The sequence below is a fragment of the Equus caballus genome, chromosome 12 (assembly GCF_041296265.1).
Source record: "Equus caballus isolate H_3958 breed thoroughbred chromosome 12, TB-T2T, whole genome shotgun sequence".
Classification (NCBI taxonomy): Eukaryota; Metazoa; Chordata; class Mammalia; order Perissodactyla; family Equidae; genus Equus; species Equus caballus.
The window spans coordinates 36,586,896-36,694,731 of record NC_091695.1 but is presented as its reverse complement, the minus strand read 5'-3'; the positions used below and the strand labels follow the sequence as shown (position 1 = coordinate 36,694,731).

General features: G+C 39.4%; 4 protein-coding genes, 1 long non-coding RNA gene and 1 other non-coding gene across 8 annotated transcripts; 4 read left to right on the top strand and 2 right to left on the bottom strand.

The window, feature by feature from the left end:
* Window positions 1-12,377: 12,377 nt before the first annotated feature.
* Window positions 12,378-16,938, bottom strand: OR10V11 (olfactory receptor family 10 subfamily V member 11). Its single transcript, XM_023654893.2, is given in 4 exon segments — window positions 12,378-12,622; window positions 12,625-12,735; window positions 16,271-16,352; window positions 16,354-16,938. Coding segments are annotated over 4 exon segments (1,023 nt in total).
* A 15,817-nt stretch (window positions 16,939-32,755) lies between these two features.
* OR10V1 (olfactory receptor family 10 subfamily V member 1) lies at window positions 32,756-33,685 on the top strand. Its single transcript, NM_001391117.1, has one exon. The coding sequence runs from the start codon at window positions 32,756-32,758 to the stop codon at window positions 33,683-33,685; it is 930 nt and encodes a 309-aa protein (NP_001378046.1).
* A 728-nt stretch (window positions 33,686-34,413) lies between these two features.
* LOC138916421 (uncharacterized) lies at window positions 34,414-71,769 on the bottom strand. The gene is made up of 4 exons (XR_011423660.1): window positions 71,674-71,769; window positions 43,844-43,996; window positions 35,470-35,538; window positions 34,414-34,537 (listed from the first exon to the last, which is right to left on the bottom strand). It is a non-coding gene; the product is annotated as an uncharacterized lncRNA (long non-coding RNA).
* On the top strand, window positions 40,273-40,378 carry LOC111776151 (U6 spliceosomal RNA). Its single transcript, XR_002812105.1, has one exon. It is a non-coding gene; the product is annotated as a U6 spliceosomal RNA (small nuclear RNA).
* Window positions 60,071-61,021, top strand: OR10V12 (olfactory receptor family 10 subfamily V member 12). Its single transcript, NM_001391116.1, is given in 1 exon segment — window positions 60,071-61,021. A coding segment is annotated over 1 exon segment (951 nt).
* PATL1 (PAT1 homolog 1, processing body mRNA decay factor) lies at window positions 70,990-99,945 on the top strand. 3 transcript variants are annotated; one of them, XM_001498390.7, is made up of 19 exons: window positions 70,990-71,348; window positions 73,322-73,433; window positions 79,297-79,514; window positions 80,045-80,125; window positions 80,744-80,938; window positions 81,868-81,969; window positions 82,404-82,493; window positions 82,723-82,946; window positions 84,139-84,228; window positions 87,119-87,299; window positions 87,778-87,901; window positions 88,602-88,699; window positions 89,267-89,326; window positions 90,343-90,491; window positions 91,790-91,949; window positions 95,707-95,862; window positions 97,609-97,700; window positions 97,796-97,945; window positions 98,267-99,945. In XM_001498390.7, the coding sequence occupies exons 1-19, from the start codon at window positions 71,334-71,336 to the stop codon at window positions 98,286-98,288; spliced, it is 2,319 nt and encodes a 772-aa protein (XP_001498440.1). In that variant the 5' UTR covers window positions 70,990-71,333; the 3' UTR covers window positions 98,289-99,945. The 3 variants fall into 3 exon arrangements, with proteins under 3 accessions (XP_001498440.1, XP_070084848.1, XP_014585071.1); XM_070228747.1 differs by lacking the exon at window positions 70,990-71,348 and adding an exon at window positions 71,386-72,568; XM_014729585.3 differs by lacking the exon at window positions 70,990-71,348 and adding an exon at window positions 71,421-73,243.
* Window positions 99,946-107,836: the final 7,891 nt, after the last annotated feature.

Genomic DNA, 107,836 nt, shown 5'->3' with positions numbered 1-107,836 from the left:
CCAGGATGTAGCAGAGTGCTGGGCTCTATGTAACTCTGTATTGACGTGAACATTGGAGATTTACTGAGGCTCTATCAATGCCAGTGGCTGATATTCCGTACTTTTCAAGTGGAAGTCAGCTGTGTTTTAGTTGTCTGATACCAGAGGGGAATACACTTTCCTGAAAGAAAGCCAGCAATTGTTGGGATTTTCTTTTTTTTTTTTTTGTTTCAGTTAGGAAGATTGACCCTTAGCTATCAGATGTTGCCAATCTTCCTCTTTTTGCTTGAGGAAGATTGTTGCTGAGGTAACATCTGTGCCAATCTTCCTCTATTTTATGTGGGATGCCGCCACAGCATGGCTTGAGGAGCAGTGCTGGGTCCATGCTCAGAATCCGAACCTGCAAACCCCAGGTCAGCAAAGTGGAGCACACCCACTTAACCACTATGCCACTGCCCAGCCTCGAAAGTCAGCAATTTTCAAGAAGAGTTTTTAAATGCTATTGCGTTGAATCAGTACTCTCACCTTGAAGGTGTTATCCTAAGGAAAGAATCTGGACTACGAGGCCAAATATATAAAGACATGCCCAATATGTATGCTTCAATGAGTGTTTAAAAAGGAAACAAGGCAAATGCTTGACAAAGGGCAACATTCTAGCCACTTGAGGAATATTCATGTGATGTATTATTATATTGCCATTAAAATTGTTATACTTGAGGTTCAATAAAGTAAGAAAGTGCTTATAGTATAATGTTAAATGAAGAAAATGAAGAGACAAAGTTGCATACATAACATGATACCGGTCATGTGACCAGCATAAAAGGAAACAATAAACTCTTAATGTTGTTTTTAAGAGAAATGGGAGATTACTATTTTCCTCATGGTTTTCTGCACTTTCGAGTTTTCTGTAAAGAACATGTGCTTATTTTTTAAATTATAAAACTGTTTTTTATTTTTAAAATTCCTGTTTGAGAGACAAGGAGACTGAAGTTCCATAACACACCCCTAGTTATACAACCAGTAATTGATGGAACCAGGATTAATGCCTAGATAAGGACACAAAATCTGTGCACTCGTCAATGACACAGTCCAAGATTGTGCTAAATCTACGTATTTATGTATGTATGTGTTTGTTCATTTCCAGATATATTGCACTCTTGATTGGGCTGAGTGTATTATGTATTTACTCTTCCAGCCTTCCTTCCCTCCTTCCTTCTTCTCTCTTTTTTTTCTTTACCCTCGTCTCTTCTTAGAGTCAACCTTTTAGATTTGGCTTATCGTTCTAGACCATTGAGATTTTATGGAGAATTCCACTTCTTTGCTCTAACAAATAATCAATTTCTCCCCACCATCATCTACAAATTTAATGAACATTTTCCACAAAGCTCTAGCTGGGTGTAAGACCATAGTTCCTGGAAGCCACATCCCTCAGCATACTACCTTCAACATCTCTCAAATTTTCTTTAGAGTATCTATTAGTTTTCAAATAAATTTAAAAATAAAAGGCTGTGTGGAACATCTCCAGAACACTTAAAAACTACAAGGAATTCCATTTCAATAAACAATCACATTGTTTATTTAAGACATGTTCAGCATTCCTTAGATAATGAGTCATCTGCAATTTCAAGGAAGTCCCCACACCCTGCACCGAGACACACAAATTTTGGGGAGCAGAACACACATATATGCCATCCTACTTGACCATAAGAGGCACATAATTCATGTTTCTCTTTTTGCCTTAGCTTCTAGGAAGCCCAAAACTAAGGTTTATATTCAAGTGCTTAGCATTCCTCAGCCCCAGGATCTCTGTTGCTATTTAATTTTTGCCTTTCATACTGTGCAAGTTGATTTTGATCTCACTGTAGCTAGGGTCTTATTGTAAGGCACTTTATTTTTAGGAGCATTCAAAGCATCATAAATATATTATACAAATAAAAAATTATTCTTGCCTTTTGTGTCCTCAGTCAAGGCCTTGATGAGTTAATGAGAAATCTCTCCACTCTCTATTCCCACGTTAGCTCCTCCTCTAGGGTCTTCTCGATGGGATAAACATGACAATGCTGTGAGCTTGATTGTAGCTAAATGCTCTCTTCCATTTCTGCTTTATTCTCCCTCTGCTGCTGCACAATTCCTTACTTCTTGAAGGTTGAATGGGGAAACTCCATGTCTCTTCTTACCCAAGAAATATAAACCCTCAGCCACGTTGCATCCTCTTTGATGAGTCTCTTTGGTGGTACGAGTACTGTGTTCAAACACTTGGAGAACATTCACAGGGAGCATTTCCTTTCCCATAAAGATCTTTGCATATTCTTCTACCTCCTTCATTCACAAGGTATAATTAAGAGAGCTGTTTATGTATTCACTTGTTTGACAAGTATTTATTAAGCATCTACTATCAACTAGGCATTGGGTGTATAACTTGGAAACTGAGTAGATTACACTGTGTTTTCTGGGTGTCTCAGCAAAGCATCTACTTCTCCTACAAGGAGGGTGGACAGCTCTTTCTCACTACTCTCAGGCAACCTAGGAAATTGGTCACATTTCTAGGGAGAGACATACTTATCCTTCTCTCACTTTCAGCAGTAGAGTGCCTGTTTTGGAGACTCATTGGTTGTTAGTGTATTTGGCATAAATTGTCACTTCACTGGCTCTGGGAGGTTAAAGTATTGTTCCACTTCATTTGTGACTCTACCCCAGGAAGCCCCTCAGAGGATCAGGAAATCCCAAGGTCAGTAGTGCTCATTGGTCCCTTCCCCAGCATCTAGACCACACAACATTCCATCAACCTAGTCTTCCCCTTACCTCCCTTACATTCTGCCTAGAGAGGCTGGCAACCACATCCTTCCTGGAGGCTGACTGAAGCACAAGCTGGCATCCTCTTCTTAATATCTTGGGAAGTATGGAGAACGAATCTCTGAGAAACCACCCAGCACTGAGGGAAGGACACATCTAGATACTGTTAGCCTTTCCCTTCCATCTCTTCTCAAGGGAAGAACGTGGGACTTTGGGACTTGCAGAGACGGAATTCTGGCTTCTCTCTCAACTCTCACTCTTTCTCACCTCATTTCTGGTGAATTCCCTGCCTACTTTGGTTCAATAACGCCCCAAGAGGCTAAGTTAGCTTTTATCTTGACCATCCCCTGTAGGTTGATGTTTGAACACAAACAGGAATTGTTTGGGGACGTAATATTCTAAACTAGTTTAATTGCTACTAGACTTCGCTCTATTTTAATTGTTGCTTAAATTTTTACTCTCCAAGTTGGAGGGAGCTTAGCAAGATATATGGTTTTAATTTATCCAAGAAGACGTTAATTTCGTGCCCCTAGACAAGTTCTAAGAATCCTTCAAAACTCAGTGAAGTGTCACCTGTTAAATGAAGCCACATTCTGATACACACGCCTCCCCCAACTTTCTTCCAAAAAGGAAAATTCACATCCTGCTTCATGTTCTTGGTGGCTTTGTGCCCACCCCAATTATAGCACTTATCACTCTGTATTGTGTTCATTATATTACTTGTTATTCCACCCCTACTAGAATAGGTCCTCAATGGGAACAACAGTTAACTAGGTATTGCGTTACATTGCCTAGCATGGCGCTAAGCACCTAACAGATGCCTGGTATTCATTGATTGTAGAATGTCATAGTGCTGGGTGTTCCTTTATTTAGTCACCAAATCTTGTTCAAGACTCTACCACACTCCCTATAAATGAAGTGTTTGATACCATTGCTTGACAATGAACCCAGCCAAGGCTATTATAAAATGTAGGAAAAAGATGTTCCAAACTTTAGTCATTAATGAACAACCGTCACAATTTATGTTTCATCTGAGTTACTGGTATCATATACTTAACGGTTTTCATGACTTCAATTCAACTCACTCCGTTTTTGTTACATAACAACGTGTCTTCTACCAGCTATATTTTTTTTTTATCTCTCACTTTTAAGTAAATACAAAAAATGTTTAAATGCTCTTTCATCACCTAAAATTTTCACTTCAAGAACCAGTATCTCTGAAAGCTCTGGAAAGTTATTGAAATGAAGGCCTACAGGTGTGTGTGCGTGTGTGTGTGCTCACGCGTGTGAGAGAGAGGGAGGGAGGGAGGGAAGGAGGGAGAGAACTTGACATAGTTTGTCAAAGCAATCTTGAAAGAAAAATGCAAAACAGTTCCTGAAGAAACACTCACCAGCCATTTGAGAGTCTAACTGCGTCTACTGAGCTGGAAGATCTTTCAGAAAGGATAAGTGGTCAAGTGTCCACTCAAAGAATACCACCCTGCTCTAGAGTAGAAGCTGCAAGCTGCTGGCTCACATGCTACAAACAGGCTCTGGATGGCTTTTCAGATGGCTTGTGATCAGGGGTTTGGTTATATTGCCTAAAGCTTCAGAACGCAATGCAGCAGTCTGGCTGCCAAGCTTAAGTTGGAATTCAATTTGCTGGGAGTCTAGACCCTTTCCACTGCAGCCAGAGCCACAGCTGTCTCTGAGTGACACTGCAGGCAATTTGGCAGTACTTTATTAATTCCAACCACACGAAATATTTTTTTCTTGCTTCTTTCCTTTTATAAGTTTTGAAAATAATGACCCTCATTTTCTAAGATGACTGGGTTTTTAAAAATTATTTTATTGAGGTCATATTGGTTTATAACACGTTGTCATTTCAGATTTACATTATTATGTATCAGTCTCTGTATAGACTGTATCACGCTCACCCCCCATAGTCTAGTGTTTATCCATCACCACACATATGCACCCCTTTACCCTTTTGACCACACCCCAACCTCCTTCCCCTCTATTAACAACTAATCAGTTCTCCTTATCCGTGTGTCTATCTTCCAAGTATGAGTGAAATCATAGGTTGTTTGTCTTTCTCTCTCAGGCTTATTTCACTTAACATCATACCTTCAAGGGCCATCCATGTTTTTGCAAATGGGACAACGTTGTCTTTTTTATGGCTGAGTAGAATTCCATTGTGTATATATACAATTTCCTCTTTATCCGTTCACCCACTGATGGGCACTTGGGTTGCTTCCACCTCTTAGCTGTTGAGAATAATGTTGCAATGAATATATGGGTGCATAAATCTCTTTGTATTGTTGATTACTTGTTCTTTGGATAAATACTCAGTAGTCAAATAGCTGGATCATAAGGTATTTCTAATTTCAATTTTTTGAGAAATCTCCATACTCTTTTCTATGGTGGCTGTGCCAGATTGCATTGCCACCAGCAGTGTATGAGGGTTCCCTTTTCTCCATCTCCTCTCCAACACTTATTTCTTATCTTGTTAATTACAGTGATTCTGACAGTGATATCTCATTGTAGTTTTGATTTACATTTCTCTAATTAGTGATGTTGAACATCTTTTCATGTACCTGTTGGCCACGTGTATATTTTCTTTAGAAAAATGTCTATTCATGTCCTCTGCCCGTTTTTTGATTGAGTTGTTTGGTTTTTTATTGTTGAGTTGTATGTGTTCTTTATATATTTTGGAAATTAACCCCTCGTCAGATATATGATTTGCAAATGTTTTCTCCCAGTTAGTGGGCTGTCTTTTCATTTTGTTCATGGTTGCCTTCACCTTGAAGAAGCTTTTTAGTTTGATGTAGTCCCATTTGTTAATTTTTTCTTTTATTCCCCTTGCCTGAGTAGACATGGTATTTGAAAAGATACTGCTATGATCAATGGCAAAGAGTGTACTGCCTATATTTTCTTCTAGGAGTTTTATGGTTTCAGGCCTTACATTCACGTCTTTAATCCATTTTGAATTAATTTTTCTGTATGGTACAAGATAATGATCTACTTTCGTTCTTTTGCGTGTGGCTGTCCAGTTTTCCCCACCCCATTTATTGAAGAAACTTTCATTTCTCTATTTTATGTTCTTAGCTCCTTCGCCAAAGTTAGCTGTCCATAGATAGGTGGTTTTAGTTCTGGGCTGTCAATTTTGTGTGTATGTTTTTGTGCCAGTACCATGCTGTTTTGATTACTGTAGCTTTGTATATATTTTGAATTGAGGCATTGTGATGCCTACAGGATTGCTTTGGCTATTCGGGGTCTTCTGTTGTTTCATATAAATTTTAGGATTCTTTGTTCTGTTTCCATGAAGAATGTCATTGGCATTCTGATTGGGATTGCATTGATCTGTAGATTGCTTTTGGTAGTATGGACATTTCAATTATGTTTATACTTCCAATCCATGAACATGGAATAGCTTTCCATTTCTTTATGTCTTCTTCGATTTCTTTCAATAGTGTCTCATAGTTTTCAGTGTATAGATTGTTCACCTCCTTGGGTAAATTTATTACTAGATATTTTATTCTTTTCATTGCAATTATAAATGTGATTGTTTTCTTGACTACTCTTTCTGCTAGTTCAGTATTAGTGTCTAGAAATACAACTGATTTTAAAAGTTGATTTGCAACTTATAAAACTTACTGCAAGTTTGATGTAGTTGTTGATTATTTCTAATAGTTTTCTGGTAGATTTTTTAGGGTTTTCTATATTTAGGATCATCTTGTACACAAGCAGTTTCACTTGTTCCTTTCCAGTGTGGATACGTTTTATTTCTTTCTCTTGCTAATTGCTCTGGCCAACACCTCCAGTAGTATCTTGAGTAGGAGTGGTAGGAGTTGGTACCCTTATCTTGTTCCTGTTCTCAGAGGGATGGCTTTCATTCTTTCACCATTAAGTACAATGTTGGCTTTGGGTTTGTCATATATGGCCTTTATTATGTTGAGGTACTTTCCTTCTATACCCATATTAGTGAGAGTTTTTAATCATACATGGATGTTGGATCCTGTCAAATGCTTTCTCTGCATCTATTGAGATGATTGTATGATTTTTATTCCTCTTTTTGTTAATGTGGTTTATCACACTGATTTGCAGATTTTGAACCATCGCTGCATCCTTTGTATAAATCCCACCTGATCGTGTGAGGATTTTTGCATCTATGTTCATCAGCAATATTGGCCTCTAGTTTTCCTTCTTTGTCTTGTCCTTCTCTTGATTTGTTATCAAGGTAACGTTGGCCTCATAGAACAAGTTAGGAAGCATTCTGTCTTCTTCAATTTTTTGGAATAGCATGAGAAAGATAGGTATTAAATCTTCTTTGAATGTTTGATAGAATTCTCCAGAGAAGCCATCTTCTCCAGGACCTTTGTTTTGGGGGAAGATTTTGATTACTGTTTCAATCTCCTTACTTGTGATTAGCCTGTTCAGATTCTAGATTTCTTCTTGATTCAGTTTTGGGATGTTGTATTAGTCAGAATTTATCCATTTCTTCTAGGTTATCCAGTTTTTTGCCATATAGTTTTCATAGTATTCTTTTATAATCCTTTGTGCTTCTATGGTATCTGTTGTAATTTCTCCTTTTTCATTTCTAATTTTATTTATTTGAGACTTCTCTCTTTTTGTCTTAGTGAGTCTGGCTAAGGGTTTGTCAATTTTGTTTATCTTCTCAAAGAACCAGCTCTTTGTTTCGCTGATGCTTTCCACTGTCTTTTTTGTTTCAGTTTCATTTGTTTCTGCTCTAATTATTATTTCCATCCTTCTGCTGACTTTGGGCTTTGTTTGTTCTTCTTCTTCTAGTTCTGTTAGGCATGGTTTAAGATTACTTATTTGACATTTTTCTTTTTTTGTTGAGGTAGGCCCATATTGCTATAAACGTCTCTGTTAGTACCACTTTTGCTGCATCCCACAAGAGTTGGTGTGTTGTGTTTTCATTTTCATTTCTCTCAAGGCATTTTTTTATTTCTCCTTTGATTTATTCATTGATCCAATGGTTGTTCAGTAGCATGTTGTTTAATCTCCACATATTTGTGAATTTCCCAGCCTTTTTCTTGTAGGTGATTTCTAGTTTCATAGCATTATGGTCAGAAAAGATACTTGATATGATTTCAATCTTCTTAAATTTATTCAGGCTTGCCTTGTTTCCCAATATATGTTCTATCTTTGAGAATGTTCCGTATGCACTTGAGAAGAAGGTGTATTCTTCTCTTTTTTGGTGGAATGTTCTATATATATCTATTAAGTCCATCTGGTATAGTATTTAATTTAAGGCCACACTTTCCTTGTTGACTTTCTGTCTGGATGGTCTGTCCATCGATGTAATTGGGGTATTGAGGTTCCCTACTATTATTGTGTTGCTGTCAATTTCTCTCTTTAGGTCTGTTAATAGTTGCTTTATGTACTTTGCTGCTCCTGTCTTAGGTGCATATATATTCATAAGTGTTATGTCCTCTTGGTGGAATGTCCCTTTTATCATTATATACTGCCCTTCTTTGCCTCTCATTGTCTTTTTTATCTTGAAGTCTGCTTTGTCTGATATAAGTAAGGCAACACCTCTTTTCTTTTGCTTGCCATTTGCTTCTATCCCTTCACTCTGAGCCTATGTTTGTCTTTAGATCTGAGATATGTTTCCTGGAGGCTGCATATTGTTACATCTTGTTTTCTAATCCAGCCAGCCACTCTATGTGTTTTGACTGAAGAATTTAATCCACTTACATTTAGAGTGATTATTGATATATGAGAGCTTAGTACTGCCATTTTACCTCTTATTTTCTGGTTGTTCTATATTTCCATTGTTTCCTTTCCTTTGTATTTTGGACTGCCATTTAAGTTTGGTGGTTTTCTGTGATGGTTTTCTCAATCTTCTCTTTATTTATTATTTGTGGCTCTGCTCTGATTTTTTTGTTTTGTGGTTACCATGAGGTTTGTATAAAAGTTCTCATAGAAGAGATAGTCCATTTTCTGATAGCCTCTTATCTCCATTAGCCTAAGAAGGTTCCATCCCTTTCCTCCTCCACTTCTGAGTTATTTTTGCCACAAATTATTCTTTTTTGTGTTGTTAGTTTGTGACTAAATTGAAGTGTTTATAGTTACTTTTGATGCTTTCCTTCCCTTTAACTTTTATGTTATTATTAAGTGTTTACTAACCTATTCTGATACAGAGCTATAATTTTCTGATTCTATATGTCTATTTATCTCCTTGCTCAAGGTTATGTAAAGGTTTGCTCTTTAGTTTCAGATTAGTGGGCTCCTTTCAACATTTCTTGTAAGATAGGCCTAGTGGCAATGAACTTCCACTTTTGTTTATCTTGGAAAGATTTTGTTTCTGCGTCATGTCTGAAGGATAGTTTCACTGGATAGAGTATTCTGGGCTGAAAGTTTTTGTCTTTCAGTATTCAGCATAAATCATTTGATTCTCTCCTAGCCTGTAAGGTTCTCCTGAGAAATCTGCTGAAAGTGTGATAGGGGTTCCTTTGTAAGCTATTTTCTTCTGCCTTGCTTCCCTTAATACTTTTTCTTTATCATTGACTTTTGCCAGATTTAACATTATATGCCTCGGAGGTCTTTTTGCACTGATGTAATTAGGAGTTCTATTGACTTCACATACTGTAATTCCACTTCTTTCCTCAGATTTTGGAAGTTCTCAGCTATTATTTCTTTGAACAATCTCTCTTCTCATTTCCCTCTGGAATACCTGTAATCTTTATGTTGCTTTTCCTAATTGAGTCAGATATTTCTTGAAGAATTTCTTCATTTTTAAAAAATCTTAGTTCTCTCTTCTCCTCCACCTGAAGTATTTCCTCTAATTCACTGATTCTGTCCTCCATAACATCAGCTCTGTTTTTTATGTTTCTAGATTATTTTTTATCTCATTAGTTGTGTTCTTCACATCTAGAACTTCTGTTTGGTTTTTTGTTTTAGAGTTTCAATCTCTTTGGTGCAGTATTCCTTCTGCCCATTAATTTTATTCCTGAGCTCATTGAACTGTCTTTCTGAGTTTTCTTGTAACTCCTTGAGTTTCTTTATGGCAACCATTTTGAATTCTGTGTCATTTAGATTGTAAATTTCTGTGACTTCAGGATTGGTTTCCAGAGACTTGTCATTTTTCTTCTGCTTTCCAGTGTTACTGTTGGTTTTCATGGTGTTTGATGAATTGATCCTTTGCCAGTGCATTTGTGGTAGCATCAAGTTACAAAGATTCCATCTGCCACCACTTGGTGGAGACAGGAGCTGTTTTCACCATCTGATGGAAGGTGTGCTGGTAGGGCTGATCTGAATTTGTGCAGGCTGGCTGCATTCACTTGGTGGGTCACTCACACACATGCAGGCAGGGCTTCTGTGCTCCACCAGCAGCTCACTCTCCTGTGAGCATGACCACTGCTCTCAACAGGAGACTCGCTGAGCTGCTGTACCAGTCAGGAGGGGAGAGGAGCTTTCTTTCAGGCATGGGACAGCTCTGCACTCACAGGCAGTTTGGCTAAGCTGCTGTGTTTGGTGGGTGGGGCTCCTTCATGGCGGCTGAGCCACTGCCACTCACTGGGGAGCATTCCCACAAGTGGGGCCACCAAGGCAAAATGGGTGCTCCCAGGGGCAGGGCTATAAATCCACAACCATTTGCAGGTGGAGCTGCCCCTGCCTCCTCTTATAGTCATGCCAGATGCTGTATGAGGACCTGTGACCTAGATCACTGCCACCGGGGAGGGGGAGGGGTGTGCTTACCTAATTCCACTGCTTCCTGGGGATCTGATCCACTCACCTTCAGATGTATAGCTTCATGAATCACTCAGGTGCCCTGTTGTGCTGTGTAGCGGACCCTGCATTGGTTAATGAATGTCCATTTAGTTGTAACTTAGAGGGGAGAGACAAAGGGAACAACTCACTCCACCACAATGCTCTGCACAAAACATTTTTAACCTTTCTCTTTCTTTTTTCAAGGTCTCCATTTTTTTCTCCCAGTTCCATTTCTTTCTCTCTCTATTTCCATTTCTTTTGCCTTTCTTTCTCTCTTTTTTTCCCCTCTATACCCCTAACTATGGTTTTCTGTTTGCTGAATTTATTGTGCCTGTACCTTATAGGTACTAAATAAATATTCATTTTTAAACAGCTGCAGGGAGAAAAATCTAATGACTCTTTAGCAAGTGGCACCAGCCTTTAGTCATCTTCTGATCCTTCTTCCTGAATCTGACTCCAGGGAGTTTGGAAGAGAAAAATGATAGTATCCAAGGAGGCCATGAGGCTATTTCTATGACCAAGGCATCATTTTCTCCCAGGATGCTCTCTCCACATTCCCCACTGGTTCACTGAGTGCTTCCAGCTGATGCCAACATTCAGCTTGGTTCTCCCAAATGCAACCACAAACCACAGTGGACACAGAGGGAAGATATGTGCTGTGTCTCTATGGGCTGGGGAGGGGATCAGCAAATCTTGCTGTTAATAGATGAGGCCTTGACTTTTATCTTGATCTACTTCTCACTTCTCCAGGAGGATTAAATAGAGACACACTCCAGCAAAGCAATGTGGCTCCAAAGATTGTTTTCCTGGCCAAGAGCAAAGATCAGGAATGGTGAGCTCTGGATTTCACTACAAAAAAAATACCATTAAGTCATTTGGGTTTTACTATTCTTTTTTGAAGTCTGTTAGTTTTTAGGTCAAACTCACCTTGGTAATAATTAAATCTTAAAATATATCTAAAAGAACTTGTGCTCAGTCATTCGCAGAAGGGTGTGGTCTAACAGGTTGCATTTTCAATTTGCTCATGTGTTTTACTTTCTCACAGCCTGGACTCATTCCATTCAGGACTGAGGGACCATTCTATCTGGTACCATTTCCCTAAGCACTTGTTGTTGGTCATTCACGCAACCGTCTTCCTAAGAGTGTTCCCAGAAGATTATCTTCATCGGGTTAAGCTAATTAGGTGAGAAAGAAAGAAGGAAAGGAAGAAAGGAAGGAAGAAAGGAAGAGGAAGGAAAGAAAGAAAGAAAGAAAGAGAGAGAAAGAAAGAAAGAAAGAAAGCGAATTCTTGTGATCAAATGTTTTTGCAAGCCACAGCCCTACAAAGATTGCTCTGCCAGAGAACTTCCCAAGTAACATGCATATGAATCTTCAAGAAGAAGATAGAGTATGCACTTTTCCTACCCTTAATTAGCCACAAAATTTATTCCAGGCCATCTGAGACAAGTAGGGCAGCATTTTAAGAAATGCTGATTTATTCTAGAAGAGAAGATAATACAACTTCTTATGGTAACTCCTTCTCAGAAGCATTTGAGAAGGCTAAGATCTTTGTCCTGTTAGAACTTGTCACAGTTGCCCTCTTGGATGGCAGTCATTCAAATAAGGTAAATAAATAAATTTTAGGAAAAGCAAGAAATGGATTCTATTTCTATGGAGCAATAGAATCAAATGAGACTCTGGTCATCTGAGATCAGACACTGCAATTCATAAAGTACTTTTATATCCACAATCTCACTTGATGATCTTTTCAACAGGCCTCCCAAGCAGGCTGATTTTATAGATGAAGACATGGTGGCTTCACAGCCAGAAAATGGACACACAGCAACAAAGAAAGAGCAAGAGAATTTAAAGCAATTCCAGAAACTTAGGTATTTTCCTCTTAGCTTCTAATCTTTCATACAGTTCATCCAATTTTCTTTTCCACGTAAGAAAAATTGATTGATCAGTAATATCCAGAAAGAGTCGATGTGCTCTGAGCAGCAAAAGACTTGCAATTTTTCTTCTTTTAGAGCATCCTTAAGCAACTTGTTTCTCATGCTGTAGATCAAAGGATTCGGCACAGGGGTGATGAATGTGTAAACCACAGACACTACCCGGCCCCTCTCTGGAGAGTAGCTGGAGCTGGGGCACAGTAGATGAGGCTTCCACATCCATACTGAAGCAGGCCCACAGTCAGGTGGGAGGAGCAGGTGGAGAAGGCTTTTTGCCTCCCCTCTGCAGGGCGGATCTTCAGGATGGCAGACATAAGAGAGAGTGATCAGCAGGAAGGGGATGGTGATGCTGACTATATAATTTGTGTGATAATTTAATGTTTACAGTTTTACTTATATTTCATTTTAATCTTATAACACCTTACTGGATATGTTGGTCAGTGTTTAACTCCTAAACTCTGCAGATGTGGAAACCACAATCACAGAGGTGAATTGATGTGTCCAGGTTTGCCCTACTAGTCAGTGCTGATCTGGGATTTTAAACCAAGACTTCTGACTTCATATTTCATCTCCTTCCATCAATGTGGGTGAAGAGAAAGAAGAGGACTTGGGTGTCAACAGGGATCCATCTAAAGCTGAGTTACAGCCTGCCTGATATTTTTAGCTAAAAAACAACGGAAAAATTTCTTAAGTAACTACCTCCTGCAAACTAGTTTGGCAGTTAGTTCAGGCTGGCATAACAAAGTGCCATAGACTGGGTGGCTGATAAACAACAGACATTTCTCACAGTTCAGGCTGGAAGTCTGAGATCAAGGTGCCAGCATGGTTGGGTGAGGGCCCTCTTCCAAGTCACAGGCTTCTCATTGTATCCTCATCTAATAGAAGGGGCTAGAGAGCTCTGTGGGATCTCTTTTGTAAGAGCACTAATCCTATTTATGAAGGCTTCACCCTAAGCACCTCCCAAAGGCCCTACCTCCTAATGCTATCACATTAGGAGTAAGATTTCAACATGAATTTTGAGATTCAGCGCATAACAGACCACTTCCTTCATCCAGCTAATGCCGCTAGGAGTCCCTGAAGTACACTCGGACCAATGAGTAAACACAATTAAATTCGAATATAAGGACATTATTTTGTACCGTTCAAATCTAATTCTACTGGAATCACATTATGAACTGGAGCAGGCTAATGGATTTGTAATGAAGGAAAAGCAAACCTATCATGTCCAAATCTTATACACTAAGTATGAAACTTCTTGGCATACTTATTACTGGCAAACTTATTATTATTGCAGAATATATGTATTCCAACTCTTTGATAGAACCCAAACCAGGAACTTTCTCTTCTCCAATTCCTGTCAAGACCTTGGTCAAATAAGATAGCGTTTGTGGAGCACTTTCTAAAAGACACACTGGCCAACCAGGATTTAACAGTTTAGGTCCCTAAAATCAGAGGCTGTTTCATTTTATTGACTGCGATCTTCCCTTACAGAATTTCCTTAAGTGACTTGAACAACAATGTCACATCATCAGCTTTACATTGAGAATTAGCCCTAGAAAATTCATTTCATATTTACTGAATGTTGTAGTGGTTAAGGTCACAGCATCTGGAGTGAGACTCTGTCAGTACTTACTAGCTGTGTGATCTTGGGAAAATTACTTAACCTCCCTGAGTCTCAGTTCTTTATGTGTATAAAGGGGATAATAAAAGTACCTTCCTCATAAGATTTTGTGGGAATCAAGTGAGTTAATATGTACTAAGCACTTAAAATCATGTCTGGCACATACTTCAATGCTCAATAAAGGGTAGCTAGCATTATTATTATAATTGCTGGTATGTTGTTAAATATGCTATATTCTCCTTTGAAAAGCTGTGGGAAAAGATTCTATTATATCTGAGATTTAACTCCAAAAAAAGCGTTAGATTTCTCCATATAGTAGTATATTATTATTATATGAACTCTGAAATTCTCAAATTTAATTATATTTTATTCTTTCCCTTGGCTACGAGGAAGCTCAGACACCCATAGTTGACCACTATATAAACTGCAGAGGCGCACGTGGTCTGCATTTCTACATAGCAATCTTACCACTGTATTCTTTATAATCCTGCCTGAATTTGTCCTGTATCCCAGTCTTCTTGACTACATGTTTTCAACTTTTGTCTTTGATGTATTTTTAAGCTGGTTCACCTCTTTTGTGGAAGAATAATGGGAATAGAATAAATTAAAAATAGTTAGAGAAGTAATTTACTAATTTCAACAAATAGCATTGCTATCAACAAAATATTTATCGAACCTCCACACTAGCACTGTTAAAAAGTACTTGCATGCTCCTTCACTTCTCAATGTTGCTGTCTTGTCAAAGGCCCCAAGGATTCTTGTCGTCAGGTTTCCACACTGTTTCCCCCATTTTTCCCCTTTCTTGTGTGTAGCACAATCAGATCCAGAACAGGGTGGTTTTATCATCTATCGCATTTGCAACATCAAGAAGACAATAGGATTCTTTTCTTTTTCTCTTATTAACAGGCAGATATCTTGGAAATATCCTACTCTCATTCCTCCACCAGCGTCCATACTAGCCCTGCTCTTTGCCTATTCTGGTTTTGGGATTCTCCCACAAGGATCACAGAAGCCAAACTCCTGTGACAAGCAGCAGCTGACTCTACCATTTTGGGAAGGGCTGATAAGGCCATTAGGAAGGCGGGACTTGAACGACTCCATGAAAGCTGTTCAATTGCAAGTGACTGAGGACTTCAAAGAAATGTATATATATCATGGCTTATTCTGTACTTCCCTAGTATATTTTTACACACCCATTACCTCATTTGACTGTCATTCCAACCTCTTGAGATAGGAGGGCTTGTGGTTATTTTTATCCCCTTTTTATGTAAAGGAAAGATCAGGGCTCAAGTTTGTGTCTCGATGCTAAGGCTAAGTATTTACTATGTGAACAGCACTGCGCCGGAAAATACAAAGAAAGAATAAACCATTTCTCCTGCCCCAAGGAGCCCTGTAGATTTATTATAGAGGTAATACGCAAACATATGAAACTCAGTTGTATAAAAAGAAGTATAATTTTGTGAAAAGAGAAGAATCAGTGTCAGAGTGGTCAGATGGATTTTATTAAGGCAGTGGGACTTGAACAGGCCTTACAAGAGAAAGGTCAAAGGATATTTGCATATGTGAATCCATTGCATTTGCATGCCTTCGGGGATGCAGCCCCTTAAAAAAGGTAACAGAAGGCATCCATTATATGAACTGCTGTCATCACTCTATCCATCCATTTGTTCACTGTTTTCTTCACTGACCTTCCTGTGCTGGTCCTTATTCTAAGCGCTATGATGAGAAAGGAGGCTGGTTAAGTAGGCAGGGGCTAATCCAGGGCTTCATCATTGGAATCTAATGAAAAGTGGAGGAATTAGTACTGATGAGCATTTCACCGGCCGGCTGACACAGTCATGGAGGTGGTCATCTCTCCATTCCTTCCTCTTTTCTTTTGAGTGTCCTGTCCTTCAGCTCATGCCCCTACTCCTGGCTTGGGGGATAGTTTTTCTAGGGAGGAATATTTCTGGCTTCCTGAACCAGCCCATTCTTGCCATACATCTCCTTACTGCATCTGTTACCTCTTGATTCCTTATGCTATAGATCAAGGGGTTCAGCACTGGTGAGAAAAAGGTGTAGACAACAGACACCACCCGGCCCTCTTCTGGGGAGTAGCTAGACCTTGTGCGAAGGTAGATAAGGGTGCAACACCCATACTGCAGAATAACCACTATGAGGTGGGAGGTACAGGTGGAGAAGGCCCGGCGCTTTCCGTCAGCTGAATTCATCCTCAGGATGGTGGCCACAATGCAGGCATAAGAGAGACAGATAAGGAGGAAGGGGATGGCCACAGCGGCCACAAAGATGGCATAGAGAGCCGCCTCATGCCACATGGGTGTCTGCACAGGACAGGCGCATAACTGCAGGCATGTCACAGAAGAAGTGGTAGATTTCATTGTGGCCACAGAATGGAAGGCGGCAGATGAGAATGGTCAAAGGCAGTGACAACAGGAATCCCAGCCCCAAAGAACCTAAAGTCATCTGCCTACAGAGCTGCCAACTCATGATGAGGTTGTAGTGCAGTGGATGGCAAATTGCCACATACCTGTCATAAGCCATCACAGCAAGCAAGACACAGTCAGACCCCCCAAGAAGGATGAAGAAGAACATCTGGGCCCCACAGCCAGGGAGAGAGATAAGCATCTTCCCCATGGAAAGGATGCTAACCAGAGTCAGGGGAGGAATGTTGGTAGAGTAGCCAATCTCCAGCATGGCCAGAGCAAAAAGAGAGAAGTACATTGGAGTATGGAGGGAGTGATCTCGCCAGACTGTGAGCCCAATGGTGGCATTTCCAAAGAGGCTTCCTAGGTACAAGATCAAGAAGGCCACAAATAGGAGGGAAGCCACTGCCGGGTCTGTTGAGAAGGGGCGGAAGTGGAAGTGCACCGCTCCTGTCTGGTTTTCCTCTTCCATTAGACCTGGTACGAGGAAGGAAGTCACAGGCAAAGTGGCTCCCCTGTGTCCTTGAGCCTGGAACAGCTGCAGCTATATTACAAACACAGTTTGCAGCCACTGAGTGCTCAGTCTCATTGCTTCCTTCAGAGTTCAGTTACTGTTATCTTGCCTCCCCCACTGCTTAATTGACTAGCTCTGTGACCTTGGAGAAGTTATGGACTTCAGCATTCTCATTTTAAACGTGGAAAGAGTGGAACACCTGCCTCAGAGTTCTGGTGAAAATTCAATGAGATCACCGGTCTGAAAGTGCCAAGCCTGATGCCAGGCATGCAGTAGGCTCTCAGTGGGGTTCCCTATCTTCCTATTTTCATTCTTTCCTTGATCTTTATTCCATCTTTTTAGAAGCAAACCCTCCCGATCACTCTCATGCCACTTCATGACTATGATTATCCAATCACTGCCATAACAGCTTAAAAGCACAAATTTATACAGAGTGTGTGATTCTCACAGAGAGCCTAGAAGACAGGCAATAAAGGTGTCTCCTTGACCTGTTACAGATATGGAAACCAGAAGCTCAGATAAGTTAAGTAGCTTGCACTGCTACCCTCCCCACTCCCCAAACTCAGAATTTTGATAATTTTTTCCTTAAACCTTCAAAAATCCAATTTTTTCTAATTTTTTTAACCAAATAGTAACCTTACTCCTATTTTACCTTCTTTCATATATCCACTTTCACTTGTGTTTTTATGGTGTCTACCCAGATAGGGCTTTTAACCCCCCAAGCATGGCTCACACTCCCACCAACTCAACTTATCACACTTTTAGATTAATCTCTCTTTAACACTTTTTAAATCATATTCCTCCATTCTGACCCTAAGCTTAAAACGTAAAGCAACTTCAATTTTATTTCTCAGTTATACCTCAATAAAGCTTAAGAAAAGAAAAAGTAAAGGAACCTCTTATTCTTGTGGTTTCACATACAACTATTACCATGCGATTCACAAAATACATTTATAAGGGAAAGTAGCACAAGTTACTGGGGATATAATTTCAGGAAATCCTCATCTCACCAGCAACACCTTTGTTCTAAGTGGCTCAGTCCTTATGCTCATGACCCCTAAATTTCATTGAGTTTTAATTTGCTGCAAGGTAGACTTACATGTGCATATAAGTATTTCCCTATGTTTTTGGATTACCTCGTCAATTATATTCAAATGGCCAAAGGTAACAGCCTACAGAGGAGTCTTCACATTAATCTTCTCAGGGGATACGGAGAGAGGTCAGGCCATGCCAAAAATGCTTTTCTGCTAAAACTATATTCTAAAATAGAAAAGCCGAAGCAAAAAAAATGCAAAATTAAAACATTCAGCCACCAGTTTTGTTTGTTTATGAGTGAGCCAAGTTTTAATATTGTGTTTTATTTTGGTTTGGTTTTTAATAACGATCCTCAGTGCTCGTGAGGTTGTGGAGAAATGAGCATTACCAAGCCTGCTGTTGGAGACGTGAAAGTGTCAACACTTTAGGAAAATAATAATTTTCTTTAATGCTCATATTTCGTCAAAATACTGACAGTTTTCCAAGCTGAGTAATACACACATAAGCACTGATTATATTATCCTCTTAATTTGTGTAGATTTGAAGTTTTCCAAATAAAAGATTAACATTTTGACTTTAAATTTAGTTTTATACTTTAGGAGTACAAACTTAGAAATTAATCGAAATATAATGACAATAACAACAACAAAAACCTTTATACACAAGGTAAAAATTACAGCATAATTTTAATGGAGAATAATGAAAACAACCTAATACAGAATGCTAGATTCAGTTGATGAAATAGTATGTAGTTGTTTAAAATTATATTTATAAAGACAATGTAATAAGTGAAAATACTTGTGATATAATACTAAACAGACAATAAGACTAAAAAATAATTATGATTTCCACACTGTAAAAGAATTCCATCTTAGCACTATGGTACTAATCTTACAGTATCATTGTGGTGTATGCAGTCAGTCATTGACCCAAATGTCATTATGTGATGCACGACTGTGTATGAATTACATCTCAATAAAGCTGTTCACATATGAAAAAAAAAAAAGGATCCAGTCTTTGAGTAACAAACCTGAAAGATTTTCCTCCTATTCTATATTTTCCAATATTCTTTAACAAACATCAACAGTCTTATGATTTCAATTAATTACAAATTTATAATATGATAAAAGGAGAGACAAGCAGTGTTGTCCTCAAAACTGTGGAGCACAATATTTTGCAAATTTTTAGAGCAAAGTAAATAATTTATACAGAATCTTTTCTTAAGAAAAGTGTTTCTTCAACTGCAATTGATGACTGTATTTTCAGTAAGAAAAGTGTCATTGCATGAATGCACAGTTAGTCCCTCATTCAGGTACGATCATCAATCGCCCCTGGAATGGAACTGAAGGACGTTTGTTTTTCTAGCCAGCTTGCCTTCCCTAATGCCTACTGCGGAACAACCCCTGTATGTCAACCATTCCATAGAAACAGCCCAACCAAAGGCACCACGGCCAGATGCACCACGCACCTCACATGAGTGTTGATACAGAGGCTTGAAACTGGCTCTTTCACACTCAGTACATAGTCAGCACATCCACTTGGGTTCTTTGGTACATGTCTGTCTCCCTGAGCACACAATACACTTTCACTTCTTTGAGGACAGTCTCTATATTTTGTCTTTACACACACACTCACACATGGTTTGCATGTAGTAAATGCAACTCAATCTTTTTAAAATAGTTAAGCTGGCTCAACAAAAGCCAGGTATCCTGAGTCACAGCAGGGAAAACTGGAAAAGAGAATAAGATCAAAATACTAGTTATCAGGTATTGAGTGCCGCTGATGTTCTGTGCTCTACAAATAATGATAACGAACATTTCTGGGTGTCCAGGACTATTCTAAGCACTTTATGCCAATTAACTCATTTATTCCTCATGTAAACTTATGAGGGAGGTCCTATTATTGTCCTCATTTTACAGAGGAGAAAACCAAAGGACAGATTCTAACCCTGGCCAAAGACTGAAGAGTGCATACACTTAACCATTAGTCCACGTTGACTTGCCATGAGCCTGTCCCCACATTTGTCACCTTTGCATGTGTAAGCTTTATGTATGGACTTGTGGAAGAATAAAGATTTGCTATAGTCCATCTTTAGGAGACAATGCATCATCTACTAGTTGAGAATCTTAAAAAAAATTCAGGAACTTAAGATTCCCACTGCTGGGGATTAATTCTAAAGAAGCAAGTCAAAGGTATGAAAAAAGTATTCATATAGAGCTATTTCCAGCCGTACTGTTTCTGTATCTAAAAGAAAGAAGCAAATCACACAACCCACAGAGACTGAAAGGTCCAATTGTTAAAAAAATCATTAAATATGCTGTGTGAATTCAGTGCATTAAAAGACCTTTGCTAAGAAAAGAATCCAGAAGACAGCAATGAAATACGGGATACATAAACAGAGAATTGTGAGTTTAAAAATAAGCAAGGAAGTCTAACTACCCACCACAATCACAGCAGCGTGAATCGTCTTTCTAACTGGACCAGTGCCGTAAGAGACCACAAACAGCTATAGATACATGCTGTTAAGAGAAATGAGTATCTTTGCATGTTTTTTGTAAATTTTTTGTACATTTGTTCAATCACCTAAATAAAAAAGTTTTTTAATATAAAAGAGGGAATCCATCACCAGACAGGTTTTTTCCTAAACAAAAACCAAAACTTACCTCGGGCTGGTTGAAAATCACAAGGAGGCTAAGTTAGTAGAGGGTTCTTTACGCATTTATTTCCCTCAGAGCATGGAAACATGACGTATCATTTGGGGACCGGAGTGGCAGAGCTGCTGGAGGCTCCTGAAATTTCTCCTCTCTGAGAGATGCCAGAGTCTGATGCCAACTGCATCACATCTTCCCTTCACAGGAATCCCCATGGAGTTCATTTATTTAACATTTATTTATTGAGCATCTACACTGTGCTCCTGACACTGACGTAAGGAGTGGAGATATGACAGAGAACAAGATAGAAAAAGTCCTTGACCTGATGAAGCTTACATCCTAGTGAGAAAGAACAATGAGTAAGAAAAAATAAATAATAGAATTTTCGGTAACAATAAGTGCTATGTGGAAAATAAAACAGAGCAATAGGGGTGGGGGATGGGTAACTTTAGCTGAAGAAGTCAAGGAAGACCTCTCTGGGGAAATGACTTTGAACAGAGCCCTAAAAAGTAAATAAAGAGAGCAGTGCAGGGCTGGCCCCATGGCCAAGTGGTTAAGTTCATGCTCTGCTTCGGTGGCCCAGGGTTTCGCCAGTTCAGATCCTGGGCATGGACATGGCACTACTCATCAGGCCAGGCTGAGGCGGTGTCCCAAATGCCACAACTGGAAGGACCCACAACTAAATATACAACTATGTACTGGGGGAATGTGGGGATGAAAAGCAGAAAAAAAGATTGGCAACAGTTGTTAGCTCAGGTGCCAATCTTAAAAAAAAAAAAAGCAGGTGCAAGATGATTATGTTCTAGAGATCTGCTGGACAATATTGTGCCTATAGTTAACATTACTGTATAGCACACTTAAAAATTTTTTAAGAAGTTACAGCTCATGTCGAGTGTTCTTTACCACAATAAAAAGTAAAAATAAAATAATTGTACAAGGCTGCCAGAATGTGTAAAACAAAAAAAAGCAGGGAAAGAGCATTCAGGGGAAAAAGAATTAGCATGTGCAAGGGTCCTGAGGCAGCCGTTATTTGGCAGGGTTACTGAGCTCCAGGAAGAGTGATGTGGATGCAGGAATGGAGAGGAGTAGGCAATGGGGAGAGAGGAAAGACAAGAAGTCAGCGATAAAGGTGCCTGCAAATCATCCAGAACCATGAGGGCCATAGTGAGAAGTCTGGATTCCATTATGTGTTATGGGAAACCACTAGAGGTTTTAAGAAGAACAGCATTATGATGGCCTTTGTGTTGTAATGAGGTCACTCAACTATGATACAGAGAACAGACTAGAAGGGAAGAGAGGAGGCCAGAAGACAGTCAGGAGGCTGGACCTGCCATGGGAAGACTGCTGGCCCCAGAATCAGACTTGCCCAGCTTCTCACTTCTACCTCAGCTACTTCTACCCCTGGAAGCCCAGTTATATGGAGGTCTGGGTGATATGAGAAAAAAATATGTGATTCTCCTTTCCAATAGATTACTCTATCTGACTGGCTTCGTAAAAAATAGTTTGAGATGTTTTCTACTTCCTTCTGCATTTCCACTGGTCACCAAAGTAGAAATCCAAAGGAAATTTGACCTGTGAGAGATGCTACTAGAGTTGACAGTTATTGGATACTTACTATGGGCGTACTTTTCGCTAAGCATGTCACTTGAGTTATTACCCATGATGACCTCCATTTTACAGACGATGAAACTAGGGCTTCCAGAGTTAAATAATTTTACTGAAATTAGATATCTTAAAAGAGGCAAAGCTGGGAATAGAACCCAGTTGGAAGGACTTCAAAGCTACACACTAGACCATTGTACCTGTGAGGGATACACTTGCCATTCAAAGTGTGCTATGGGGACCAGCAGAATCAGCATAAGCTGGGAGCTTGGTACAAGCGCAGTATCTCCGGCCCACCCAGACCTTCCTAATTCTCTTAATAAATATAGTAGTTTTAAATTAATATTCCTTACCTTTTCTAGGTGTGGAATCATATCATCTGAGATCAATTATTTCCTTTTCTTGTCTTACCGCATTATTTAGAACCTCCAAAAAGTGCTGAGTAATCATGGCGATAGTGGGTGTCCTGTCTAGCAAGTGATATTTCATGAACATGGTTTGGTTATTCTACCATTTAAAAGGATGGCTGCCGTGAGATTTTAATATAGTCTTTTTCATATGAAGAGTCAGCACATGATTGAGAGTTAAACTCTACAGCAGGGATCAGCACATTTTTTCCACAAAGTCCCAGAGAGTATATATTCTAGGCTTTGTGGGCCATACGGTCTCTGTCACAATTGCTTGACTCTGCTGTTGTAACCCGAAAGCAGCCAGAGACAATAGGGAAATAAAGAAGTATGGCTATGTTCCAATAAAACATTATGTACAAAAACAAGCAGCCTGTGGATGTGGCCTGTAGGCTGCAATTTGCTGATTCTTGCTTTAGAGTGAGAAAGCATGGGTTTGAATGCTGGTGCCATTACTTGCTAGTTGTATGACCTTGGGGAAGTTACTCACCGTCTTGGTCCCCAGTTTCCTTTTCTGAAAAACAAAGGTAACGGTTGTACCTCTTTCAAAACGTAATTGTGAATCTTAAATGATACGTGTAAAGTATCTAGAAGAGCATGGATGTCAGAAGAAGCATTCAATAATGGAAGCACGAGAGTAAAGTAGAAATCTTTTCTGACTTATTCACTATTGTACTCCCAGTTCCCGGCAAACAATAAGCACTCAATAAATATTTACAAAATTATTAAAAGTCAACTAGTATATATTGAAACAGTTTATTTCTATCCCCATTTTATTCAGAGCTTTTATAAAGAATCAAGTAACTTTTCAGCATCTCTGAACATAAATGTATTATTTGCCACCTCTATTCAACGTAACACTGGAAGGCCTCGCCAAAGCAACTAGGCAAGAAAGAGAAGTAAAAGGCATACAAGTCAGAAAAGAAAAAGTAAAATTATCTCTGTTTGTGGGTGGCACGGCCTTATACATGGAAAACCCTACAGACTCCACAAAAATACTCTTAGAACCTATAAACAAATTCAGCAAAGTTGTTGAATACAAAAGCCACATGTAAAAATCAGTTGCATTTCTATATACTAACAACAAACTATCCAAAGAAGAAATTAAGAAAATAATCTCATTTACAATAGCAGCAAAAAGAATAAAATACTTAGGAGTAGATTTAAATAAGGAGGTGAAAGAACTGTACACTGAAAACTATAAAACATTGATGAAAGAAATTGAAGAAAACAGAAACAAATGGAAAGATACCTCATGTTCATGGATTGGAAGAATTAACATTGCCAAAATGTCCATAGTACTCAAAATTGTCTACAGGTTCATGCAATTCCTATCAAGATTCCAATGCATTTTTCACAGAAATAGAAAAAAACAATTCTAGAATTCATAAGGAAGGAATCACAAAAGATCCCAAAGAGCAAAAAGGAATCTTGAACAAGAAGAACAAAGCTGAAGGCATCACACTTCCTGATTTCAAATTATATTGCAAAGCTGTAATCATTAAAACAGTATGGTATTGGCATAAAAATAGACACATCGACCAATGGAACAGAAGAGAAAACCTAGAAATAAACCCACACAAATATGGTCAGCTAATTTTCAACAAAAGTGCCCAGAACACACAAGAGAGAAAAGACAGTCTTTTCAATAAATGGTGTTGGGGAAACTGGATATCTACAAGTAAAAAAAAAAATGAAATTGCATCCTTATCTCACACCATACACAAAAATCAACACGAAATGGATTAAAAACATAAACATAAGACCTGAAACTGTAAAACTCCTGGAGAAAACATAGGGGGAAGCTCCAAAATATTGGTCGTGGCGATGCTTTTTCAGAGATGACACCAAAAGCATAGGCAATAAAAGCAAAAACATTCAAGTGGGGCTGTATCAAAGCAAAAAGTTTCTGCACAGCAAAGGAAGCAATCAAAGAAATAAAAAGGCAACCTACGGAATGGGAGAAAATACTTGCAAACCATATATTCGATAAGAGGATAATATCCAACATATGTAAGGAATTCATACAACTCAAAAGCAAAAAACACAACTCACTTTAAAAATGGGCAAAAAACTTGAATAACAGTTCTCCAAAGAAGCCATGCAAATGGCCAAAAAGTGTATGAAAAGCTGTTCAGCGTCACAATTCATCAAGGAAACTCAAATCAAAACCACAGTGAGATATCATCTCACACTTGTTAGGATGGGTATTATCAAAAAGCCAAAAGATAATAAATATTGGCAATGATGTGGAAAAAAGGGAACCCTCATGCACTGCTGGTTGGAATTTAAATTGGTGCAGCCATTATGGAAAATAGCATGGAGGTTCCTCAAAAAATTAAAAATAGAACTACCATATGATCCAGCAATCCCACCTCTGGGTATATATCCAAAGGAAATGAAATCAATGTCTAAAAGAGATATCTACACTCCCATGTTCACTGCAGCATTATTCACAATAGCTAACATAAGGAATCAGTCTAAGTGTCTATCAATGGATGAATGGATTTTAAAAATGTAATATGTGTGTATATATATATACACACACACACACACAATGGAATATTAGCCTAATAAAGAAGGAAATCCTGCAATTTGTGACATCATGGATGAACCTGGAGGAGATTATGCTAAGTGAAATAAGCTAGATAGAGAAAAACAAATACTGAGTGATATCATTTATATGTGGAATCTAAAAAAGTTGAACTCATAGAAACAGAGAGTAGAAGGGTAGTTACCGAGGGTCAGAGAGTGGGGGAAACGAGGAGATGTTGGCCAAAGGGTACAAGCTTTCAGTTATAAGATGAATAAGTTCTGGAGACATAATGTAGGACATGGTGACTATAGTTAATAATAATGTACTGTAGACCTAAAATTTTCTAAGTGAGTATATCTTAAGTATTCTCACCACACACACACAAAAAGTAACTATATGAGGTGATGGATATATTAATTAGCTTGATTGTGGTAATCATTTCACAATGTGTATGTATATCAAAACATTGTACATCTTAAGTATATATACTTGTCATTTACACCTCAATAAAGCTGGAAAATAAAATACTGGGAACGATATCTGTATTGGAAGTAAAGTTGAATAAAATCAGTAGCTCTCAACATTCTGTGCACCATACGAATTTTACAGTGTTTTCTCCATGGACTCCACGGTAATAATTTCAAAGCTAGTGGAATAACAATAATAATAATAGTAATAATGCAGCATGTGGAAATTTTCTTTTTTAAAATGTGATTTCAAGGTAAATCAAGTGAAAATAATAATTTCTCTTTCCCACATCTGACCTCACCATTGAACTCATCAACAAGTTACTAAAAGATAATCCCAAGGGAAGATGTACCAATGGAATAATCCTGATGCAATTTTAACTCTTAGGAACACAGTATTTAATCTTATTGCTTTATGCTTCCCGAGCAGACCCCAGCCACCTCAGGGGACCAAGAATGTCACTTTAGCCAAACTAGTTATGAATGTTATTATTTGACAATAAGTTAGAGTCTGAATGTCAGAGGAACTTCAAAGGTAAGTCCCAGGCTACAGAGATGTGATAAGTAAAGCCTAGATGTTACCTTGCACAAAGAAGAAAGAGGCAGGATAGCACATACCCCCTGTGCAAGAGTTGATCAGATAGGAATCAGGTCTAGTTTGAGAAATGTTTTAATATAGTGCCTGAATCAGCGAGATACGCGAATTTAGAAGTGGTCAGCATGCCAGCCCAGGGAATCTCTGAGGACAGAAGGACCTTCAGGCAGACCACTGGGGTCATGATGCTTAGCAAAGGATCTAAGCAAGTCTGCAGTGGCTTGTAGTCCACATGAGTCCAGTAAAAGGTAAGAATCTCCACCCAGACTCCAGATTCTAGAAAATTAGGAATATCCATAGCTTGTAAGTAGTCAAACCTTGTGGTGGACATTGGCCTGGGAACAGAAGTTAAGTATGGAGATTTTCAAAGAGAGTCAAAGTCTAGTTCCTACTCAGAACCAATGTTTTATACTAGACAGTTTAAGGGAAATTCGAATATATACTGTGAAATCCATGCTCTTCAAATTGATGAATGGCAAAGAGGAGATTCCGTGCAAAATAGTCAAGGGCTCATACTCTAGATCAGATTAAATGAGTTCAACACTAACTAGCCCTGAAATACAGAGATGTCAGTAGTTGCAAGGTTTTCTCCAATTTAAAAACAAATCCATCATTCCAAATTTCAAACTTACAGAAGCTGAAAAATTAGAAAATATCTACTTCTATTACAAAAAGAATGGCTGGAAGGTTCCTTCACATTGAGAATCCCCCTTATGCATTAAAAAATAATTCTATATTACATGCAATTTTTTAAAAGACGTTATTGCAAAAAGAGAGATGTGCCTGTGCTTCCCTAGCATGTTGTTCTCTTATGACAGCACTTAAGTGAATTTGACGTGTATTATTTTTATTACGATATCTCTCAATTTTGAGCTCTTTAAGCGTTGACAATCTCTCTCATTTTTCTACATTTTTCCCCCTTCTCTCAGAAACTGAAGCTATGCCTTACATAGAGTAGGGCCTTAATAAATATTTTTTAAAAGGATTTATTAAAATAAATATTGTTGGTTACATGAGTAGATGGTGAGAGAGGAAGAAAAGGAGGAGTGAAAAGGAAAGGAAGAAAGATTACAAGTTAGGGTGCTACGCATTAACTTTATAATGATCTGAGAAAGTCTTGTGGTGCACCACTTTACAGGGAAATAGTCTGTTGATAAAGAACAATTAGAATTTAAGGATTTTGTCTCTCCAAGACACCTATCATTCAGCCTTACTTAGTACCTTGCTCAGTGAGGTATAGTTTATTTTAATGATAGAAGCTTAGACTTGCTTCCAGACTGACCCAGGAATTAAGTACTACTCTACCATTTACTAGCTGGGAAAGTTAATTAAACCCTTAAGCCTGAATTTCTTCATCTGCAAAAATATGGGCAATAAAGGTCCCTCTTGCATTGGACTGCAGGACCACTTACATGAAACGATGCCTGTAAAATGATTAGCACAGTGTACAAGTGCTCAATAAATGCTACCCATTATTATGCAGTAGAAGAAGAACTTTTTATTGAATGTCTGAATATTTCATTTAATATACTCAAAATATGCTTGTAAGTGTCTTATGTTGAATCCTGTGAAAATGTCTATATGCTACCACAGTTGACCTTCAGAAACAAATTCCATGTGATTCAACATATCATCAGTAAAGGGATACGAAGTTGGCTCTCTTTCTTTCCAGACGCTGCGCCAGAAAATACTCATAGGAGTCTCTTCCAGAAAGCAAATAGTCTCTTCAGATATATAATCTCTTCAAATATATAGACATACATGAAATTTGAATTTCATCTTATGAATATTTATGAATTCATATATGAAATTCATATATATTCAGACATACAGAAAATGTCATTCAAGAATGTCTTGTAAGGACAAATATATGTTTTCGCTTGAGTACACCTGACACTGGAACATTTTCTTTGAATAAGTAGGAATAGATCCTCCAGCTAGTGTGAGCATCTCCAGAAACCACAAATACCTATGCTCCAAGCAGGGCTTTTGCCCTGTGGATAATCGTTATAACATTATTCTTCCTTTTCTGTTCATCCTACAATCAAAACGCCCAAGTAAAGATTTTATTTTCCTCTTCAGGTGAGTCCAAATTGGACTAATAGATATACCATCCAGGCCAATCAGGCCATGTAGATAAACCTAAAACCAGGACATTTTATATAAGCTATCTTTTAACTGTAACGACCAGTTTATAAGTAGATGAAACTGATCATGCTTCACCCTACTTAAAGAGAGATTCTGCAATATAAGGTGACGTGGGAGACTATGGAACGAGATGTGACACAAAATCTCATCGAGAAAATTTTAGATAGGCCCGCCAGGCATTTCATCCACTCAGCAGTAATTTAAATATTTTTCAGTCTCAGGATTGATAATGAAGGAATCAATGAATCAATATACTTTAATGAGCAAATAATATGTGCCAGGCATTCCAGCAGGTTTTCTTATGGATGTTATTTCATTTACACTTCGCAACAGTCTTGTGAAGTAGTAAGTTGTTATTCTGAGCAAATGGAATCTTAGAGAGGGCAGTGACAGAACAAGATCACAAAAGTATTAAGTTGCAAAGCTGGAACTTGAATACACATCATTCCATTCCAACATAGCCTACTCTCCACCATCTTTCTTGAAAGCATCATCTCCCCCAAATTTATATGCTTTTTTGTAAATGCATTCTCTTAGAATCTAATTATATAAACAGAGACAGTTTATTGACAGTTAAAAGACCGCTTTTTGACTACATATTTTCCCCTTGTTGTAAAATGTTGTCTGCAATTTAAATTGAGAGAAACTGGCAAGGGAGGGTGCAAAGGTGTTGAAAACAGAACAAGAATAAGGGACAATCTAGCTGACAGTCTTGTCCCTATGACTCCATAGAGTAGATGACATCTCAACCATCTTTGCATCCCCTATAGTAACTTCTATATTTAAATGATGAACTAAAGAATCATTTACTTGTGCAACAAGTCAGGCAATTGCTTTGGAAGTGATGGACCAGATAACCTGGCAAAGCTCCGATTCTGGGGCATCTGTGACCTTCTGTAGCCACTAAGCAACTTGTACAGGGATTACACAAAGGACAAAGAATTCATGGAGCCATGTTCTTGGTCGTATGATGGGAAACAGTCTCAAGAGATGATGTACCATCTTTTCAAAGACTAGTTATCTCCTGGGAACTTTCTCTGGGCCATACCTATCTTAGAAAATGTTAACTACTACCTTAGTTGTTCTCTTTGGAATAATAAGGGAGGAGCTGTTCCCAGTCGAGATTTTATATTCGGGAAGTTCAAGGAATTACATTTTCCACTGGGTAGTAGCCAATCTATGGTCTAAATCAGTACATCTAAGACTTTCCTACTTAAGTTCTCTAATTAGTCAGAGAGACAATTTATATTCCTAAGGACTTGGTGATCAGTCACAAACAAGAAATCTCCCGGAAATCTTATGCGTTTGTCCCCCATAATTCATACAGATATTTCTTCTATGTATACTATCTCCACAGTTTTTATATGAAATCATTTTCCAAAAATTTCAAGCTAAAATTGACCTTTTAAAAAAGTTGCGCCATATTGACCCTGGGACTTCACTTTGTCCTGGACACAGATTTGTACCCTCTAGATTCTAGAATGCGTACATTATAGTTTAGGAAGCATGCATGGATCCAAATAACCACTATCCTCCCTCTAGATTTATATAAAGAATGAAGTCAGCAAAACATTCAGTTATTTGTTTGCATGATGCCCAACATATGGTTCAATATTTTGTTATTATATAAAAGAAATTTCTGAGCATTCCAGACCATCTTTTGAAACATGTGTCTAGTTGGATTCTTTTTTGCAATAGCAAAGGCATCTCATATAAGCTATAGTTGATATAGCTTCCAGTAGAACCAAACTTGCATCTTTATCTTGTCACTATAAAGAGACCACAACAAGTGGGAAACTTTTGCATAAAGAAATTGAGAGAATAGCTAGATAATATAATGGATAATGTGGTACTTGAATTTCTCATGCAGTACCCTGGATTTCACAGTATTTCTCCATGTTTGATTTCCTCTTCCCTTTTCTAGACATTGAATGAAAAGAAGCCAATGCAGGCTACGCAATACATTGAGACACAAGTGCTTTGAAGAGATGAGGTGGATTTATGCCCAAGAGGTAGAGTGGACTTCCTGAGCCCAAGGAGGTGGCAACTGAGAACATGAACAGAAGGCACCATTGGGACTTTTTATCTCTAACGTCCTTATTAATTGAGTAATTCATTTGCATCACCTGTATATGCTTGACTCAACCCAAAGCTACTGTCTTAGTTTGGGGACTAGACTTTTAGCCACCAAGAGGCAGGAGATTAAAAGTGCAGGCACCTATGAAAACTCTTTGAGCATCACTCAGGACTTGAGGCCCTGGGTCACAGAGGATTCTGGCTTCTCTCTGTTCCCATGCTCTCTCTCATGAAGGATGAATTAAACCACTCTCCCTGCATCTTCACCCAAGACGTCACAATTTTAAACCACTTCCCCCATGCTCCTTATGAGAGAAAGAAGGGAAATTCTTTTTGTTGCACTGGCAGGGGCAGCATTTACTAGATTAACCAGGATCCAGATTGTAGCTATGCCCCTCAAGTCTGGAAATACTGTAATCCAATATTTCTGGTCTCAGATCTCTGGTATTCTTTTTCCAATAGACCATCTACAGTTCTACCTATGGCTGAAATATAATCAATCAAATAACAGAGCCACCTAGGGGATATAAAGTATAGAGGGAGGCAACACAGCATAAACTAAGATTAAGCACAAGAGCTCTGCGGTTAAATATACTGTATTCAAATCCTGGCTCTCCTATTTTCTACCAATGTGACTTCAAACCATCTCTTAACTTCTTTAAGCCTAAGTTTTCATCTGTAAAATGGGATAATAATTGTACTGGCCTCCTAAAGTGGTTTTATGGATTAAGTGAGCTAATGCATATAGAGTACTTTCCCCATGCCTAGCACTTAACACGGCATAAATCATAATTTGTCATAAGATAGAGCCACTGTCCTCAGGGAACCTAGACTATAATTTGGGACAGGACATAAAGATACAGTAAAAGACAGTGTGTTAGCACTAAAATCATAGCACTATGAGCAATGTTGAGAAAGGAGGGAGAGATTTAAACTAGAGTAGCCTAAGAAGACTTCATGAAAGAAAAACATAATCTAACATTTGAAAATTGGGCCGGGTTTGGATTAGGAAAAGAGAGAAGACAAGATTTCTAACTGGAAGAAGAATAGAAGTATGCAAAGCGGAAAGGAGAATGATGGATAAGAGGCCAATGAGTAGACCATATGGCACAGAACAGGGGTAATTGAGGGCATCAGTGGGATTAGCCTAAAAATGTCAGATCCGAGAGAGATTGGAATAATCAGCAGAGGAGTGTGAAGTTGTCATTTAAGCAATAGGAAGGCACTGAAAAATTCTAAGCAGTTGAATAATATGGTGATGAAGAGCAAGATGAATTATAGAGGGAAGAGAAGTGGGAGATTAGATAGGAGGCTAACACAGGAATCCAAATATACAGTAACAATGGATAGAATGGATTGGGGCAGTGGGAAAAAAACAAAATAATAGATATGAGAATTTTTTTTTAAAGATTGGCACCTGAGCTAACATCTGTGGCCAATCTTCCTTTTTTTTCTTCTTCTTCTTCTTCTCCCAAAGCCCCCCCCCCCAATACATAGTTGTATATTCCAGTTGTGAGTGCCTCTGGTTGTGGCACGTGGGATGCCGTCCCAGCATGACCTGATGAGTGGTGCCATGCCCATGGCCAGGATCTGAACCGGAGAAACCCTGGGCTGCCGAAGTGGAGTGTGCCAACTTAACCACTCAGCCATGGGGCTGGCCCCTGAGAAACTTTTGAAGGACAAACTATCAACATTCAGGAACAAGTTGGATAAAGGAGAGTAAGCAGAACGAATCAATAAAGTCTCTAGATTTTGAGCTAAATTACAGTTTGTGATGCAACATCACACTGTACCAGTAGCATAATTTTATTTAAATTGTGGCATGCATCTACTTATACTTTCCTAAAATTTTTTATTTCAAGTTTCACACATTGAATTGATACCCTGTTTTATCCATTTGGTAACTTTTAACTTTAACTTTAAATTGAATTTGTTCATTAATTCATTCAGCACACATTTCTTGGAAAGCTTTCTATATCAGGCACTGTACTAGGCACCAGAATCAAAACAAAGATCATCAGTTGAGGATTTCTCAGTCTTTGGTACCTGAGGGTAGAGGAGGAAAGATGAGGGGATGGCAAGTGTGTAAATTATAATATTACATAATCTGCTCTAAAATGAAAGTGTGCACATAATTGCTGAGGTACCTCAGAAAGTGCTCCAACACTGAATGGAGGAGTTGAGAAAGCTTCATATTGAGTGAGAGATGCCTATAGTCTCCTGTCACCTTTCCTTTTCATAGGTCCAATATACTATCCATGGAAGAAATAAACAAAACTGCAGATGTTCGATTCTTCTTTCATCCATTCTCGGCTGATCCTACAGTACAGGTGGTGATTTTTGTGGCTTTCCTGGTGATGTACCTGACCAGCCTCAGTGGAAATGCCACAATTGCAGTCATTGTCCAGATCAACCACTCCCTCCACACTCCCATGTACTTTTTCCTGGCTAACTTGGCAGTTCTGGAAATCTTCTATACATCTTCCATCGCCCCACTGGCCTTGGCAAACCTTATTTCAATGGGCAAAACTCCTGTTTCCATCACTGGATGTGGCACCCAGATGTTTTTCTTTGTCTTCTTGGGTGGGGCTGACTGTGTCCTGCTTGCAGTCATGGCTTATGACCGGTTTACAGCAATCTGTTACCCTCTGAGATACACCCTCATCATGAGCTGGCCCTTGTGTGTGGAGCTGATGGGAGGGTCCCTGGTGCTGGGGTTTTTGCTGTCGATGCCACTGACAATTTTAATCTTCCATCTTCCATTCTGCAACAGCAATGAAATCTATCACTTCTACTGTGACATGCCTGCAGTCATGCGCCTGGCTTGTGCAGATACACGTGTTCACAAGACTGCCCTGTATATTATCAGCTTCATCGTCCTAAGCATCCCCCTCTCGCTGATCTCCATCTCCTATGTCTTCATCGTGGCAGCCATTTTGAGGATCCGGTCAGCAGAAGGGCGCCGCCGAGCCTTCTCCACCTGCTCCTCTCACATCTTAGTGGTCCTCCTGCAGTACGGCTGCACCAGCTTCATATACTTGTCCCCCAGTTCCAGTTACTCTCCTGAGATGGGCCGGGTGGTGTCCGTGGTCTACACTTTTATCACTCCCATTTTAAACCCCTTGATCTATAGTATGAGGAACAGGGAACTAAAAGATGCCCTAAAAAAAGCCCTGAAAAAGTTCTAGGTAGGATGATCCTATGACTTTTTAAAATTGGATCACTTTTGAGAGTGAAGTGGGATGCTATTAATAGTTATGCTGGGATGACATGCGTGAGCCGGGAATGTCTTCATCAAAATGAGACATGGCCCATTATTCTAGGAGCACCAGAGGAAATGAATACTATTGTCTAATTGAAATATAGCTACATCACGTAGGGCAACATGATGTCCTGGGCATGAAAGAAGGAGCATCAACATTTCTTGGACACCTATTGTATACTGGGCACTTTATATGGGTTATCTCACTTAGCCTGTGGTAAGTATCACTGTCTTCATTTTTTAGACAAGAAACTAAGATGGCTAATAAAAGACATATCCACAATGAAAACACAGTTTTTAGAAATCTAGAGACTACACTGTCTTCTTACAATGCCACACTCCTTGTTCGAGGCTTGCTCTGCCAGTAGGAGTACGTGTAACCTCAGGCAAGGCTCTCTGTCTCTCTGGGCTTCACCTTCGTTATTTCTGAAATGGCAGAGTTGAACTAGAAGTTTCCATGTGTTCCTTCCAAGATCATAATATTATGTTCTAAATATTGGCCAGCAGGTCCTGAATGGCAGAAAAAGCACTGAAGTTAGCCAAAGGAAGTGGGACTTTTTTTAAAGTTTTTTGTTTCGTTAACCAAAATGAAAACTCATGATTCTCGTCATAACTTTTAAAGAGCACTCCAGTAATAAAAAGGATAACAAAAATGGAGGAAAATCTTATTTAATTTAATAAGTGGAAATATAGGAGAAGAACAAAGCGGGCATCATTGAATCTTGGATTCCTCATGAATCTCTTCTACAGCATCTCTGTGTTCCAGACTCTGCATGACCTTCCAAGGAGACAGACCATTAACTTGTAAGATACTTCATTTCTTGTTGGACAACTCGAGTTGTTAAAGTTAGCTCCTCATCTTGAGCTAACATCTATCTACAAACTACTTCCTCCCGTGAATTCTGTTTTTAGCCTCTAGAGCTTTCTTCTACATGACAGCCCTTCACATGTATTAGGACAGATTTTGCATCTTCTACAGTCATCAGTCCCTTTTCTCTAGAGCAAGCACTCTATCAACTTTTCTTCAGGAGATTATATTTGAACCCTCTCATCATACCAGCCACTTTTTAGATTTTCTCTGGCTCCATACCCTTCTACAGATTTTCACCCAGAAATAAACACAATACACTGGGAATATTTCATTCTGGGGAACTGTTACTTTTCATGACCTGTGGACTATATTTTCATTAATTCATCTTGATCATGTTAGCCTCAAAAATTTAGTATCAAATAAAACCTCCACATAGTTTTCATATAGCTTTTAATTCTGCCTGACCATAATTTATTTTACTAACATAGATGTAGGACTTTTCATTTCACACTGATATACTGTGTTTTTATTGGTTTTGGCCAACTGATCCAAAAAGCCAAAGTTATCTTCAGAGTTTATTTTATTCATCATAGTTTTGCGTCCTGGTCAAAATTATAATCATATTTTATTTCCTTCATCCAAATCATTAATAAATATCTAGAATAGGACAGGCTGAATGCAGCATCTATGGTAGTCCTCTTTGGAAATTGTTGTCCAACTAGATAGAAATATGTTCAATTAATACCATCTGTGGTACATTGTCACAATTATGATCCCCATAGTGAATCCCACTTTCCTGTATCCATACCTTTAGATGGTCCCCTCTCCTCATGGCTATGTGACTTGCTTTGGCCAATGGGACATTGGCAAATGTGTTTCAAGCAGAGGCTCACACTTACCCTTTGGGAACTATCCTCTCTTGCTGCCCTGAGACTGCCACGTGAAGAAGCCAAGGCTAGGACGAGAACCTGTGGAGCAGAGAGAAGCCATCAAGTTGAGGCTCCCTAAAGCAACCCAGTCAACCCACCAGAAGACTGCAGCCACATTAGTGACTCCAGTAAGACCAGAAGAACTGCCCAGCTGAGCTAGCCCAAAATGCTGACCCACAGAAACATGGGCAAATAAACTCATTGATATTTTAAGCCATTAAGTTTGGAATGGTTTGTTTTGCAGCAAAATATAACCAATTCACCATCCAATCTATAATAAACCCTCTCTCCAAGAAGGATATCGCAGGAAGCATATCAAATCCTTTCATACAGCACTTGTATAACCCTAACCATTTCGAAGCCTTATTTTAAAAATAAGGTGCATTTGGCAGGATTTATCTTGGGTCACTTCATACGGGCTCTTAGTAATCGCCAGGCTTTTCAAAATGCTTAAAAATGACCTGTTTAATCATGCATTTCCAGAATTTTACTAGGGATTGGCACTGAGTTGTCTATCTTGCTCTTTTGAAATCCACTAGTAGTTCATAATTTTTTTTTATACCATCTGAATGGGAAAAGAAATATTTCAATAGTTGTGAGTTCCTTGGGAATGGAGAATGTGGCACTCATCTTTGAATTCCCAGTATCTAGTACAGTGGGTAGCGTTTATTAGACCCAGTTGATTCAATATCAAGAGATAAATTACATCTGGGGAAGGTGTCTTGCCTTTCATAAAAATTGTATGCTCTTTATACAAAAAGATTGTGCTTTACCTTTTTTCTGTTCTTTATATTCTTCACTGCTCCTTTCACAGTGCTGGTACTCCATAAATATCTATGGAATTGAGCAGGACTTTCTTTGGAGATAACTTTTTCCTGTTTTTTCAGATTTTTTAAATGTTACTAATAAGTGTGCGTTTTTATTAAAAACTTTTTTGAAACATTTATTGCTAATACTAATTTTTTAATGTTTTATTTGATTCTATATCTGTAAATCCTGTGTTCCCTAAAAACTACAGATAATGAAAAATACAAATGAGGACTATAAAATATCCATTTGAAGGAAGTGGGTAGTTATTATTATTGTGCATTAAAAGAAGATCACATACTTTGCTATATTGGATCCAATTTTAGCAAGGATTTATTTTATTTTATTTTATTTTATTTTATTTATTTATTTTTTGAGGAAGACTAGCCCTGAGCTAACTGCTGCCAATCCTCCTCTGTTTGCTGAGGAAGACTGGCCCTGAGCTAACATCCGTGCCCATCCTCCTCTACTTTATATGTGGGACGCCTACCACAGCATGGCTTGCCAAGCGGTGCCATGTCCACACAAGGGATCTGAACCGGCAAACCCCGGGCCACCGAAGTGGAACATGCGAACTTAACCACTGCGCCACTAGGCCAGCCCCATAGCAAGGGTTTTTTAAAATTATTATACTGAGGTCATATTGGCTTACAAGATTGTGTAAATTTCAGGTATACGTTACTATATTTCAGTTTCTATATAGTCTACATTGTGTTTACCACCAACAGTCCAGTTTTTATCTGTCACTGTACATACGTGCCCCTTTATCCCTTTCGCCCTCTCCCCATCTCCTTCTCCTCTGGTAACCACTAATCTGTTCTCCTTATCTATTTGTTTGTCTGTTTATCTTATCCACATATGAGCGAAATCATGTGGTATTTGACTTTGTCTGACTTATTTTGCTTAGCATAATACTGTCAAGGTCCATCCATGTTGTCACAAATTTTTATGGCTGAGTAGTATTCCATTGTATATATATATACCACATCTTCTTTATCTATTCATCATTTTTCGGGCACTTGGGTTGCTTCCGTGTCTTGGCTATGGGGAACAATGCTGCAATGAACATAGGGGTACATAAATATTTTTGAGTTACTGATTTCATGTTTTTTGGATAAATACCCAATAGTGGAATAGCTGGATCATATGGTATTTGTATTTTTAATTTTTTGAGAAATATCCATACTGTTTTTCATAGTGGCTGCACCAGTTTGCATTCCCACGAGCAGTGTATGAGGGTTCTCTTTTCTCCACATCCTCTCAAACACTTATTATTTCTTGTCTTGCTAATTATAAACATTCTGATGGGTGTAAGGTGATATCTCCTTGTAGTTTTAATTTGCATTTCCCTAATAATTAGCGATGTTGAACATTTTTTCATGTGCCTGTTGGTCATCTATATATCTTCTTTGGAAAAAAAATGTCTGCTCATATCCTCTGCCCATTTTTTGATCAGGTGGTTTGTTTTTTCTGTTGTTGAGTTGTATGAGTTCTTTACATATTTAGGAACTTAACTCCCTGTCAGATATATGATTTGCAAATATTTTCTCTCAATTGGTAGGTTGTCTTTTCATTTTGTCAATAGTTTCCTTTGCAGTGCAGAAGGTTTTTAGTCCGATGTTGTCCCACTTGTTTATTTTTCCTTTTGTTTCCCTTGCCTGAGTAGACATGGTATTTGAAAACATACTGCTAATACCAATGTCAAAGAGTGTACTGCCTATATTTTCTTCTGAGAGTTTTATGGCTTCAGGTCTTACATTCAAGTCTAATCCATTTTGAGTTAATTTTTGTGTGTCATGCAAAATAATGGTCTACTTTCATTCTTTTGCACATGGTTGTCCAATTTTCCCAACAACATTTATTGAAGAGACTTTCCTTTCTCCACTGTATATTCTTTGCTCCTTTGTCAAAGATTATCTGTCCATAGAAGTGTGGTTTTATTTTTGCACTTTCAACTCTGTTCCATTAATCTGTGTGTCTGTATTCCTGCCAGTACCATGCTGTTTTGATTACTATAATTTTGTAGTATATTTTGAATTCAGGGAGTATGATACCTCGAACTTTGGTCTTTTTTCTCAGATTGTTTTGGCTATCTGGGATCTTTTATTGTTCTATATAAATTTTAGGATTCTTTGTTCTATTTCCATGAAGAATGTCTTTGGGATTCTGATTGGGATTTCATTGAATCTGTAGATTGCTTTAGGTAATATGGACATTTTAACTATGTTTATTCTTCCAATCCATGATCATGGAATATTTTTCCATTTCTTTATATTTTCTCCAATTTCTTTCAATAATCTCTTATAGTTTTCAGTGTATAGATCTTTTACTTCCTTGGGTAAATTTGTTCCTAGGTATTTTGTTCTTTTTGTTGTGATTATAAATGGAATTGTATTCTTGATTTCTCTTTCTGCTATTTTGCTGTTAGTGCATAGAAATGCAACTGATTTTTGTATGTTCATTTTGTACCTGCAACTTTACTGCATTTTTTTATTATTTCTAATAGTTTTTTGGTAGATTCTTTAGGGTTTTCTATATATAGAATCATGTCATCTGCAAATAGTGACAGTTTTATTTCTTCCTTTCCACTTTGGCTGCCTTTTATTTAGTTTTATTACCTAATTGCTCTGACCAAAACTTCCAGTACAACATTGAATAAGAGTGGTGAGAGTGGGCATCCTTGTCGTGTTCCTGTTCTCAAAGGGACGGCTTTCAGTTTTCCACCATTGAGTATGATGTCGGCTATGGGTTTGTCATATAGGGCCTTTATTATGTTGAGGTACTTTCCTTCTGTACCCATTTTATTGAGAGTTTTTTTTTTTATCATAAATGGATGTTGGAGCTTGTCAAATGCTTTCTCTGCATCTGTTGAGATGATCATGTGACTTTTATTTTTCATTTTGTTAACGTGGTGTATCACATTGATTTATTTGCAGATTTTAAACCATCCCTGAATCCCTGGAATAAATCCCATTTGATTGTGGTATGTGATCCCTTTTAATGTATTGTTGTATTTGATTTGCTAATATTTTGTTGAGGGCAAGGATATCTTTAAACTTCAATCACTCGTAGAAAATTTTGAGAATTTGTAACTTTCACTTGCTGTAAAACTGATGTTATTAATGTTGCTCCATTTTATTCCAATAGTTACAGAGAGCTAAATGGACAGGCATACTCTGCAATTACACCCAGAAAAAAAATCCAAAGTAGTCTCTAATTTTTCTTGTCGTCCTTTTGTGGTATTGCAGTGTTTAGAAGCAGAGGAAAGAGTTCTGTTATCCAGAGTGGAAAATAATGAAGAAAAGGTGAGTCAAAAAACACTGGAAAAAACAAATCACATGAGGATATGGGGATAGGGCTGACAGAGGAAAGCAGAATATTTGAGGAATCTCTGGGACTGTGAAAAGATGAGAAGAGTTCTGGGTTATTGCAACAGGCAGCAAGGAGTGCATCGGGCATCAAAGCATCTATCATTGCTTCTCTGGAAGGGATATCATTGGACTGAGATTCAGGAGACATGGTTTCTAGGAGCTGTAAACTGGAAAAGTCACTGTCATCCTTCAAGCCTCAGTCTCAGTATCTACAAAATAAGAGGATTAAGCTTGTTAATATTTAAGATATCTTCAAGAACTGACTTTGATTCATTAATTCTCCCACGTTCTCTTTACTTCTATCAATGCTCTGGCCAATTCTCCTCACATTCAACAGGCTTCTGCAGTGTTCTCCAACTCTGATGGTAATAGATACTTAGCTTCTTCCTAATCAGCAAGTGAAAGAACAACCTGGGCAAGAACAAATGAAATAGCTGTTGCCCTTCTCTTCTCCTAAGTAGGACAGAAAGACCAAGTGCTAGGATTCTGTGGGCATCTGACTTGGGAAACACTCCCTCCCAAAAGCGGTTTCATTCTGAGGTCTTTTGAAAGTCAGATGTTGCCGTGTGACTTTCTCATTATTTAAAATTAATGAGTGTTCACTTTGCAGCACATATACTAAAATTGGAATGACACTGAGAAGATTAGCATGGTCCCTGTGCAAAGATGACATTCAAATTCATGAAGCATTCCATATTTTTAAAAATAAAAAACTGAACTCACAAATGCAGAGAACAGATTAATGGTTGCCAGAGGTGGAGGGTAGGGGGTAGGTGAAATGGGTAAAGGGAGTCAAAATGTACAAGCTTCCAGTTATAAAATAAATAAGTCATGGAGATATAAGGTACAGCATGGTGACTATAGTTAATAATACTGTATTGTATATTTGAAAGTTGTTAAGACAGTAGATCTTAAAAGCTCTCATCATAAGAAAAAAATTGTAAATACGTGTGGTGATGCATGTTAACTAGACTTGTGATGATCATTTTGAAATATATGCAAATAGTGAATCATTATGTTGTACACCTGAAATTAATATAATGTCATTTGTCAATTATATCTCAATAAAAGATCAAATAAATCAGTGGGGACAGCAGATAACCAACTATGTTGTGTGTGTGTGTATGTGTGTGTGTTAATTAAACATTACACACTTGAATATCCTCGAAGTGTTTAACTGGTGTGAGACAATTTTCTGATCTGTAATTCGCCAGTCCGGTTAGACAGCCTACTTACCCAAGAGTATGGTACTAGATGGTCTTTGTCATTTGAGGTCAGTGTGCAACTTGTGGAGGACATGTCAACTTGGTGTGTGCATCATCTGTTCCAACCACCATCTGGTGAGTCTTCACACACTTTAGAACCTAAAAAGCTGAAAACTCCTGGACTTCCTAGAAATTTAGAATGTAATCTAGTTTCCACCAACCAGATGCACTCCAAGACATGAATTAAAACTGAGTAACCTGGAGAGAGAGGTGTCCTGAGAATGAGGCATCCATTTTACTGCTGAGAGTCTAACAGAAGGAGTATGGCTCTGTAGCCAAAAACTCCATCAATGGGGACTCCTTGAATCCCCAGGCTCTTTCAGATAAATGTGGTGCTTCATCTGGGTGGCCAGTTCTGTGCTGCAGAGGACTCTTTCCTAGAGTCCCAGCCTAGACCCCAGTTCTCCATCCCTTTCAATGATTCGTTAAGCACCTATCTCACAGCACTCAATCTTTTCTGTTTAAAATAAGGAGAATGGTTAAACTCTAAGTGATATACCACCATTCTTTCCTATTACATATCTTTTAAGGAGATGTGTTTTTTATTGAGCTATTCAGCTCAGCCACACTTCATCTAAAAAGGCTTTCCTGACCACCCTCCCCATCCAGGACAAGTGACTACATTGTCCCCCTGTGTTCCTTCTGTACCTTGTATATAACTCCATCACAGCATCTGTAACGCTGTAGTGTCCTATTTATCTCCCTCCAGTACACTGTAACCTTTTTGGAAGAAAAAGCTATTTCTGCTAGTGTGGTGCCTAGAATTTCAAAAATATTGAATTAATTTATTAATCATTAATTCACAGTTATCCTTTCAGGGCCAGCTCAGTTTTTGCCTCCACTGTGAAGCCTTACCTTACTCTTCTTGTCCTCCCTCCTCTAACTATGACAATATCCCTTTCAAGGGACAGTCTCACCTTGGACTTTATTATTAGGGAAACATTTCATTCCTGTGTGTTTTATCTCCCAAGTCAGATGCTGATCTCATGGATGGCAGAGACCATGTCTAATATATCTTTGAACATCTCATAAAACTTCCAACAATGAACTGGTGGCACTAAAAAAAAAAATCATCTGGAGAAGTTCAGGCTAAATAACCTAATGGAAGAAACTGAACACACCAATCAAAGTACAGAAATACTTCAAAGACTGAAACAGATCATATAAAATTCTTTCTTAGTTGCCCACCACTGTTCTTCATTAAACATATAGAAAGATGCACTGTGCCCAGGGCCTAACATTCAACTATTTTTTTGTGACTGTCTTTCCAGTTTCCCAGCCTCTTTATCACAACCTTTCTTTTAGTGATCCCAGGATGGGGAAACCCCCAGCTGTGCACAGAGAGAGACTATCTTTATCCTTAGTAGCTAGATGCTTCTGTTTCAGTGACAACCTCTCCATGGAGAAAGTCTGTGTCTCCTATGGTGTACATCTGTGGTAATGTGTATTTTTTCCAGTTGACTTAATTAAGGTACTAAGAGAAGTGAGAAATTTCCTAGGATGAACAAATGTACCTTAGCACCCTTATTTACACATCTTCCAAGAAGAAACCCCAGGCAACATCATGTTATTCATACTTCACAAGGTGCTTGGGGATATTATTCTTTTAATTATTGAAAGAAAGAAAGGAGGGAGGGAGGGAGAGAGGGAGACCAGATCAAAGGCAATTTCTCCACTACCTCTTTTTAGAGAAAGCATGAAGTATGTTCTATTTATAATGTCATGTAATGAGTTAATTCTGCTCCAGTTGCAATGACCCTACAAGTCTTGGTTACAACTAACAATAATTCCTTCCTTCTTTCAACAGTTATTTATTGCGTATCTCCTATGTGTGGCAACCTGGAACATACTGAGAACGCAGCAGTGAATGAACAGAGAAGATCTTTGCCCTCGCGGAGTTTACAATCTGATGGGAGAGGCATACAGTAAACAAATAAAAAGATAATTATAGACTGCAATAATTGCTATGAAAGCAATAAACATGGTAACTCAATAGGAATTAATTGAGGGGGGGATATCTATTTTAGATAAGACTGAATGTGTATACACCGTGCTCAGTTTCCCCTATTATTAACATTATTATAGGACATTTATCATAATTAATTCACCAATATTGACACATTATTATTAACCAAAGTTCCTAGTTTATTCAGATTATCTTATTTTTTACCTAATATTCCTTTTCTGTTCAAGGATCCTAGCCAGGAGACCACATTACATTTAGTCATCACATGTCTATAGGTTCTTCTCAGCTACGAGTTTTTTAGACTTTCTTTGTTTTTGATAACCTTGACATTCTTGACGAATCCTGGTCAGGTATTCTGTAGAACATCCTTCAAATTGAATTTGTCTGATGCTTAGACAAGAAGTTATGAATTTTTGGAAGAAAATCACAGAGTAAAGTGTCATTTTCATACATCATATCAATGGTATATAACATAAACATGACGTCACTATTGATATTGACTGATCATCTCGCAGAGGTGGTGTTTGTCAGGTTTCTCCAGTGTAAACTTACTTTCTCTTCTCCCTTCCCATGTTACATTCTTTGGAAGGAAATTACCATAGTCAGCCCACACTTAAGGAGTAGGGAGCTACACTTCCCTAAGTTGAGGGGGAAGTATCTACATAAATTATTTGGAATTCTGCTGAATCGGAAATTTGTCTATTCTTCCCCATTTAAATTTTTATTCAATTATGTATTTATATCAGCATATAATCATGAATATTTATTTTATACTTCATATTATAATCCATGTATTGCTTTATTTGTTTACACTGTGAACATTTTTGTTTATTACAGGTGAGAAGAGAGGGAAGATCAAAGAAATGAGGGACTGGAGCAATAAAGGAAGATGGAAGTAGGCAAACAAAAGAGATGAATGATAATCAAGAGACTACCTTTTTCTTGGCTCTGTCTTTCGGACAGACATCCAGTTCAGAGAAGAGATGCAGGTCAAAAATGAGGCCAGGTATTCAGGCACTGAGTTCTTCCCATCTCCCTTCTAATTTCATCTCATACCCAACATCAGATATTTTGTGAGGTCCTGAGACCTAAAAATGGAAAAAAAACATGCTTTTCTCTTTAAGGAGCTTACAGTCGAGGGAGTAACAAACACGTTAACGAACAACTATGATTTGATGCAACAGAGGCTAAAGCTGAAATATGAATAAAGTGCTGTGAGAGGCATGGGGAGAGTGAATTACAGTGTGGGGTAAGCAAGCAAGCCTTCACAGATGACGTGGCATTGGAGCACGTGAGGAAGGATAAGTTTCAGTTTCCTAGGATAAGAATTGGAGAAGAGTGTAGACAGAGATTGACATTTGGACTGCCATAAGGAGCTAATAGAATTGTTTATTTTACCACTAGGAAAAAACATATATTTATTTTTCCAAGATATTGAGAATCCGAGGAATAAAATAACCAAGATACTATGGCTTTGTAAGGCATGAGAAAGAGGGAAAAGAATATAAAATTGTGCAGACTCTTAAAAATGAGTTTTGCCAATGCATGAAACAAAAAAATATCCCTGAACTATTGACCTCAATATTTGGGAAGTGGCATCCTTTATTTAGATTTGTGCTGAGTCTTTGTTTCTAGTTATTATGAGTTCTCTTTGTTAGAGTTAGTTTAATGAAAATTCTACTTGATTCTCGAGTCTGATGATTATGCCTTAAGGTCACACAGTGTCATTTGAGAATTATTATATTATGCCCACATATAGATCCCTAAAGGTCCTAACTTCACTTAATAAGGCCCAGGGTAATGGCTCTGAGGAGGGAATAATTATTAAGCTGAAGCCCTGGTCTCCTGACAAATCTCTTGCTCCAACGTCAACGTTCAAAACTCCAGCTTCCATTTCTGGTTCTTGTCCAGGTTTTGAAACCAATTATTTCTTCTGTTTCCTTTCTTTTTTAATACCCATGGCCCTTGATTATCCTCTTTACCAACTTCATTCATTAAGATGTGTGAAAACAGGCAATGCTATACTTCTAGACGACTCAGCCCTATGAACATCAAAGCAGAGACTTTGTGTGTACAATATTTTCCCGTGTACAAAGCTCTTCCAAGAATATTATCATTTCTACCCTTTCAACAGAATCCCTATGAAACTGGCATTATAATACACATTCGTCAGGTTGGGAAATGGAGCATCAAGACAGCTAAGGGATTTACCCAAGGTCACCCAGCTAGTAAGGGAAAGAAGCAGAACTTCAACTTAAATGTTCTGGTTAAGTCCAAATCACACTAAAGGCAGCACACAAGTTCCCAAAATGATTCTGTTTGGGTATATTGCATGGCTCTTTTTTCTTTTTCTTTTTCTTTTTTTTTTTTTTGAGGAAGATTTGCCCTGAGCTGACATCTGCTGCCAATCCTCCTCTTTTTGCCAAGGAAGACTGGCCCTGAGCTAACATCTGTACCCATCTTCCTCTACTTTATATGTGGGATGCTTGCCATAGCATGACTTGACAAGCGGTGCATAGGTCCGCAGCCAGGATCCCAACCAATGAACCCCAGGCTGCCGAAGCAGAACATGCGAACTTAACTGCTGCACCACTGGGCCAGCCCCTGCATGGTTCTAAATATGAAACTCCATAAACTACTTTGTCATCTGCTTTATGAAAACTTGGATCCCACATTTTAATTGGCCCATTTCGTCTCACCAGATTCACACACAGTATACGAGTATCAACCTAGGGAGAGAGTAAACAAATCGACTTAGTGACTGTCAGCAAATGTTGGCATTATGCCTCATGTGAAAAATTACTTTTCACGGTTCCGAAATTTTGGATTAGTCATTTTGCCATCCATTGTTTGTCATAGATAGAGGGCCCTTAAAGATCATCTAAACCAACCCCCTAATTTTTGCAAAAAAAAAAGTAGGGAGGACTCTCAGAAGGTTATAAGGCTAGTTCGTGGCAACACCAGACCCAGAACCCAAGCCAGCTTGGTCATTAATCCAGTGCTGTTTCTAACTAACCACATGAAACTAAAGAACAAGACAATTTCCCACAGCCTGCTGTTTAGAACATGCTCTTATAGGTATCAAACTTCAGGTTCCAGCTAGGAATTTGATCTCAGAAATAACAATATCTTACACTTGTATAGCAAGTTTCCATTTGCAAAATGTTTTCACAAGCACTTGATCCTTGAGACCAAAATGTTCCTAATTTGCTATTGTATTATCCTCATTTGTCAAATGAGGGGTACACATAGGTTCTGAGTTTGAGCGACTTCCCCAAAGTCCTCTGATGGCAAGTATATTGCTCTTTCTAATTTTTATGCTTCCTTTTCAGTAAACTAGCAATAGGAATGTTAAGTAACCTGACTGGCCCAAGAATTTAAGTTTATGTTTAGATTTAAATTTGACATCATTATTTTTATCATAAAAGTAATCCATAATTATTAAAGGAAGTGTTGAAATGGATAAAAATAAAAGGTCCTTAAACATCACCTTTATTCCCACGAATAAAGAACAACTGTTAGTAACATTTTGTTAAATTTGCATTTGATCGCTTGTATAGCATGTTTTTTAACAGACTTGCAATTATACTGTATCCTTTTTCATTCAAAATTATATTTATTTCCTATGTCATTACAAACATATTGTTGACATGGTTTTTATAGCTAAGATTCCATCATGTGCTTAAGAAATTATTTTTTCAAGGGATCGTGGCTATCCTTTTTTAAAAAATTATCTCTTAGAGATAGATTCTAAAATATGTGATATCTAGGAATTAAAATAATCCAATAACGGAGTGAATGGAAATATAGATGAAAGAAGGGTAGCCAGGAGTTGGTCATTGTCAAAGCTGAGTGATGGCAACATGGAGGTGCATTGTACTCTTCTTGCTGCTTTGGTTTTTTGGAGGTATTTTTTGAGGAAGACTGGCCCTGAGCTAACATCCATGCCCATCTTCCTCTACTTTATATGCAGGATGCCTGCCACAGCATGATTTGTCAAGAGGTGCATAGGTCTGCACCTGGGATCTGAACTGGCGAACCCAGGGCCACCAATGCGCAACGTGCAAACTTAACCACTGCACCACTGGGCTGGCCCTGCTTCTTTGGTATTTTGATGTTATCCACAATAAAAAGCTTTTTTAAAAAGAAAAAATCTCATCTTATGATTGTAAAAGTGCTCAGTAGATTTAGATTGTTGTTCTCAATTCTTTACTCTCTCCCTCTGCCATATAAACTTGCAGGGCCCTAAAAGGTGCAGAGTAAATTGCCTGACTCCATTGACGTTGGTCTTGGTCATGTGACTCTCTCTGACCAATGGAATCTTAGCAGACAGGATGGAGGACAGGTTTTAGACATGCTTTCTTAGTCTAACTAATCCTCTCACCTTCCCCTATCACAACGGGAAAAGCATGCCCCAGGAAGCAGCTGACCCCTCAGTGTGGTCCCAAAACAAGACATGTGCAGCAGACTGGAACACAGTCTGAAGGGTGGAGCCACGCCTAGCCAACCTGAAGCCTAAACCTCAACGAGAGGTGCCCCAGCTGACACGCAATCGCCTACACAAACAAGTGAAAAAATAAGTAAGTAAAATAAATAAGTACTTATAAGTCACTAAGTTTGGGATTAGTTTCTTCTATGACATTTTTTGCAGCAATAGCTGATTAATACAGAGTCAAACCATTTCCCCCAAACTGAACATTTTAGGTATTCATAGTTTTCCAATAATACAAATAATAGACATTTTTCTGTACATAAAACTTCGCCACTATTTCTGGTCATTAAGTTCAGATACAATGTTATAAAATGCTGTTTATATGTAAGCTGAGAAAGTTTCATTTATGGATACTCTTCTAAAAAGGAAAATTATGAAAAGAATTAGAACAAACATTCTCTGTTTCTTGTTGTCAGAAAAACTGTAAATACAGTTTTTGTTGTCTTAACACTCAAAAAGATTCTTTCCTGTTTCTCATGGGGCTTGGTAAAACCAGCTCCTCTGTTAACTTTCTCAAGTTCTGTCTCTTTCTCCCCAAATCCCAAGGATAGAAAAGTATAGGGACCTCACCATGTAGTAGTGGCATCCAGGGTTGAGGTGGGTGGGCTTCATCGCAAATAAAAGGCCTCTTTAGTTTGATTTTCTAGAGATCGATCTGTCTTTATGGATATACCCTGTATGTTTAGTTTACAAAAATTGGAAATGAATCAGTGAATCCTATCGACAGATCCATTATTCACCTGGAAAATTCAGGAATATGTGGCCAACTGCTAAGTGGGCCAAAACGCATTACAGTGTCTGTGGGCAATGGAATCCAGTGTCCAGTGTCACAAAGACATGTGAATATTTATATGAAGAAAAAGTCTGTGGCCTCCTCTGAGTCATCATTCTGATGAGAATTCTAATTGTTCTGATGAAAATTCCAAGTATGTTTTGTTATTGCATCCAGAGTAAGGAGGAAGTAGAGTAGGGAGAGGGGAAGAAGAAGAGGGAAGGGAAGAGGAAGAGTGAGGGGAAAGGAGATAAAGAGAAGGAGTTGTTGTTCTTGGAGGTCAAGGAAATTATATACATTTTCTTCAATACCTAATATCATAGTTGCTAAAGAAGAAGAAAGCAGAGAATGAAGAGTGAGGGTGAGAGGGGTGGAGGAGGAGGAGATGGAGCAAAAGAAGGGGAAGTAGAGGAAGCAGTTGTTCCTGGAGGCTAGAATTAACACCAAATGGCATGTACGTGTGTGTTTACTATCTAACACAGAATTGCTAGACAAAAACTTTAAATCACAGATGATTCTCTCTGGCTTCTCAATTATTCCGATTAATGATATGTACCTGGAAGCAAGTTGTTTCCCCTCCAATGCTACATTACAACAGTGATCCTCAAAGCGTAGTTCCTAGGACCAGGAGTGTCTGCATCACCTGGGAACCTGTTACAAATGCAAGTTCTCAGGCCCCACCGCAGACCTACTTAATCAGAACCCGGAGAAGGTGAGGTCCAGCTGTATGAGTTTTAACAAGCCTTCCATACCCTCCATGTGGTGCTGATACATAATAAAGTTTAAGATCCACTGCTCTGGGAAATGGTCCAGTTGGGAAGTGATCAACATTCACAGCTACTGCCAAATCTTTACTTTGGTTCCCCATCCTCATCCACTTCCGGGAAATGAGAGATGGCATGGTTACTACCATCACTAGTGTCAGTAATTTCCCTGGTTATTAGATTCATAGAGTGGAAATCCCTTTGCCACCAGCACCATCCCTTTATGTTGTGGTTTCACTGCCAGTTCCGTTTTCAAAGCCTTTGATGTGGTATTCAGGTATGTTCCACGAGTGTTCTATCCAGTGGCCAGTCTGACAGCTAGAAAGTGGTTTATCTCTTGGTTCAGTTCTCAAAGTCTTTACTATGCTGTTTGGAATAATTTCCAGCCATATGTGGCTAAGGTGTGAGCCCAAGAGTTTATAAACAGCTTTATTGGGTCACTTTCTCAAGCTCCTCCCTCTCCAAAATTTCCCCGGTACTTTCCAGTTTCCTGGGGTTCTCCTATGGTCAGAAGGCTGAAGCTTTATTTACCCTACTCTGAAGCGAGTTTCCCTTGACTGCTCCCATGTCTGAGTCCAAGCAGCAAGAAGACAGGGGAGAGAAAAACTCAACAGGGGTTCACCCTACGTTCCTGGGACAACAGGTCCTTTGATTGGAGAAGAAGGTGCCCTCCCTCAGAGTTTTAGATGCCTGTGGGCCCCACTGCTGCTACTGTCACCAGCAGGAGGTCCCTTTCTCACTCTTCAAGTCTGAACCAGATGGTACCTCTTGAGCACTATCCATTTCAATGCCAACTTCTGGGTTTCAGGCTGCCTTGAGTCCAGACCAGGGGATACTGGACAGGGAACGAAGAGGGGCAAACCAACCACCAGTTCAGCTATACTTCTAATTCTGGTCTTCTGTCCCAAACTCCCTACTATTATTCGCTTTTCAGAGTCCTCACATGGCTGCTCTCTGCTCTGCCCAAGGTTTATAGACGCATTCAGTGGATGGGACAGGGTAGAGTATGCTGACTTCATTTTACCCAGAACCAAACTAGATATTCCCTTTTTATTGAACTGAAAGCTCTCTCTCTGTTTTTGCTGTTTCTGTTAGTGCCCTTGAGTCCATTCCAACTCCCAGTGACCCTGTATATAGCAGAGCCCAACCCTGCCCAGTCTTTTTGCACCATCCTCTCACCTTCTGGCACTCTCTCAGACAATGCTCCATTGCTATTCAGACTTTTCACAGCCAATTTCTTCAGAAATGGGTGGCCTATTTTCTACATGTATCTTAGTCTGGAAACTCCACTGAAACCTGTCCACCATGGGTGACCCCGCTGGTATTTGAAATACCGGTGGCATAGCTTTCAGTATCACAGCAGCACACAGCCATCACAGTATGACAACCAACAGAGGGTGGTGTGGTTCTATGAGTGGGAGACAACAGGAGACAACAGCGGTAAGAGTGCTGAATCTTAACCATTAGACCACCAGGACTGGCTTCTCTCTATAATTTCTTCTTATTTGTTTTTGTTTCACATCTTGGGATCTCACAAAATGAAACCTATTTTTCTTCCTCCTGAAAGTCCCTATATTTCCTTTTTTTTAAAAGGTATGCTTTATTTGGCGGGGGTTGGGGGGTGTGAGGAAGATTGGCCCTGAGCTAACATCTGTTGCCAATCTTCCTCTTCTTTTTCCCCCCAACGCCCCAGTACATAGTTGTATATCCTGGTTTTAGGTCATTCTAGTTCCTTTATGTGGATGCCACCACAGCATGGCTTGATGAGCAGTGCATAGGTCCGCACCCAGGATCTGAACCAGTGAACCCTAGGCCACCAAAGCAGAGCACATGAACTTAACCACTTGGTCACGGGGTCAGCCTCAGAAAGTCCCTTTATTTTCAAGTTTCCTGTTCTCAAAGCTAAAATTAAAAATGTAGAGGTTTTATAGATCTTAGATTTCTTATTTTATGGTAAATAAAGTCAACCCACAGATTGACTCGGTAGGTACAACTTGTGGAGGATCCAACCTCAGTTGCTTTTTTGATCTCCCTTTGAAGTCGAACAGTAGACATTGCACGAAGTTTCTTTTCTGTCATGAGATGTATGAGATGTATTAGGATTAGCAGAACTCCTACACTAAGAGATAATCTCAGTCCCTTCCAAGCTCTGCTTCTTATCTTGATTTAGAGATGAACTGGAGCATCATCCACTGTGGTCTCAGTCTTATTCCACATAAGTTCTGCAACAGCTCTGGTCCCTGCTTCCTGGTCTCCCGGAGAAAAAGATAGTTTGCATCGGTGATGACTTTTGGCAATTCTATATTGACTTTGTACTGATTTTTATCTCCACCAGAAGCTTCAATGGCTCTGCACTCTAGGAAACATATTTGCTAACTGGTTTTTTGTTTTTTTTCTTTTTTGAGGAAGATTGGCCCTGAGCTAACATCTGTGCCCATCTTCCTCTGTTTTATATGTGGGACGCCTGCCACAGCATTGCTTGATAAATGGTGCATAGGTCTCTGCCCAGGATCCAAACTGGTGAACCCTGTGGCACCAGAGCGGAGTGCGTGAACTTAACCACTAAGCCACCTGGCTGGCCCATTGTTTTTTTAAGTTGTTCAAGTTCTTACTGTAATCTGACATGTTCATCTTTGGCTCTTCCACAGCATCTATACCTGGTCTCTCTAGATTTTCCTTTTGTCTCTTAAGCTCTCATTAACTGATGCCATTTTACTGTGAAGTTTACTTCTTTTAAAATCTCTCACCAAGAGCAGTCCCCAATCTTTTCAGTTTCAAAGTTCTGCTCCTTTGGGAGACACTTCCTCTAGGTTCCTGCTTATTGTCTCCACTTCTCAGGTCAGTTGCAAACTTAAATGCTAACACACCATCTGGCACAAAGAAAACACTCAAATATTTGTTGAACAAAAATCTACTGTGAGTTCCATGAATGATCCAGCCTTTCCAGTCTAAGGTAGCTCTTCCCATATCCCCAGACCTTTTTTGATTTGGCATCATATATGCCCAAGAAGACTGATTTAAGTTAACTCAGCAAAGATCTACTGTGTAGAATAAAATAAAATAAGCTCACCATTGCATTTTCCCTTAATCAGATATGTAGTCTAATAACTTTTCAAGTACATGATTACCTACAGGACAGAATGCCCTAAGAAAGGTTTCTATAAAGAACTATGAAAGTTTAAAGAAGAGCCTGTGCCTAATTATGCTATTAGAGGAGATTTGATGGAGAAAATACCTCTTTAAGTAAGAATTTTAGGATAGGTTAGATTTTGACAGGAATAGACCATGGGGCATGTTCTAGTAGGATGGACTGAGGTGAGCAAAGGCGTGGAGGTGGGAAAGCATAGGACCTATTTAGGAAATGGCTTGATTAGAATACAGAGTAAAATTGAAATTCTGCAGGGAAATAGAATGGAATTCAAGAAGCAAGAAAAGAATTTGTAGAGCGTCTAGAAAGGCAAGTAGGGATTTTGTTTTTAAACAATGGGATAAAAGTGAGCCACAGAGCAGAAAAATAACATGAACAATTAATATTTAATATATAATGAATCACAACATGCAGAGATTTTATGGTTGGATAATTAGAGATTCTAGTTTTTGAGGATCTACCATATAATAGACGTTATGCCGGATACATTAAGTGGACCTTAGCTTTTTTTTTGGCTGCCAAAAAGATCTTAATCCAGACAAAAATAATTTGAGTGGATGTGATGTATGACAATGGTACAAACTTGTATGGAATACATAATGGATTGAAACAGAAGATCTTCAAAAACATTCCAGACTATTCTATAATGAACAATGTAGCAAAATTCTCTTTTGATACCACTGAACTTTTATATCATCCAAGAGCTATATAGCCATTTTCCTATTCCAACAAAATCCCAGATTGTATTGAAGGCACATTTACCAAACATAAATTTAGAGCTATTGTCAACTATTTAATATGAAAGTTGAGTTTGCTGTCATGCCTCTAAAAACACAGTAAAGGTGGTATGCAATACTCTTTAGAAATAAGAATATAGTTCCTAGAATGCAAGCCAAAGATATACTTTAGAAAATATCTACTTTTAAATTCACTTTTCCAAGTTATAGTTTGGCAGAAAATTTTACATAAATTAATCTTTTAAGCAATAAGATGCAGGCACCAAAATTCATTATACATAATGCCCTTGAAAGAACTTAAAGGGACCAGTAAGTTCGTTCAAAAAACAAACCAACCAGTGACATTTACAAAATGTGTATATTATTGACGCCAAATAAATTTTTCAGAGTCTCTGACCCAAATAGCAACTTCTCCAACCTAAAAAATTGAGAGAAGAAAAAAAAAGGAGCAACATTCATTTCAACAGTGAATTGTGAATCCCGCGATCAGCTCATCTCCTATCTAAAGTGCAGTTTCAAATCAATTTATTGTTTTTCTCTATTGGATATGGCAATACTATCTTACGAAGAAAAGTTTAAACTATTAGGAGAATTTTGTGGTCTTTTCAGTATCCTAGTTGACATGTGTAATCTAAGGAATTATGAACTACTGTAGGCATATGTAAAATTTATAACTGAAATTGAGTGATCAACACAAAAAGGAACGTAATGTTGATGTCAAGTCAATGTATAAGGAATTAAAAACATTAAATAGTTTTCTAAACTCTACTATGAAATTCCTGTTTTAATACTGCAATATATTTACATTTATATTTATATTTATATTATTTATATTTATATTATATTATATTTATATTATTATATTACATTTATATTTATATTTATTAAATTCTAGTAAGAATCTACTAGACACATTTTCAAATATTATCTAGTTCCCCCAATTTTTTTTTAGTTTTTTGTTTCCTTTTTCTCCCCAAAGCCTCCCAGTACATAGTTGTATATTTTTAGTTGTAGGTCCCTCTAGTTGTGGCATGTGGGATGCCACCTCAGCATGGCTTGATGAGCAGTGCCATATCCGTGCCCAGGATTCGAACCAACGAAACACTGGGCCACTGAAGCAGAGCACGTGAACTTAACCACTCAGCCATGAGGTCAGCCCCTCAAGATTTTTTAACTCTTATTATTAACTTTGCCATTATCAGTTGCTGGTGGAGAACATAGCTTCTTGAATGTAATATTTATTAAAAACTTAAGGTCTAGAATGGCATAAGAAAGATGACTGTCAAATCTAGTGATGACTTCTATAAAAAATGAGATATTAGAACTAGTAAGCATTGAAACACTCATAAAAACTTCATTTCCATGAAAGCAAGATGTGCAAATATTTTATAAGAAATTATTATATCCTAGGAACTTTGAGTACATATTTATTGCAATTAAAAATTCAATTTTTCTATGACATGTTCAATTACTTGATCTGTATACCTTATATAGAAAGAATTCGTGTTTGTTCTGTTATTGAAAAATAAATGATTTGTTGAGTTTAATTTTTTAAGTCGAAAAAGAAGCATCTTTTTCAAATTCAAAGATGCTTTATAAGCCAGATGAGCATGAAAATGATCCTCTTCTAGGGGTTATATGACGAAGAGAAATATGTAGTGAAAAAGACAAAGAGGTAGAAGTGGAAAAGGTTACTAGAGAGAAGTTTTAATAAAATTAAACCTATGGGGGATGGCCCAGTGGCTCAGTGGTTAAGTTTGCATATTGTACTTCGGTGGCCTGGGGTTCGCCAGTTTGGATCCCGGGTGTGGACATGGCACCGCTTGGCAAGCCATTGCTGTGGTAGGCATCCCACATGTAAAGTAGAGGAAGATGGGCACCGATGTTAGCTCAGGGCCAGGCTTCCTCAGAAAAAAGAGGAGGATTGGCAGCAGTTAGCTCAGGGCTAATCTTCCTCAAAAAAAAAAAAATTAAACCTATAGAGCCTAATATCAATAACAAGTAGTAGCAATTATTGTAGCCACAACATGCAGATTAAAGGCAATTTAATATAACAAAAGAAAAAGGACTTCAAGTTATGAAACCTAGAAATCAGCCCTGGCTCAAGCACTGTACATTACTTAGCTTGAGTGAGCCTCTCTATTGACTTACCTGTAAAATGAGAATGATAATCCCAACCTTACAAGATAGTGTTAGAATAAAAAAGTAATGCAAGGGCATTAGAAAATGTTACTTATTTGATATATGCATATTTTACATATATTTCACATTATTTTTAAGTGAGTACTTTTTCAAATCCACAAGAATTTGTTCATCTCTTTTTTTCTCCAACTTCCCCCTTCTATAATAAAGGAAATTTCTAAGTTCCTTGAAAATGATGGCAGCATCCCCCTATGGTGGTGGTAATATCGCATCAATTTTTGAGAGAAGAAATAATAACGAGTTCAGAAGTTTATAGACATGCCCTCGAGTTGTGTCTACACAACTTCAGAATATCAGAACAGCTATGAGAATAGTCTGTTAATCCAAAATTTTGCCTTCATCACTCAAAATTTCAAGGGGCTTGCAGCAAAATAATCAGGTGTTTGACTCAAACTCTTAACTCCTTATCAGGTAATTAGATATCATATTATTGATTTTTTTAATGAAAATGACACTAGTGCTTTTACTACAGAAAAAAGACTATTCTGGCTGTTTTCTGGCTTAATGACACTATCATAGAAAACACCCTAAGAACAATTTTTAAAATATTAGAGAAAGGGGATGACATCATCAAGGCAAAGTACCAATGAAACGTACGTCTGCTCTTTAAAAGCTGCTAAACAGTGGCTGACAAAGGTCTTTGGCTTTTGCTGCTTCGAATTTCTAAGAGCTATAAACCACTGTAGATGATGTAACTTTCCTTGTGGATTGTGAACACTTCTAGGGACCAAGCTCTGAACTCACTTCAACCAAAACAGAGCAAGATGCAAAACTGCTGAAGGGATGCTTTGATTTGACAGGAACTCCTGAAGGTGAGTCTGACTACTGAGAAGGAGCAGCAGTGACACGGTGTGTGCCACCACCAGGCGCTTGTTTGTGGGCAGGGATCTAGCGACACCCAGGAGATTGATCCCAAGCATCCCTGCCAGAGTTTTAAAGGCTCAAAGACTGAGGGAAATCTTTAGAAATAACACTTGGATTAGAAGATAGGTTCATCCTTCTAGAGCAAGGTAAGTTCTCACCCAACACCAGCATCTCTCTTAGCTGCCTTTTAAGGTGTCAGATTCCTTACCTCTGTGCTCAACAGCCAACTATACAGATACAAATACAGATTATAGTAAAGGAGATACACCATCAGAGTTCTTGATAATACCAAAATAATCCTAAAAATTCTGTCTCTGTCTTTGGTTTCTGTAACATCTGCAGAAATCTGGAAGACTGGCAGCACCACAGAATTTTGATCTAAGTTTTGGCTTTCTATCCAGATAATCAGTGACTTATAGACCTGCCATTTATCATGGGACCTTGGTCTCACAATTTAGTCCAAGTGAAGGTAGACAAAGGGGATCAGAAAGGTTTTACTGTGCATTGAATGATTTCAAGTTTGGGTTCACAGCAGAGAAACATCTGATAACCTCAGAATGAAGAGAATTGAGAGGCTATGTGTCTAGTCACAGGAATGGCAATGATCATTTCATGGGTAAATCGGCTTACTTCTTAACATCCCATTATTAAACACATATCTGTGTGGTCCAAAGGAATCAGGTGGAGATCTTTTTGGCTCTGGCTCTGGCTCCGGCTCCAAGATTCAGGATGTTCTAGAGAAGTTCCCTGCTATTTTTTATTTCTTATGAGGATGGTAATAAGACCCTACATTGAACTAGTCCTTACAGAAACCTCAAAATCTCCCAGACTATGCTACATATTCTCCCTCTCCCTAGCATATAAGTAAGACATCCTTCCTTCCTTCATTCATGTATTCTGGGACTAGGACAGCTGTTGAGTGTACCACTGTATGCATAAGATATGAGAGACGTGAGCCCCTCCTTCTTGGAGAACGTGAAATAAGAGAAAATATAATTTAAACACCTTAAATCATCAATTACAGTAATTAAAATCCAGAAAGAGAAAGATACACAGGAGACTCCTGATGGAGTTAGGAATACTTTTATGGTCACTGGATTCCCTCACGGGACTAGACTGTCCTGGCTCAAATTGGAGAAATCACAACGCTGCACTAACGTACATACACTTTGTCCTGTGGAGATAATCAGCGGCAGGAAGACAGTATTGTACATGAAGAACTGAAAAAACAAACAAAAAATGATAATCAAGGATTTTATATACTATTATATCATTGCGTAAATCTTGGCTTGATTCTTGTCACAGGACCATAAACCAGCTATGATCTTGTCACTGACCCCCCAGTGAACTCAGGACAAACCGGCAAATAGCTTTTCCCAGGTCAAGGCTCTTATATTGAAAGAACAGCCTTAATGATCCTAGAAGAAAAGATGAAGAGAATTCCACCCAGAACTTCTAGCTAATTCTGTGAATCTACAAAGTTTCTATGGTTGGGGCTACTACTGAATCAAATAAAAATGACATGGGTGAGACTCGGCTTAGCCTATGAGGAGTTCAGATATACTCAGAATTAAAGCTATTGTTACAGACATCAAAAGCACCAACCCTGGTTCCTGAAAACACAGTCATTCTCACTAGTCCACAACATTGGGAGTTAAGCTTAGTGGGGTTGAAAACTTGAGTACTGGAATCAAGTAGACCTGGGACCATCACTTGGCTCTGCCATTTACCAGCTGTGTGACTTTGACAACGTTATCTCTGTGCACTTCAGTTTCTTCACCTTCAATATACAAATAATATTAACAGCTATCTGGTGAAGTTGTTGTCAAGATAAAATGAGGTAATGACTAGAAAGTGATTTGTATGGTGTCTCGTGGTGTTGTCATTACAGGCTAGCTATTATCATCATTGATTTTTCAAAAGCTGTACTGATGACCCTGTGAAAGTCTTACCATAAACAACATGAGTTCTTATTCTGATATAATAGTATATAAAATCCCTGAGGATCATTTTTCCTGCTTTCAGTTCTCTATGTACAATATTTATGTAATTACGTAATCATTGATAAGTACAAGGAGATCTAAATGCTAGCTTTCAGTTCTCTATGTACAATATTTATGTAATTATGTAATCATTGATAAGTTCAAGGAGATCTAAATGCTAACCTCTCTTCTACCTCTGAATCACTGCAAGATAATGGGTCAGTTACCCTTTCTGTGCCTCAGCCACAAGATGGAGTTATTAATAGCTATCTTCCTACCTCCTGCACATTTTAAGAAAATTATATGAGATAGTGGAACATAAATACATTGAAAAAACAGAAAGTTGTCTAAAAAAAGTGTCCCTGAGCTGCTATAAGACATCTAGTCATTCTCCAAGGTTCATGCTCAGGTTATGTCACTCCCTCCTCCCACATGCACAGTGCTCTAAAATGTTCCCTGTTTCCAGGGCCTGAAAGAGAAGCTGAATTGATTCTGGCAAATAAAATCAGGTAAGGTGCTATTCACAGATAAAATGGTATTATATCTGACCCTCTTGATTTATGCCCCTACCCCCCTCCATCTTAGCTCGCATTGTCATTTTAGCTGGGTAAATTTTACCAGGGAAAAAAATTGATTTTATGAATGAGGGTCTTTACAAGGTCCTTCAAATCCTAACACATCTTAGAATGTCTAAGGATGAGCCTGACCCAGATCCAAGCGGAAATTAACAAAACGCATGAGAGTTTCGGTGACTTCCTTTGTGATGATTGTTGGTTGAAGGGAATGTTTATGGGTGTAACAGCAGCTACAAAGCAACTGAAACAAGACCCTGGTTGTTTTAAATTCTCTAGTCTTCCTTTGAGAGTCTATTCTAGCCTAATTCACTCCCAGTAGTCTAGAGAAAGCTCTATATTCAATGTTCAGTCCCTTTTAGTGGTGAGGCCCGAGCAGGGCAGTGCCCAGACCAGAAACGCACATTAGCCTGATCTCCTTTAAGCATAGATTCAGGGAGATGGAGAAAGGATATTTTCCTCATAGAGGAAAACAGTTTGAGATTTGAGCGCTGGATTAGTTAAAGTCAATCTTATAAGTACTGATAAGATGGGCAAATCTTCAGTGACAATGTTTTCTAAACACACAGGAGTTAAGCTGTACCAGGTTTGTAAGAGGAGTGTTTTCCTTCCACGAACCCTTAAGTTACACATTACAAAACCATGTGCTTGGCCTAAATGTAAACATACCCAGGTTGTGTAAAAGACTTATTCACTTATTTATTCATTCAATAAACATTTCTTGGCCACCATACTAGGCATTAGAGGGAGAGGAATAAGATACAGTCCTTATCCTGCAGCAGATTATATATCTATGAAGAAATGACATATATAAAGCAAATTATCATAAAATAGAATAAAAGTTTGTTTTAGAAAGATGTACAAGATATGTACTTGATACTTTACCACATACAAGAACATGAGCATTGTCCAATTGTGATGGTGAGGAGAATCTTTATAAACTCACCAAAGCTAGAAGTCTATTTTGATGCAGTTTCTAAAACTGCTGTTCTTCTCTTGACTCTTGGTTAGAAGCATAGAGAAAGTTTATAAGAGGTATGGGGATGTTGTGCCTATAGCTAAGGGCCAATGTACTTGAAGGCTCAAAGCTTTCTCTGCAACCATAGATCAGTAATGGAGTCACTGTGCTCAGGGCTGCTGAACTGGCACAAGCTGACCTCTTTTCCTCTTGAGGAAGACAACCCTTCCAAGAAAAATGGAGCATCCTTTATATGGGACAATATGACCCCAATGTATACTATAGGTCTTAGAATCAAGACCATCAGGACTTCATACTTGATGGCCAGCATATTATTGTTACACAATGTATAAGTTTAGAGGCTCAGGGGTTATCAGTTCAGCTGGTTCTTGCAAGACAAAAATGAAGTCAAAGTCCTGAGCTCAGCTGCCACACGGGGCAAATTAACTTGGCTCTTATTCATAGTGCTAGGCTTTACAGGTAATCCCAGCCAACTCTCTTGAAAATACGAGCTGACAAACACAAGCAAGAACAGAGAGTGACCTTCCCAGCATAAACTCATCTTCAAAATTATTAAAGCTATAGGAGCTAAAACAGTATCATCACCCTCATCCTAAAGCACACAGCACTTTCTTTCCTAACACATTCTTTTTTCTGTCCTAGAAAACCCAATGTGCCACTTTATGGGGGATGAAAACCAAACCATAGAGATCCAGTTCCACTTTCACCCATTTTCACCCATCTTGGAGGTACAAATGTTTATTTTTGTGGCTTTCCTGCTAATGTATACCGGCAGTCTCATTGGTAATGCGACAATCTTTCTCACTGTCTGGGCAGAGCGTTCACTTCACATTCCCATGTATTTCTTTCTGGCCAACCTGGCGGTTCTGGAGATCTTTTACTCTTCCACTGTTGCCCCTCTGGCTTTGGTCAACCTCCTGACCATGGGGAGAATACCCATCTCTTTCACTGGCTGTGGCACACAGATGTTCTTCTTTGTCTTTCTGGGCAGTGCTGACTGTATCTTCTTAGGGATCATGGCTTATGATGGGTTTGTAGCTATCCGGGATCCTTTGCATTACACCCTCATCATGAGACGGCGGCTGTGTGCCCAGCTGGCTGTGGGAGCCCTTGTCCTTGGTTTCATTGTAGCCTTACAACTGACAGTTCTGATTTTCCATCTGCCATTTTGTGGCCACAATAGAATCACTCACTTCTACTGTGATGTACTCCCTATCTTGCGGTTGGCGTGTGGAGATACTCGAACGCAAGAAACCATGATCTTCATCGCCAGTGTCATCATCCTTACCATTCCCTTTTCCCTGATCTCCATGTCATATTTCTTCATTGTGGTTGCCATTTTGAAGATCCACTCAGCAGAGGGACGGCACAAGGCGTTCACCACCTGCTCTTCTCATCTGACTGTGGTTCTCCTCCAATATGGCTGCTGTAGCCTCATCTATTTACGCCCCAGCTCTAGTTACAACCCAGAAATGGGCCGTGTGGTGTCTGTTGTCTACACCTTTGTCACCCCTGTCTTGAATCCCTTGATCTACAGTATCAGAAACAAGGAGCTGAAAGATGCACTAAGTAAGATAATGAAAAGACATTTACTGAACTAAAAAATGTGAGAGTTTCTGGGGTCATGTAAATGGCAGGAAATACTTCTTCAGAAAATGATAAACTCAGGGATCAGATGACGTAAACGTTTGGGGAATTGGATTTACCTCTTCTGCATGCCCCAGTTCCTATTTCTAGCTCCAAATATAGTGTAGCTCCTGAAAGGAAGACATTGTCATTTAAAATAAGACAGAGTAAACTTCTGATGGGCAAGTATTTCTGTTTTGTTCACTGATCCATCCCCAGTGCCTCACTAAAGTAGATACTCAATACATATTTATTGAATTATGTGATGGCAAAGAACGGTCCTACTTCTTTGTTATCTCCCCACAATGCTATACAGATATTTGTATTTACTGGGCATTCAATAAATATTTGTAGAATAATTGAGTTTCCCTCGAAGAGCAGGAGTGATTCTTCAAGTTTCCACTCATACACTCTTATTGTTCTCTTTCCTATGGACTGAGTCTTGGGAATTGTTTATTGTGAGGCCAATCAGTGTTGAGAAGTTGTAAAAATATGATACATAAATATCTGGCATGTATTGCTATTTTAAAAAGTGTAATTGGTGGTGCTTCAAAATTAGAAACAGGATCTTCCTTCCATTTTCTTCTCATTCCAAATGGGAAATTTCAAGAAGGGGTGAAGGGACTAATGGTTGTTTGGCAGAACTAGTATGAGAACTTCCTTTCTCTGTTCTTGCCAACCAATCTTGTTATGGTTCTACTTTTAAAGTAACACTTTTCCAGTTATAAATATAGTAAATGTCCATTTTTAAAAGTTGGAAAACATCAAAGTAGAAAGAAAGTTGAAAAATCATTTCTAACTCTACCAATTAAAACAAACCTCAGACAATATTTGGGTACTATACACATTATGTATATTATATTATGAGGAGCTTTTATACCATGCTTCATTCTCTAACTTCTGACACAAACATCTGCCATGCTGAAGGAGCCTTCTAAAATATGATTGCCGTAATATATCCATTTATCTTTATTAGCATTTAGGTGTCTACCAATTTTTCACTATTATAAGTATCACCGTGATAAACATCCTTACATATAATTCACTGTGTGTAACTCTCATTACTTCCTTAGGGTTAAAATATTTTAAAGCCCTACTTACACATTAGCAAATCGCATTCCAGAAAGACTACTAATTTATACTCCCACAAACTATTTACAAAAGTACTTGCCGTATAATTTCATGGTCAACACTGGGCTGGTTTGCTTCCTTCCTTCTTTCCTATCTTTCTTCCTTCTTTCCCTCCTTTTTCCCTCTCTCCCACTTCCTTCTCTCTCTCTTTCTTCCTTCCTTTCCTTTTCTTTTTTTTCTTTCTTTCTTATTATTTGTCAATTTGATGGTTTTAAAATGGCAATTATTTATCTTGTTTACATTTATTGATTAAATTGATCTTTTATATATTTTATAGCCATTTAAATTTTTTGTGGATTTTTCTAAGATGCTTAAAGAATTTTAAGATTTATTTTTAAGTCTTTGTATTTTATGTCAATGCTGTCTCTACAATACACGTGGAAAATATTTCAAAAGTTTCCTAATGATTTTATATACATACATATATCTTTACCATTATGGAATTCAGTATTCAAATTTTTGCTTTGTGATTTTTCCATTTTTATAATAAATAAATTCTGAAATCAAACAGACACTATATTCAAGCGTATTTTGTTCTTGCTGCTTTATCTTTAAAATTTCACATGAAACATTTATCGTTCTGGAATTTATTCTGTTGTATGCTGTGTTACAAGGCATTAACTTTTCTCCCAAAATAAGTTATCGATTGCTTCAGCACAATTTTCATATCATGTCTCCTTTTCCCATTGAACTGAGATGTCCTCTGATACATACTAAAGGCACATTTATGCTAAGCTCTGTTTCTTGGCTGCTTACCGTGTTCCATAAATCAGTCTGTATATTCCTGCACTAATACCGCCTTATTTGCATCATTGATATTCTCTAATCATTTATGTCTAAATAGTAGAGTCTATTTATCTTTCCAGAAATTTGCCATGGTAAAAAGGTCTGGAGTTTGCCTTTAAATAGGCTGTGGTGGTTTTAAAATAGGTCCACAAATTCTGTGATACTCCTCCCTTTGCAAGGTGGAAACTAATTCCCCTCCCTTTGAGTGTGGGCTGTACTTAGTAACTTATTTCTAGCAAACAGAATGTGGCAGAAGTGATAACATATGACTTCTGAAACTGGGTCATAAAAGCTATTGCAGCTGCAGCCTCTTCTTCAGATTACTCACTCTGGGAGAAGCTGCCGTGTCCCTATGACAATCAAGAAGCCCCATGGAGAGGTCCACAGGGTGAGGAACTGAGGCTGCCTATAAACAGTCAAGGAGGAACTGATGGCTCTTGCCAACAGCCATGTAAGTGAACCATGTTGGACACAGATCCTCCAACCCCAGGCAAGTCTTCGGATGACTGGAGCCCCAGCTGACATTTTGACTGCAACCTCCTGAAACACTCTGAGCCAGAACCACTCAGCTAAGCAGCTCCTAGATTCCTGACCCTCAAATGCTTTGTGAGATAATAAATGATTTTAGTTTTAAGCTGCTATGTTTTGAGGTAATTTTTTAGATAACTAACACGGGGTGTTAGTGAACACCCCTTCATTGTCTCGGGAGTGATTGGAATGAACACAGCAACCATTGAAAAGCTGAATTTTAGGGAGATTTTATATGCATATAGCCTATACCTCACCATGGAGATCAGGGCACGTCCTTACCAAAGATTTTATAAGCTCCAAAATTACAGCGATTTCCCAAGTCTCCTCCAGTTCTGTTTCATCCTCGTACACCATTATAATAAACACAGGTAGTGCTGGTGGTGGTGACTTTTTAAGGGGAGAAAAATATTTATCTTGTAAGATTTGACTTTTGAGAGGTTTCTTAGCCTATCTTGTCCAAAAAGCCTTGTCTCCTGTTGCTTGGCCCTTGTGGCAGATCGTATTTTCCAAAAATGCCTGCAATGACCTATCTGTTCCCACATGCTCTCTTCAAATTGTGATGGTGACACTCTTCCCATCCAGAGGTGGGGTCCATCTTTCTTCCCCTTGAATCTGGGTGAGTCTGTAACTACAGCAGAAGGGATGCTATGTGACTTTCGAGCTTAGGTCATCAAAGAGGATACACCTCCAACTGGCCCTTCTGGGACATTTGCTCTTGGAACCCAGCCAGCATGTTGTGAAGCAAGTAAGAAACCACAAAGAAAGCACACATGTAAGTGCTCTGGCTGAAAACCCCACTGACGTCTCAGCTGACAACTAGCATCAACTGCCAGATAGTGAGTGACACTTGAGATGATTCCAGCAACCAACCATTGAGTCACTCCCAGCCTTCAAGCAGTACCAGCTGATGCCGCCTGGAGCAGGGATGACCTGTTCCCATTGTCTTAGCCAAATCGCAGATTCATTAGTGAAATAAATCATTATTGTTACTTTAATCCAATAAATTCAGGATGGTTTCTTATGTGCATTAGGTACCTGCAACATCCCAAGTTAATCATCACAGTCCTAAATGTCTTGTGTTTTACATTGTATAAGTATCCTAACTCACTGAATAGGAAAGAAACAAAAGAAAATCATAATGCAGGCATCTCCTCTATCAAAATTTTCCTGTCTTAAATGTCAGCTAATAGGTGAGGGCAGCAAGTGTGCCTGAGTTCTTAAACATCGCTGCACTTTACATCAGGCTTCTGTATGGTTGTTAAGAGAATGCCTTAAGACTTAATAGTGTTCGTGGCATTGTGACTAATCTTCAGACTTTGCTGAACAAGCCTGTCTTCCTCTTGCAAAGTTTTCCCAAAGAAATAGACACAGCCAAGGTCCTCCCCATATAGCAGTCTCAGGGAACAGTCTGAATCTCTCTTTGCTTTGCCCCATTGCCCCAGGAAAAGGCCAGAAACTAGAAGTTGACCTATCCTCCCCCACTTAGGTGTGGGGAAATACAGAAGTCTGACTAATGCAAGAAACACGCTAACGCAAGCCTTAGGCACAGGGGATGCCAAGCTGGACAGGAAGTTAGCAGCTGAGGCTGTTTAAGTTTTTGTAGGATTTCCTCCTTTTCTCCCTACCCTTCTTCTTAGTCCTCCCTCTATCCTACCCCCATTTCTTTAGCATCAGCTATTGTCAGTAGAATGGGCAAGGATATATTTTGAATGAGATGCTGCCACTCAATCCTATTGTGGTGATCCTACACAAGGAACCACAAGAAACCAAAGCAAGGAGATACCAAAGGATACTTGAAGAGCACCTAGGCCTACAAAGTTTAGTGTTTGAAGACATTTCCTATGAATCCGTAAGTAGAGCTAATTTTTTATTTTGCCATTTCTTTTCTAAATAATGGCTTGTGATTAAAAGAAGAACTCAGAAATGTTTGAACAATTACTACTAAGTGCTGAAGTAGATGATGTGGTGAGAATAAAATGCTCAGTAAAAACTATACAGTTTCTGCCCTCAATTACTTATTCTCCCTGGGAAGAGCCCAGGAAGGAGGGCATCATCATCCCTTTCCTGTTCATAGAGATAAATGATGAGGGGAATAGTTCCCTATGCGCCATCCCTGCCCTGCCATACTCAGAGAATCAAAAGGAATAATGGAAGCAATGGTACTGTAAGACACCCCCCCCCTTACCAGTTCAGTAACCCATAAAATGTACAAAACTGGCTTTCTGATTTTATCTTCCAATGTGATGATCTGCCCTGGAAACTAACATATTGCCTCACTTCTAAATTACAGCCAATCAGAAACTAATAGAAGAGGGAGGTCCCTATAATCCATTCTTGATGTCAAGGCCTGGTCAGCACTAGCTGCCCCTTTTGGGATCCATGGGAGGAGGGTGGGCCTGCATGTTCTCTCACTCATTCTTTATACTCCTTTTAATGATCCTTCATAATTTCACCTAGTGAAACCTTCAATTTTTCATCTTTAAATAGTATACAAAACAAATACTTAAATTTTAAAACGTTTTCTCATTATACTACCACCAAAAATGATTTTGGATACACCAATGGCTCATACATAGCACATGCGGTAGGCTGAAAAACGCCCCCCCCCAAAAGGTGTCCGGGTCCTAGTCCCCAGAACTCATGAATATGTTACCATATATGGTATAAGGGATTTTGCAGATGTGATTAAGGGTCCTAAAATGGGGAGATTATCCTGGATTATCCAGGTGCCCCCACTGTTATCACAGAATCTTTATAAGAGGGAGGCAGGAGGGTAGGAGAGAAAAAGGTAACAACAGAGTTTGGAAGATGCTAGGCTGCCGGCTTGAAGATGGGGGATGCGGCCACAAGCTAAGGAATGCAAGCAAATTCTAGAAGCTAAAAAGGTAAGAAAACAAATTCTCTCCTAGAGCTTCCAGAAGGAACATAGTACTGTAACCCATTTTAGACTCTGACCTCCAGAACTACAACAGAAAAAACTTGTGTTGTTTTAAGCCACTAAATTTGTGGTAATTTGTGACAGTAGCAATAGGAAGCTAATATACTACTTAATTTATACCTTAATAAACTACTCAGGCTTTGCTCATGACTTTTTACATGACACAGTCTCAACTTTTTACATAATGGATTCTCAAAAAAGAGGTACTGAATGGAATCCCCTGAAAAAGTTAATATTCAATATAAATAAGTTTGCCAAAGTATAATTTTCAAAAAGTTAAAAACATGACTCTCATTTAAATATATTACGAGCATGTGTCAAAGATTTATCTCATTAATGAGAGAACCAGCAGGATGGTAAAGCTGGTTCAAGAGCATACGAGAAACTATGAACTATACATAGTGAGGGAAAAAAATACCAGAATAAGACTCAAAAGTTAAATATAAAGCCAGTTAATGTCTGGCAGGGCAATAAAACGTTCCCTTTGGGATTATCTTTTCCCAAAATGAAATCACCTCCACTGGGCAAAAGTAATTTGCAATTTACCAAGCTTCTACAAATTAATATCTAACTTTACAGAGTCTGGGACCTCATTAACAGTAAATACTACTTGAAATTTACCTCCTCCTAGAACTTCAAATGAACCTTAAACAAGCTTCTTAGATAAGGGTCTTGTCATAACATCGAAAGGGGACACACTAATCCTTTCTCCTTATTTCCAAATTTTGAATAATTTTTCTAAACAGACTTGCTCCAGTTGTCTATTAGTGAGTAATAAACTACTTGTGGCTTAAAACCACAACCATTTTATCATATGTCATGATGTTACGAGTCAGGATCTCGGGAAAGAGTCAGCTGAGTGATTCTTCTGCTCCACATGGTGCTGAATGGGGTTGGTTGCTCAACGATATTCAGCTCATAGTTGAGCTCATCTGAAGAATCCAAGACAGCTTCATTCACAAGTCTGATGTCTTGACTGGGACGGCTAGCAAGTTAGATACAGCTGGACCACCCTCTCTCTCTCCAAGGAGTTTCAGGGCCTTTTCATGGGATCTCTTCAGCGAGGTAATTAGGTATCTTATATGGACTCCTAATGGCAATCTTCTTAAAGATTAGATGCAGAACTGGCGTAACATCACCTCTCCCATACTCCGTTGAGCAAAGTAGTCGCAGTCCAGTCCATATTCAAGGAGAGGTGGAAATAGAACCCACCTCTTTTTTTTTTGTAAGATTGGCACCTGAGCTAACAACTGTTGCCAATCTTCTTCCTTCTTTTTTCCTTTTTCTCCCCAAATCACCCCAGTGCATAGTTGTATATTTTTAGTTGTGGGTCCTTCTAGTTGTGGCATGTGGGATGCTGCCTCGACATGGCCTAATGAGTGGTGCCATGTTGGTGCCCAGGAAACCCTGGGCCGCCAAAGCAGAGCACGCAAACTTAACCACTCGGCCACAGGGCTGGCCCTAGAAGCCACCTCTTGATGGGAGAACTGCCAAAGAATTTGTGGCCTTGTTTAATCCACCACAAGTTTTACCTTGTAAATTTTTATTTTCATTATATGGCTAGCCCTTTTGTCCTAAGATCTGTTGCACCAAGCATTCCTATAACTTTCTGTTGTAAACTTTCTGTTTAAAGTTCTATAACAACTTTATTAAATACAAGAGGAATGACCTGGGCAGCCCACCACTCTTTTGTCCCCCCCTCTATATCCCTTTGCAAACACTCAAGGACAATGTCTTAAACCAATGGTTCTCAAAGTAGAACCAATAGCATCAGCATCACCTGGGAACTTGTTATAAATGCAATTAATTCTCAGGTCGCACTTCAGACCTACTGAATCTGAAACTCTGAGGACCAGGCCCAGCAGTCTGTTTTAACAAGCACTCTTGATGATGCTGAGAACCACTGATTGAGCGTTTTACACCACTAAATGAAAATTAGTACTGTAAAACTCTAATACCATCTGAAACCAGTCTTGCAAGAAAATACATTTTATGGGTTTTTTCTTTACCATGATTTTTTTTAAAAAGAACATAGAGAGTCTATAAATACCACAGTGGATTATTTACAGCTTCCGGAGAAAGAAAAGACAATGCCAAAGATAGCTTGGTGGCTTTCTCTATTTGATGTCCTCTCCCAGCTGTCTAAATCCTCTCCCGCCTACCTGGCAGGCAGGAACTGACTCTTCTTCCACCTACTCAAGGGACACTCTCTGGAGGTATCATACCTTACCTTTTTTTTTGGTGAGGAAGACTGGCCCTGAGCTAATATCTGTTGCCAGTCTTCCTCTTTTTGCTTGAGGAAGATTGTCACTGAGCTAACATCTATGCCAATCTTCCTCTGTTCCGTATATGGGACTCCTCCTCAACGTGGCTTGATGAGAGATGCATAGGACTGTGCCCAGGATCTGAACCCGAGAACCTCAGGCCACCAAAGCGGAGCACACAGACTTAACCGTGATGCCATCAGGCCAGCCCATACCTTACTTCTAAAGAATCACTTGTGCAAAGAATTTGTACACTCTCCATCTTAATAATGGGGCTATTACACAGCCCAAAAAAATACATTATTCACTCAAAGTGACCCTCATTAATCTCCCTCACAGACAGGCGTTGTGTGAGAAAAAAATGGGTAATTTTGTTGATCCTCTCTAGGACACCTTGTTTTCTATTTCTTTAATTTCTGTTCTTCATTCTTTCTTTCCTTCTACTTTCTTTGAGTTTATCCTATAGTTCATTTATTTTCAGGCTTTCCTATTTTCTTATATAAACTGTATATAAAGTTGTATCCTAAAAGTCTTATGTTGACGTGTTTACCATTCAGTTCTAAATACTCTCTACTTTCCATTGTTTTCTTAAGCAGTCCATGGATCAGAAGTGTGGTGGTTTTTTCTAATTTCTTACTTCTAACATAATGATCAGAAAACATGATCTGCCTCATCAAAAATCAGCACACTCTTCCTCTAAAAGGCCAGATAGTAAATATTTTAGGCTTTGCTGGTCAAACAGTCTCTGTTGTAAGTACTCAACTCTGCTTTTGTTGCCCTAAAGCAACCAAACACAATATGTAAATAAATGAAAGTAGCTGTAATCCTAAAAACTTTCCTTACAAAAACAGGGGATGGCCAGATTTGGCTGTGGGCCATAGTTTGCCAACCCTTGGTCTATCTATATGGCACCCATTCTTTGGTCACTGTTAAGACTCGCTGTTACCTAGTACATGAAGTTTTGTAATGTTCCATGAATGCTTCAAAACCAATTATCATCTTACCCTTGGCCTGCTCCACTTCTTTAAGATTCGTGCGTGGCCCATGTAAACATCTGCTTTTGTTAACTTGTCACAGTAATCAAGAGACTGGATTTTTGGAATCAAACAGACCTCAGCTGCCAGCTTTGCCACTTGCCAAGGGGTGGTTTGGGGTAAATTACTTAATGTCTTTAATCCTCAGGTTCCTGGCTATAGAGAAAATATCACTACCTACCTCATGGGGTTGGTGTGTGAAGAAAAATTCGAAATAATCCATATAAAGCACCTAGGAGAGTGCCAGGCCCACTTCAATCATTATTAGTAGTATTAGTATCATCATGCCATTGAACCACCACTCTGAGGCAGGTATGATGAAACTCAAAAGAAACTAAGGCTCAGACATGTTTAAAGAACTTGCCCAAAATCTGATCGCCAGTGACAAAGCACTGATTCCCACCCAGAACTTCTACTGCCAAATCCAAAGTTTCCAGTACTTGGGCTCTGATTAATCCAGTCACACTAACACGTAAGGAATTCACTGTGTGCTATTCGTAGGCGAGGCTGCATTCTAAGACACCAGGAGAAAGGAGTTGCGAAATGCACAAGAATTAATCCTACACGGCGCAAGTTTAGTCCTTAAGGGGAAAGAGAGAGTTCCGTGAGCTCAACGGGCTGAAAGGGCCTGGGAGGTGCTAGCCGAGCTAACCAACCACCAGATTTCTGGAATCAGGGTATACAGGCTTATAACCCGCACAAACTCTTTTCTGGGCTTGATCCTCTAAGGAAGTGGTGTCACCCAGGGGCGCAGCCAGGCTGGCGCTCCTCAGCCTCGATGACCTGCTGCCCACGCCTGTTGCTGCCCTTTTGGGCTCTCCCGCTCCACGTGCCTGGAACACCTGGCGCCTAAAAATATCACGTGGTTGAACCTCCCGGATTCAACCTCCTGGTTGAAACGTCTTCGGCTTTTTAAAAGAACGGGCGCCGTCATCACTTTGAAATACGTAAATCACAGCCCTGACCTGCCGCTGATTCAGGGGGTGACGTGCAGTTGAAAGTGGCGACAAATTCACCCCCTTTCAAAGACCCCAACTTTTCTTTTTTTTCCCTCCACTCGGCGCATATGGTACACGGTGAGGACCGCCGAGCAGCCCGAAGGCTGCGGTGGATGTTGGATAAATACCCAGGAATCTCCATTTCTCCCAGCCCAGGCTCAGCCTGGGACTCTTCAAAGCCTTATCCTGTGACAATCACAAGGGTTTTCTCCGCCCCGTCGGTGACGGAAAACTCGTGACTCGGCCCTGAGCGCTGGGCGGGCGCAGAGAAGCGGGGGGCGGAGCTGTCGCAAGTCCAGCTCGCGAGGAAGCCCCCGACGGGCAGCGCGTGCGCAGTCTCTCGCCACGGGACCTCCTTCCCGCCGCTGAGACTAGGAAGCCGGACGCCAAATCAGTCCCGGCGCAGCCGCCACCGCCGGGCGCCGAGCGGGGCGGCCGCCCTCCCCGAGGCGCGCCTGCGCACGTCCCCACGCACGCTCAGGCGTACGGCGGCGGCCAGGGGTCGCGAGCCGGTGGAGGACCCGTGCGCGGAGGAGCCCGGAGAGTCAACGCTTCTTCCCTCCCTCCCCATTCCCCTCCCCGCTCCCTCCCCCCCCTCCCCGAGAATGTTCCGCTACGAGGTGAGCTGTTGCGACCGGAAGTGACCCCTCCCTCCCTCCCGCGCCCCTCTGTTTCTCTCACCCCCGGCGTGTGCGTCCCGCGCCCCTTGGGGGGAGGGGGCGGGCGCCGGGACCCGCGCCACCGAGAGGAGAGCGTCGGGCCTGGGGTCGCGGGGGTAATCCGAGGGCTGTGAGCTGCCTTCAGGGGGCGGGACTGACCTATCAGTTGCTGCTGGGGAGAGTTGGCCTCTGTTTTGGGGTGGGGAGGGCCCGTTAAGTGCCATAACCAGACCACCCCCCAACCCCTACCCTGGCGGGAACGTGGAGGGGAGTGCATGGCACCTACCCTGGGGTTCTTCTTGAGGAAGAGTCACCCGGGAAAGCCCAGAGACACGTTTCCCGCCCTGGACCCGGAACCACCTCCCCTCCGCTTACACACACCCATGCAAACAGGCAGCCATCGGAGTCAAGGGGGCCTGGACTTGCCCTTTGACTGGGGCCGGAGACTGTTTACTGAAGAGGGCTCCGGGTTGGGAGGGGGCGTGTCCGGCACAAGTTCCTTCTGGGCGAGTGGACGGAGACGTGGGTTTGGTGACGGTCCCGGGAATGTAGCAACAGTCGAGTGTCCTGACCCTGTCACTAGTTCACTGTTTGACCTTGAACGTCTCATAATCTCCGGACATAAAGTTTCTGGATTTGTGGAATGAAAGGGCTGGTCTAAATGATCCCTAAAAGTCTTTCCAACTTAAAAAAGTGATTTGGTTAAGTGGATCTTTATGATTTGGAAGGGAGTGGCTGCTGGAGGCTGCCTCTGATTTGGAGGCCGTTGCATGCCTGCTTTGTGTAAGTTTGCGAGGGCTTAAGATGGGTAGAGTGGCCCTTTGACCTAAATTTTTGGAATTGCCTGGCTAAGAGGTAGCCATGCAAGGTAGATCGCAAACCTGTGTGCCCAGAGAGTGTGGAATGCCTATGCTGAGTCTGTGAAAATTAGGGACACATACTTGATAGGAATGTTTCAGGACCAAACTGACTTTATGTAAACATGGAGAGAGAAGAAGAGACGCGGTAGGCAGAGTTGCCAAAGAAAACTTGGGAAATACATCAGTTGACTGAAGTGGAAGGGGAAAATATTTAAAATAGAACACACCTAAGTTGTTACAGTGATATCTGATCATTGTTCAGCAAGCCACCATCTTTGCGTAAATTTTTGCTTCATTTGATCCTCACAACAACTCTTTGAGGTAGGTGGTACTGTCCTTGCATTACCACTTAAGAGACTGAGGCTTAGAGCCTAACACAGGGCCTGAGACACAATAGGCGCTCGAGAGGTATTTAATTAATTAATCAGGAAGAATGTGGCTTGCCCAAGTTCGCACCACTTGTAAAAGTGGAGCTAGAACTCGAACTTGCCATGTCACAGTTTTTGGAGAATTGACTTAATTGTGATTGAAAGTTTAGCTTTTGGTTTTGTCACCAAATTTGGGGCTTATAGGAAACAGAAGGGGAGAAGGATGGAAAGTAAAGAGAAAGCTTTAAAAGGGAATTAAAAAATGGTTGAAAAGGTGACATGAATATGGGGAAGATGAGAATTTTGTTGAAAAACATACATAAAACTAGTGTAAAATAATAGTGTTCGTTTTCAGTTGTCATTACTCTTCTAACCACTGATCTGAAAGGAGCCACTGAAGGAAGTTGCAGCCCTAATTTCTTGGTTGCATGAGGAAATGCTATTATTAGATTCTTGATAAATGGAGAAATGGAACGTTTGGGGGAAAAGGTTACATGCCATAAGGACTAGAAAAGAGAAACTGAAGGAAGGAAGATCTTGAAATCTTGCAATGTCAGGGAAATTGGGGGATAGAAAAAATGCCATCTTTACAAGAAGTCATAATGAAGCTATTCTGTTAATTGGGAAGGTAAGATGAACATTTTTAGAACACTTAAAATGAGGTTGTGAACTTCATGAATAGCTAATCTCTTTTCTCTTTTTTTAGTCTTTGGAGGATTGTCCTCTGGATGAAGATGAAGATGCATTTCAGGGCCTGGGAGAGGAAGATGAAGAGATTGATCAATTTAATGATGATACATTTGGGTCAGGTGCAGTTGGTAAGTGGTATCTTCCTTTTATAATGTCATCTTGGTCTCTTGCTCTTTTCGAATGCTCTCTTTTGTAAGTGCTTTGTCTTAGGAGGAGTAACCTCGGTCATTGACTTGGCATTCTATTCCTGTTGTCAATCAGTAATAGTCCAGTCTTCACTGGAAGCATCTACTTTGCCCCCTCTTGGTTTCTTTTTGCCTCAGTTATAAAACCAGGTGTTCTCTAACCCTGACCCTTCCGGCTATATGATCTATGGCTCTACGTTGACAGTATAAGAAATTCACATGGTTAGAGAAGTAGACATTTTACAAAGGTTTAACATAACCCTAGAAGAAGAAAATTTTTATTTGTAGAACATGTAACTTAAGGAAAACTACTGGACTAGGAGAAAACGCAGATTCAGATATGTATGTTTTAAAATTCAGTTAATAGTATGTTGCATGACCCTGCTATTGTCTTATATCTTCAATAAAATAAAAAGCTTTTTATGCCTAGAATTTTGGTGATAGAAAGTCTATATAAGTTAGAAAAGTGCTGTTCATAGATGAAATTTCCCCACCCCTCCATATAGATAAATATTCTAGGATTTGGAAAAGGTTAAAAAGTTAAAGAAACAAACTAAACTTAGCACAGAGTTTAAAATTACTGAGATGGGAAATTTAGGGAGCAAGCTTATATGGTAAAGTTTGAGAATTAGAGATCCTAGAACAAGTATACGAACAAGTTAAAATTAAACTGTACTTTTAAAAGAAATGAATAAGTAAGAGTCAGTGCAAATATTTTTGCATTGACTGTTGGTGTAGAAAAGCAGCAATAACAGTATATAGATTGGAATGTGTAAATATTTATGCTTTCTTTGGAATCACAGCACTTCTGTCTATGCAACAAATAATCAAAGTTAAGTAATAAGAAGAAGAGGAAATTGCAAGATGTTGAATATCAAAAACAAATAAGAGTCTTAAAAGTGTTGTATTAGTTACTGGTTTTGCAGTGATCTAAACAGCTTAAAGTTGTTAAAGCTTAGACTGAGTTGAATGAATTGGCAAAAATGAAAGAGTATACTATTGTCAGTCACAGTTTACAAAATTCAGTAGAGATCTAAAACTTCCAGTATTGGGAGCAGCAGGAGAAGTGTTTAGGGTAGAAGCTAGACTCCTTGCAGAAGGGAACCGAAGACCTTTTGGAGCATAGCCACGGTTTAGGAGATGAGATCATCCAAGAGGATGATATGATCTAAGATGCTGTTCTCTCTCCATGGAGATCACAGGGAAAGGGACGGAGAGTAGAATTACAAAAGCAGGCACGTGATGTGAACAGCAGATTTTATTTGGAAGTTCCTTTGGTAATAACCTATAGAATACAATGGAAGCTACAAACATGGTGTGCTTGTTTCTGGAACTTTTTCCTCTCTTAAAATATTATGCCAAATGTTACCATTTTTTAGCAAATTCCTCAGTATTAAAAAGTAGTTGATGGAATTGATTTATAGGTATTATATTAAGATGAAGCAGCGTAGGAAATGTTCTAGTTCTCAGTTTTGAACCTGGACAGAAGAGGAACAGGCCTGCCTTCTCACTGACTTGCAGAGCTCTGTGGACAGTCTTTTTTTCTGAGTTTCTATGTTCCTCACAAGATGGGGAAAATATTGCCTTAAAAGGATGTTAAAGCGCACAGGAAAAAAATACATGATGGAAAAAAAGAAACATACACACGCATTGAAAAAGCCCTTAGGGTTACACAGTAAAAGAACAGGTAGTAAAAAGTAAAGAGAGTGAATTAGCCTATGTTTGGCCCACTTTGTACGCCAGAGCATAAGGGTGATTAAGAAGGACTTCTTGGTCAACAAAGTTTATAATGGAGAAGAGATTTCCAAATATGAACCCTTTCCTTTGAGAGTATAATATACTAGAAGTGTAAAGTTAAAATCTTAATTCCTCGTAGCATCTTGATATGAATACTATACCGGTTTATAAAAAGAAAATTGCTATGTAAATCAACCTGTGACTTGTTTAATACACTTCTACAGGTAGATACACAGCTGGTGTAGAGAATTTAAACCAGGAGGTAAAATGTCAGACCTTTGACGTATGTTTTGGTTTCATGGTTTTTAACTCAAAGAGTAAGTGACTTGAATAATACCTGTTAGTACAGTAGTTATTTTAAGTCACTGGCTGCAAATGCCCTGATGTCACCCTTCCTTAAGAAACTAGTTCTTCTGCATGGAAAAGTGTTTGTATCATCTTAGAACAATAAATGGGCCACAGTAACCTCAACTTATTCTCTAAAAATAAAAGCTGACACTTACAAGGTGCTTATTATTGTAAATGTTTTACATATACTATTAGTCTTCACAGCAAGCTTGTGAGGTAGATACTATTATTATCCTCATTGTAACAGATGAAGAAGGAAAGTGCCAGCTAGGTTAAGTAACTATAAATACAATCAGTATAGACTACCAGTTATGTTTAAACAGACTTTGGGGAATCTTTGGGAATCTCCTGCCTCCACTTGAAAGGGCTCCCCATTCTTGATACTCCCTTTTATTAATAGTTGCTATAATCTTTAGGGACTGAAATTGCCTTAAAACTAAATCACCTCTACTTCCTTTTCATTTTGTTTTTATTCAGAAATATCCTTGAGACAGACTTCAGAGGAATTACTACAAGTATAAGTTTATAAGAGCAGCCAGGTATTCAGTAACCCACATCAGGGTGTAGATTAATTAGTTGAAAGAAACAGCTAGCTCTTTCCCTCCATTTCTCTGTTATTCTTTTCCCTACCCTTTATCATTTTGGCCAGTGTGGATTGAGGTCAAGCGTTGGCATATCTAAGTAACTGTATTTTTATATCATTTGAACAAGATACAGAGTGAAGTACCCTCTTACAGTAAGGGCATGCCATCTCTGACATACTGCTTCAGGTGATTTTTCACAAGCGCAAGAAAAATCTAAAATGATAGTGGTGTTCCATGGCATAGATTCCTTTGCTTACATGTTTGAAAAAGTAGCAATTCACAAAAGAGCCATACACACAGGATATGGCTGTTTAACCAGTGTTTTTTTTAAAATGTATTATTAAGGACAAATAGACTGTTCATCTGTGGTAGGATCTGGTAAAGTTAGTAAACATGAGTACAGGAAGTGGTGAATGAAAACAACACAAGTTGGAACTCTGCTGCATTAGAATTGATCTATCAGCAAATTAACTTCCTAAATTGGGGAAATAAATGTAAAAGCAACCCCTTAATTCAGGATTGTAGACTCATTTTTTGGCATTGCTGAGTTAGTAAAATGGCAAAAAATGATTTGTCCTTTAAAAACTTGCTCAGCTTACTCTTTCTTAGCAAAGATGATGCAAATATCAATGTCACAATTCATTTTTAATTACACTATTCTTTAAGACTATTTTTTCAGATAACTGATAAATAGTGTAATTTTCATCTAAAGTGGATTTTTTCCTTTACCGCAGTAGTACATTCAGATCTACCACAGTGCCCAAAGACAAGACAGTGGTTCTGATCATACCAAATTATAAATTTTAGAGTCCCACTTTCCTTGCTTTTTGGATCTCTACTGTTATGTGACACAATGTTATATAATAAAAATAGCAAATTTTAACTGTTTATAATTTGACCCTAAAAGACTTAGCCTATTTAAATATTTGCTTAAGATGTTAAGATACATATCATATTCATTACATTATTAATCGTTACATTGAAAATTTGCAGATAATCCAAATTTCCATCAGTAAAGGATGGATTGAATTAGTTTCTCAATAGAATAGAATCTTACATAGGTATTAAAAAGAATGAGATAATATTATCAGTAGTTATATGTTTGTGTTTGTGCAAGAAAAGATGTCCGAGACGTATTGCTTAAATAAAAAGAAGTTAAATGTTACAGTTTGTGTTTTAAAAAACTTAACATAACTGTGGGATTATGAGAAACTTTCACTTTCTGAGTTACATATTTTTGTGATGTTTAAGTTTTTTAACAAATCTGTATTTTCTTTGTAAGCAGAAAAAAGAATAAAGATAATTTTAACAAGTTGCACATGAGCCCCTCAGAAAATTGTCAATAATTGAAACTTTTTTTTTAAGTGGCTACCATTTTTTATACCTTATTATGTAACAGGCGCTTTTTTTTTTTCTTGTCTTGGTGCTTCCTGTTCTTCCATCTTCTTTGTTTTAATGAGATATATAGAAAAATTATATGAGGAGGATTGTCATTGAGGACACGTTTTCAGAATTCTGTGTTTCTATGTTAGTTATAATGGGAATTACCTGTTATCACTCTCTGTTGAATTTTATAGGCCATAGAAAACAAAACTAAAGTAAGAGTAAAATATATAACGTATACAAAAAAGTACGTAGGTTTTTTCAGGTGATTCAAAAGTAGCACATGGTTAGATGAGGTGAAGGTTGAATTAAAATGAAAAGGTTATTAGGGGAAGCTTCAGTGAGGAGGGAAGGGTGTCTGAATTTGAATGAAAAGGAGCAAAGTAATGAGTAGAGCTTTTGTGATGGAAGCAGAGTGGAATGGAGAGATTGCAGAGCGCTAGAATGAGAGATGTGATGGGAGTAAGGTCTAGTTCTAGAGAAGCTGATAAAGGGTCCTGAAGACTTGCGTCTGCTATAGCGGGACTCAAAAACAATGCTGTGTCAGCATAAAAAACGAGCCAACAACCTCGTGCCAGTGCCACAGACTATACAGTAGGGTGCGGGAATAGCAAAGACATAGTTAAAATAGAAGAGGAAGTGACCTGGGTCCAAGTCACTGTCACCTTTGCCCTGGCATATTGCAGTAGCTGCCTGGCAGGTCTGCATGCTTCTAGTTTTGCTGCCCCTTCTTCTCCCCAAATCTGTTTCAACACAGCAGCCAGAGAGATTTCTTTCAAAAAGTCAAGCCACATCAGAACCTCCAGTGGCCCCCCCTTCAATCAGAGTGGCTCTAAAGGTCCTGAAGGAGCTCCCTCCTAACTACTACTTTGACCTCATTTTCTTCTGCTCTCCCCCCTTGATCATTCCAATCCAAACACAGTCCTTGCTGTTTCTGAAAATTGTCTGTCTCTCATCTTAAGGCCTTTCCACTGACTGTCCCTCTGCCTGGAACATGCTTCTCCCAGATAGCCATGTGGCTAACTTACTCTTGACTCTTGGCTCAAATGTCGCTCTCCCAGTGAGACATACCTCTGACCATCCTATTTAAACTTGTCAATTTGCCTCTCTCCCTCCATATTCTTGTAGCATTTCATTTTTTAATATAGTACCTAATTTTCTTATTCATTATGTTTATTGTTTATTGTCTGTCTCTTCTCTGCTTAAAGGAAAGCTGCAGGAGGGCTAGGATCCTTGTCTGTTTTATACACTCTTGTATCCCGTGCACCTAAAATAGTGCTGATCACCTACCAGTTGCTCAACAAATATTAATTGAATGAAATGAAAGGATTTAAAGACTTGTAAAGAAGATGGCAATTATGAGCTAAGAGAAAGTTGTCTGCTAGTGCAATGAGTTTTAAGTTTCCTTTTACGTTTTTGCGTGAAATGTCACAGAATCTCAAAACCAGTAGGTTGGAGTGGACATCTCTATCACCAGTTTAGAAATCGGTTTCGGAATATAGTTTGGACACCATTGGTAATGTATTAAGCTGTTACTCTAAATGCTTGAATTTTATTCCTGGTGTGATGTTATTTGTTCTCAATAGTGAAAAGCCCACTTAATATCCCTCTTATCTCATCTCCAAGTGGAAATTTAACTTTCTACTTATTTTCTGGAATTGGAGTTGTTCATTTAGTTAACAGAAGAGTTTTATAAAACCTTTTAGTTCCAATGTGAGCCATATTTCTTTTTGTATGATTTCCTTTTATGATAGATGATGATTGGCAGGAAGCACATGAGCGCCTGGCTGAACTGGAAGAGAAGCTCCCAGCGGCCGTTAATGAACAAACAGGCAATGGAGAAAGGGATGAGATGGACTTGTTGGGTGACCATGAGGAGAATCTGGCAGAAAGGCTCAGTAAGATGGTGATTGAAAATGAACTAGAAGATCCAGCTATCATGACGGCTGTGCAGACCAGGCCAGTTTTGCAAGTAAGTTACTCTGATTTGAGAGCTATGGCAGACTAATGATTAAAGTGAAGTGTCAGGGCCGGCCCCGTCACCGAGTGGTTAAGTTCACGTGCTCCCCTGCAATGGCGCAGCGTGTCGTCAGTGCGGATCCTGGGCGTGCACATGGCACCGCTCATCAAGCCATGCTGAGGCAGCATCCCACATGCCACAACTAGAAGGACCCACAACTAAAAATACACAGCTATGTACCTGGGGGATTTGGGGAGAAAAAGGAAAAATAAAACCATTAAAGTGAAGTGTTGAGCTTTGCCACTTTATTTCATCTACTATCCTGAGAGAATTACATATGCCATAGAAAATTGTTAATAAAATTCCTGATGATAGCAATTTTAGAGATGAAGTTGGGGAATAATGTATGTTTTGGAACACTACGTTTCTTATTCTCGAGCACTTGAGGCTCTTTTTAAAGCCTTGTTTACCAAAAGCAGATAAGTCGCTCAGAGACCCCACACTGTTGCAGACTTTCTGTGTGTGTTTTCCTTTTTCCTTAGCCCCAACCAGGAAGTCTCAATTCCAGCATCTGGGATGGATCTGAAGTTCTGAGGCGAATCCGAGGACCGCTGCTTGCTCAGGTATTAAACTTTCCCTCCTTATAAAAAATTCCTAGTATCTAAAAATTTCATGTTGGTTCCTGTTGTTGTCCTTTCCTTACTGAAACAGTGTGTTGATGTCTCTCATTTGCCAGTATTATGTTGATTACTCCATCCCACACTCAAAGCTGTAGCTGTTGTTTGTACACTTCCTCAGCCTCCAGGATATTGTTCACTTGACTGTGCTTTATGTTGAAAAGATTGAAAGGGAGCCATTGGAACTCAGATTTGTCAGCTTACGATTTGAATTACTTAAAAAGTGATTTCTAGGCGAAACTGTAGGGACAGAAAACAGATCAATGTTTGCCAGTGTTTGGGGTGGGGGGGGTTTAACTCCAAAGGGACAATACAAAGGAAGTTTGAGAAATGATGAAACTGTTCTGTATCTCCATTGTGGTGGTCGATCCATGGGTCTATGCATTTATCAAAACTCGTAGAACTGTATACCAAAGAGGGTAAATACTACTGGATATGAAATAAAAATATAAAAAATAATTTCTAAAGATAGTTTGGCATCTGTAGAGATTATTAAAACATTACAAGTTAGCTAATTTTTTCCTCTTTTTTTTTTTTTTTTTTTTTTACTACTTCCTCAATTAGGAAATGCCTGCAGTGTCTGTATTAGAATATGCCTTGCCTCAGAGGACCCCACAGGCCCCTGAAGACGATCGGGACCTTTCTGAGCGTGCATTACCACGGCGGTCAACGTCACCTGTCATTGGGAGTCCTCCTGTTAGAGCTGTCCCCATAGGCACCCCACCCAAGCAGATGGCTGTACCCAGCTTCAACCAGCAGGTACCTTTCATTAACAGGCACTCAGCCCAGGATATTGGGAATCTGGGCAAAATTACTTGGGAAATTGGTGATGCTGGGAGGAGGGTGGAAGTTTCGGGTAGGCATTAGATTAGAAAGAAAAAGAGCCAATTAGAGGAGAAGTTAGTACAAATAAGAGACACATTCCCTAATGACCTTTGCTGGTGCTGCTCCTGTTGCTGCTGCCTTTTAATTGGGGGAGAAAAAGGGTAGTTAACCACATTTAGTGTATTTATCCTTTTTAAAATGCTTTGCTGGCTGCCCAAAACCTTGGCAGAGAGGTAACTGAAAGCTGGGGGGAGTGGGAACACACAGCATTGTGCACGTCCCTTTTTACCTTTAAGATATCCCTGCTTTCCCTAGAGCCTGTGCAGTCCTGTTCCATAGACTTTCCTCCACCTGAAACCAGCAGCTGCAAAGGAAGGCCAATTTGGAAGGTATGGGGGGAGGGTGGTGTTGGTATGGCCTAGTTAGGCTCAACATCCTACGAAATGGTGGAGTCACAATGTATCACGAAAGAGCTGAGCATGGCGGCCATATCACAGGGGCTTCAGAATAGGACTTAGTTAATCCTCCAGCTTTCTTATCATTCCTTCTCCCTCACTGCTACCAAAATACATCCTTTTGGAGAGAATTTGCAAGTCAGAATATCTACTGCTACCTCCCTCAGATAGCATGGAAGGGTGGGGATAACTGGAGAATTAGCTAAATCTTCGTCAGTTAAAGGTGGCGTGTTGTTGTGAGAGGAGTGACCAAAGGCTCTGGATGTGAACCCATAGCTGTAGCCGTTTGCTTAGAAGTAGGGCTTTGCATTGAGTTCAGTGTCTCTACCAGTACTTGAGGGGAGGGAGTGTAGGTAGAGGAAAAACTGGCTTCACTGAGTGTAGTTGTATATATGTTTGTCCTGATAGATTCTGTGCCCGAAACCTGTCCATGTTCGGCCCCCAATGCCACCGCGTTATCCTGCTCCCTATGGTGAGAGGATGTCTCCAAACCAGCTCTGCAGTGTCCCGGTGCGTCACTTTACTACCTAATGAAGATGTGCATTGTCTTTGCTGATCGCTGCAAGTATGCAGACATCTCCTGATTTATACATATTTTATAATCTCCATACTTGAATTTCTGGATCTTCTGGTCCCCAGATCAGAAGACGTGCTTCATCATGTTTAGTTGTTTCTCACCTCAACTCTTTTCTTATCTTTAAAAATCTAAACTTGGTGTCATCGTCTGGTTTCCTGCTATTTCAGTCCCTCATTCTAGTGCTTTCTTTTTCATGTTACATGATCATAGTGCTTCATAATTTCTAGCATTACTCTCTTTAGATTCAGTGGACAGCTTCACTGTACGATTTGAGAGTTTTTATATCCAAATTTATTCTGCCTTTCTAGTGAATTCCCTTACTATATTAATTTGTTTCATAGTACAATTTTTTCTTTTTTTCCCTTAGAACTCTTCCCTACTGGGTCACCCTTTCCCTCCTAGTGTTCCTCCTGTTCTCAGCCCCCTCCAGAGAGCACAGCTTCTTGGAGGAGCACAGGTAAGCCTGTGATAAGCCCGACCTATGAAGAGCTCACGCACTTTCTGAAGAGTTGTTAGATGATACCCACCCCCCTTTTTTTTTTGCTGTTAATCAGTCTCTACTGCCCCTTATTTTTTCCTTTAGTTTTTCAAACAAAATTATTGATGGAAACAGTATTCACTTTTCTGTGGATAAAAGCAGGGGGACTTGCTGATAACTAAATCTAAAATCTTGTCCCTCTTTATAGCTGCAGCCTGGACGGATGTCTCCCAGCCAGTTTGCACGGGTCCCTGGATTTGTTGGCAGTCCACTTGCTGCTGCCATGAATCCCAAGTTGCTGCAAGGGCGAGTTGGGCAGATGCTTCCCCCCGCACCAGGCTTCCGTGCCTTCTTTAGTGCTCCACCCCCCGCTACCCCACCTCCTCCACAGCAGCACCCCCCTGGCCCAGGACCTCACCTGCAAAACCTAAGGTACACAAACAGACGCCACTGTGTATTCAATGTCAGCCCGGTCTCTGGATCATTGAGGGTTAGTGTTATACTATGTCTCTCGAGGGTTGCAGGGGAGCTATTTTGAGATATTGTTGGATCCTCAAGTTGCTGAACAGAGAAATATTTGACTGTCTCCAGGCTTTCTTATGAATCACAGTTCCCTCGAGTCACATGTTTCCTGTGTACATTTGCACATTGCTAGTTAATCACCTCTTTTATTTTTTCTAAAGTTTCTTGTGTCTCACTTTCTATCCATTTTACAAACGCATATCTACTCACATATACACTGAGTGCCTATCTCTTGACAAGAATTTCCATATGCCAAGGAACAGAGATATAGATGCTGAGTAGCCAGCTAATCTCAGTGCTTGCTTCTACCCTGGTTTTATAACAGGGAGGTTCAATTTCCTGCTTCAGCAAAATTGTGTTTTATTGCATAGTATATTGTATCAGTCAGGGTTCTCCAGACAAACAGAACCAATAGGATATATATGTAAGAAGAGATTTGTATTAAAGAATTGGCTCACGTGGTTGTGCGGGCTGGCAAGTCTGAAATCCATAGAGGAGGCCTGCAGACTAGAAACTCAGGCAGGGCTTTTATGTTACAGTCTTGAGGCGAAATTCCTTCTCTTGGAAACCTGTTTTTGCTCTTAAACCCTTCAACTGATTGGGTGAGGCCCACCCACCTTATTGAGGGTCATGGCTTTTTTCTTAAAGTCAACCAATTGTAAAAGTTAATCACATCTACAAAATAACTTCACAGCAACATCTAGAATAATATTTGACCAAACAACTGGGTACTAGCCTAGCCAAGTTGACATAAAAGTAACCATCACATATGCATTTTCAGTGTCATTCCCAAGAGTTGAAACTAAGTATATTAAATTTGTTTAGAGACTTATGTTTAACAGTTAGGAGCAAAAAAGAAAAAGAATTATGTTGCTTTACTGTTAATTCATTCCAATTTTATGATCTTCCTCTTAGGATTTGAGAATTGCCCTTTGGGACACATAAAAATATGCATGTCTTTTCCTTCTGAGAGATCTCCTTAGAATGCACTTTAGCGTTGCCATGGGTGAACCTGTATGAAATTATCCTTTACTGACAGCATTCTTTAAAACTTCCAATCATCAGGACAGCAAAAGTGAAAACTTTTTCCTGTTTTTCTTAGATCTCAGGCCCCAATGTTTAGACCAGACACAACTCACCTTCATCCACAGCACCGTCGACTCTTGCATCAGAGACAACAGCAGAACAGAAAGTAAGTACCATCCTACTCCTTTGTGGTTTCTTAATTCAGCGTTTAATTTTGATAGTGTAACAAGGTGCTACTAATTTAGTTTACTTTTTTAGTAAATGTAATTAGTATTGAGCTTATTTTACTGGTAAAGTCAGATCATATATGCTGTTTTGATTTGTTATTGATATGATATTGTTGGTGTTAAGTTTTTGATATGTGTTAGGTCCGTGGAGTGGATTCTGACTTGTAGCGCCCCTGTGTACAACAGAGTGGAACTCTGCCTGGTCTTTCTGTGCCACCCTCTCGCCTTCTGGCACTCTATCAGACAATGCTCTGCTGCTGTTCTTAGGGTTTTTATGGCCAGTTTTTTCAGAAGTGGGTGGCCAGGTCCTCCTTTCTACATATGTCTTAGTCTGGAAGCTCTGCTGAAACCCGTCCACCATGAGTGACCCTGATGGTATTTGAAATACCAGTGGTACAGCTTTCAGCATCACAGCAACATGCAGTCACCTGCAGTCTGACAATTGACAGACCGGTGCTGTGGTTCCCTGACCGGAAATGAACCCAGGCTGTGGCAGTAAAAGCACCAAACCTTAAACACTAGAACACCAAGGCTGGCCACGTTTTTGATACACAGGCTTTAAATGACAAGATTTTATCAATTTCCAAGTTAATTAAAATTCTGTTGATCATAAATCACACATACAGTTTACATCTGATTTTTTTCTTCCTTTTTTTGGTCAGCATTTTATGCTCCTTACCAAGTTCTTACCATACGCCTACCTACCTTTTGTTTACCAACATTTTTTTTTAAATATTTTTTTTTTCAATATTTTGTTTGAAATATGTTGGCTAGCCTTGTATTTGGGTTCTATGTAAAGCCGACAGTCACTCTTTATTTTTGCCTCTAATTATTTAATCGTCGTTCAACAAATATATGTATTTATATATGTGGCCCCAGCTGTGAAATAGGCACTGTGGTAGGTTTTGGGTAAAAGAGGAGTAAGACACGTTAAACCCCTGCCTTCATGGAGCTGATATCATTCATATATAAATAAAATAAGAAAAACAGAACTTTGAGGTTCCTTCAACCTTCAGTTTTATGGTTCTGTGTGTGTAATTTCTTCTCACTTTCAAAGAAGTTCTAGAATATTTTTTGCAGGGAAAAAACATATATGGGCTCTTAAAACAAGACACAAAAAAGTACAGGGGGCCAGTCTTGCAGCTGAGTGGTTAAGTTTGTGCTCTCTGCATTGGCGGCCAGCGGTTTGCTGGTTCGGATCATGGGCACGGACCTACACACTGCTCATCAAGCCATGCTGTGGCGGTGTCCCACATAGAAGAACTAGAGTTACTTACAACTAGAATATACGACAGTACTTGACCTTTGGGGAGGAAAAAAAAGAGGAAAATTGGCAACAGATGTTAGCTCAGGGTGAATCTTCCTCAAAAAAAAAAGTACAAACCATAAAGGAAAAGATTAATACATTTGATGGTGTTAAAATATGAAACTTCCAGTGCCTATGGTTAACAATATGGTGGTGTGTACTTCAGAATTTGTTAAGAAGGTGGATCCTCAAGTTAAGTATTCTTATGATATAGGGAAGCTCTGGCAGGTGTTGGATATGTCTGTTATTTGTGGTGATGGTATTACAAGTGTTTGCATATGTCCAGACTTAACAAATTGTACACGTTAAATAGGGGCAGTTCTTTGTATATCATTTATACCTCAATAAAGCTATTAAAAACATGTTTAAGAAAATTTTTTTTAAATATACTAACCTTCTATACAGAAAAAAGATACACGCAAACATGCAATTCTCAGCAGAGCAAACTTACATGGCCCATAAAAATGAAAAGATTTTCAGGCTCACTCATAAACTGAGAATTGCGGATTAAAATTAGATAACCATTTTACATCATCAGACAGGCAAAACTTCAAGTGTCTGAACACTGTCATTGTTGGCAAGAATGGTGTATACAGCTTCTTGAGAGAGAATTTGGCAGTAAATGATAAGGTTGAAAATGTGGATACACCACATCCTAGCAATTCTACTTTTTGGTCTATACCGGGGTGTATTGTCAACACCGATAAATATGAAGAACGTAATGTTGAATAAGAAGCAAGGAAAAGAATTATATGTCTAGTGCCATTTATGTTAAACTTAAAGGCACATAGACTAATACTGTATAATATTTAAAGGTGGACACACAAGCAGTAAAAGTCTAAGAACATTTCAGGGACAGCACATGCCAAAGGCAGGATAGTAGTTCCTCCAGGAAGAAGGGGAAGGTGGAAACTGGGATCCAGAGGGTAAGAGGGCCTGCAGCTATGACTGTAACGGTGCTTTACTTTAATGTTACTTTGTAAACATCTGAGGCAAATTTAGCCAAATAAATTTTTTTCATTAAGTCTAGGTGGTGGGTAAATGGATGTTAGTTACAGAATTTGCTGGGCTTTTCTCTATATTTGAAGTATTTTGTGATTTTTCAACAAGTTAAAAAAAGTATATGGACTGAGTCAAATTGGCCCAAGTTCAACGCTCCTGCTTTCCACCAGGTGTACAGCTTTGGACAAATTACTTGCTCTCTTTTAGCCTCAGTTTGTTGTCTTAAGTGGAGAAAATAAAACTGCCTTCCTCATAGGGTTACTGTAGGCCTTTACAAAAGTCCGTAGGTGAAAGCACTTCGCATATGGTAAGGCACTCAGATCTCAGTTTTATCTCCTTAACTATGTATTGCGTAGCTCTTCCCTCTCAAATTCTGTTAAGATTCAATTCTTTTTCACTACTCTTTGAACGAAAGCAAAGAGAATCTTTTTTCTTTTAATTGGCCTGGTTTATTGTCACATTGTGTCAAGCATAGAGAATGTACCCCCCTAGAGTGAATGTGGCACCTGTTTGTTTTTCAGTCAGCATCGGAACCTCAATGGTGCGGGAGATAGAGGAAGTCACCGGAGCAGTCATCACGATCATCTCCGGAAGGATCCATATGCCAATCTCATGTTGCAGCGAGAAAAGGATTGGGTCTCTAAAATCCAGATGATGCAGCTGCAAAGCACTGATCCCTACCTGGATGATTTTTATTACCAGGTAAATAGTCGCTAGTTTTGAGGATGACAGGTTAGTCCCTTACTCTGGTGAAGGCACTCATTTAAATATTGGTAGAATTAAATATGGATAGACTTTTCTTTTGAGGTAGTCAAGTGGATAAGAATTGACTCAGCAAATTCTGTCCTCTTTTCAAGCGGGAGAACCTCTCACACTGTTTGCATATGTGTCTTTTATTTCTTACACATAGAGGCTCTCGGACCAATTTTTTCAAATCCGTTTGGCATCAATAATCTGGTTCTTTCGATTAAGAATATTGGCAGTCTAACTTTAAAGATATTTCCATTGGTGATTAGCTTTTTTGAAAGCTTGGACTTTTGGTAAAGTAAATTTATAGCAGTCCAACAAAAGTCTGTAGAGTTTAAGTTGTGTTACTGCCACTAGTGTAAATTATTTAATGATAAAGAGCAGCCGTATTCTGTGCTTGTATTACAACTGAAATCATCTTTTCATGTGGTAGAATTACTTTGAAAAACTGGAGAAACTGTCAGCTGCTGAAGAAGTGCAAGGTGATGGCCCTAAAAAGGAGCGCACCAAGCTCATTACCCCTCAGGTGGCCAAACTGGAGCACACCTATAAGCCAGGTAAGGTCCTTAACCCCAGGCCCATAAGAAGAGAAGCTTGACATGCTGCTGATAGGATAAGACATAAATAACTTTAAGATAATTGGATAGAGATGTTTGAAACTGATAAAGTACCATTGTCCTTAATAAATGCAGAGGTCAGACTTTATTCAGGCATGAAGTGAATGGTTTGACAGATGACCTTTTAGATCCTTTTCTAAAGATTGGCCCTGAGCTAACTGCTGTTGCCAATCTTCCTCTTTTTTGCTCTCCCCAAAGCCCCAGTGCATAGTTATATGTCCTAATTGTGAAGTCAGTCTAATTCTTCTGTGTGGGACACCACCACAGCATGGCTCGATGAGCTGTGCTAGGTCCATGCCCAGGATCTGAACTGGTGAACCCTGGGCCACTGAAGCGGAGCACATGAACTTAACCACTTGGCCACGGGGCAGCCTCCTCCGTAACTTTTTAAAACCTGTTGTAATTTCTAGTATCCCTACAATAGATAAGAGGAAAATACTTCAGATTTTTTTATTTGATTATTCTTGTAACAACAAAAAATGGGAAAGCATAGATTTAGAGATTGCTTTAGATAATACATAGATTTTTATAGTAAGTTGTTAGACTGTGAGTAAAGAATAGAGAATGTAAAGATCTTCTTTGAAAGCTGCCTCCCTGCCTTGCTGAGTTTTTATTTATTGGAAACTTTCTGGCCTTGCAGTGCAGTTTGAGGGCTCTTTGGGAAAGCTGACTGTCTCCAGTGTGAATAATCCCCGAAAAATGATTGATGCTGTTGTGACATCTCGGAGTGAAGATGATGTAAGTGTCAACAAAACTGTGTGTTTAAGAACGTCTGGGTCATCACTACTGCTCTTGGGGTCACCATGGAATGGAATCAGGTGTGATGGAGTTGTTCGTAGTCTAATCTGGAGCCTCCCAGCTGGCGTGTCATGGCATTCTGGTTTTCTGCAGATATGCTGAGATATTAACACTTTTGCCTCTAAGGCAGCCACGCAGGACCTGGGGTGACAGGAGTCTTTGCACTGGGTAACTCTGGCTGCAAAAAGCATCAGCTGTTTACTCCAGTTTTGGAGATTGCCATTTTCTATGTATTTTAAGATCTTCCTTTGCCAACTTCATCTTGTACTGTATTCTGCAATTACCTTGTGCCCATCTATGAGTTCAGTTTAGTTGTTTGTGTGTGGGTTGATTAAATCAATTCTGTGACCTTCGTCTACATTAGTATTGTTTTAGATTATTAACTTTCAGAGAGTCAAGATTCTCATCTCCAAGTATTTGTCACGATGCAACTACATATGCACACTTAGTAAATTATTTTTAACAGAAGTAAAGAGTTCACTTGAATAGTCTTGTCTCTTTTTTTAGGAGACAAAGGAAAAACAGGTTCGGGACAAGAGACGAAAAACCCTTGTCATAATTGAGAAAGTAAGTTTTAGAATTTGTTGCTATAGTTTCAAATAAGGAACTGTCAAATATGTGTGTACCCAAGAAGTGGAAAAATAAGCAATCAATCAGTGTTCTGTGATTTTTTAGTTAATGAATATATTCTTGTCAAGTGCCTCTTGTGCATGAGAGCATACTAGAAAGGAATGTGGTACCTCACCTATGACCTCATGGAAAGAATACTGCAATTACAGTTAGAAGTTCCAGGTTTTTGTCTGAGCTTTTTCAGTTAACAGCCGAGTGTTTGCGGGCAGGTTACCTTTCTAAGAGAATAAGAATAAAAGTTACATTATTCTGCCTATGCAGTGAATCTGTTCACATATATTTATTGGGCACTCCCTGGGTGCTAGGCGCTCTGCTGGGTGCTAAGAAAAATGAGATATCATATAGGCAATTAATTTGTAAAGCATAAATACCATCTTGCAAGGCCCCAGAGTGTAGTGATTAGGAGCACAGACTCTGGAACCAGGCCTTTTCCATTTCTAACTGAGTCTGCGACTTGAAGCCAGTTATTGATCCCTTCTGTGCTGTCCTCAATTTCTTCATCTGTAAAAATGGAGGTGATAATAGTGTCCTTCCCACTGGGCTGTGGCAAGCATTCAGTGAATGATACAAGGTGCTTAGAACAGTGCCTGGCGCCCAGTGGTAAAATTAACTATTACCATTTTTATAAATATCAGGCATCATTTGGAGCAGTGGCACATTATATTACAGTGCTATTGTTGCTGCTGGAAAATTTGAGAAGTGTGTACTCATTTCACCATCATTGCCTTCTGGATTAGAGGTCAAAGAGGGTCAGAGAATGGTGTTTGAAGAATTTTTTAAGTAATTTCACGGTGTTTTTCTGGATTTAAAAGAGCAACTTTTCCCCCCCTCGTTCTTATTACAGTGAGTTTTCACTGTTTTGCCTTTCTCTGGTAGTCCTGAACTGTGAGGTCGTTTGTCTGATGCTCTGATCCTGACCTAGCATGATGGGGCCTGCTCTGTGTCTCCCTTAGACCTATAGTTTACTCCTGGATGTGGAGGATTATGAAAGGCGGTATCTCCTAAGTCTAGAAGAAGAGCGACCAGCCCTGATGGAAGAAAGAAAACACAAAATTTGCAGCATGTATGACAACTTAAGGGGGAAATTGCCCGGTCAAGAGAGGTAAGAATTATGCATTTTGAGGAAAACATGAGACTAGCAGGCTTCCCTCTGCTAAACTGAGGTTTACACAACTCTGTGTTTTGGATACCCTTGCTTACCATCTCAGCAAGCTCAGAGTCTATGCTTCTGTCCTAACCCAAATGTCATTTTATATAAAACGTTTCGTAATCCTTCTCAGCCAAGGAAAAAACCTCATTATCCTAAATTCATTTATTCAGCAAATGCCTGTTCAGTCTCTAGTAGGCAGTGGGCTAGGTGCTGGAGATACAGTGGGAATATTATTTGGTTTCTCTTTTTGAGCTCATGGAGTGTACCTGTTTGTGCTTACCAGCGAGTTCAACATTGTAATCTTTATGTAGTCTCTTTCCTAGTAAGATGGAAAGTATAAACATTTATACTTCCTTGGAATTTCTGTAGAATACTCACTATGGAAAGCAGTCTTCCACTGGAGGCTAAGCTGCTTAATATATCTTCTACTCTGTATTTCCCTCTCTCTGTTTCCCACCCACTATCTGGAACAGAATCTTGCTAATGGTAAATGTTCTATAAATCCCAAATATTTATTTGATGAATGGAAGAGGACTCTATCCCTTAGTAACTCTCTCTCCCCATTCAAGGGAATCAGTTCTTCTAAGTCAGGACATACACAAAACAGAGCATAAGAGTAAGCACCTTCAACACACCTTTTCTGGAGTTGGGCTGACAGGCAACTGGTTGAATCAAATGTGGGTTTATCCATAGATTGGAAAGTTATGCAGCCAATAAACTGTATATAGTTGAAGTATCTTGACATGGAAAAGTGTTCACAAGAAGTTATTGAATGAAAAAAGTCAAGTAACAAAGCCATATAAATTCTTCATGGCTGTTTTGTTTTATGAAAGAAAAAATATATAATATACAGCAAAAGGGTTCTTCAAAACATTAACACTAATACAATTAACTCTGAGATTATTAATGTTTTTCTTTTTGCTTATATGTATTTTCAAACTTTGCTGTATTAACCATGTTATTTGTGTAGTTACTTAAAAGTTAATAAAGGAAGTTAATGTATAGAGTTTGACCAGGTTTTTTTAATGCAAAATTTGTGAAATGATGGTTTTCTACATTTGTGAAACTTGAAAAATTACTTTTTGTTATTTGGTTGAGAGTTGGAGAAGTAATTCTCACTATTTTGTAGTACAGATAATTGTAGAGTGAAAATGAATGCAGTATATTCATTCAGTAACACGTAAGCAGGAAAAAAAGGATTTTTTACATTGTTCTTGCTGACTGAAGTTAGCATTTTTCTTCCCCTGCAGGCCAAGTGATGACCACTTTGTACAGATCATGTGTATCCGAAAAGGGAAGAGAATGGTTGCCCGCATTCTTCCTTTCCTCTCCACAGAGCAAGCAGCTGACATTCTCATGACAACAGCTAGGAGCCTCCCTTTCCTCATCAAGAAGGATGCACAAGATGAGGTGATCCACCATGTGGGACGGCTCTCCTTTGGGTCTTCATAGTTGAGAAAAGTCTAGAATCCGAATTTCTTTTCCTCCCCTCTTCCCTTCTGTGTTGTTTTGTCTACCCCTTGGCAGTATGACTTGATTATTTAAAGCAAAACTCTAACTACTTCGGGCCTATATTTTTAATCCCATTTTTGGTACAACAGACCATGTTCCCAAACATGAGAAAAGCAGTATTTTCATCTTATTTGACATAATTGTGAAGCTGTGTTCTGTATCAGAATTACTTGGGAAGCAGATAATTCAGCCCTACCCCAAACATGCTGAATCAGAATTTACAGAGGAAAGATCAGAAATCTGTAACAATGTCCCCACCTGAATCTGATGCTCAGTGAGGTTTGCAAATTTATGGTCTTGTCTACTTTACTGGATATAAAGTATCACTAATTGGGTTGTTAACAGTAACTTAACATTTGCCTGTAGACTTAGTTGAATGGTGTCCCACAGGAACTGGGCCAGTGCTTTTAAATAACTTTTACCATCATCTAAACAAGGCTAGAATTTGAAACATGATTATCAAGTTTACAAATTAACTCTTGGTAAGAGTTACTCTCCGCTTATCCCTGTCAAAAAAATGCTTGAAAGATTAGCAGAATTTAGAATAGTCTTAGAAGTTGAAAGCAAGAAATTGATAAGGCTAGAACAAATGACCAGTATTTTTAAGTGTGAGAATCAGATAATAGAATTCATGAGAGTGGGGCCAGCCCAGTGGCTCAGTGGTTAAGTGCACACGTTCCGCTTCCGCAGCCCGCGGTTCGCCAGTTCAGCTCCTGGGTGCAGACATGGCACCGCTCAGCAGCCATGTTATGGTAGGTATCCCACATATAAAGTAGAGAAAGCTGGGCATAGATGTCAGCTCAGGGCCAGTCTTCCTCAGCAAAAAGAGGAGGATTGGCGGAAGATGTTAGCTCAGGGCTAATCTTCCTCAAAAAAAAAAAGAATTCATGAGAGTGAACCTGATATAGTAGACTACAAGTTGAATAATAACCATCTGATAATAGTTCCCAGAAAACAAGTCATGCTGAAATTAAAGTAATATGACACGAAAGAGTTGGAAATTGTTCCTTCTGAAATAATGAGTTGAAAAAATTCCTTCTTAAAATTTTAGTGTCTGCAGAAGAAATGAATGTGAAGTTTAGGTCTCATCATTGGAAAAAGTGAAGTGGGGTGAGACAAGTACACTTTTTAAAGTGTACTTTAAAGTATTCATTCATTTCAAGAATGAAAAATGGGTTGAAGGAAAGCTTAAAGAGCTGATGTCATCCTAGAAAGTAGAAGACAAGACTTAACAGCTATTTTACAGCATATAAATTGTTGTAGGTAATGAGGCAGGCACTCACTCATCACAGTCTCAGAGGAACTCACCAGTGGAAATAAGTTTGGGAGAGCTTACTCATTCAGCAAATATTTATGGGACTCTTTTGTACCAGGCACTCTTTTAGGTCCTGGATATAGGTGCTAGGAGCTAGGAATTCGAAGATGCCTGCCTTAGTGGAACTTCCCTAGTAGTGAGGAAAACTTGGTTATATATAGAGGCTGCGTTTTTACCTATATGCATTAAAGAGTAATAGACCACATCTCTACTTACCATTGCCTTGAAGTAATAGCTGATTCCAAGTCTGAGGCATAAAACATATGTGATAATCCTGGAATATCTTGTGCCAGAAGGCAAGGAGTCTGAAAGATTACTAGGGTCCTGTGTAAAAGATGTACAAATCAACTTGAAGGGCTCCTTTTGGTCAAAAATAGGATAATTTGTATCAGAAAGAAAAATTACACAGTGGATTAAAATGTATCAAATATATTTAATGAGTTCATAATGATACCAAAAAATACATTAATCACCTTCAGAGATTGCTAGGCTATCAACTCATTATTCTGGAAATTAGTAAATAATGGAAAGAATCAAGCATTTATTCTGCCTTTCCATTACAACCAAATGTCATGGTAACCAGAGAGTTGATAATAGAAAATTCATCATAGAAGAATTTCAGCTAATAAATGTAAAAGAAATGATAAAATTAGAAAAATCACAACTTTACAATCCCTAATGGAAAAGCAATCAGTGAGTCAGTCTGGACAGCACTCATTACTGGTGCTAAAAGCATTAGGTATAAGGTGGATGGGGGAACTTAATGGTTGGAGCAGGCTGACGACGCCTGAACCCACTGATCACTTTTAACCTCACTAAGAAGGGGACAACAACCAGACTCTCTGTGCTGCTTGACGCGATACATCGAAAGCACACAGCTCTATCCTTGACGTTTTCTTGTTCCCCTCCCCCACCCTGCCCCATTGAACTGGAATCTAATCAAACATCAAATTCTAACTATCAGTTTTTATGGAAAAAACAGAGGATAGTGCAGCCTGTTAAGTCACACCACAGAGGTACAATTAGCCAGATCCAAACAATGGGACAAATGACCCAGTTTCTTCAACAAATGGCATGAGAAAAGGAGATGAGCAGTGACAAAGGACCTATTAACAGATTAAGCCTTACCAGCCAAATGCAATGTGTGGATCTTGTTTGAATCATGATTAGAATAAATCAGCTGCTAAAAGACATTTGTGAGACAATTGGAGAAATTTGAATTTGAAGTAGACATTAGATGATACTAAGGAATTACTGTTAATTTTGCTAGATGCAGTAATGTGAGAGATTTTGTTAGAGATACAAACTGAAGTATTTATGAATGAAATGATAGAATATAGGAGAGACAAAGATTTAATAAGACTGGCAAAATATTGATGATTTAATTGTTGACGTTAGGTGATGAGTGCATGGACTTCATTGCACTGTTCTTTGTACTTTGGTATATGTTTTAAAATGCTTTAATTTTTAGAGCTTTGTTTATTTAGAGAAATAGATCACAAAAAGTAGTCTACTCTCCTCCTCAGATGCGATTTCAAGTAAAACCAGCCCTCACTTTTCACCCGTGGGCACTGAGTGCCTGGAAGCACTCGTGCTTTCCTCTCATCTGGTAAGACCCAGTTACATTGGCAGCTCTGTGTTTTAACTTCCCAGTCTAGGCCCTATGGCCAAAAGGAAAGAGTTGACCGGCAGGCTACAATTCAGCAGGCTTGGATTCTGGTTCTAGCTGCTAGAGCGTTGTAACTCTGAACCGAGCTTCTCTAGTAATCCATAAAAATTGGGTTATCATTTCTCCATTCCCTCACTGAGCTTTTATAAAAATAAAACAAGATACAAGTAAGTCTGAAAATACTTCTCGGTAATTCTGGAGCACTCAGAATTTACCTGTCTTAGAGTGTTTCTCACAGTATATTGAAATTGCCAGTTTACTCACGTCTTCCCCAGTGTGCCTCAGATCCCTGGGGCTCTGTGTCCTGTTTATATTTGTTTTTAGCCCACTGTGTCTGGCACATTGTAGGCATTTAAATATTGGTGGAATGAATTAAAATACTGATGTTTTATCATGACTCTTGCTCTGTATTTGAGAAGTGCTTTTACACCCATGGTTCACACAAGTCATGATGTTTCCCATGCAAATTAAGTTGAAAAAGTTCTCGGTAGATACCTTAAATCTGTTGTTAAGACTCTCATAGTACCTTCTGGACTTGTCCACCCTTTTTTGTTAAATCTTGCCTCAGGCAGTTGAGTATACAGCTGAGCATCCTTCCGTCCATACCCACTGATGGAGGGTGACTGACGTAGCAATTGCCAGAATGTAATGCTTTTGTTTATTTTTTGTAGGTGCTGCCATGCTTACTGAGTCCCTTCTCTCTCCTCGTCTATCATCTTCCATCAGTGACTGTCACCAGCCTTCTGCAACAGCTGATGAACCTACCTCAGAGCGCAGCTGCACCAGCACCCTCTAATCCCCACCTCACTGCTGTGCTCCAGAACAAGGTGGGCTTGTCCCTGAGCTTTGCAAGGCTCCTAAACTTGCATTTTAGATAAAAATAATGGCTGCTGTGGCTGTGGGAACTTGTAAAAAAAAAAAAGGCTTCTTTCATTCAGGGGTTACATAAAGCTCCTGGTAGCAAGCTAGAAATAACAGTGGTTTCCACAAAGTAGAATTTTATGTATCTCATATGGAATAAATCTGGTACAGTGGCTCCACAGTGTCGTCAGGGATGCAGGCTCCTCATTCTGCCTTCTCTGCCGTCCTTACCAGTGGCTGCCATTCTCATGACCTCTCAGGGTCCATGATGGTTGTGGAATTCAAGGCTCCACTTTGCATCAGGAAGAGAGGTGCACGAAGAGGGCCAAAAGTTGCGGATCAGCTGTCTGTCTTCCTTATTTGAACCTTTTCCAGGAGTTCTAACCAGCAGCTTCTACTTCATCTCCATGGCCAGGTCTACGTCACACCTAACTTCAGGGAAGGCTGGAACACATCCTTTAGTTCACGCCATTGTCACCACAAATAAAATCAGAATGCTAATATGCAAAGGAAAGCATATTAGATAGGTAATTAGTGGTCTCTGTCGTAAGACTATAAACAGTAGAACATCCCATTTCATATTTCATTTACATCAGGTTAAAGATCCAGAGACTCAGGGGAAATGTACTATAGAAAAAAGAACATGAGCTTCCAGAGAGAGCCGGTGTCCACTCCTTGCCTGCTGCTTTCTAGGTTTGTGACCCTGAACAGATTACTTCACTTTGCTGAGCAGTTTGCTGCTATGTAAGTGGAGGTGATGGTGTAGGCTTCCGAGTTGTCCTGTTGCTCAGATGAGAGAACAGCTGTGGATGGTTCAGCATAATGCTTGGTACATAGTGGGCACTCATGAAGGGCCATGTGATATAATAGAGGGAGAAAGGAGTCTCAGGGAATCCCAAACTATCCTCAGCTTCCCTTTAGGGTCTTTTAAAGCTATGATTCATACATTTAACTGAGTGCTTTTTATCCTTATTTGTATTTGCTTTCTGTGCCCCTTTAGACTACATGTTTTCTGCTTTTACTACCCACTGCATAAAACAAATCTAATAAGACAAATCTTTACGTATTTCAATTGCTAAAAGATGTATAATCCTAGATATGGTGAATATATCTGTTTATCCTTTCTTTTTATTTTGTAGACTCTTATTAACATCCTCTCTCAGCCTATTTCCAGATAGGTGTATCCTTTGTTAAGGAAATTTTCTCTTCATACCCTGATCATTCCAGTTACCTTTCTTTGTACATTTTCCCACAGGTCTTAAGACCTTTTTTCTTAATTCAAAGTATCTTACTCTGTTTAATGTGTTTTATTTTCTCCATGAACTTTAATTTTCTGTATCAAAATTTATCTACATTTAACTTCCCTTTCTAATCCATTTCTGTTCTAAGTAAATAGGACAAAAGCTAAATCCCACATTATCTAAGGCAGGGAAAAATTAGCTTTTCATCTCAGGGTAGAGTGGAGATCAGAGAGGACTGTTGGGCGCTGGCACTTTCCGTTGCCATTGATTATGCTTGTTGCTGCTGTGCCAGGAGAAAGGCACAGCCTCCCAGCTCGTGGTGGTTTCATCTTTGCTCAGTTTCACAGAAGAGCACAGCAGTGGGGTCATTCTGATTTGGTGCCGCTCCCCGTCTAACACTGGGACCCCTCAGCGGTGGGGGAGGAGGATTCTGTGCAGTGTTGAGTTGCTTCCCTCTGTCTCCTCTCGTAGTTTGGCCTGTCACTGCTCCTCGTCGTCCTGAGCCGTGGGGAAGACCTACAGAGTTCAGACCCTGCTGCAGAATCAACGCAAAACAACCAGTGGTCAGTCTCGGCTGTGTTTCTTCTTTTATTTTAAGTTCTTTTAGGTAATCTTTTCATTCTTTCCTTATATTGTTATTATTGGTTTTCCCTGTCAGGACGGAGGTGATGTTCACAGCAACCCAAGAACTTCTGCGCATCCCCCAGGCAGCCCTGGCCAAGCCACTCTCTATACCCACAAACCTAGTATCCCTCTTTTCTCGCTATGTTGACCGACAGAAACTGAACTTGCTGGAGACAAAACTGCAGTAAGTTTAAAACAGGAGAGTTCCACATCTCACTGAAGTTGGCACTTTACAAGTTATGAGGAAGAGGTCGGGGGGCTTAAAACTGTTTTTGGTGGGAAAAATTAGAGACTTCTATCAAATATATGAGTATCTACCAGATATAAAACACTGTCCTGGTTGCTGTGGCGCCCTCATTGTTGACTAAATGCTAAGGGTAGACATATCGTAATTGTTTTGTTCTGAGAATTCTTACAAGAATGTAACTTTAATGCAAAAGATTGCTTTCTGTTTTAACTCATTTATACAAACAAGTTTCCTTTCTCTCTTTCTTTATACCCATAGGCTAGTTCAGGGGATACGATAAAAGATCTCCAATTGTGTCCTGTACCTACTTTTGGCTGCCACCTGCACTGCTGCCATCACCAATGGAGTGTTTTTAATGAGGGAGGGAAGGTAGCTTATTCCCCAAAGCATTTTGTGGGACCGATTCCTGTTCACAGGGGTTGTCTCTAAATGCCAGGTATTTCCCCACTGCTCTGTGAAATTTGGCTGGGTGATACTTCTGCTGGTTTCTTCTTACCTTCTGTGTTACAATTCTGCATGTCCTACTTTTACTCAATTCTCAATTTTGCATTTTCTTTGCCCTAGAGACACAAATATAATCTCTCCCTTTATCCCACCACCACTATTCCAGTTCAGAGTAGATTGTAGTCTGCCAAAGGATTCCTTCCCTCATCCTATTGAAGTCTTTTTTCATTGCCCCATATTAATATGACTATAGGAGAGCCAATTAAGTAGAAACGAATATACATGTATGCCTGCACACACACCCCTCTACATATGTTGATGTGGTCTCCAGAGGATCCGTAAAGAATGAGTTTTAGATTGAGAAGTATTTAGTTGACACATCCTTCCTCTAAACACAAACCAGCTGATGTATTTTTAATCTGTTTCTAGTCCATCTTGTAATTAACTTGGTGGGTTCGACTTATTTTAATATAAATAGAGGGTATGCAGCACATTTAATAAAATCAGAACTCTTAATTGGCTGATGCCCAACTCTAGGCTGAGAAGTCCTTTCTCTCCTCCCCATATTTCCTTTGTTTCTGTCCTCAATGGAAACAGCACACAGTTAAAACTATTCCTGTGCTACAGCCAGAGTGTACTTGAGCCTTCCCCTCAAGTGCATGGAAGATTGTTCAAGACGATCCTAACTTAGAGCCTGCTTCCACAGTGTAGCCTTTGCACACTCGCTCTGTCTTCCTGAGACTACTTCAGTAAGCCATGCTTTTCCTTCTCTCCCCTCTTTTCGTTTGGTGTCCTGGGTAGAAACCTCCAAATGTAACCATGGAAGCTAAGTTTGGTTTGCTTGGCTCTTCAGTCTGCTCCACACCATGGGCAGAACTGCTGTCCTTGCTACTTCCTCTGACCCAAGTCCCATTCCCAGGCAGCCTGGGACCTGGGTTTGAATCCTAGCAGGGACGGCCCACCGTGATCCTTTTCACTTATCCTTCTCCCATTCAGCATTCAAGCAGGATACGGGGTTTGGATCCCTGGTGATTATAGCCCTCAAGAAAATTAAATCTGGATTAATTTTACATGACTGTCCTGACACTCTCTTTACTGTTCTCACCTTTTCGAATGTAGTGGGGGGGACAGGTTATAATATTTAAACGGAATAAACATTTTGCACATACATGTATTGTACAACAGTAAAATCCTCCATTATAACCAGCTGTCCTTGTTCTCCATCTCCTTTTCTTCCTGTTCTGTAGCTCCAGGCTCCACCAGCTGTTCCCCAGTGACATTACCTAGCTTCCCTCTGCCATTACCTACTGACTCTTTCCACCATGCGCCTTCCTTACCTTCCCTTCACAACTGATCAAGTGAATACTTGATTATTATTTCTTCCTTTCTGTGCTTTATCTTTTTTGTTTGGTTCTAATTAATAAAAATTAAAGTTTCTAAATTTACATTTTTATAGGGCATTGTAAATAAAAACAAATTGTATACTTGAAAAAGTGTATGCCTACATTTCTACTTTCTTGTTACTTCTGAACATGATTTTTAGTGTGTTTCTAGCATATTTAGATAGACAGGCAAACCTCTTGGTGTTGGGGATTGGTAAGGATATTATTACTTAATGTTTTTACTTTTTTATTTTGTTGTAAGGGAGACCGGTAAGATCTTAGGTTACATGGTAACCTTCCTTTAAAAACCGAAGGTCCTTTCAGCCACCCCCATTTTAACCACAAAAAAGAATTATAAGTTTTAGTAGAAACACTACAGTGTATCTTCTCCATCCCAGCTATCTCTAGGCATATGTGACTTTTTTAAGAGACTTCGTATAGCCCAGTTTGGCCTTAAGCTGCCCTCATGGTTGGTATTTCCTTAGCTCTGACTTATATCTCACAATTTATCTCTTCAAAGGAGAGGGGAAAAAGTTGGTCATTCTTCATAGTAAATTCATGTTAATTATTTCAGACTTGAGTGTCATTTTTACTCTAAAATTCTCAAAAGAGTCGGCTCTGTCTCTTTCTCCGCCATTGTGGTGTATGTGGTTGACTCTTCCTCCCCATGTTTTCTCACAAGACCTTCAGGATCAGGTGATTCTTGGCCAAGAGACAGGAGCAGAATGTCTCATTCCCCGGTGCATTCAGATGAAAACCGGTAATAAGAAAAGTTAAAAATGATAGAGACAGGGAGATAATTTAACATTGTTGGCTGCCTCCTTACATAAAGCTTATTTTTTCCTGGTGAGTGGACAGGCTTCTGGAGGTTAAATAGCTTGTCCAAGGTGACAAGTGATGCTAGAGAGCAGCAGAACAAGGGATTCATACAGGATGTTATTGCTATGAGGGGATAAAACTACCTTCTGCTAAAAGATTTATTCTGACCTCTTACGTGGAAGAACGTAAGGTCTCGTTAGGTAGCTCTGCCTTGTTAGAGTGGAACTGGCCTCCGGGGTGCCCTGACACTCCCAGAAGACTAGGTTCAGAATGTCAGAAGTGGTCCAGCACTGGCATCTAAGTTGTGAGGGGTCTGAAGCTCTGAGAGGGCAGTGACTTGCCTAAGCACCACAGCTGGTGGTAAGGCCAAGAAAGGAACGGGTTTGTATGCGCTCTGCTTGTCTAGGTTATAATTCTCCTCCACAGTTTGAGAAATACTAGTCCTAGTCCAGACAATGTAAGTAGTATGTTTTCACGAGAAAAGGACTGAGTTTAAGAAGTGAATGCTTCTACTTTGTGAATGTAACAATAGCTTACAATAACTACCAACTGCATCTTGAGTCATGTAGTATATACCAGAAACTGTTCTAGGTGCTTAAAAAGTCATTTTTAAGACTCAGAGCAGGGGCTGGCCCCGTGGCCGAGTGGTTAAGTTCACACATTCCACTTCAGCGACCCAGGATTTCACCGGTTTGGATCCTGGGTGCAGACACAGCTCCACTCATCAGGCCATGCTGAGGCAGCGTCCCACATGCCACAACTGGAAGGAGCCACAACTGAAATATGCAACTATGTACTGGGAGGATTTGGGGAGGAAAAAAAAAAGATTGGCAACAGTTGTTAGCTCAGGAATAATCAAATTAGGTGATGCACTACAGTGATTTACAACCATATGGCACAGAATTAAAAACAAACATCAATGTGTATAATTTCCTTGTATAAGAAAAAGAAGACCCTGAAAAGTAATAGGTAACAGACTTAGGAATAATAATTTTCACAAAAGAAAGTGCAAGTGAATAAGTACACCACCACTGGTAATCAAAAATATTTTTTTACCTATCAAATTAAAAAAGCACTTTAATGCCAGCAAGAATTTGGGGCCACCACTCACACTGGTAGGGTAAATTTCTTTCCTTTTTTTTTTTTTTTTTTTTTTTGGTGAGGAAGATTGACCTTGAACTAACATCTGTGCCAGTCTTCCTCTATTTTTGTATGTGGGCTTCCACCACAGCATGGCTAACAAGTGGTATGTAGAACTGAATCCATGAACCCCCGACAAGTGAAGTGGAGCACACAAACTTAAACCACTACACCTGCGGGCTGGCCCCAATTTCTACATTTCTTGAAAGTGCTTTGGCAATGTGAAGAGCTTCAAAAGTATTCATAGCCTTTGACTAATTAATTGGGATTTAGAGATCTCCTAAGGAAAGATTCCAAAGTAATGATACTTATCATCGGATTATTTATAATAGAATAATTAAAAATAATCTGAATGTCCAACATCACAATAACGGTTAAGTAAATGATAATCCGTGTGTCATGGACTATTAGAAAGGCAGAATATTTAATCTGGGAAAGTGTTTATGATATAGTATGAGGAAAAAGCATAAAATATATATGCTTTGAATCCAATTCTTTTTTTTTAAGAAAATGCATATGTGATGAAAAGAAAATATTGAGAAGATATGCTCCTAAAAGTTACTCGTGTCCATCTCTAGGTGGTGAGAATGTGGGAACTTTCTTTTCTTTTGATTTTCAGTATTTTCCTAATTTTCTATAGAGAAAATGCATTACGTATATTCTTAGAAGAAATATTTTTAAAAAAGAATTTTTCTTGAAGAGTTGAGTTACACAGGAAAATCCTAAGAATATAGTGTTAAGCATAAAATACATTCTGGGGGCCCGCCTGGTGGTGCAGCAGTTAAGTTCGCACGTTCTGCTTCTCGGCAGCCCGAGTTTGCCGGTTCAGATCCCGGGTGCGGACATGGCACCACTTGGCAAAAGCCATGCTGTGGTAGGCGTCCCACGTATAAAGTAGAAGAAGATGGGCAGGGATGTTAGCTCAGGGCCAGTCTTCCTCCGCAAAAAGAGGAGGATTGGCAGTAGTTAGCTCAGGGCTAATCTTCCTCAAAAAAAAAAAAAATACAGTCTGTATATGTATATGACTTAATCTGTGTGTTGGGGGAGGGGAAGCAATCAATGGTGACCAAATAGCAGTGGTTGCCTTGAAGGGAGGAGTTGTGGAGGATATTATGTAGGTTATTGTTCCTGCTTTTCTATGTTTTCCAAATTGCCTTCAATGAACATGTATTGCTATTACAACCAAAGCGGGGGGGGGGGGGGGGGTGTTATTCTCTAAAAACTGCTAAAGAATAGTAGCCTTCTATTTCTAGGGAGAAGAGAAGTTCTAGCAGGGCAAAAGTGTCTGCTCTAATTGTGCTTGACTTCAGAACCAGCACATTGATTGGACTTTGTAGCAGGTGAATGCGCTGGGTCTGAAAAAGGCAGGTGAAAGCAAGGCAGTTATCCTGAGAGATGTGGGCAGGTGTTCTATTATTGAACATTTAAGATGATATACCAGTTGAGGGATCAAAGAACCACTTTGATAAGTCCCCCAGTAGTTTTCAAATTTACACTAAGTTGCATTTTTTTCTAAACTGACTCTTGCATCACGATGGATCCCAGCTCCATCTCCAGAAAGATCTGCTCAATTCCAATTTGCCGTAAGTGTCAGCCAGCTGGCTTTCACCAAAGTTGCCCTGTCAATCATTAGGAAGGCCAACACATGACTCTGAATTTGAGACAGACAACTGAATCCCACCTACCCTCTACTTTTGGAGGGCGATGAAGTCCATCGTGTGAGAAGGAAAAGTGAGGAGGTTGAAGGCATCTTGTCTTTTTCTTTTCTGCCAAACTATATTTAAATGTATTAACATTGTGATCCTTAAGAAATTAGTATGTGAGGTTTTAGGTAACAAGTCTTTAAGGAATAAGTATCTTAAAATTACCTAATAGCATTGTTTTGACCTTTTTCCTTCTTGCAGCACAGGCACGGTTGTGAATAGATTGCAGGTCTCATAACAGCCTCAGCTTTGCTTTTTATTTTGTAAATGTTGCATGTAAGTCTCTTCCAAGGAACACAAGACCCTCCGAACTCCCCAACTTAGCCCCAACTCCTCCTCCAAGGCAATATTAACCTAAATCAGACCTGAGAGCTGGGAAACATCTAGAAAGGAGCTAGGTAATCAGTAGTGTGTGTACTTTGCCAGTTGTGAATAGAATATCTCTTAAGTTGCTTAGATTTTGTACCAATCTAAAGAACCAGAGAGAAATCTGCGTATAACTTACAAAGGGAAAGTATCTCAAAGTCCTGTCCCCAGAAAAACCACTACTAACAGTTTAGTGTATTGTCCCCCAAGTGATTTCCCTACGCCTGTGCATCCATAATTAGAATTATAAACATTTTAACTTTTTTTCCTAATACATCGTGGACATATTTCTATGTCACCATATAGAGAGCTACCCTGTTCTTTTAATGGTTGTATAGTGTTCCACTGTGTGCCATTGTGCCAGAATTTATGTAACTGCCACTATTGATAGGATTCAATCTTGAAATACTTTTTGTCAGCCATCATTGTCCGTCCAACAATGAACGAAGGTAAACCCACAACATCACCCTACATTTCCTAGCTGTGTTATAGTGTACAAAGAACGCTCATATGCATTTTCTAATTCAGTCTACTTTATAACCTTTTGAAGTAAGATGGGCAACTCTAATTTGTACAGTACCAAAACTAGATCAGCAAGACCATCCAGCTAATGACGGCTAACACTGGGATTTAAAGCATAAGTTTTAAGCTCCACGTCTAGTGTTCTGGCTCAAGAAGGCTCCTGCTCTTGGCTTCATGCTTCATATAGGAGCAGCTGAAAAGCTGGAAGCATGTAAGGACACATCTGCAAACTCTTCTGATTGTTCTTTTTTTTTTTTTGGTGAGGAATATTGGCCCTGAGCTAACATCTGTGCCAATCTTCCTCTATTTTGCATGTGGGATTGCCACCACAGCATGGCCTGACGAGTGGTGCGTAGGTCCACACCTGGGATCTGAACCCACAAACCCCAGGCTGCCAAAGCAGAGCATGTGAACCCAACCACTGTGCCACTTGGCCAGCCCCCTGATTGAATTTTAATGCTTTCATTTTCAGGAGGCAAATCAAGCAATTGCCTCTCAGTAATGTCAGGAAAGAGGCGATTCAGGTTATAATTATCAGGACCAATTGAAATATAGAAGGATCAAAGATACAGGAAGGCAGCTGTCAGGCATCTGTATGCCCCTTTTGGTTTTTTAAGCATTTTGAAAAGGAGAAAAAAAAAACCTCCTTGCTTCTACTCTTCCTCCTCCCTCCCAATATTTTGAAATGCTTTTTTAATTTAAGATATTTTCAGTCACAGGTGATGGGTTCATTCATTAACTCACTGCATTAAGATGTGAGCTCCACAGATGCAGGAACTGTCTTGTTCACAACTGTATTCCAAGACCCAGCACAGGGGCACACCTAGCAGCCAGCCAACAAATACCTGTTCCTGAGATAGTTACGCTATTTAGCAACAGAGCTTAAAGGGGTTATTCAGAGGACAGATCTCAATGTAATAAAACAGTCTGCATGTGCAAGGCTCATTTCAAAATATATTGTCACTCATTTATCACAACAACCCTTAGGTCAGGAACAATTTGATAATATAAGTCAGGCAAGCACTTGTATGTCCAGCATTACTCCAGGAACAGTGGTGACAAAGACAAATGAAGGCCTGCTCTGGTGCTGGTTAGGGTCTGAGGGAGACACTTACAGATGGTGATCAGTGCTAGGAAGAGAACAAAAGAGGGTAACGGAAGGAAGAGGGATGGGGGGATTTGTGACCTTAGTGGTCAGGAAAGGCATTGATGTGCATGTGACATCTAAGCAGGCACATGAATAATGAGAAGAGGACAACCATGCAATGGTCTCAGAAGGGCGTCCCAAGCCAAATGAAGAAGACGGCCAAGATCTTGAGATGGAACGAGTAAGGGGTTCAAGGGGCCACAGAAGGCTAATGTCGCTGGAGTGAAGGGAGTGAGTAGTGACCACAAAGGGTCTGGGAGGGATTTGTTCTCATTGCAATGGGAAGCCTTTGCAGAGTTTTTAGTTAAAAAGTACAAGACAAAACGTGATCTGTATGAAAATGGAAATAGACAAGAGAAGGGGCCATTTATGAGAGGGCCTCACAGCACTATTCCTGGTCTACAGGATGAGGAGACTGAACCTTTTAAAAGTCAAAGTGACTGAGGGAATGGATTTTTTAAAAATAAATTTAGGACAGCAGTTACCTTTGGGAGTGTTTAGAGGAACGGGATTGGGATAAAGATGTAGGCAAGTGTCATTTTGTATTTCTTAGGTTGAGTGGTGGTTGATGGCTATTAGTTTTACTATCATGCTTCATAACTTTCATATATCATATGCATTCGGTGCATGTTATGGGATAAATTATATCCCTCAAAACTCATGTCGAAGTCCTAACCCCCAATACCTCAGAATGAGATTGTATTTGGAGACAGGGCCTGTGAAGAGGTATTAAGTTAAAACGTGGTCATTAGTATGGGCTCTACTCCAACATGACTGGTGTCCTTATGAGAAGAGGAGATCAGGACACAGGCACAGAGTGGAGACCACGTGAAGACACAGGGAGAAGACAGCCATCTAAAAGTCAAAGAGAGAGACCTCAGAATAACCAGCTCTGCCAACACCTTGAACTCAGATTTCTAGCCTCCAGAATCACGAGAAAATAAATTCTGTTGTTTAAGCCACCTCATCTGTGGTACTTTGTTATGGCAGCCCCGGCAAACTAATGTGTCAAATATTTCATCATTAAAATTGTTAAATAATTTTTAAAAATCCATAAGATAGGGGCCGGCCCAGTGGCGCAGCGGTTAAGTTCGCACGTTCTGCTTCTCTGCGGCCCGGGGTTCACCACCGATCTGTGGTGCAGACATGGCACTGCTTGGCACGCCATGCTGTGGCGGGCGTCCCACAAAAAAAGTAGAGGAAGATGGGCACCGATGTTAGCTCAGGGCCAGTCTTCCTCAGCAAAAAGAAGAGGATTGGCAGCAGATGTTAGCTCAGAGCTAATCTTCCTCAAAAAAAAAAATCCATAAGATAGTAGAAGAATACATATCAAATGTAACAATGGTTACTTCTGGAAGTGTGATTATGGTGGAATTTTCATTTTCTACATTTCCAAGCACTTTATGTATTTTATAATGAATATATAATAGGTTTTTATTTGAGAGAGGGAAGAAAAGAAGAAAGAGAACATGGACATGACTTGTCCAAAATAACAATGAGTGAGCAGCAGAAAAAGAAAACCTCAATTACATTTACAATCGTTTTCCACCACTTCTCCATCTAACAGGGAAGTAAGCAGGTACGTGGTGTGGGACTTCCCAAAATGCTGCTTAAAAGGGAGTGAATGCCCTTTTGTCTCCCCTCCTTCCCCCTTCTGGTTGACTAGAATGCACTTGTGATGACTGCAGCTCCAGCAGCCATCTTGGGACAAAAGGTAATCTCAGCAACAGAAAGGATGCTCATCAGAGGAGAAAGGAGGAGTCTGTGTTTCTGACCACTCCAGCGAGCTACCTCTCAATTTCTTTTATGCGTGAGAATAAACTCTTACGTGTTTACACCAATATAAATAGGGCTTCTGATACTTGCAAATAAACCTAACTATAATTATTACAAAGAACTTCTTCAGTTGTTTGGTATTAGAGTTCATTAAATGCTACTGGGGAAAAAATAATTTTGAACAATCTTTAAAAAAATTGTTACAAAGTTGAGGGAATTCTTCACCCACAGCCTCCATTTTCTCTGAAGTGCAATGCATGATTATCTGGTGCAAAACAGGAGGGTTTGGGCAGCCTGAAGAGGCTGGTTAAAATGTTGGTATGGTTCCTGGGAAGAAGAGGAACAGGGACAGGCTGGTGGTGATTTTGAAAAGTACACGAAATTATGTTTTCTGTTATCAAAATTAAACCAAATCCCACTTCATTGTGTTGATGACACCTCAGTTCACTATCTGAATTGTTTATGTTATTAAAAAAAAAAAAAGATTCCGAGGCCCAAGTAGTATGGACAGCCTGCCTTGGCTGTAGGC

Excerpts from the sequence above, each read along its gene's own strand:
- OR10V1 (NM_001391117.1), top strand. The coding sequence starts at position 32,756 with ATGGAAGAAATAAACAAAACTGCAGATGTTCGATTCTTCTTTCATCCA.
- PATL1 (XM_014729585.3), top strand. The coding sequence starts at position 73,166 with ATGTCAGGGAAATTGGGGGATAGAAAAAATGCCATCTTTACAAGAAGT. Across the intron at positions 89,327-90,342 it reads CCCTTGTCATAATTGAGAAA|ACCTATAGTTTACTCCTGGA; the intron begins GTAAGTTTTAGA and ends TGTCTCCCTTAG. Across the intron at positions 90,492-91,789 it reads AAATTGCCCGGTCAAGAGAG|GCCAAGTGATGACCACTTTG; the intron begins GTAAGAATTATG and ends CTTCCCCTGCAG.